A 121,896-nucleotide genomic window follows, 5' to 3' on the forward strand; every position below is an offset into this window, starting at 1 on the left:
CTCTCAGCATCACTGCTCTCTCCACTAAATGCTCCTGAGTTTGGTGCTTCCTCTCAGTTCTTTCTGCTCTTAGCAGGTCCTTATGGTAAATTAAGAGAAATTTTCCTTCTTTCCCTGGAATCGCCAGGGCAAGGAGGAGAGGGTGGGCAGCCCACGACAGCAGGGATCTCCCTGTGCTGAACTGAGCACGCCACACTTTCTGCTGGTGGGGTGATGCCAGCTCATTTGTAACATCTGCTGACTGGGGGATTCTGCATGTATATATATACACATATATGCATATATATATATAGATACAGATATAGCTTTTGGCTTCTGGGGTGTTTTTCCCAAATAGCTGAACAGACAGAAAAACTCTAACTACAAAAGGGTATTTACACATTCAGATGGGTCCAGCGATGCTTTCCTAATCATTAGCCCAGCACTCTGCACATTCGTGTGATATTTCTGGATGGGAATCTGCTACACTGTGGGAAAAGGGAGTACCAGAGCAGGAAAAAAAATGAGAGGGGGGAACATGACAGAGGGGAAAAAATAGACGGAAATGCAAACTGCATTTCCACAGTAACTGACAGCTTTATCACACTTGCTGCTAAATGTTTAGAAAGGAGAGGAGCCCAGATGCCAGGGAGACCCAATCCCCCAGTTTGTCTTGGAGGGGGCTGGGATAAGGAACTGGAAATAGCAATAGGTTTTGTCCCAGACATCTGTCTTGTCCTCACGGCCTGTGTCGGGCCATGCCACGTCACCCAGAACAGCAACATGTCCCTGCCACATCCTTCCTCCCTGGCCACCCATCCTAGACTGCCATTTACACTACCTTCTGCAACAGGCAGGTGATACTTGGGCTCCTCAGCCCACAGGAATTCCTTTCATCCCAGCTTAGGAAAAGCAGTATGCATGGCAAAGTGAAGAGATATTGTACTTAAATGACACTGGTGCATTTGAAAAGAAAATTCAGAATTCCAGTCTCATTCCTCCTGTCCACGTGTTATCTACATCCTGCATGATTCATAAACAGCACAAAAGGGCCCCTGTCTCTTTTTCCTTGGCTCTGTCATAATAGAAGGTTAATGAAAACCTTCGTGAAAACCAGTGAAAGCTGAAAATCCTGCTAGCTAATGTCATCTAAGCATTTAGCACAGAAAAAAAACAGCAATGCAACTTCCCAGGCAAATGCAAAAAAGCTTGATTAAAACCTCCTGCAGAAGGCTGGCATATTTGTCCAGGCCCATGATATTCAAAATATCACCATAATACCTGCCTTATAAAAATGCATGTATTTCTTCAGCTGTGTGTATTTAGACCTTTTAGCAGTTCTAATGAGCTTTCAGAATGAAGCTACTACAGCAATCAGCTTCTGTGTAACAAGCAACATTTAAATATTAAAAACGTAAATTAGCTAAGCTGGTTAATTACAATTTTCCAAATATTGCAAAAGTGCGAGTAAGGCTATTAACTGCTTTGAAATTCAGATATCAGTTCCTCCCACTCAGGGAACATCCAGTTCAGTAGAGAAGATGAAGTTACAGAACAGTCTCCTGAGCTAGCCAAAACAATATCTGCTTACCAGAGCTAAAAGCCCTACATTTCAGCTGCCACTCAGAGATGTTAAAACGACACAGAAGCCTGAAATCGGAATTTACCAGTTTGTGGAAGTACAAATGTCTTCCAGAAAAAAGTTTGTTGCTGGCTCTCTGAGCCCTTTCCTAAGGATGCTGTGACTTCGGGTGCTGGGCAGACTGCATCCCATATCTGCAGCCCCCTGTGCTCATGAGGACCTTTCTCTCCCTGAGGAACATTTATGTTGGTTTAATGTGCTAGAAATGTGCAGCAGGCAGCATTTGAACTGCTCTTGCTTCTGCCCCAGATTCTTGGTAGAAATGACCCTGGCAGCAAACATAACATCAGGAAAATATCTGCAAAAGTCAACTGAAGAGGACAGTCTCTTCATTTTCTCTTAGTGAGGATGATCCTAGGTACACAGGCCCGTGGTGTGACCCTAGTTCTTTGAGCAGCATAAATTCCTCTTAAAGTCACCCACTGGGAATGCCCCAAGGTTTCAGCCTGGCTGCCAGGCCCCTCTGCTTTTCCTACACAGAGAGCTACTGCACACACCTCTGTTGAAACGGGTGCAGGCGTGGAGTAAATGGCCTATCAGGAAGATGATGAATGGATCCAAAATTATAAACGTGAGCCTCTTTGGGTATGTCATCTGCCTGTACTGCTTTGTGCTGCAGAACAAAAGAAGGAACAGAGAAAATTCTTCCCTTGGATCTTTACTGGAGGTGTTCAAAACCGTACAGGACCAGTCTCTGCTAAAAGAGCTCTGGATGGCTTTTAGTTCCAATATTGCTAAAAATTGCATATTATTTCCTTCTTGTTGTTGTGGTGGTGGTGGTGATTTTTTTTTTCTTTTTTTTTTGCTTTCTACATGGCTGTAATTCAAAAGCTTATAAGAGAGAATATCTTACAAAAGAAAAGTGAGGAAAATATCTGTTTGATTACACTTCTTCACAAGCATAAAAGCTTTCTTTGTTGTAGCTCAAGGAAACAGCTTTTCAGAGCCAGTTCTGCAGCAGCTACATAACCATTTGTATTTCTAAGGCATCTCAAGATTTTGCATGTTGCCTTTGTTTACTTTTAAGTAATCTCCAATTTTCCATCTGTCTGTTTGACCTACCCTGGTTAAAATCCCCAGTAGCCCCTTCAACTCTACCTTAGGTGGAAATGAAGCTGAAAGCTCTTTCTGGAAGACATTCTGTGTTAGAAGCTATCAACACTTGGTGGTATCTTTTCTCTTGGAAATCCCATGTGGGCCTAATTTAGAGTTCACTCCAGGCAAACTTCTTTCAAAAAGTAAGTGAGAGAATGAAAAGGTTTGCTCAGTTGACTTTGGTTGACTGGTAAGAATTGAAGTAAATAATGTTTTTTGCAATCAAACGCACTGCAGACCACAACAATTTTTATTGATAACATCAAAAAAAAAAAAAAAAAAAAAAGCACCGAACATCTAACAGAATAGCTGCCTTTAGTAGCCTGAGTAATCTTTCAAATGAATTAATAGAAAGTTAGTCATTGCAATGATAAACTCTTATTTATAGTAGCTCAGTGTCTGTGGGTTCCCAGTCTTGGAAGACCCCTGGTCCTTGGCATTGCACATAGTGTCAGGGACTGTTCTCCCAGTACAGGTTATAAACTGGGACTGGGATGAGTCAAGGAGATAGTATTGTCTCCTTTTCACAGTTGAGAAAATGAATCATTTTAAACAGAAAGCCCGGGCCTGACCTGGAGCCCAAGCAGTCCTCCTGAATCTTGCTGTCCATCCATCATTTCTATGGGCCTGCTAGACATTATGTTGGGAATACATGGAAATGAACAGGTAACTCTATAAAATTTTGCTTTGCCTTAACAGTGATTTGCCCTGATATATTTGTAGCTATTGTTGTTTTTGGGTGCCTGAGAAGGGAATATGTGGGTTGTAAAATACCTCTGTTGAGGCAGTGGAGCAGCTTCAATTTCCCATCACGTAGGGTGAGGCTGTTGTGGCCAGGAGCAGGGGATGCAGTGTCTCCCAGCTGCAGAGGAGTGATTTTGAAGATTATCTTTGTGGTCACTTGAAACTGTGAGGCAAGAAGGGCTGTAACTGAAGTGAATTTAGTTCAGATGGACTAGGGTCTAAAGGGAAATAATTGGGCTGTATGAAAGCAAGAGCTGCAGCAATGTTGTTGATTTATCTGCAGAACAGATTTTATCAAGTCTTTGCAGTCAGTTCTCTTTAAAAGGATAACTTTGAAAATGCTCTTGATGGTGGCAGTGTTTCTGTGCCAAGCTGCAGCAGCAAGGAGATATCAGCATGATCTCCTGTCTGTGCAGGAGTGGTATTTGTACGAAGCATCCCCGCTTCATCTCTAATGGAAGTCCTTATTAACAAAAATACCTTATTTGATCATGCTGCTCAAATGTTAGCATCCCAGTGACGTTCTTTGTGCCTTACATCCTGGTAACAGGCATGAAAGTTAAAAACCTTAAATAAGCCCATCAGTAGGAGGGAGAAATGCAGTGACAGACCCTTGGTGTCTCTTTGAAGCCATCCACAAGGAAACTAACCTGCCAACCTGAGCAAATTAGATTTTTTGATGTTCTCCTTCCTTTCTCTCCCCCAGTTCCTTTTACTGACTTGACTTTTATCTGTTCTTAAATGTTGTTAAATTTATTTTTCCAGGACAAACAACTGAGTGGATCCACAGCTACTTGCAATAAAATTCATCTTTGTCTTTCCTGGCCATGACCAAAATTGTGGATTCATCCAAAATACCCCTGTGTTTCTTTACAGCCTTATTAGGTCAGATCCTTACTGGATTATCTTCTACTTTCTGTTGCTGTCTGAAAATTATAAATCAATACAAAGTTCTTTGGGACAATTCCTGCATGGTTTTGAGCAGTAAGCAATTTAAGTTCTTTTCTTTGGAGAGGTTGGAGGCAGAGAAGGTGGAGAGGATTACTGCTGGTCCAAAGGCAAGACACTTGCTGTCGTTGCATGTCTGCAGCAAAAGTGCATGTCCTCTGCCCAGCGCATGTATCTGCCTGGGGAAGCTCCCTTCCAAGCACATCCCCATGGTATTTTACTGCTTCATCAGAGCAACCACTTTTGAAGGATTTTATCCTTTTGGAGAGGTGACTGTATGTAGTCAGATTTGTTACCAGTTTTGCTTCCAGTAGCAGTTCCAAGTCTGTAACCTGCAAGGAGTGCCCTTTATTCTCCTGAGCCTGGTCCATCTTCCTGCTCCTCCCTGACTTTGGTGATCACAGATGTCCAGGTGCTGCTCAGAGGCTGGATTTTGGGATGGAAAAGAGAGGAGAGGGAAGAAATAATGCTACTATTGTTTTGTTGTTGCTGCTGTTTCTTTAGGACCCAACAGAACAGTGGAGATTTGCAGTAGCAAATGGATCACCAAGGAAATAAATAAGATGCTGTGGAAATATATGGTGAGTATAGAGAAAAAGGGAATTGGTCTTGCACATTGTAGATAAACTTGAATAATGGGGTCACATACTGCAAGCTTTGTAGTCCAATTTCATTTCCTTCACACATCATTCAGTTGTATAAAAGCAATTCATCCAGTTATCACCTCCTAAATCTCCTTCTACATTGTTGTAGGCATTGATGGCTCTTATCTCATTACCATATGCTGCTGCTGGTCAGGAGCTATTCTTTGTGAGCAGTATTACCCTGGTAACAAAATAAAAACAAATGAAAAAAAGAAAAAGATGCATAATTTAATGTGGCTGTTTCAAAGATAATTCTTGATTACTATTTTTTTTAGATCAATTTTCAGACTGCAGTAAGGAATGAGAAGGTACCTTGCAGTGAGACTTGTTACGTCATGTGATTTCCAAACAAATATTCACAGAAAATGGTATTTTTTAAAGTAAGCACTGGAAACAAAAGCTTGACATTCCTGTTGATTTTTCCTTTCTCCCCATGCATCTTCATATCAAAGGAATAAAAAGAAATGAGATTCCAACACCAATTCCTGTCACTACATAAAACAGCAATTTAATGCCACAGTCTTTTTTTTTTTTTTTTTTCACTGCAGAAGACCTGGCTTTATTATGTCATAGTGTGAGGAATATTTTTATTAGTAGCAGTTCTTTGCTGAGGGAAAAATATTAGTTCAGTTATAGCCCAGGTAGTAAGTGAAGTTGGAATCTGGCCTATGCTTGGCTAAAAATCAAGTATCTTCCAATATAAAATAAAATATCTTCCATTTTTAAGGTAGCGAGCTTTTAAAATACAAATTAAGGTGGTGTCCTGGTGATGTCCTTTTAAACAACCTTCAGAATGGAGCGTGCTGATTCTGAAAGTGCATTTAAATTCCTGGGAGCATCTCAGCAGCTGGGGGAGAGCAGGCAGAGGGACAGATAACAGCAATCAATACCGGCTTTAATAAAGGACAGTGGCAAAGGAGAAGAAATGAAAAGGAAAAAAAAAAAAAAAAAAAAAAAGTGAATTGCTGTAGGTCTAGAGGATTTCAGGTCACTTCTTTTGGCTTGACCTGCTGCTTTCTCCCATAATTGAGCCAGGGAGTTAAACCTCTCTCCAGGCAAGGAGAGGAACTGGACATAGGGGGAGTGAGAGGATGGCAGAAAGCAGCCTGCTTTCTTGTGGGAAGGGTTGGATTTTTTGTTTTGTTTTGTTTATTTGCTTTAAGATGAGAATAAATTTATTAAAACACTCCATAGCATTTTCAAGCCTTGAATGGAGGTTTATCAGGGGGAACTATGGCTCTCTAGCATGTGCAGACCAGCAGTTAAAACAGTATCACAGAGAATCACAACAATATCACAATAATAAGAATAAATCTGCATTATATTCACTGCTACTTAAGAGTAGGGGTCACTTTTAAATATTGGAACTGGAACTACATGTGCATTAAGCAGGGTTGGCAAAAAGAAGGGGAAAGCACATGTATTATTAGCCCAACCCTGCAGGGAACATGAAGTGTAAGAGGCTGTGCTTTAAGGTTAGAGATGGGCTCAGTGTGTGCACTTGTCTCCTCCACCCTCAGCTAGGGCTGCTTCCTACAGCACGTTCTCCAGCATTTTGCTCAGCCCAGTTTTATGTCAGGGACTTCAGGCCTGCTGCACCCTGCTGAATTCATCCTTTCCTTTCCTTTCCCTTTTTTTTTTTTTTTTAATTTTTATTTTCTTGTGTGATCTGAGATGTACAGCTGTGAATCCTGGTTGAAATGCTGCTGTTGTGGTGTGTCGCTGAAGGTTGGACTGGAGCAGGCAAGCCCAGAAACATAAGAAAGGTGCAGAAGTCCTGGCCTCTGGAGCTGAGCCCTGGTGCTCTTGGGTGCTGTGGCTGTGGGCTGCTGAAGCCCAGCCAAGCTCTGCTTGGCTTCAGACATCCACAGAGAAGGCCATACATTGCATTTATGCCACTCCAGCCTCCTCCTCAACTTGAGATCTGCTAGAGATGGCCTTTATCTGGCTGCTCCAGTAAAACAGACCTTTGGCCACAGTGTGCCATGCAGAGCAGCCAGTGCTGGCCGTGCACCTCATCCCTCTGCACTAGGGTGGGACGAGACCAAGCTTTCCACTAAAGCTTGAGACCAGATGTGTTTTTTCCCTAAGACTGGTAGTTTAAAATACAGAGCAAAATGATGGGGAGGTGGGGCAGGAAGGGTGGTCTGCAGGGACATGGATGTTGTCTGCCTGCATGAAGAAGAAAAGCCTTTTACTCCATTAGTCATCCCCTCATGAAACGCCTGGCCTCCAGAGGCCTCTGGGATGTTGTGATCTCATCCAGGCTGCAAGGTGGGTTTCTGAAAAGACAGCTAAAGGGATCGGCTAAAGCTTTTACAGCAGCACCAGCTGGAGAAACCTCGCCCTGGAGCAGCCTGCCCAGCAATGCGGGGTGCTGAGCACATTGCAGCCCTGTGGCAGGGAGGGGAGAGCCGAGGCACGGCGGTGGCTCACCAGGGTGTGGTGCACCACTGCTGCCTAAATATGTGAAGGCACTGCCCCAACACCAAGCAGCCCTTCTGTTCGCTGTCAGTAAGCTAAATGAGAAAGCAACACGTGAATGTCGGCGCAGTTGCTTGGTGCTGCCCTTCGCCCTGCTTGCGGCATGGCCACATGGAGTCAGCCTCCCTGTGACCCAGTTTGCATCCCAGTTGTGCATCCCAGTTTGGGGGAACCCAGTATGGGGCTCCGGGGACTGCTGGCATGCAGTGGCATGGCACAGGGTGACATCAGGCTGACTGGGGCATCCCTCGTGGGATTCAGCAGGTTCCTGTAGCTTGGTGTCAGCACGGAGATGCTGTGCAGGTCTGCAGTGAACTGGATGCACTCAGGCATGAACAGGCACAATTACAGCATCCAGAAGCAAATTATAAGTTTAAAACTGCTCTTTGCAGTTTGGAAAGCCCAAATTATAGGGCCCACAGAAGAGTGCCAGAAGGATAAGAAGTAACTAGAAGAAAGTAATTATTAATGAGCTTAAACATTCTCATTTGCTGCATTCACATTGTAACAGCGCTTTCCTGTGAAACACAAATAAGTGGTCAACATCCCTAGGGGGAAAAGCAATGCAGTGGTTTTACGCCTTAACCTCCCGGCCAGTGATTGCTAGACACTTCTTGGTGATTAAGCATTAAGTAACTGGAATCAACCCTTTGCAGAACTAAACCTAATTTGGACATAGCCCAGTGTGATTGCTTGATAGGATATAGCTTAATGGCAATGTGCTTGCAGTTAAGCAGAAGAGAAAGTAAGAGGTAAAAGATCCTTGAACAAAGAGCCTGTGCTTGTGCTTGTGACAGAAAGATGATCCTTTGCTTCAGCACAAGAGGTCTTAAAGCCTTGTCATCCTCCTGAAGGTTGACAGTGATGTACAGACAGGAGAAAGCAGTGCAGTGGCACGCAGCAGCCTGCATCACTGCTGCTCTGGTTGCTGTTGAACAAGGACTTGCTGCAGCCAAGCTCAAACCCAGACATCTGAGGAGATGGGGCTCAGAGCGTCCTTCTGGGGGAAGGGCAGCCCTTCCTCCCAGGAAGCTGCAGCAGACTGGAAAAGAGGTGGAGGCCACGCTGAATATGAGCTGCTAGCCCAGCCCTTCTTCCGAGTGATTAAAGACAGGGGAATATTGTGTGGGAGTGAGCAGGATACATTACCTCCACCTCTGGCAGCAGCATGCTGGCCAAGTGAGTCCTCTTCTGGTGCCAGTGATTTAAAAAGGTCATTGAGGAGCTGGAGGGTGCTCAAGGAAGAACGATTAGGATGAGAAAAAATGGAAAACATGAGGAAGAACAAAAAGAGGAATCTGTTTATCTTATTGAAAACAGGATAATGCAGCCTGCGGCTTCCTACAGAGGAAGCATAAGTTTATTAGCAGATAATTCTTCAGCTAACAGATAAATACATAGCATCATCCATCAGGAAGAGCAGAAGACAATAGCACCTTAGAATAAAAATAAGGTGCAAGTGTCTAACAGTAACATTAATTGACGATTAACCTCATTAGTGGCTATGGGAGATTACATTTTTTTTTTCCTGATGAAAGAGGTGCTCTGGCTCTGTCAGGGGTTAACATGGAAGTTTGAGCTCTGTGCTCTGCAAAATGTCAAATCAAATGATCTCAGTGATCTCTTCTAGCTCTGTTTTTGAATCTTGTAACATATTTCATTCCTAATTCAATATGGGAAAGAGGTTTCATTTCAGTATCTTTAATTTCTACCAAATGCATTTTGCATTCATCTTGCAGTGGTTTTGATTTCCTGTAATGAAATTCTGGCTGGTCTCTAGCTCCGTGTGCATAAACATTGCTAGCACAGCAGATAATATATAAGATGTCTCACAACCAGCCTGCAATATGCAAAGCTTCATAGGAGCACTCCATAACATCGCAGGCAATTATGGCAATAAATGATTAGATTATGAATCTGATTCTGCGTCCAGGGGGAATTTCAGGTGAAATCCCACCCTTTTCTAAAAAGAATGGCCAGGCCTTATATGAAGGGCTTGCAAAGTGCACCCATAACCATGTTTTATTGTAGTTGTACATTGCAGATGTGCATGCAGGTGTACCTAATTAAAAAAATAAAAATAAACTTTAAAAAATCTTTCATTGATAGTTTGTGTGAGATTTTAATTTTTCAAAGCTTTCAACTCCTTTTCTTCCAGTAGCTACTTTGTTACAACACTGGAAGTTCAAGGCAGCTTTCAGAAGCTGCAGGATCCAAACCTGTGGAGGGATTTCTGGGTTAGACCATTCACTACTTCTAGTATATCATTGCCACTGTTTCATTACAATGACATTTTAATAAATATTATTGTTGATATTACCCCAAAAGTTTACAGTGCCATGGTACATCGACACATAACAAATAGCATTTATATCACTATTAATTTATAAATTGACCATATGCACATGCTGCAGGAATAATAAAAAAGCAGCTGTCTGAGTATGTTTGAGGACATAATGTTGGCAAACGCTGCATGGAAAATTTCAGGAAAGAACATTTTTATTAGGGTTAGTTCAAGATGCTCAGTTGGTTTAAGATGTCTGTCTGGATGCCTGGTACAACTCACTTTTCAACTCCTGACATGGAGCAGACACAAGTTCTCCTACTTTCTGTTTTTAAATAGCCTACTTTGTGCAACACTCACGGGTATCCCATGTGAGGCTGATGAATTCAGTCACTAAATGAACGCATTTTTACTCCATGAAATTGGTCTGCATGGGCATGCTTGTTTGGCCAGCTAACTTTGTAATTTTTTTCAGACAAATTAAAGGAAACAGAGGGAAAAATCCAATACACACACCATGGATTGTGTCCTGGACTTTGAAGGCACCCACAAAAGGATTTGATATTCTCAGGGTTTTATACACAGTGTTTCAGTTCTATCAACTCAATTATTAATGTCTAACTTTGTTGGTTTTCTTTTTTTGGATTTACAATGTGCAAACATGTAGTTAACAGAAGCCCTCTGGGTTTAAATAACAATAATTTTAGGCACCAGTAAGCAACAGACAAATTCTATTGAAAAAACTTTAGACACTTCTTTCCATGCTTGCTTTAGAAATTACCTAAAAGCCCTGGCTCTGACTTACATTTCTGTTCCTCTGAGGAGTCCAGAGCCTCCAGTGGCCAAAACACATACTCTTCAAAATCAAAATGCAAGGAAAATTATTTCTCCTTGATATAAAGACACTTGGGGGCTGAGACTGAGCCTTCTGCCAGAAAAAAAAAAAAAAAAGACAAATCAAATTGTTTTTTCACATCAACAAGTCTGTGTTTCTCTGTCCTGTCATATGCAGGCATATGACATTTTGTTATTACTTTCATTTTCTTATTTTCCTTTTTTTTTTTTTTTTTTTTTTTTTTAAATTTGTATTCCCTTTTTCTAAAAGTTGTTACTGTCTTGTGAGGAAGACAGACAGCAATGTGGAGATTTAACTAAATGCCTCTTTCAGATGACTGACCTGCCATGAACTTCAGATACAATGACTAAAACAAACAATTTTTTTCCCTTACAACTTCATGAGCAAGCCATCTTACTATAAAACTTCTTCTAGATCTAATTACTTAAACTTTTGGGGTTTTTAAGATTAAATTAAGGCTAGGCTTTGGATGAGCCAGGGTACATCTCAGAATTAACTTTTCTCTTATCTAACTTCGTCTTGGAGGCATTACCATTTATCATGAAAATATCTGGGGCAGGTAAGTATTTCAGCTGCTTTTACTCACCCATTGCTTCCTAAGACTTGTTAATATTTCATTGGGAGCCTGATGCACGTGATAAAAGTAGGACTATTTCATCAGAAGGACTCCCACACACAAAAGCTCCCTCTACACACTGTGGAAAGGGCATTTCATTCCCCTTGGAGCTCCAGGAATACAAGAACCAAAGTACAGACCTGGTTGAGCATCTGTGCCTGCAAAGCCATGGCTAAGCTGTCACTAAGAGTGTTATGTCTGTTAAGTAGGGACAGAGTTTGGAAGCATGGCTTTGCTCTGTTTTAGCGCTCATGTTGAAGGAGGCTGAGGTCATTCACAAGGAGGCTTTATTTTTTCAGTAATGACTCAAGACAAAAAAGGATCTTTTAATTACACCCCAGTGACAGCAAAGCATGAAAGCACGATTCATGATACACTGGAGACTGCATGATATCTTGGTGGCAGTTGTTTTGTCCAAAAAAAAATTATGTAAATAAAACTATTTACATTTTTTTTTCTACGTATGTTCCTCTGAGGATTAATATTTACAGAGGATTTTGGAAAAATTCATTTCATACCCATGCAGATATGTAACCAAGAAACTGGACATTACAGTAAGGGATACAAGATCCAGAAAACAAACATAAGATGAGCATCCCTGTTTCCTAGGACAAACAGATGCAGGTGCTGTGACTCAGCCCCCAGACCTGATTCCTGGGGACAGAGTTTTGACCAGTCCTGGCCCCGCTGAGGATGCAGGTGTGGCAAAGGAGCCTGGCAGACCAGGGACATGGCTGCCTTCATTGAGAGGGGATGATACTGTTTATTTATTTATTTATTTATTGTTTATTTTTGTTTATTTTTCAGTTGTGAATAGGGTGGAGCTGCCCCAGTCCTTTATCTGACAGAAATGAAGGCACTGTGAGTGCTCATACTTGGGATGCTGGTGTTCAGGATTACTGCCCCACTGGCAGGGGGCATCAGCAGCCCACAAGGATGGGCATTCACTTTGTCAAGGCAGTTTTGGTCCAATGCAAGGCAGGTTTTTGTACAAAAGAAGGAGAGTGGGCAAATGTTAGGTGTCCTCTGTTCTTGTCCCCATTTGTCTTGCGTCTACCCCCTGGGGTCCTGTGCCTTCTTCAGGGGGAACTGGAACTGGCCCCTGCTGCAGGCACAGTGCTGAACTGCAGGGAATCAGGGGCTGAGCTATTTTGGGCATCTCTCACACTCCAAACTGATAGCTTTGTGATGGGATTTTTGTTCTAAAGCCGGGGGAAGAGGGAGAGAAACAACCACAGCCTTTCAAGGGAGGAAGTCCAGAGGGAATTTCTGGTGCGTTCCCAAGTCATTCATTAATATCAGCTGATGAGTCAGAAAAATGTGGCTGTCTGCTGACTTGCAACGCGTCTCAGGAACAAACAGGTTCCTGTAGCAGCAGTTCACCGTTACTAATGCAGAGCCAAGCCCTTTGTCAGCTTTGGATGATTCCCACATCCAAATCAAGGGCTGCATTTTGCTTCCTGTCTGCTTGTCCGATCTCTTGGTCCCCCTGCTGACATCTGCATGCAGGCTTACAGAAATAACGTGTCTACAAAGCTCTGCAGTGTGCTGTGTGTAAATATACATATATTCCAATCAAATCAATAAGAATAGTAGATCATGTCATATTCAAGTATATTTAGGACAGTGTTTTCCATTTTTAATACCTTTTGCCTCTCAGTGTTGAAGTTTCAGGTCACACAGAGTCCTCGAGGCACGTGCTGAGGGTGATCCTGACCCCTCGAGCAATGTGCTCACCTCAGCGTGGCAGCAGTGCTCATGGCCTGGGGTTAGGCCGCTGCAAGACCTGCTGCCTCTGCTGTGAGACAATCTGCTCCTCGGGGTTAGCTGCGAGTGAGCAGATGGCAAACGGGCTGATCCTGCTCTCAGCAGGGGGCTGGGCAGCCGCGAGGACCTGCTGAAGTCCCTTCCTACCTGAATTACCTAAAAACCTCCAATCCCAGCCAGCACCAATCAGGATCACAGGTCACCTCACCCGTTTGCCCGAGTCAAGCATTTGGCTCTCTGGCCCACTTCCAACCTTGGCTTTCGGCCACACCTTTGCATCTATATCAGCACCTTGTGACAAAACTGCCCCTCTCCCATCCCTCTTCTGGTTGTGCACACAAAGACAGAGCTTTTTAGGTCAGGAGAATTAACCTCACTTCAGATACAACCCAAAACCATCACAGGTGTTATGGCCAGTAGTCTATAACACCTATATTTCACACTGGGGTTTTGAACTGCCGTGTTCCCAGGCTGTCATGAGCACTGTAAGCCTGTTCCCTCTTTTACATAGGGTGATGATTGTTCATGAGGTACTAGAATTAGTAAATAGCTCTGATCAAACATATTTATCTGCTGGTGTAGCAAAAAATTGCTGGACCACGACATTGTATGACTAATCACTTACAGTAGCTACATAGGCTACAGGTACCTGATAACAGTTTTTCAAGACCTAATTATCTAAAAGGTTGTTTGTGGGTCTGTTTTTTAGGACCTAAATGCCTTTTTTTCTTATCCAGTGAAAACTCAAATGCGTCTCAGTTTAACCACAATCATTGAATCTGCTTTTCAGGAAGAAGGCTGCTCTGAATACATACTATCGTGGTGCATGCACTGTTTTCCATAAATATAAGGCAAACCCAGGGAGAGGGTAGGAGGGGCACAAATGTTTTGACACAAATAGGCAGAAAAAAAAAAAAAAAAAAAAAAGCATTTTTCTAGTAGTTAATTTTCAAAACAGAAATCCTATGGGATTTCAAAATAGAAATCACTTCTACATAATTAAATCTTTTGAGAGGTTCATCTGCATGCTTGTCCCTGCTTTGGGGATGGAGTTTCACCACCCGTAATTGCGCACAGTTGGCCACCCCTGACGCCCCACAGAAGGATGGCGGCACGGTCAGAAGTTCCCAGCGATTCGTGGGGGATTTGGCTGCAGCTTGAAGCAGTGACGTGCTGGGGAGGGGAAGGGCATTCAGGAGGAAGAGCTAGAATAATGAGAGAAATTATCACATCCCCCGGGGGATGGGATTTCAGAGATAAGCCCCATTTCTAACCGTGTTTCATGTTGTCTGCTGAGTCCTTCAACCTGAAAATGCATTACCTGAATGTAAAGAATATGGAAATGGTGAGCGATTAAGGAGATTTATCCCATCCCCTGCATTGACTCAGGGTGGAAAAAAAAATGCCTGCAAACATGAGCAGTACTACACCCTAATAATAACAGGGTAGTTTCTGAGTTGACTGCTTTCGTACATGGGTGTCTGCTCTTCGTTTCTGTTTCTGTCATTAAGACGCTGGGTTTCTCAGCATCACAGAGAACAACAGCCGTTTATCTTCCAGGGTTCCTGCACGTTTAGGAGCCCAGCTGCAGGTATCTTGGCTATACATTTTCCCCAGTGCACCACACCCATGCCTGCAGAAGCTATCAAGCTGTGGACCCTACAAAATAAAGTGAGGGCAATCAGGCAGCAGGGGTTGAGGTGGGAAACTGCTGGATGCCCTCCATCATAGGGATGCCCCCAAGCACCCAAGGCTCTCCCAGCCCCACTAGCAGCACCCATCGAGGCAGGAGCTGCTCAAACACCTCACACCGGGGCATGGCTGCTGTCCCCACTGCCTGCCATGATCTGGGAGCCTCGGAGTGACAGATGGCAGCATTTACGGCATTGCTGTGGGGTCCTCTGCCAGCCCTGCACTGATCCCAGGCTGGCAGCGCCAGACAATCCCCCTCATTCATAAAACCCTGAGGTTTCATTGTTACCTTTGCCGCCCCTGAGACTCTTGGGTTTCGAATGGTACTGATTTATGTTCACAAATGTCCTAGAGATTTTGTGAAAAATAACAGGTGGCATGGGGTCAGGGGCAGGGAGGCAAAAGCGTTTTTCTTTTTGCTCCAGTTCCTTCCTAAGCTGTGCATGAGCTGTGTTTTTCAGTTAATGATGAAGTGCTAAGACTGCCGGGACACTCTGCTTATCCAAGGAAAGGAACAAAGCACATCTTTTAGCAAAAAAAGCAATATTTTTTGTATCTGAAAGACCGATGGTGCCCACAAAGCACTGAGGCTTTGAGGCTGGTGCTCAGGGGAAGGTTAAGTGTGAGCAGCAATAAAGCTCACTGACAGCTTTACAAGTAGGGACACCAAGAAACCTTCTCAAATGGAATCACGACGTATGTAAAGTGTCCTGCACAGGGCTTTCATCTCTGCAGGCACTGTTTGACAGAGCGACTCTGCCACTGAGGTTTGTGTCATCGTGAAATATGATTTTACCTTTGCATTTGGATGTGAAGCTTAGAAGCAGGAAAATGACTTCTTAAGCAGAAATTGCTTTTTAAGCAGAAATTAAAGATTATATTAACCACGTGTACAAAGCGTGGTGGCCCATTTCAAGCATTTTCTCAGAAACTGCTTGAAAGAAGGACATCTACAATGCATTCATCTAAGCCTTGCTTCCAGCCGGGGAAGTGGTTACAGCAGAGAGTAAATGACTGTCAGAACAAAATGTTGTTATGGCACAGCGATTACACGACCCCGTATGCAGCTACAGCACAGTTGTAACCTAACGTCCGTGTGAAAAGAGGCTGTAAATGTCAAGACCAAAAGGGGCTATTCAGAGAACATAATACGATTTCTCAGCACTAAAGCTGCAAATCCTCCCCGGATTTCTTAAACATATGAATTGCTATTGTCTGGCAGGGTAATTCAGAAAAATCCTGGGCCATCAGGCTTCTCGGCGGGTAGCCGTAGCCTTGGATGCACCTCGTAGAGAGTGAGTGGCCTGCTGCCCGGTGGTGGAGGCAGGAGCACGTCTCTGCTCCTTATGATGTACCCAGCTCCAGATGTGGGACAGCTGGGGAGGCTGCTGCCCGCCCCAGGGGGATAAACACCCGCATCGTACCCATTCAGCATTCTGCACATGGGCCCTGCCATCTCACTTTTTTCTTAAAATAACTAATAATTGAAAGTTAGTTCAAAATCATGATGGCCTATTTTCAGGTTACCATGGAACTAAGAAGTATGAATTGAATAAACACTGACAGATAATGTTCAAACAATAGCTGCTTGCCTTTAAAGTCTGAGGAGATGCACCAGCTTTTGGCTAAAGCCCCCCGTTCTCCAGTACAGAAGGAAAATCTGCTTTGTTTTGCTTTAGTTGGCTTCAGCACGATAATAGGCTCGATTGCATTTGGGGAACTGAATCAGGTTTTTACACGTATGCAGAAAAGCCATGTTTTTTCTTTTCTGGTTTAGGTATAAAAACAATACATAAGAGAAGAGGCTTTTAAATTTATCAGGCAAGCAAAAAGAGTTTAAAATCTTTGACTATGGATAAGGCTAAAAGCCATTGTTTCTGGTGCAAAATGGAATTTCAAGAGTATATTATACACATGAAAAAAAATTAGTAGTTTTACAATTTCTGCACTTTTATTAAATCCTGCTTTCATCCAGAAACAGGAGGGTGAAAAACAAGGTTTTTTGTTTGTTTGTTTTGTTTTTGTTTGTTTGCTTGTTTTTTAGATTTCATTTGCTGTTCTTTATCAGACAAAACGAAGAACCTAAGCAGGGTATGTTAAGTTGTACAGTGGCTTAAATATATTAATTGTGTGTCCTCCTGGTTAGCAGAAACAAATGCCAAATTCTTTGCAAAGACCATATACAACTTCATACCAACCCACCTTCACAGCTAGCAGTCAAGGATGTCTAACTTTGTCTTGTGAAAGAATCAAAGAGAGGAAATCCAGAACAAAATTCAAATCAATTATTCAAATGAAGGTGTCCTGCTGCTAAATTTTATTACTATTAAAGCCACTGATTGTAACTACTTTGCCAAAATGAATCTATTCATATGCCCTGCCCCCTGGGGACACCTCTCACTGTCTCCGGCAGCTGGTAGCCACAGATCTGGGTGGGAAGAAACTTCAAGGAAAAAGCGATTGCCCTTGAGTGCTGTGCTGAAAATGGAATAAATCTGTGGGACAAACCTGAAGCATAAGCTGCTGGCTAGGCAGGGAGGCAAAACTGGGCTTCATGAGAGGAAATGTTCTTGCTGTAGGAGTGGGTGGCCATGGTCATGCTCTCTTTTCCTAGCTTATGAGCCTGGTATATAGGTTCCTGTGTCAAAATATTGTTCAGCTGCATTGTAGGCCCTGACTTTGCTTCTCCAAGGCAGATAAGAGCTGTGGTCCCCCCGGAAGGGGAGGTTGAAGGGTTATGTGAAATGTCCTTGCTGCTCTTTCCTGTGTGCCACAGGAATTAATCACGAGGCAGTATCTGCTCTAAGGTTCCTCATTCCCATCAGGGAGGTCACAGCCTGTTTGATACAAAACACAGACTCATAAATTACAATGGGAGTAGTTTCCTCCTGGATGAAAAGGAAAAAGTGACACACTGTGGCACTCAGAACATTGTAGGAGTCTTTCTAACACATCCGTGTAGAGCTGTGTTGAATGGGCAGATGTTACCTCACTGAGATTTCATAAAATCCCTTCAGCAACTTGGGATCCCCTCTCTGGCTCATGTACTGCACACAGAAACCTGCCTTATCCTGCTTCTTTCTTCACCAAAAGACCAAGAGATGCCAAAGTATTCTGGATCTTTTCTGTTTTTTTTTTTTTTTTTTTTTTTTCATAATATTTTTTTCAAACATAATTTTCCCTTTAAAAAATGATGAGCTGAAATGGTCATCAATTACAGTTCCTGCAGAACAGTTCCTTTGGATATTGAGGAAGCAGCAATGGAGAAAGTGTTGCGTCCTGTGACCTAGTGGGAAGTGCATCTTGTTTTCTAACAATGAATGAGATTCTTAAGATAATGGCAGAGCATTAACCCTAAATCAATACTGTACACAATCACAGAATAGCTTGGATGGGAAGGGACCTTAAAGACCACCCAGTTCCAACCCCCTGCCAAGGGCAGGGACACCTCCCACTAGACCAGGTTGCCCAAAGCCCCATCCAGCCTGGCCTTGTGCACCTCTAGGGATGGAGAATCCACAGCTTTTTAAAAGTGAGTTACGTTTCCCCTCTTCCAGACAGTGGGAACTTCAACAGACTGCCATGACTTCTCACATATGATGGACAGTGCCTTAGCAATTACATTTGCCTGTTCCCTCAGGACCCGTGGATTCATCTCATCATTTTTGTACCTTCCCCAAAACTACAATTATTTTTGCCCAGGCTTCATGCTGTTCTAAGTATTTTCTGATCCAAATAAATGCTTCAAACACTTTCACAACTTTATCCCATTTCCCATTTGCTCTTTGGTATAAAATATTTTACACATTTTAAGTATTTTTATCTGTGATGTAGAAGAGTTACTACTTAGCCATTCAGCTCCAATTATCATTTAACCATCACCCAATTATAGTCTTATTATTAGATGCCTGCAGGGCAGATTTTGCTAAATGTTTGACTCTTCTCATTTGAAAAAACAATCCTCTTTGCAATATTATCTTTCTCTCTCTCTCTTTTTTTTTTTTTTTTTTTTTTAATGAAGAAGCCAGTGGTATCAATACAAATTCTGTGACATTTACAGCAGTTCAGCTGGGAACACGCTGCCTGTTCCTTTTATACCTAATTTGCTGATGATTTCCAACTGTGTAGAGCACTATCAAGCTCTCTGATAGCAGCGTGTGCTGGTGCCCTTGTCTTTTTTTTTTTTTTTAACCCTTATCTAATTTTGGCAGGACCACAGTTCCTGCTCTTAAATGTGATAAAAGGATCAGCACACAGCCCAAACCTACAGCCAAAAGCTTTGAGACCAAGCAGGCAGGATGTGTCAGCCTAGCACATACTGGAGTGGGGTTGTGTGACCTGTGTCAGGGCAGTGCTCTTGCCAGTGAGCTTGCTGGGTGCCTACAGATCTAATACTATTGATATAGGCATTTCTTGTCTTTCTGCTAATTCTCTTTATTTCCTCTATCCTCATTTAGAGATAGCCTCAAACCCTAAATAAGAAGTGCTGCTTAACCACAGAGATTTATGTGGATATTTTCTAGCCTACTTGTGGTTTCCACGGTGCAAGCCTTAATACGCGGAGCAATGTGGGGAGAGAACTGGGAGGGTCACAGATCTCAGGGCAGGAAAGTACCATGAGATGTAGCACAGATGCCTGCTGTGAACAGAGAGTTACATTTAGTTTGAGTGTCCACATATTGAATTAAAGAACTTGTGTTAAACTAAAACCCTTCATCTAGTAAGGCATAAAATCTTCCACTGAAGCCTTCGAGAAGTGGAAAAAACATTTCTATCAGAAGCATTTGATAATCATCCTTTCTTTTTTCTTTCTGAAAAACGCTTTCACATAAAAATTGCTTTTCCTATTATTGCTACATAAAATTGATACTTATTTATCCATTGATAATTTGAATATTATCACTGACTCCTCTATCTGAATTAATGCTTTCTTAATACTAGGTATTTTGAGACCTTATAGAGACATTCTCTACAGATTTTGACAAGCAAATGACATTTTCTCCTGTAGCTTTTGGCAATTTTGCTGTCTTCTAATTATATGGAACATTAAGTTTAATTCTGTAAGAAATGTAGTTGTTAACTAGATACAGTTTTGCAGGATCACCTCCCCAGTGCTTCATATAAATATTTGTGTCACAGTGATGTTATTTTCTTGTCCATATATCCATATATATATCTGTGTGTGTGGAGATTTCTGCTGTCACAGCATTGTTCTGGTCACTTCAGCAGTATTGCTTGTGCTCTTTTAATTCCCAAGTGCTACACACAACCACTTCTTTCCAAGATTTCTTTGCCCACTGTGTGGGTCCAGCCAGCACTCCTTCTCAGGTCCGTGTTTTTCCTTTGTCTCGTGTTCAGATACTTCTTGTTTGGATGACTCTGACTCGAGCTGACTGAGTGCCCCAGCTCACTCTGCGTGACTGTCATATCATAGCCTCCTTCTCTGTCACAACTTCTTCGTTTTCCACTCATTGACTTTGCATTGTTTTTGTAATTGCTTTCAGGTGCTCAACAAAGAAACCCTGCCTTGGTCCTACACAGAGTGAATCACAAATCTGGCAGTTCATTTCAGGGCTGCTCTCATTGTTAATCAGGTAGGTCTTAATCCACTGGCTGTGTGAGGGTTTTGTTTGCTTGATGTTGGTGAGGCTTTCTGAGATAACACCCAGATACTGTTATAATCTGTATAGGTAAGAGCGTCCACAGCTGCCTTTCGTCAGCCAACCTTGTAAACTGGGAAAGTGAGACATGTTAAATAATGCAGGTTTGTTCTTATAAGGCACTCATGTCAGAAATTAAATGTACACCACTCACATCTAGCTTACCCGTAGTTTCACCTAGGATGGAAATCAACCAGCCAGTCCATAGATGTCAACCAGTGACATCTTACCTGTCCTCTTCAATCAGCACATCACCATCTTGCTTTAAAATTTCTGTAGTTCTCCTAGTCTTTAAGAAGCTACTGAAAAATCATTCCCTTCTCAGCCAGTTCTTTTCAGACACTTGGGATGCACCAGATGCACTTGGTACCTGCAACAGGAGGCAGTACCATTTTCCAAAAGCAGAGAAAAAACATTTTACTGAATGTTTCTGCCCTTTATATATATATCATCTTAAACACTCTTCCATCTCCAGTTATTGAAGGTCCTCTTTTAGCTTTTATTTTTAATGAATTTACATTATATTCAAAACACATTTACAATACATTCGAAAACAATGTAATAATTGTCCTTGAACATATGGTGGTAGACTCATGGCTAGAAAATACATCTTTCCTGCACTGACCGTGAGCTGTAGTAGAGTTACCAGGCCCTGCTGGCCTTCCCAGAGTATCTGGAAAGTCCCAGCACGTCACACACGCCACTGGGAGGTGGTGGGACTACGGTGGCCTTGTTTTGGGGTGGCTGGGTGCGATGCTGTGCATGGGGAGCCGCAGGGCTGTGTAAGCTCCCCGCCTTATAACCCAGTAATGTGCTGAGGGAAGGCCGGGGCTCAGCACCCTCCGCCTGCCTGCTGGGTCTGCTTCTCGCTTTTGTTTGGAGGCTCAACAGCAACTTTGTGCTGTAAAAGCTTGAGTCCATTTGAGAGGTTTCCAAAGCGCTCGGCAGCTTTTCCAACCTGCTCAGACTCGGCGTCTCCTTGTATGACAGCCTTTTGAAATGCCCACAAATATGTTTTCTCACCCCCTATTCATGTATTAAAAGCTCATCTCAGCGATGAAACGCTTGCTCGGGTCTCGCTTAATGAACAACTGTCAGATGTTTAGCACCAGCAGATTTCGCTCAAAGATTTGTGAGGTTTCCCCTCAGACATTTCCAGCTCAGTCTGACTGGGAGTACCGGGCAGGGGAAGGAAGAGACTGTTCCTGTCAATGGGATTCCAGCTGGTTTGGATAGAAAATCTTTCCAGGAGACCCGAAATGCCTTATTCACCAGTCAGACATCACATGCTGAATAAAACCAGCTCGCTGGTTGACACGGGCAGCCCCGCTGAGGTACGTGATAATGGTGCCCCTTGTCTGCTCCCCTCACCAAGAGCCAAGCGGCCCTGCCAGGCTCTGTGGTGGAAGCACGGCGCTAGGCCCAATGCCGTGGCTGGGAGAGCACCCTGGCATCACATCCTGGCAAGGACCATCTTTTTTACGTCGCTTTTGGGTAAACTTCAATGACTCATCTCGTATTCTAGCTCATCTACGGTCGGCATTTTTTTTTTCTTTCTTCTAATGTGCTGATCTGCCAAGCTGTGAGTGGTTTGCTGAACAATGTGCAGTGCTTGGGGAACAGATGGGCGCTTTTCTTCCTCCCGGTGGCGTGCAAAAGTGAAATTTTATCATTCAAACTTCAGTCTGCAAAATTTCATCTGAAATGGTTGTTTTAACAGCTACTCTGCAACCCGACAGCTCCATTGCATTTCCTTCTGCATCGGATGTGACTTTACGACAAACCTGGTGTCCAGCAGCTAGCAGTCTGCGTTAGAGCTGTACCTTGAACAAGGTAATCTCAAATTGCCCTCCTGTACAAACACGTGCTTAAAAAAGCTCCTGCCTTTGGATCTTTACGTCTTCAGCAAGGAAAGGGGGCTGCCAAGCTTATCAACAGAGCAGGTGATGGGTTCCCAGGTCCTTCGCTCACTGTGGAGTTCAGTGCAGCCTAGGAACTGCACTTAAACCCAGACAAAACCTCTGGGGGAAAGAAGGGGTTGCTTTTCCATGTGTTATTTAATGAAAGGCTGACCAGGGGATGAGCAGCAGGAGGAGGAAGGTTTCTCAGATGTTTTTCCACTTGCTAAGAGACTGCCTGAGGGTTGCTTGTTAGAATTTCTTTCACTGAAGCTTTGTTTGCTACCATGAGGAAACAAACAGCACAGCACCCAAGTGCACACTGCTCACCTACACAAAACACTGAGGGTAACAGCTAAAATAAGAGGTACACTAGGACATCACGACTGCTCAGAGAGTCAGATCTTGGGCTACTGCAGTGATTTTGTTTCACACACTCAGCCCAAGGTGCTCTGAAAGCCCTTACTGCCACTTCAGAAAGAAGAAGGGTCTTGCTCCTCGGTTGCCTGAAGGACTTGCTACCCTGTAGGTAAAAAAAAAAAATGGACTTAACACCTTGGGTGTTCCTACATGGAGCTGGTGCAGGTCAGATCCTCAAAGCTGTTGGCGACTGGCTCAAGGCTTGCCCAGAGCGAGACCAGGTCATGGATGTGCTAGGGCTTTCACAAGCTTCAAAGGTGTGTTTGCTTTAGCAAACTACCCCCAAGGGCTAATTAAGCGACAGCAGCTGCTCTTCTCAGCTCTGTTTGCAGGCTGTACAGGGGGAAGGTCCTTGGGAGGGGCTCTGAGGAGCTCCCAAAGCCCTTGCCTCCAAGATGCTGCCCTGTGGTTGCACCTCTCCCCTATTTCACACCTCATGCCCCCAGCCCTGTCCCCTGGGCTCCACGGTTGTCACTGGGGATCTGGCCAGGGGAAATTGCTGTGAAATCAGTTGTGGGTGGAAGGATATGTGTGTCGTAAATGACTTCATGGATTCATGGGGGGGTTGATCTTTCCAATTATGAAATAAAGCTTGCTAAATTCTGGGGTTTGAAACAGCCTGTTAATATTCTAAACTCAAAAAACAATAACCATACGGGATTGAGTGAGTCACGAGGCAGGTTATGATAAGTAGCTTTGTTTGTCAGGTCCCAGCTGCTACGTTGATAAATCACAGGGGAATTTCTCACTGGCTGTCCCAGGGGTGAATGCAGCAAACACAAAGTTTTGTATCAGACTTTACAGACTGGATCCTTCAGCACGCTGAGTTCCCTCAGACTCATGTGAACATGAACCAAGGACAAACTGAGCCACTGAATCACAGATTTTATGGGGAGAGGGCTCCTCAGGGACACCAGGCTGGTGGGGCCACCACCCCAGCTGGGGATTTCAGACGCGCAGCCCTTGGCACAGAGGGACAGGAGGGATGGAGGTGTGTGGGAACAGGGCTCCCCTGGGTCTGGTCCTCTGCCTGCTTTTGGCTGCTCCTGCGGCGTATATCTGCATACAAGCACACTCAGGGATACGTCCATTTAACCAGGGCAAGAATTGAGGTCTTACCTGCTTTCTGGCACAGAAAATATGAGTGTTTCGGGGTGAGACCACTCTGAAACACATCGCAGGGGCAGCCGTGCATTCGGCTACTTGAAGCTCTGTATAGAAATTAATTCACCCGTGCTTCTGCTGACACCTTCTGATTATGCTGCTATCCCAGTGAAATAAAGGGTGTGCTGCAATCAATTTCCCGCCCCCTACTCCACTGCAGATAGAAGACAAAAGATATATTGCTAATTAAAATGTTCTTATCTGCTGGAAAGCAGTTTGTAGGATTTATTTGAATAAAACTGATGATGCAGCCCACTCAGATCACTGGGAAATGACCTCCTTATTATGAAGTCCCAGAATAACTTAGCAAAGCAATCTTGATTTCCTGAAATCTGTCAAAGGAAGAACTTTGCAGTTAGTTACAGCATATAATATGGACACTCCTGAAATGTCCTCCGCTTAATGAACAGCTGATATTGGCTAACCTCGTAGAAATAAGAGAGAATTAGTACCAGCTGCAAAATGCATTCACTGGGTAGTGAAACTGGCAGTTGGTATTATGCCTGCTATAAATATTTTTAATTAAAAATTGTTTTCTGTCTCTTCAATTGGTATAATAGCGATGATGCTTACTGAGAGTTACTGAAGATGTAATAGGATTCCCCTTCGTGTATAGCAGAGCTATTTATTCTGCTGTAATTTTGCTATAGTGGAAATTTGCATAATAATGCCTGGATTCTAGTACAAGAGAAAAATAGACCGAGGGAGCATTTTATCTGTGCTTTGCAGAATAAAACACACCGGCACTGGTGTGAATTCCTAAAAAACCTCAGCGCTCCAAGCCTGGCTGCTCAGGTACGAGGTTAAAATAATTTCAAAAACCTTTCGGGGGGAAATTCAGGGAGGATGGGGACTGAGGGTGCTTCTGCTGCCCTGACCTGGGCAGCAGCAGCCCCAGCCCTGTGCCCTCAGTGCTGTGTCCCCTGCACCACTCTCCCACGGGCTGGCCACAGTGACAGGGACACCCTGGGGAGCCTGGAGCCCTTAGACCAGCTCTGGCATGATGTTAGGTGTGACCTGAATGGGGTAGATGGTGAGACACAGGGGAAACCTCTGTTAACAGCCCCTGCTGCGCCTTTGGGGATGCGTTAATGCTCCCTGCACTACGTGGGAGACCTAAAGCAGACAAGTGATCATTTTCCAATCCCCACTTGACTCTCTTCCCCTCTGAGGCTTTCGACGAGTACTCTGATTTAGGCATTCCCTTCCACCTCCTTCCTCACCCCTGCCTTCCCCCTGCCTGCCTCCTGACACATCCATCCCGACCACGCTCAGCTGCACACTCAGGCCCTGGCACAGTTTCTGTGGCGTGTTGTTTGCTTTCTGACAACACCCAGGGGCTAAAGTCAAGACAAAAGCCCCATCCTGTCCATCATTGTGTGATGCATGATCAGACATGTCCCCTGAGCCAGAGACCTTTTGATCTAAACCTGCTGCTTTGATTTCATAATGACACTGAATTCCTTCCCCATTTGGCTCTTATCCCTTTCTTGGTGACAGCAATTTTATTGCAGCAAGGTTTTCCACAGACAAATCTGTCGACTTTATTTTTTATCTGCCGTTTCTTCCTTCTTGTCCTGGGTTCTTCCTTCTGCACCAAATTGTCTTTGCTGTGGTTTTCCAGCTAACCCTTTCAGATGCTCTTATGGTGTGCAGTCCTCTCATCTTCTCCCTCCTTGTTCCTCTTCAGGGTTCAGCATGTGTTCTATTTCTGCTCTCTCTCTTTTAAAGGGAAGCCCCTGCTCTTGTAAACTCAGCTAGCTCTTAGCTGAGCTGAATTTATGATGACCACCGTCCCCTTTCCCTTATCTCTTCATGCCTAACTTTGCAAGTGCTAGCTACATCTGAACGCTCTGTTACTGAGTCAGTGATATTCCTCTCCATTTCTTGCAAAATCTTCCTCTTGTCTTCCCAGCCTCAAAATATGAATAGATATCTGACTGTGTGAGTGCTTGCTTTTTTCTCGGCTTCAACCCCACCAGCAGTGAAGGTGAGCTGTTATTTGTTCACCATGTCCTTATGCCAAGGTGCGGATTGGTGAAAAGATAGCTCAGAAGAATGGGAATTAGCATATGATCCCGAGATGATACACTAAGTCTCCTTCTCTCTTCTGAAAGTCATGTTTTCCTCTCCCACTTACAGCCTGCCAGCTGTGATGACCTCTACCTCCCCAGGCATTTCCCCAGCTCTCCACAGAGCTGGCAGCAGCACGGTGGCAGCGTGGTTTGCAGTGGGCACTGTCACTTTTATCTGTCAGCACCTCTGCAGATCACTGCATTCAGCAGCAAAGACGAGAATTAAACAAAACCAGAGAAGTGACTTACACCCCAGTGAGAGAAAGCGAGGAGAGGAAAGAGAACCAAGGAGCACAGCCACGCCAGTCCGAGGGTGCAGAGGTCATGGCAGCAGGATAAGGAGTGAATCCAAGGGACTTTTCTAGAGATGGCTGGGCAGGGAGGTTTCTGTTTGACTATTTTTGTTCTGCCAGTCTACCTCTGAGCATTGGGTCACTTGGAGTCATAATTTTATTCAAATAATGAAAGACCTCGATACTAACGCAAAAAGGACAACAAATTTGAGACCTTTTTTTCAGCATCTAGTCCAGTTAATATGTTTTGGTAGTTGGTTTGAACAATGTTTTGATCAGTTGGGATGTTTTGTATGGAAAAGCTGATGATTTAAGACCCGGTCACACCCAGAGTAGCTCTCATTTACCCATGTGGCTGTTTCCTGCCCTGCTGTGAACTAAAAGAATTAAGAACACCCTTAGCCAAGATAAATTTGAAATACAATTCTCCAGTTATTTGAATCAAAAGGCAGTATTGATTATTTAATTACGCAGAAACGATCCAGATGCTGAGCATTTACTACAGATTAATGACCATCCCAGAGCAGTTAATGGCCCTTCTCGCTGCCATCAACACAAGCTGCTTATTAATCCCTGGAAAATGGCTTGCATAACAATCATAACCTGCTGTTAAAAGTTTATAAATAGATAAAAGTGTCACATGGATTTACGAGTACTGAGGCTGAATGGGATCTGTGTGGCGTTTCTAGTGAATGAATGCCATGTGCATGAGCTCATCTGATTGCTTGAATTATCACAAAATCCCAAGTTGCTCTTTTGGATTTGAAAATGGCATGTAAGAAAGTGCCAAGTGGCTGGAGTCCTATCTACTGACAGGGAAATAATTACTTTGCTGCATAATAAAGAGGCACCTTCAGCCTAACGGCAGCGCTCTGCCCTTTTTATCATACAGCCTGAAGTGCATTTAAGGGAGGCTGTGCGGCTGTGCTGTTTCATTCGTTTGCTTTGCTTTTATCAGGGAAACAATGTGTGCACATACACATATATATACATGTACAGAGCTGGCCCGGGTGCCCCCAAAGCCCAGCAACCATTCAGCAGGCGTAGGGGTCTTGCTTGACTGAGACCTCTGAACTCAAAAGAGCCTTTCAGAGCTTTTTGCACCCAGGTCTCTGCTTCACACATGGGGAACGTGGTACAAGCTCCATGCTGCCAGTGAAAGCTACTCTCAGGAAACGTGTTGTCCCACCGCAGCACAGCCGGAGCTCCCTGCAGCAGCCCCGGTCCCCAGGCAGCTGTCCCCACCTCCTCACCCCGCCAGACACGCTGTGGCTGGTTATTGCATCTGAGCAGTGACTAATAAAAATGCTATAAATATGTTGTCATCTGGAGCCCAAGCAGGCAGCCTGGAGCAGCAGAGGGGTCTGCGGGAGCATCCCATCTGTGTCAGGAATTAGGGAAGTGGCTTCCCCATATCCGACCAGACTACAGACCCCGAGGTACGAGGCAGGCTGAGAAATTACTGTCTCCTTCAAAGAATCAGACAGGAGGGGACCTGAGGGACCTTCCTGAGTCACAGCTTCCAAGTCTGTTAGCGCAACTGCCTGCGATTCCTATTATTTTTAGCAGACCTGTCTCAACTGGGCAAAGCCACACTTCAGTGCAGTGCTGCACCACGTCTGCCCTTTGTGTGGGAGAAGCTGGGTCCCACCAGGCACCGGTCCCTTGTCCCCTTCCATGGCAGAGCCAAGGGAAAGTTTCCTCTCACAGTGGGCAAGCCCTCAAAAGGCTGGGTTTTCTTCCCCGTACTGTGACATCCTTTCATCCTCCCATTGAGCCTGGGCTGAGCAAGCAGTATTATTGTTTTATATTTCAAGCCGGCGAGCAACAGGGATGCTCTGTTCCCATTTCCTTGGAGACAGACGTACCCGCAGCGGGCATGCTGCCCAAGAGGCCTGTGAATTGGGGGAAAATAAGGTGTATTTCACCAGAGAGCCTCAAAATTGCACTCATTCCTGTTCGTAGCCAGTCAGAGCAACGTGGCAGAGATCCCACAGCCTTGGTGGTGCTGCCTCCTCCCCACACCTCAACGTTGGGCTCCCCATTGCCTCAATTTGCCTTTGTGTTCCCCCTGCCCACGGCTCGCCACCTTCCTGCCCTTCTGTGGTCTTCCCAGTTCAAGAAGCCGATGCCCACGGCCAGCACAGCCCTTGCACAACCCACACCTGCCATTTTTTGGGGTGGGCTGCACTTTGGGGTGGGTGATCCTGGGGGTAGGGGGCGGTGGGACGGGGTGAACTGGGAGGTCTCTTCCACCCTCGTGGTGCTGTGACATTGGGACATGAGAGAACCGATTCGCCTCCTCCGCTCCTCCACCACACCGCATGGGGCTTTGTGCAGCGCCCCAGTGCCACCTAGCGGGGACATTAAAAAAAAAAAAAAAAAAGGATTTAGAGGCGGGCAGGGGACTACAGCTCCCGGCACACAGTGCGGCCGCGGTTCCGTCGCAGAGCGGAAGGTGGCGGCGGGCAGCCCGGCATGGCGGCTCCCGAGGCGGCCGGGACGAGGCCGCGGCGCCCCGGCAAGAAGAAGGCGGCCGAAGGTGGGCGAGGAGCGGGGGGCGAAGGTGGAGGCGGCACGGGCGGCTGCTGCTGTAGTGTCCCCTCTGCCGGGCCTGGCTCGCCTGGGGAACTTTTTGTATTTATTTTGCCTAAGCGGGTTAATCCGGTAACTCCGGTGAGGCCAGGAGCGGTGCGCAGCACGGTGCTGAGCAGCAGCCGCGTCCCTGCGCTCGGTTATTTGTGTAGTTAAACGCGGAGGGGGTGTAATAAGCATTGGTGAAAGAGGAGAAACAAAAACATCTTTTTTTTTTTTTTTTTTTTTTCTTTCATTAATCTATAGCAGTTGATGAATCTGAGCTCCTCACCGTGCCAGATGGGTGGAAGGAGCCGGCTTTTACAAGGGAAGACAACCCCAGAGGGCTGCTGGAGGAGAGCAGTTTTGCAACGTTGTTCCCCAAGTACAGAGAGGCTTACCTGAAGGAGTGCTGGCCGCTGGTGCAGAAAGCTTTGAGTGAGCATGTATGAATGCTTTTGTAATAACATTTTGTTATTTAGGATATGTAGGTGTTATGTTGATCAAAATAGCCCACCTTGCTTTTCTGATGTTGCGTGTGTATGCTTCTATACACTTGCACTTAGGACTTATGGTGTCGTTTTTGCATTGGAATTAAAATTATACAGAGGTCCCTGTAGCCAGATATATAATTCTTTATAGACGTCAGTAAAGCCTATTGCAGCAGCAAGTGTCATCACCATCCATAAGCTGACAACTTTGTTGCACCTGGGTGGAACAAGATGAGAGAGGTGGTGTTTCAAACCTTGTGCTCCACATCATCTATCAGTCTATTTCTCTTTCCCTTTCCTTTCCGAATTTTCTTAAGCTGAGAGTCAGTCTAAGAGTTTTGAAGAAGTGTCTAGTGTTATGTTTCTTAACTTCATACTATTATGAGATTCTTATTTAGAGATCAATTTACTGTTTGTTTTTTTTTGTTTTGTTTTGTTTTTTTCCTCCCAAATGTTGCAGTATGTGAATGCAACACTGGATCTAATTGAAGGAAGCATGACTGTCACTACTACTAAGAAGACTTTTGATCCGTATGCAATCATCAGGGCTCGAGATTTAATAAAACTTCTAGCCAGAAGTGTTCCGTTTGAACAGGTATGTATTAAATCCAGGAAGATCGTATCAGGTCACATAGTAATACTTATAAAATAGTACATTTTCAGAATGTGGAATTTTCAAGTGGCATCAAGGAATTTGAAATGTATTTTAAAAGTAAATATATCTGCCAGTGAAGACAGGAAAAATAAACAACAGTATTCTCTTGATTCCCATGAATAATACCTTCGTATTCAGATGTTACTACCTTCTGCTTGTATCTTCAGGCAGTTCGCATCCTTCAGGATGATGTTGCGTGTGACATCATTAAAATAGGATCTCTGGTGAGAAAAAGAGAAAGTTTTATAAAAAGAAGAGGACGACTTCTTGGGCCAAAAGGATCTACTCTGAAGGTATTTCTGATAGGCATAGTAACCGTAAAAATCTTAGACCCAAATTTGTGTCAGATCTTCATCTTACACTGACTCCATTCTATCTGTTGTTGTAGGCCCTGGAGCTGTTAACCAACTGTTATATTATGGTCCAAGGCAACACTGTCTCAGCACTTGGACCTTTTAGTGGGCTGAAAGAGGTAAGGAGAGGCCAAAGTGCAGTTTGTGTAGCACACTTCTGTGCCCAGCTCTGGGGTGGACTACAGGCAGAATTTGGCAACCTCAAGAGTTAGCCCCCTGACTTGTCAGCTATGCGTTAGTAAGGTACATTTACATGAGTGCTCATAGTCTCAGCTCATGAATTTTGTTGCTGTGTGGGACCTTTCTGTCTTGGAAATAAGGAAGTACTTATAAAATATTTTTTGTTGTTGTTTTAAAGCAAGGTTTAGCAAAGGTATGGAAGGGATGACTTTGCATATGAGTAACACATGTCTACTTCTGTGTGTTTGGCTTTTGCTCCCATTGCCTACAATACAGAATTTTCATAGTTAAGAGGTGTAAGTGAAAATACTGCACTGTTAATGATACATAACTTGGAGGAACATCTAATATATTTTTAGTAATTATGTAGGGAAGGAATGCTTGTTAAAAGCAAAGAACACCCTAACATCCATGGTAGCAAGAAAGTAGTGCTTGGAGGTCATACTGAAGTGTCCTGGAAACCTGACAGTATAGCTGATGATACTTGTGACGTGCTGTGCCTTCCAGTTGTTAGCTTTTTCAGTCTATCTGCTTTTGTTTTGTTTTGTTTGGGGAGTGAGGGAGAGGATTTTCTGTGATTCATTTTGAAGAAACTTAGTGTACCGTGTATTCTAATTGATCAGACTACGAAACATATGCTGAGTCTTCTGTTTGTTTTCTTTTCTATTAAATACAGGTTAGAAAAGTTGTTCTGGATACGATGAAAAACATACATCCAATCTATAACATTAAGGTTAGTATGCTCCAATGTGCACCTTTGTTTACAAAGAAGTACTATGTCTTTCTCATAGAGCTGTATGCGAGTAATTACGTGTCTTCCCTTTGATTGTTTGCTTGATATCTGCTCCCTTAAACTCTCCCCATCTTGAGACATATTTATCTCTCCATTTTCTCTGGTCATAATTAAATCTCTCAACTCTCAATGCAGGGAGAAATTGAACGTTGAGGTGTAGGGTATTCAATGTAAGAAAGTTTGGTAAAGCCTGTAGTTTGAAGCTCTTGGGTGCTACTGTGATTCTATTGTTTTAATAACTTCTTTGTGATATTCTAAATCTACCAAAGACTTTGATGATCAAACGGGAATTATCAAAAGATCCTGAACTGAGGTCACAAAATTGGGAAAGATTTTTGCCGAAGTTCAAGCGGAAGAACTTGAAGAAACGCAAGGAGCCAAAGAAGAAAAATATTAAGAAGGAGTACACACCATTCCCACCTCCACAGCCAGAAAGCAAGGTCAGCTGAAACTTTATTTGATTATGTAGGAGTAAAGCATGATTTGAAATCCTGTTCTTGATAAGAAGTTGGCAGGCCGTTTCTGTCAAGTTCTGATTATCTGGTAGTATATATCTAGCTTATAATACATAATTTTCTAACGCTTGTCAGTACTTTTCTTGTGCAGATTGATAAGGAATTGGCAAGTGGCGAATACTTCTTGAAAGAAAGCCAGAAGAAACGAAAGCGAGTGGAAGAGATAAAGGTAAAGTTGTTACAACCCACTATTAAGTTAAAGCCAGAAATCAGTCACTTTCTGCTTTCTGTCCCTTTTGCCCTGCTCTGCACTGACACCTGACTTTTTTTTTCGTTAACTTTAGGCAAAGCAAGCAGAAGCAGTCAAGAAAAGACAAGAAGAAAGAAATAAAGCTTTTATCCCACCAAAGGAAAAGCCAGTTGTGAAAGCAAAGAAAGGTAACCTGTTTTTTTTTTTCTTTTTTTTTTTTTCCGTATTCTAAAACCTGTTACTGTTCATTCCTAGCCTAAGTAATTATGTGGAGTTACAGCCATAGGAAATGAGAAAGGTCGTGCTGGAAAAAAAATAATTCTAGCAGCTAAATCCATGGGTAGAGTTGCTAGAGACAGTACAAAGATTATTCAGCCTGTAACTCTGTATCTGTTAAAAGACAGTTCTCTCTAGAGCATTTTCCAGGTGAAAATACTGGGGTAGCTGTCTCAATTGATTCTTTCAACTGTATCAATCTTTCAGACTTGTAGTGAAGCTGCCGTAACTTTTGCAGTTGAATGCTAGCTATTTTTTAAGAAAAAGAAACCCATAAGCAATATGTATCTTAAAACCTATGCCACGAGTAAGTATTGGTATAAGATAGGACAAATAGTATTATCAAAAATTAAAACTGTAACATAGGCAGAGTGAGAACTTGTCTGAGATTGTTTTTTACACAGTAGAGAAAAAAGTCTTTAGTTTCCTGGATTCATTGCTTGTAGCATATATTTATTCACTGTATTAGATGCACTATGTACATACAACACTTTTTTGTGATGGCAGTAAATTTTCAGTAATCTTGTGACTGACTGCACTGTATCTCACATACTGTGCTCTTTCAGCTGATGTGTGTTTTGAACTGAAATCCTTCAGTCTTCCAAGGATAAACGACAGCAGTAGTTTGTACACAGAGAAAAACTGAGATTCAAAAAGGACACCTGATAATCACAGCTGGATGTAGGAATTAACTATGTGAGACAGGATAGTTAGACCCAAACTCATGACTGCTGCCCAAAAGAGAAAATGCGGTGACCTAGATGAACGGAGACTAGTTTATTCGTGTTGCTCACTATTAAGATTCTTAAGTACTCTGACACTGTCTGTAGAAGTGTCTTAGGAAGGTTTTCATGAGGGGGTCAGATCAAAAGGCTTTGTCATATCCCCACCAACCAGCACTTCCACATCCTGTTTCCAACAGTGGTCGTTAATGGATGACCGGGGGAGGAGTATGAGGATGGTACAGTTACATGCAGAAAGATAAAATGCCATGAATAATTATGCAGCCAAGAACTGAATAATCAAAAACTTCTTTTTATGCGAGACTAACTAGGCCATAGACATATGTCCAAGAGAGCATGTCCATTTTAATTTTGGTGGAGTACAGTTGTGGTCTGATGAGTGAGCGATGATAATTTGTATGTATGCAGTGTATGGTATCTGTGTTCAAATGCAGATGTGTAGGATTTTTTATATGACTGTTTTCCTTTGAATTCCACTGAAAGAGGTTTATGTATAATGCTAATTTCAACAAAAATTACAATAGTTTATAGTCATTAGTGAGTATAAAATGAGTCCTAACCAATGCCACGTGATGCAGTTTACCGTGGATACGTATAAAGTCATCTCATAGACTGTTAAAAGTTAGAAAAGTAAAATTCACATCTGTTATCCTTGTGTTTTTTACCGTGTAGCTTCCACTGAGAAAAAAATTGATATTGAAGCCATCAAGGAAAAAGTAAAGAATGCAAAGAAGAAGAAATTAGGAGCACTTCCTATGGAAGAAGTCAAATTAAAAATGGCAGCAGATGAAAAGAAAAAAAAGAAAAAGAAGTAATTCACCACTTGAGATGCTCACTTTTCTCCTACATTAATGAACGTTTTCACACTTGGAAGACCCGAGACTTGGAGTAAACCATTTCTCGCCATTTCTTGCATGGACAAGAAAATACAAGATAAAAAGATCATTCTCTTTTCATAAGCACATTTTAACTAATGGACCTAATGCGACTGTGCAAAATTGTCAGGGTTGGTGTAGAAAATTTTCTCTGCTGTATTGTTTGAGGAAGTAAGACAGTGTTTGGGTAATATCCATCTGCCGAAAGAGAATGTTTCATAATAGAAACATTTAGGAGTATGATGCAGAATGTTAAACATTGAGAGAACTCAGTAGGAGTTTAAGGTAATACTTCTGTGAAAGACTACCAGATAAGATTAGGAAAATGACAGAATTTATTACAATATTATGCTTTTGTTTCTGTAAAAGCTATTTTTTTTATGTCTTGTCTTGGTGGTAATAAACTTGTTCTTAAATCCTTTTGTTCTTAAATCATTTAGTTGTTCATCTATGGCAAAGTCTAGGTCTTGTTTTCCAGGAAGCAAGCTCACAGCTTCATATGAAGATTAGACAATCCTAAATATAGTTGAATGCCATTAATAAATTGCGACTTATTAGCATTATCCTGAAGAGTGTTTTAGACAGACTGTGATACAAAGCAAGTGACTTTCCACATAAAATATGCTGCAGAGAAAGCATAGAGTGTTGTTACCTTTCTTTAAATATATTATTTATTTCTTACAAGAAAGTGAGAAATTTAGTTCCTTTTTTTTTTTTTTTTTTTTTTTTTTTTTTAGCTCCTTCCCTTTTTTGAAGGAAGTGTAGAGGTTTTTTGTTACCTAGAAATGCAAAGTGTGATGAAACAAAGTTCACCAGAAGAGCAGATGTTCCTTAGTTGATACATCTGAGATTAAAGAAGCAAATGTAGCAGTCAGTGGTAGTGCTAGACCACTTTCATGCCTGTGAAATCGGTCAGTATGTTTGGTAGAGATGGTTATGCTAGAACATTGCAACTCACTGCCTTTAGGTTAGTGACCTTTTATTTGAAATTAGGAAGTGAGAGCATAGGGATTTCCTTTGCTGCATGAATAAATAAGAATTTAGAATACATGCTAAAAAGTCAGTATGCATGTGCACTGAGAAAGATCTAGCATGATCTCTTTAAGGTAGTGGACATTAGCCTTACTGAATGGCACCTCAACTGCTCTCCCATTCCCCTTCCTCAATGGGAAACAGGGAGAAAATGCAACAGAAAAGACTCAGAGACTGAGATAAGGACAGCGACATCACTCAACAATTATTGTCATGGGCAAAACAGACTCAGTGTTGGGAAACTAATAACTTTTATTTATCAGTAGCAGTAAGAAACTAAAAACAAAACAAAAAACACCTTCCCTACCCATCCACCATCTGCTACCTCCTCCCCACAAGCAGAACAAGGGAATGGAGGCTGTGGTCAGTCCCTAACACTGTCTCCGCTGCTTCTTGATGGTCACTTTCTGCCCCTGCTCCACATGGGGTCCCTCCCATGGGATGCCGTCCTTCCCAAACTGATCCCACATGGGCTGCCTACAGGCAGCAGCTCTCCAAGAACTGCTCCCACATGGCTCCATACCATGGGGTCCATTCCCCAAGAGCAAACTGTTCCAGCATGGGTCCCCCATGGGTGGGCGGCAGCTCCTCCCAGACCCCCTGCTCCTGTGTGGGCTCCTCTCCACGGGCTGCAGTGTGGAGATCTGCTCCATGTGGGACCCATGGACTGCAGGGGGGACAGCCTGCTCCACCAGGGGCCTCTCCCTGCACAGGCTGCAGGGGAACTGCTGCTGCGTGCCTGGAGCCCCTCCTGCTGCACTCACCTGGGGGACTGCAGGGTTGATTTTCACTCCTGATGCACAGGGTTTTTTCCATTTCTTAACTCTGCTCTCCCAGAGGCACAACCAGCGTTGCTCACTGACTCAGCTCTGGCCAGCAGTGGGTCCCTTTTGGAGCTGTCTGGAGCTGTCTCTGATCTGACATGGGGCAGCTGCTGGGCTCTGCTCACAGAGGCCATCCTGCAGCCCCATGCTACCACACCCTTACCCCTTACCACATAAGCCCAATACAGCCTTTCAGTTGTGTGATCACTTCTTGAAACTTATTTCTTGGGGAAGACTCTCAGTCTTTTAAGGTAACCCATCATTCACAAATGGCAGTTTAATTGCTTAGAAAATCAGTCAGGAAAATACTAGTTCAGCAGATGCTTCAGTGAGAAAATGGTAATTCAATCACATACACCTATCTCAGAAATTATAGGAAGCTAATATGTTTAGTCATACCAGCAGTACGAAAAGCTTTTAGGAAAGCTAATGGGTGTGTAGCAGTTAACTGTGTAAAGGGGAGACCTGAGTTCAGTCTCAGTCAGGTAGTTCAGACCTCTCATGCAGCAAAAGGACCAACTTCAGCAAGGCATGGGCTACCCCAGGAGACATTGCAATGCTTCAGTTTAAATGGCTGTTCTCACACTGTGATCCCACAAATAAGTGCTTCAAGAGATCAATCTTCAGAGACAGAAGCCTGTAAGGAAGAGTTGGGTGATAGCCAGGGAAGAAGCCTGAACGTACTAGGGGAGGGAGAGTCCTCAGTTACAAGCTGGACTGAATGAGGCCCCTTTTCACTGCAGACAGCCTATGCAGATAGCAGCTCCCTGTTTGCTGTTTAAAAGGTTAAAATTAGCAACTTTAGGGCTGATTCCATGATACTAATGGCTGTCTGGCCTTGCAGGTTGGCATTTCATTTCAGAAACCTGAAATAACCTTTTTAGGACCTGAGGGAATGACTTGAAGCTGTGACAGGCCTGGTTCAGGCTGGGTGTTAGGAAAAGGATCTGCACCTGGAGGATGGTTGGGCACTGGGGCAGGTTCCTCAGGGTGGTGGTCATGGCACCGAGTCTGCCAGAATTCAAGAAGCATTTGGACAACTTTCTCAGACACATGGTCTGATTTTATTTGTTTATTTTTTTGGTGTGGTCCTTCGGGGACCCAGGAGTTGGACTCAGTGATCCTTGTGGGTCCCTTCTAACTCAGATACTCCATTCTTCTATGATTATATGAACCTGATTTGGCTTAAAATACCTGACAAGAAGAGTGTTTTCCAACTGAGTCAGCTAACTGCATGGCTACCTGAATAGCAGTGCAGGAAAAAGTATTACAGCTTGGTGGCAGCCTGACCTTAAAATACGTATGTGTACTTCCATGAAAGTGTGCTTCTTGAATCTTGGACCCACAGCTCAGGCATCTATGTGGATTTTGCATCGTCTCAGTAAAACTACAGTAAAACTTAACAGATTTCTGTGAGTCTTGCCTTACTGTTGTCACGGGATGAAAGTGTTGCACATTGTGTTTAATCTTGTTATGGTTGACAGGATCCAAGGATTGTTGGTTAGACGTTTATTTACTTAACCTGCAAAATCAAGAAAGAGCCTTCATTCTTGTAGGCAAATTAAACTAAAGGATTTATCTACATTTTAATTGTAACTGCCTGCATGGGCTTACTGTTAGTGTGTTTCACACCTGTTTTCAGAGAGAATATGGCTGTAGAGTTCTAACAATTTTATAAAAAATAAATAATAGAAAATAAAATGGGTTTGGAAGGTTGAAGTGGTTTTAGTATTTTCAGAAACAGCTTGAATTTTGCAAATTATCACCTTAAACTGATTTTAGAGCTTACAGAGTAACAAAAACCTTCTTGATGGATGAATGTACATCGGTATTTTGCATTTATCTTATGGAAGCCATGGGTATATACCATAAGAAAAGCATGAATGACTCTAAGGGGTTAGATTATCAGGAGTTAAAACACCTGCATTTTTGTATGCCATTAAAAATGAGATGCAATACTTGCTTAGCTTTGGGTTCTTGAATTTAAAGTTTTTTGTTTGTTTGTTTTTTTTAAGTTACCACTTTTGTTTGTTTGTTTGTTTTCCTGAGACCTGGTGATTTACAGGTTTTGTTCTGTTTTGTTTTGTTTTTTAATGAAGACTTTTCTATGGAATTCCTTTAGAGCTGCTAAGGTATGTAGTTCAGTGACAGCGCTGTGAATATTTTGATCTTTAAGGTCTCTGTGTTCATTCTGTTTACTCTCCTGGAGACCAAACATAGATTAAACTTAGCAGGGGAGAATTCCTGCTGAGCTCATTTTGCTCCCTGGACACAGCAGTGTGTGTTCTTTCTTCTCCTGCATTTCTCTTTGCAGTAGTAAGATCTCACTGCATGTGGCTTCAGTGGGGCAGACCTTGTGGTGTGGGAGCCCTTCTGTGCAAGAGGGCATGCGTGGGGTATGTCCTGCTGCCAATATGCCTGTTGTTGTCCTTGATTTTTTATTTTATTTTTTTTCAGATGGGACTTTGGAGTACATGAAACTTGAAGTTTGGGTATTGCTCAAAAGAAAGTGGCAAAAAGATAAGTGTGAAGGAAAGTACCTGCCCTTTTTAACAGGTACACCCACAGCCTTGATTTTGCAGTTTTTGTTGTTGTTTTATTTTATTTATTTATTCTGAACACCCTGATCTGCCTAGATTGGAAATCAGAGTTGCTTGGCTCCCTCACAGGTAGGCCAGCAGGAGTACTGGGTCACTGGTCACTGGCTGTGGAGAAGAAACTGTTCCCTGCCTGTCTGTGACGGTGACATCTCAGCTGCAGATGCTCTGACGCAAACTAAATGTGAAGACAAATCAAGGGCAAGGAAGAGAATTAGGAATTCTGTTCCCAGCCATATTTGCATTTTGAAAAATGATTTATTCAGGAAATGCTCTGATGCTGAGATGATTCAAGTGCTAACTACTAACTGCCTGCAAGAATAACGAGAGAAACTTTGGGTCCCTGTCGCAGTACTTCCAGCAGTGGCACTGGGAGCAGGTGTGCAGCCACATTGACAGAAACTGCAAGGGCAGGACCACAGAAAGGAAACAGCAAGTGGGGGCTTCCTGGAAACGTGTGCCCGTGCCCTGCAGAGTGGCATGATACACAAGTGTCTAAACCTGCCTCAGAAGAGATACAGATCACTAAGGCTCGGGTCTGTGCTCCTGCGGCTCTGCTCTGCTGCAACCTCAGCTGAAACCTCAACTTCAGTGGTTGGCAGCAGTGGTGCCCGGCTGAACGCTGCTTTCGGCCTGCTCCAGAGGCACAGCTTCCAGGAGACTCTTCCCTTGGCAGACACTATGGGCATGGCATGATTTTATCTGGAGCTTTGTGCTGTCTTTCCCAGCATTATGTTTCTCAGCACTGTGCGGGCTGGAGCTGAGTGTGTTTTGTTTTGTGCAGAATTAAGCTTTAGATCATGTTGCAGATACATGATTGCCATGCATGGGGAGCAGGAAATAATGGTTTATTGATTGAAGCAGCAGTCAAAAACCCCATACTTAGGGAAAAAAATAAAAATTAAAAAAAATAATTAAAAAAGATTGAGGTGGTACATTGTCACATTTACACACACGTGAAGCTCTGTGTCCTGGCACAGGGTCCTAAGCAAAGAGAAATACCAGCAGCCCCAGAGCACTGTGAGATGGGGCAACACACTGCCTGCCACTGGATGAAGTGAGCATGGTAGGTCCAAAAATTATTAGAGAAAAAGGTTTAAATGGAAAAAAAAATCTCTCCAGGCTACTCAACACCATGCTGCTGCATCTTGCTGGAGGAGGGTTCATGAAGTGTGATAGGCATGAGAGATGTTTGCTCTGCCCCCTCCTTGGCCACCCTGCAGCCCTCCCTGGGGAGGTGGCGTGGGCAGCTGCTCCATGCCCCCCATCCCTCCCACACTGCTCTGCTTTGTAAAAATAAGTGGGTAGTTAAAAACCCACTTTATTGCTTCTGAACGATGTGAAGGCTCCTTGTCAGCTCTCCTGGCTCCTCCATGAATTGAAGACAGTATTTCTGTATTTCTAAATCAGCCGTGGATGCAAAAAATATTTCTACCCATATTTTATTCTATATATATATATATATTTTTTTTTTTTATTTGTGTGTGTGCTTCAAGTAGTTTACAAACAGGAAAGGAAAAAATCAACCCAAATGCTCTCGCAGTCTCCTGTGCGTTACTCGCTGGCAGGTGCTATAGACCAGTACTTGGGCAGGATCCAGGCGGCTGGGATTGTCAGAATAAAGAAGAGCAGCCTCAAAACAACCACAGAAATGCAGTACTCATCACAGGCAGGTCTGTCCCAGGCTGGATACCACTTGGAATCACCTGGAAAGAAAACAGATCACCGGGTTTTAGGTGTAACTGCGCTGAGGGCAACAAATTGAAGCAGAAACATCTGTGGTACTTACTAATGACTTTGTCACGCTCTGGGTTTCCTGGAGAGAGAAAAGAAGTGAATGTAAGCAGGCTTAGACATTGTGAATAATTTGATCTAAACAAAAGAGAATTAACTATGAGCCTGAAAATGGGCAGAGAAGAAATACAGCAATGGGAGCTGCATTTCTTACCAGAAACATGAACCTGTTGACTTCAGGAGAGCCCTGCAGCGGCTCTTGGGAATTTGCTGCAGAGAGCTTGGTCACATCTTACTGACTGTCCCCTGATAGTGGCTGGCATAGAGAGGACTCACCTCTCAGGCACAATTATATCACAAGAGGGCATGTGTGGTGTACGTCCTGCTGCCAATATGCCTGTTGTTGTCCTTACTGTTTATTTTATTATTTTATTTTATTTTATTTTATTTTATTTTATTTTATTTTATTTTATTTTATTTTATTTTATTTTATTTTATTTTATTTCATTTCATTTCATTTCATTTCATTTCATTTCATTTCATTTCATTTTTTCCCCAGTACTTATATTTAAGAACCGCAGTCTGTAGCTGATGTCAAACTATCCCATCCATCAGGAATCGCCTCTCCTTCTTGCAATGCTGGTGTTTTAACACTTTTAACATCCCTAAGCATCACTGCTATGGTGGCTTCTGATTGCACTTTTTTTTTTTTCATACTGTGTTTGGGACAACAGTATGCCTTCTGCCAGAGTCTTGTGTGTGCTCTTTCTGCGTGTGCCTGTGGAGGAGGGTGGGTTTTCTACTTACGACACAGGTTGTTGGCACACTGATCGCCCTTGCATTTGCTGCATGCTGCTCCCGTCTTGTAGGGGTGCCAGCCATAATTCCCTCTGTGAAGGAAAGTAACACTGCTCTGAACCTGCCATTAGCAGGATGCCAATTCCTCCTGCTCATTTGCTTTTGAGCTTGGGTTTTGCTTCACCTGCGTTGATGGGGAACAGTTTTTTGGGCTGCCCTCCCTGACCACCCCACTCCCCCCCACCCCTAGATGTACCCAAATTCCCTGCAGATGTGGCCAGGCTGCCAGCACCCATGGCAGGGCCTTCGTGCTCTGGCAGTGACCTTCATGCTCTGACCCAGTAGGGCTGGGCAGCTCAGGACCTAGGCAGGATCCTGTCTTCACATGCTGGGAGCTGAGGCTTGGCAGGCATTTTCAGAGCCTCCATGTCCCTGTGTGCCCAGGGCAGGATATGCAGGATGCAGGCAGTGCTGGATGTGAAACGGCCCCATTTCTTAGCAGGCCTTAGCAGGCCCATTTCTTAGCCTGTTTGCAGTGTGCTCACCCAGCTCCAAAGCCATCTCTAGTGGAAATTAGATGCTGGCATTGATTAGCTGGGAAAAGGTAGAAAGCTTCGTTCCCGTTTGTAGCCAATACGCATATGAAGGACCTCTGGATAAACTTTTGCCTTGAGCAGCCCCAGCTTTGTGAATCCAAGTCTGATAAAGCTCAGGCTGCAGCTGCAAGCACTGTACACTTTTACCCAAACCATTGACCTGAAAGTTTAATTCTGCAGGCAAATGTGTAAATATTTTTAGACTCTGGGTCTGTACCTTGGCAACTGTCTGCGGCCACGTTGGCACTGAGGAGCAAGGGAATAGTTTTCAAATGATCGCTTAAGTAGGCTCATTTCAGTATCTTACATTTTACCCTTTCTATCAGTGCCACTGCTTTTTGGCTACAACACATAGCCCCTGTTTAGTGAAAAAAGGCTGCTTGGATAGAGGTGTGGATCTTTCTCTGTTTCGGGGACCCATAAACACGCGAAAAACGGGCTGATCTGATCAAGCTGCACATTGTGGGAAGGAAGAAGGGGCAGGACCCAATCCCTGTGAAATATTTGTCATGGAAAAGCTTACGCCGGCCCGTAGTTGCAGATGAAGTGTGCTATATTGGTTCCCGAGAAGTACTGCACCGTGGGACAGAAGTGGACAGCACAGCCAACCTTGTAGCTTCGAGCCCAAACGATCTGAAAAGACAATCATGAACGCCAGTGAATGAATATCTGCTTTAACACCTGAAGCATGAGGGAAAAGCCCTGCTCTCCTCTGTGTCACACAGCAAGTGGGCTGAGGAGTGCTCCTTGGGCAAACTTTGCAGAGGAGAGCAGTAGTTTATCTCCCTGGAAAGTATTGAGCAGCCTCAGATCAAAATCCAACCCCTAGAGGCCCGTTTGTGAGCAGCCCTGCTGTCTGATAACCAAGGTTAACAATTGCAGGGTTGCGTGGCAGTGGCCGTCCCGTTCCTCTCTTTGTCCTTTCTCCTTGGGAATACTGGTTAGGAAAAAAAAGGTTAGGAAAAGTGATGCTTGCAGGAGCTGCAGCCATCTCCGTACGTGTTGGCAGCACTCAGCTGTAGCAGAAGTGCCCCATGTGTCCCAGCCTGATGTGGGGGCATTTCATCAGCCTTTGGCACAGCTCATAGTGCCACACAGAGGCTGTCTGACAGAGGGGGGACCTCATCCCACCACACACTGCAGCCCACAGCCACTGCCGCTTCCTGAGTTTAGGCTACTGCTTGGCTAAACCCGGTCATTTGATGGCTGTCCAGTTTTCTTCCTGGAAACAACACACAACTGAGGGATGTAAAAAAAAAAGGACTCTTTTCCTTTATAAAGTGGGGATGTAAGAACATCTCATGCATACAGGCACAAAAAATCACTACCGCACTTGGTTTGTTGAATCTTGGACAGAAATCTAGAATTCCTGTGTCCCAGTGGCAAGGCTGGTTCTTGGTTCAGGTGGAGAAGTTCCATGCCTACCTGTGTGTAATGGCCGCACACTCTTCTACAACTATTGGCAGTATAACTGTAGTGTTTGACCTCATTGTACCAGGAGGTGATGGCTCCTTTCACAGAAAATATCGAGACCGAGCCAGTCCAGATGTTTTCTCCAACAGAGGTAAACCTGGGGTGAGTCTGCCCTAGCTCTCTGAGGTACGTGTTATGTTTAAACTGGCATCTCTTCGCCCAAGCTTTCGCAGTCTTTGCCAAATCTGGATCCCAAGTCTGCAAGATAAAGACAAGAGAAAATGGCTTGGGTACTTAAGCAATGCGGTAATGCGGAGCAGCTTCTGAAGCAGCTGGGACTCAGAAGTGTATATGCCCTGGGCTAGTCTGGTTTTTGCTTCTGCTGAGACAATTCTGCATGATAAATTTGCTTGTAGGTTTGTGTCTACTGGGAATTTTGTCACTTGTTAAATGTAGGGAAGATTTTGGGGTGGTGGGCAATCATAGTTGATGCTTCAAATGTTAGCGCTGAATTTGTATTTGTGGAGTCACTCATGCGCTTGCTATTCAATCCTACAGAGAGCTGTTATTTAAACCATTGGATTATATAAATATCTTTTGTTTGCATCGGAGGTGTACCCAGATTCCTCTGGGTTTTCTTGTGCACTCAACCTGATTAAGCAAACACAGTGCTGTGCCTGCTAGAAACGCAGTGCCACCTCTGTGTGCCTGTAGCTCTTTTTTTTTTTTTTGTACTGAAAATTCCTTATTTGTCCTTCTATGTATGGATTAAAATCTCTCAGTTACTTCTGCAAATTACAGAACCACTAGAGAAGCTGTTTTGAATGTATCATTAATGGTGATAGAGGAAAAGGACTTGGAGGTTCTTAGATTTTTTGTCTGTTTTACATAATATAGCTTTTTGGTACTGATGATATATATGTACTGAAATAATATGTGTAAAGTTTATGCTCTTAGTAAGTAATAAAAATTTGTAAGATCACATGAAAACAGATCTGCAGAGATTTGCAACTATTTTCTAACCCATGTGTTCCAATTCTCCCTGTGGCAAACATTTGGGGTGGGAGTTTTCCTACAAAACTAACACACAAGTAATTTGCCTAGAAACACAGGATATGGAATATGAAAGGTAAGGTTGTGGACAGACCCCGGCCAGCTGCCTGGTTCATGAGGAGACTGGTTTGTGAGACTTACAGAAAGATTTTATGCTGCTGGATAACTAGGCAATAAAATAGCAGGTCAAATTCAGTATACAAAACTACAAGTAAAGGCACATGAGGAGGAAAAATAGTTTTGACTTAGTATTCATGACAGATTTGGAGCTGACTCTTACTGCTTGTAAATCTATGCTTAGCAGTAGTATAAAAGGCAAATAAAGTATTAGAAATTCCTCAAGAGGGACTGGAGAATGAACCCAAATATGTAAGTTCACCACTGAAGAAGTCCTGTTAAATACTGTGTGCAGTGCCTCGTCTTAAAAAGGGACACTAGAACTGGCAAGGGCACAGAGAATATGGGGGATTGTCAAATACTAAGGATGCTCTGTAGCTTTCTGCGGAGACAGCTGAATGTCTTGTGAAGTATGCAAGTAAGCAATGATTACTTGCTCTTTCCAGTACAAGGATCAGAGACTATCAAAGGAAGCTAGCAATTAGCAAGACCAAATCAAATGCAAGGAGATTTTTACATATCATGTAGTTAAGACTGCAATTTTGCTTCGAGATATTAAGGGTGATAGAAGCTTGCATAGGCTGAAAAAAAGTCATGCAAGAAAAACCCATCACAAGCCTTTAAAGAAAATGTAGCACCTCTCATTCAAGAGTTTCTGTATACTTTTCCTTCCAGGACTGCACGATCTTTGGTCTGAGCAGCTAAATTTACTCCTGTTTTCTAGCATTCTAATGCAAACATTTTATTTTATTTTTTTTTAACAAAATGCCAATAAATTAACATTTTGAGTAGTCTGACTTTTACATCGTTATCTGAACTTCCTTTCACAGAACTTATATCAGGCTGCAGTTGTGCATTTAGCTTCCTTTTCAGCTAAGCGGCACTGCTGGAGGGTTCAAAGTAATGACGTAAAGTGACTGGGTTTGCCTCCCCCAGCTATCTCTCTACCTATTCCTTACGTACTCCATTGAGCAAGCTGAGACCTATCCATGGCCTGCTCTGATATCCATTATGTTTATGGGAAGATCTGTTTTCCAGCCCAGCTACTGGTATCCCTACTCTCCAAACAGCACAGCAAAGGAAGATGAGGTGTCTATACGGGTGTCTAAAGGGGCAACCCCCTTTCTTCAATACAGATTCTAGATTGGAAGACACAAGGTGAGGTGCTAGATTTTCAATAAGCCATGTTGCCTTTCAGGAGCTTTCTAATGCCAAGCAGCTTCCCTGTATGAAAGCTGGACTAACATAAGGAAGATTACTGTCCCTCTTTGAAAAGGATAAATGAAACGCTGAGAACTGAACATTATGCATATTTTTTTGTAACGCAGTCCTTAGCTATTGGCTGAAGTTTAGAGCTGCAACCTGTCCCCAGACAAATAATCCTCTTCCAATTAATAAGACAGAACAGTACCGTGAAAATTAATTGCTTTTTTATTTCCTACAAAGAACTATCAGATATACATGGTCTGTTCTGAAAGTAGTCGGACTCTTTTTTTAAAAAAAAAAATATTCATGAGAATAGAACAAACAATTAGAGTTTTTCAAGGTAGCACCCTTCCACATCTACACACTGCTGCCAACGAGTTTTCCAGTTTTCGTACACCTCCAGGAACGCCTGGACCGGAATGCTGTTTAGCTCCCTCTTCACAGCCTCTTGAAGTGCTTCTACCGATGCGTGATGCTTCCCCTTGAGTGACGATTTTATTCTCGGGAAGAGGAAAAAGTCTGGTGGGGCCAAGTTGGGTCTGTAGGGGGGCTGAGGCAGCGTTGCCACCTTGTGCTGGGCAAGATACTCCACTACGCGGAACGCTGTGTGGCTCGGCGCGTTGTCATGGTGCAGCTGCCAATTGTTGACGATGGCTGGGTGGACACGAGCAATGCGTTTTCGCAGTCTTCTGAGGACTTCCACGTAAATTTTTCACTCGCGACACATTTTCGTTGGTCTTGCTGGTCGAAGGGCGTCCGGAGCGGTCGTCGTCTTCCACTCTTTCCCTACCTTCTCAGAACAGCTTGTGCCACTCAAAAACACACAATCTACCCATGGCAGCATCACCGTAGGCCTCCTTAATCATGTTGTGAGTCTCTTTGCCCTTTTTACCAAGTTTTACACAAAATTTGATCACGTATCACTGCTCCAGTAAACGCTCCATGATTCTCCATGATGAGGCGTTTCGACAGCTGTTCACAGTACAAGTGACCTGCTCTCTTCAACGGCCGACAGCTGACTGCCGATTTTTCCCAGCGTTCCCAATATCCCCCTCCACCAATCCAGCGCGGGCAGACCGCCTCTCGTCCGCCCGTTCGCCCAGGAAAAAGCCAGTCCTACTACTATCAGAACAGACCATATTCCAAAATGTACCAAAATCATTGACAGAAACAGAAAGGAAAGCACAGAGCAACTGGAGAGTAAGGTGGGCTAACTCAGCAGCACCATCTATGTTAATTTTCAAAGCAATCACAAACACCTCCTTACCATGCGAAACATATTGCTGGCTGGTGGATTCGTTTTGGATCGAAAGTTGTTGTGAGCACTCACGCAGTCTTCAATGAACTTTGGATCTTTAATGTCAGGCAAGGGATATTGTGCATATGCACGACAGCAGGCAAAGAGATCCAGTAAGAGCACCGCAGAAAAAAAAGATGTGATTTTCATAATTCTTCAATGCTCTCGGTATTTTTTCTTAAGTTTTTAAAAGAAATATCCCTTAGGTGGAGATAATGCTGCTAAGCAGTTTCTCTGTAGTCCTCTGGGATGTGGAAGCTCTTCAAAGTGTCAGAGCAACAGGAAGTGGAATTGCTTCACAAGGTACAGAACCATCTGACATCACCGCTGGCTGTCTGAGGGTAAGCTGTGGAACAAGCATCTGCCACGCATATTGCCAAGGGGTACTGCCACACTTAAATGTCTGCCTTTTCTTTGAATGCCTTCCATCCTGGTTGAATGCCAAGCCATTCTGTGGCCGCAGGTCTTATCTGAAGAGGTGCTGCGCAGCAACTTTGCTACAACCTCCGTCAATCATAAAAACTGTAGCTGTGACACAATACAGATCTGCTGTTCAGGTGCTTTTCCTACTGTGCAGCTTAGTTGTGCCAAGTGCAATTATTTTGTAGAATCTTTCTTCCATTTCAGAGTTACTCTAGGAATAAATGGAATTAGCAAAACTGCATATATTAAATTTTGTGTCCCCGCCAGGACAAAAACAAACAAACAAACAATAAAAATTGTTCCTAAGCAGCAGCTTGCTGTGGAACCCTCTAAGCTTCTAATTTGGTGTTTAGCAAAAGTATGACATTGAAATCCCAAGCATAAATGAGGGTGTTGATTCTCACCTTCACTAGCCACCTGTTTATCTAATAGGCTGAAGTTCTTGGAAGAGCTTTCTGTGCTCATGTGAGGAGAGAAGCTGTAGGATACCTTACTCCTGAGGTAAAATTCCAAGCCTGATCCCTTCCTGGGGCAGTAGGATGGGCAGTGCTGGGATTTGTATTCTCACCAGCTGTTCTACAAGCTGGTTGGAGCTGAATGTGTTTTGTTTTGTGCAGAAAGAGTTAAGCTTTAGATCATGTTGCAGATACATGATTGCCATGCATGGGGAGCAGGAAATAATGGTTTATTGATTGAAGCAGCAGTCAAAAACCCCATACTTAGGGAAAAAAAAAAAAAAAGATTGAGGTGGTACATAGTCACATTTACACACACGTGAAGCTCTGTGTCCTGGCACAGGGTCCTAAGCAAAGAGAAATACCAGCGGCCCCAGAGCACTGTGAGATGGGGCAACACACTGCCTGCCACTGGATGAAGTGAGCATGGTAGGTCCAAAAATTATTAGAGAAAAAGGTTTAAATGGAAAAAGAAATCTCTCCAGGCTACTCAACACCATGCTGCTGCATCTTGCTGGAGGAGGGTTCACGGAGTGTGATAGGCATGAGAGATGTTTGCTCTGCCCCCTCCTTGGCCACCCTGCAGCCCTCTTTGGGGAGGTGGCGTGGGCAGCTGCTCCATGCCCCCCATCCCTCCCACACTGCTCTGCTTTGTAAAAATAAGTGCGTAGTTTAAAACCCACTTTTTTGTTTCTGAACGATGTGAAGGCTCCTTGTCAGCTCTCCTGGCTCCTCCATGAATTGAAGACAGTATTTCTGTATTTCTAAATCAGCCATGGATGCAAACAATGTCTCCACCCATTTTTCTTTAATTTTATTTGTGTGTGTGTGTGTGTTCTTCAAGTAGTTTACAAACAGGAAAGGAAAAAATCAAGCCAAATGTTCTCACAGTCTCCTGTGCGTTACTCGCTGGCAGGTGCTATAGACCAGTACTTGGGCAGGATCCAGGCGGCTGGGATTGTCAGAATAAAGAAGAGCAGCCTCAAAACAACCACAGAAATGCAGTACTCATCACAGGCAGGTCTGTCCCAGGCTGGATACCACTTGGAATCACCTGGAAAGAAAACAGATCACCGGGTTTTAGGTGTAACTGCGCTGAGGGCAACAAATTGAAGCAGAAACATCTGTGGTACTTACTAATGACTTTGTCACGCTCTGGGTTTCCTGGAGAGAGAAAAGAAGTGAATGTAAGCAGGCTTAGACATTGTGAATAATTTGATCTAAACAAAAGAGAATTAACTATGAGCCTGACAATGGGCAGAGAAGAAATACAGCAATGGGAGCTGCATTTCTTACCAGAAACATGAACCTGTTGACTTCAGGAGAGCCCTGCAGCTGCTCTTGGGAATTTGCTGCAGAGAGCTTGGTCACATCTTACTGACTGTCCCCTGATAGTGGCTGGCATAGAGAGGACTCACCTCTCAGGTACAATTATATCACATGTGTGGGGTACGTCCTGCTGCCAATATGCCTGTTGTTGTCCTTACTGTTTATTATATTTATTTATTTATTTATTTATTTATTTATTTATTTATTTATTTATTTATTTTTCCCCAGTACTTATATTTAAGAACCGCAGTCTGTAGCTGATGTCAAACTATCCCATCCATCAGGAATCCCCTCTCCTTCTTGCGATGCTGGTGTTTTAACACCTTTAATATCCCTAAGCATCACTGCTATGGTGGCTTCTGATTGCACTTTTTTTTTTTCATACTGTGTTTGGGACAACAGTATGCCTTCTGCCAGAGTCTTGTGTGTGCTGTTTCTACGTGTGCCTGTGGAGGAGGGTGGGTTTTCTACTTACGACACAGGTTGTTGGCACACTGATCGCCCTTGCATTTGCTGCATGCTGCTCCCGTCTCGTAGGGGTGCCAGCCATAATTCCCTCTGTGAAGGAAAGTAACACTGCTCTGAACCTGCCATTAGCAGGATGCCAATTCCTCCTGCTCATTTGCTTTTGAGCTTGGGTTTTGCTTCACCTGCGTTGATGGGGAACAGTTTTTTGGGCTGCCCTCCCTGACCACCCCACTCCCCCCTAGCCCTAGATGTCCCCAAATTCCCTGCAGATGTGGCCAGGCTGCCAGCACCCATGGCAGGGCCTTCGTGCTCTGGCAGTGACCTTCATGCTCTGACCCAGTAGGGCTGGGCAGCTCAGAACCTAGGCAGGATCCTGTCTTCACATGCTGGGAGCTGAGGCTCGGCAGGCATTTTCAGAGCCTCCATGTCCCTGTGTGCCCAGGGCAGGATGTGCAGGATGCAGGCAGTGCTGGATGTGACACGGCCCCATTTCTTAGCAGGCCTTAGCAGGCCCATTTCTTAGCCTGTTTGCAGTGTGCTCACCCAGCTCCAAAGCCATCTCTAGTGGAAATTAGATGCTGGCATTGATTAGCTGGAAAAAGGTAGAAAGCATCCATCCCGGTTGTAGCCAATATGCATATGAAGGACCTCTGGATAAACTTTTGCCTTGAGCAGCCCCAGCTTTGTGAATCCAAGTCTGATAAAGCTCAGGCTGCAGCTGCAAGCACTGTACACTTTTACCCAAACCATTGACCTGAAAGTTTAATTCTGCAGGCAAATGTGTAAATATTTTTAGACTCTGGGTCTGTACCTTGGCAACTGTCTGCGGCCACGTTGGCACTGAGGAGCAAGGGAATAGTTTTCAAATGATCGCTTAAGTATGCTCATTTCAGTATCTTACATTTTACCCTTTCTATCAGTGCCACTGCTTTTTGGCTACAACACATAGCCCCTGTTTAGTGAAAAAAGGCTGCTTGGATAGAGGTGTGGATCTTTCTCTGTTTCGGGGACCCATAAACGCGTGAAAAACGGGCTGATCTGATCAAGCTGCACATTGTGGGAAGGAAGAAGGGGCAGGACCCAACCCCTGTGAAATATTTGTCATGGAAAAGCTTACGCTGGCCCGTAGTTGCAGATGAAGTGTGCTGCATTGGTTCCCGAGAAGTACTGCACCGTGGGACAGAAGTGGACAGCACAGCCAACCTTGTAGCTTCGAGCCCAAACGATCTGAAAAGACAAACATGAACGCCAGTGAATGAATATCTGCTTTAACACCTGAAGCATGAGGGAAAAGCCCTGCTCTCCTCTGTGTCACACAGCAAGTGGGCTGAGGAGTGCTCCTTGGGCAAACTTTGCAGAGGAGAGCAGTAGTTTATCTCCCTGGAAAGTATTGAGCAGCCTCAGATCAAAATCCAACCCCTAGAGGCCCGTTTGTGAGCAGCCCTGCTGTCTGATAACCAAGGTTAACAATTGCAGTGTTGCGTGGCAGTGGCCGTCCCGTTCCTCTCTTTGTCCTTTCTCCTTGGGAATACTGGTTAGGAAAAAAAAGGTTAGGAAAAGTGATGCTTGCAGGAGCTGCAGCCATCTCCGTGCGTGTTGGCAGCACTCAGCTGTAGCAGAAGTGCCCCATGTGTCCCAGCCTGATGTGGGGGCATTTCATCAGCCTTTGGCACAGCTCATAGTGCCACACAGAGGCTGTCTGACAGAGGGGGGACCTCATCCCACCACACACTGCAGCCCACAGCCACTGCCGCTTCCTGAGTTTAGGCTACTGCTTGGCTAAACCCGGTCATTTGATGGCTGTCCAGTTTTCTTCCTGGAAACAACACACAACTGAGGGATGTAAAAAAAAAGGACTCTTTTCCTTTATAAAGTGGGGATGTAAGAACATCTCATGCATACAGGCACAAAAAATCACTACCGCACTTGGTTTGTTGAATCTTGGACAGAAATCTAGAATTCCTGTGTCCCAGTGGCAAGGCTGGTTCTTGGTTCAGGTGGAGAAGTTCCATGCCTACCTGTGTGTAATGGCCGCACACTCTTTTACAACTATTGGCGGTATAACTGTAGTGTTTGACCTCATTGTACCAGGAGGTGATGGCTCCTTTCACAGAAAATATCGAGACCGAGCCAGTCCAGATGTTTTCTCCAACAGAGGTAAACCTGGGGTGAGTCTGCCCTGGCTCTCTGAGGTACGTGTTATGTTTAAACTGGCATCTCTTCGCCCAAGCTTTCGCAGTCTTTGCCAAATCTGGATCCCAAGTCTGCAAGATAAAGACAAGAGAAAATGGCTTGGGTACTTAAGCAATGCGGTAATGCGGAGCAGCTTCTGGAGCAGCTGGGACTCAGAAGTGTATATGCCATGGGCTAGTCTGGTTTTTGCTTCTGCTGACCCAATTCTGCATGGTAAATTTGCTTGTAGGTTTGTGTCTACTGGGAATTTTGTCACTTGTTAAATGTAGGGAAGATTTTGGGGTGGTGGGCAATCATAGTTGATGCTTCAAATGTTAGCGCTGAATTTGTATTTGTGGAGTCACTCATGCGCTTGCTATTCAATCCTACAGAGAGCTGTTATTTAAACCATTGGATTATATAAATATCTTTTGTTTGCATCGGAGGTGTACCCAGATTCCTCTGGGTTTTCTTGTGCACTCAACCTGATTAAGCAAACACAGTGCTGTGCCTGCTAGAAACGCAGTGCCACCTCTGTGTGCCTGTAGCTTTTTTTTTTTTTTTTGTACTGAAAATTCCTTATTTGTCCTTCTATGTATGGATTAAAATCTCTCAGTTACTTCTGCAAATTACGGAACCACTAGAGAAGCTGTTTTGAATGTATCATTAATGGTGATAGAGGAAAAGGACTTGGAGGTTCTTAGATTTTTTGTCTCTTTTACATAATATAGCTTTTTGGTACTGATGACATATATGTACTGAAATAATATGTGTAAAGTTTATGCTCTTAGTAAGTAATAAAAATTTGTAAGATCACATGAAAACAGATCTGCAGAGATTTGCAATTATTTTCTAACCCATGTCTTCCAATTCTCCCTGTGGCAAACATTTGGGGTGTGAGTTTTCCTACAAAACTAACACACAAGTAATTTGCCTAGAAACACAGGATATGGAATATGAAAGGTAAGGCTGGGGGCAGAGGGTCTTAATTGAAGTGAATAGCTGATAATTCCTTAGATGATAGCTTTTAAATAGGATGAACAAAATCTGGTGTTTTTCACAAGTTGTCTTCCACTCCTAGCATTTCTGCAAGTCAAGACAGAGGCTGCAGTTTACATTCTGGCAATGCTGTGAGCTCACAAGAAGAAGACCACAATGAAAGCTGTGTGACAGTGATTGGTGGATCTTAGTGCTCTGCAGTCTTGTTTTTCAGATTCTGCTTAAGAGTCTGCACCCTTATTTTCTCCTTCATCCTGTAGCAGTGTTAATAATAACAGCTCAGTGTAAAGGTACTTTTCCTTTTTTGTACAAATGCTTCATCTGGCTGAAAAAGCAATGGGCAGAGATTTATAATCTGGAATGGTCTTTAGTTTAAGTGTAGTTTTATTCATAGTTTGCTTACAAAACCATATTTACCCAAAAAGATTGCAATCAAGTGCATGAGTAAAAAAGCACAGGAAAGGGAGGTTTGCCTATAAATATCTGTGCTGTTTGGGAAAATAGTAATTGGAGGTGGGTGGTTTTTCAGGAACCATTTTTCAGTTTTAGTTTTGTAACTCAGACGAGTTTTTCATTGATTTAGGGAAGGAAAACTAATTGTATGACTGGTGAAAAGTGATTCAGGAGCAGTCACTGCTGTGAAAGCCTTGATAAAAGCAGTGAGGATCTTTCTGCTGGTTTGGAACAGACCTAGACAGTACTTTGGGGGACTGTGAAGGGCGAATGGGAAGAAGGGTTCACATTTGTCTGGTTGAAAAAAAAAAAAAAAAGTAGATCATTATTTTTAACAGCTGTGTTACTACTGTAGCTGTTGGGGCTTTGTCACTTGTACTTAAAGGAGTTTCTGTCTAGTATTTTCTTTTTAAAAAATATTTTTTCTAAAAGGTGGAAATGCCTTGAGTTCATATTCTTCACTTTTACGTATCTAGGTGAAGAGTTATCTACAGGAAACAAAAGTTTCTTTTTTCTCCTTATCTTGAAAACAAGTCATCTTCTTTTCCTCTTTTTTGAAGTGCTTTAGTTGGTTAAAAATTAATATACATGTGGTTTTCAATACTTTTAATTTCATAAAAGATTTGATCATACATTTTACTGCTTTCTCCACGTAAAATTATTCCTGTGAGAGGTCATACTCAAGACTGTTTTTGTTGGTGGTGGTGTTTTGGATTTTTTTTTCAGTGCTTTAAATGAAAGCTACCATGATTTTACTTCTTCTTTTATTTGTAATGACTCTTATTTGTTTATTCGCTCTTTTTTTCCACAAATTTCAGATCTACTTTTCAAAAAGATAAAGCAATGTTCACTGGAAATCTGGGGCCAACACTGGAGAGGTTTCCTAATGCCCCACTAAAGAAATCTGAAATAAAAAACACAGCAGAAGAGAAACTAAATTGTTTCCTGTCAGCAGCTTGCTAGCTGCTTGCCTACACCCCCCTAACAGGCACTTCTTTTCTGGTGTTTGAGAGCTAGAAATGTAAATGGAGCTGGTTTTGAACTTTGTTTTAGGTGTTGCTAACTGTGAATGGGGTTATGTCCTCTTCTGGTGGTGGCCATGTGGGATGATGAGAGGGAAGCAAGAGGAAAGGCCAGCATTAGGGCAATCATTATGGTCCAGGTGAAAGACCTCTGCACGTTATCCCAAGAAGAAACCTTTAGCATTAAAGGTTTCAAGCATTACCCAACCAAAGCACAAAAGGAGGTGGCTGTTACAAGAGGCAGCTCCCAAGCTTCTGGAATTGAACAATGCCTCCCAGATCAGGCAGAGATGAACTTCACAACCCATAAGCCAACCTTGTGCATGCATTTACAGCTTCCCAAGTGCCACAGACCATCTTAAACATGAGGTGGCTACTTGCAGAGGCTGGGCTATGTTTTGAATCATGACAGATTATCTTTTGCATTGATGACTGCAGAGACAGGCACTGTGGTGCAGGACCTGATGCCTTCAGCCCCCAGTGTTGCCGCACTTGTTGCATTTGTTTTGTCTTCCTCTACAGCCCGGTGCCTAGGAACCACTGCTAATAGCTCTCTGCTGGCTCAGGCCGTGAGAGATTTGCAGAGAAAGCTAAATCAGAGCTCTTCAAAGCCTTTTGGCAATGTTCTCCGCCCTCGCCAACTCTAGTATGAAAGGTTGTGCTGAGGTCTGCACATAAATCACACCCCGGGCTGCGATGCCTTGGAATGAGGAGGCTTTTCACAGCACCAGCTACAGCACCAGGTTGGGGGTTGAAATCTCGAGTTTCAGATAAAGAAACTGAGCCAGGCAAAACTATACACGTACCCAACCGTATAAAGCCATCTGATAATCAGAGCCTTATCTGCTGTAAAAAGGAATTGCTGCTATGACTCCAGGAGACAGTTTCTTTTTTTTTTTTTTTTTTTTTTTTTAACATTTGATTACAGAAATCATCTTTAAGAACTGCAAAAACCACAATGATCAGTGCTGCCCGCTTGCACGTAAGCAGTGAAGATCCCCTTACCATGTAGAGCATGTCGCTGGCTGGTGGGCTCACTTCAGACCGGAATTTGTTATGCTCTGTCACACATTTCTCAATAAACTCAGCATCTCCAATATCAGGCAATGTCTGTGGTGTATAGGAGCCAGCAGAAAGGCAGAAACGCAGTAAAGCCAGCACGCAAGTGAAAAATCTGCTCATCATGATTCTCAGCCTCTGTTCTTCCAGCTTTAAGAGCAGAATAGTTCAGCTGAATAAAGTGGGTTTGGCTCCACTGGCAGCGTTTTGCTTCGAAGGCTTGTGGGCTGGACTTATCTTAGCCATGGTAATTGAATATGGCATTTGTCACAGGAAATGAGTCATATTACAGAGCGTTGCTAAGAGAATAAGGAAATTAAGCTGCAAGTTCGCATCAGAGCTGTAGAGGCTTTGTCTCTCTCTCTCTTTTTCCTTTTCAATTTCTTTTTCTTTAATTGTGTTGAGCAAGCTTCTTCTCTCCTAACTTTTGGTTTTTCATTGTTTGGGGTTTTGGCCCTTTCCTCCCACCCACAGCAATCAAAACATGTTGCAGTAAAGTTTTGGATAATTTTTCTGTTTTTCATTAAAACAGCACTGCTGTTAAGGCTGCTCCTCTGAGCCAAAATGCAATGAAAAATAATTGATGTGAACTGTGAGTTTTACTCTAGCGTGAGCAATCATTGTGGTTGTACATTGATTTGTTGGAGGGGTAAGTTTGGTTGAGAACAACAACCTAAACATGCTGCACTTGCTGATGGGATTCTCCTGTGACCACACATTCGTGGTACATGTTGCTACCCATTTTTCTTTCCAGGCATTAGTAATTCTTTAATCACTCCCCGTGACCTGAGCACCAGGCAGAGTTGGGTGCCATGAAGCTTGATGCTGCCTCGTGCCTGGTGCCCAGCACCCACACCAGGCTTCACAGTCAGGAGGAAGGAGTTGAAGTCCCAGGCACATCTGCCCAACACTCCCTGCCCAGACTCACCACCCTTTCCTCACGCTGCCTTTAACTATTGCCTCTCCATCAAGTTCAGGCTTTCTCCTGTGGTCCCAAGGCTGCTTACAGGCAAAAAGGCCTCCTGAGGGAATCATGTGAATGAAACATGGTGCTCAGAGCTCCCCTGCAGACCACGTCTGACAGCAGAAGGTGGGTTGAGGTGAGAGGTGGGTTGACCCCGGCCAGCAGCCAAGCACCCAGGTAGCCACTTGCTCACTCCCTGTCCCCAGCAGGACAGGAGGAGAAAGCAGGAAGAACAAAAGTGAAAAAACTCATGGGTCAGGATAAAGACAGCTCAGCAGGTGTGGAAGGAAGGGGGAAAAGCAATGGCCACTTTGGAAGCCACTTCTGCCCCCTTCTTCCTCTACTGCTTTTATTGCTGAGCATGTTGTTATGTGATGTCCAATATCCCTTCTGACAGTTCAGGTCCTGTCTGTTAAAGGCAAACACAATAATTGTGTTGTTGCTGATGTTTGTTGCTGCTGTTGTTTTTTGAGGTCTTGATGCATAATTTTGAGAACACTATTTTGTTAATCAAACTATTTATTCCTTAGTAACTAGATGTATATATGTTTATTCTCCAGATCTTTATTTAAAGCCATTAATTTAAAACATTACTTATCTCTTAGTATAACAGATGGCGGCAGACAAGAACTGACAGTGGTGAAATTAAATATGAGTTTTCTTGCATTGTGAAATTTTGCTGTGTATCATAGAATCACAGAGATCATCTAGTCTGCCCTCCCCCCAAACAGGATCACCTAGAGCACATTGTGCAGGAAATATGACAAGAAATATGACAAGCACTTGGATAGTACAGAATAGTACAACCACCAATAGCACAGCTTTAATGGAGAGTAACACACACAGGCTAAGTGTAATAAAGGACGAGCTTTATTCTTCCTGCTCTTAAAAAGGAATGCATACAGTTAAGTCTCCACTATCTACGACAAATTATGGTTGGGATAATTCAAAGTTAATGGAAATGAGTTATTGCTTCTTTTGGATCCAGAGTGCCCCTTCAGACAAGTCTTTGTGATGCTCCAGGTTTCCAGAAGGCTTGTTGGTATATACAACAGTGTGTTGTATATGCTGGAGGCAGCATGGTGCCTCCAGCAATCTATACCTGAGCCACAGTTAAGAAGCTCTTACAGAAATAGAAGCCATGATAATAAATTACAATAACTCTATGCGCTGCCACTTAATTCTTTCCCTGAATGCAGAGGAAGATCTTTCCATGGTGGGTAAACATCAGAAATATAATGGAGAAATAATGGAGTGTTTTTTTTTTTTTTTTAAATGTGTGTAATTCTCTGACAAAGATATAGTGGTGTGATCACTATCAGTATCTTAAATGATCATTACTCATATATAAATGTGTGTGGAAACCTCTGCTGTATTAAAAGAGTACCTGCAGCGCTCAGTACCAAAAACAGCAGCCTTAAAATCAAGACACTAAGACAGTAGCTGTCGCAAGAGGAACGTGGCTGCCCAGCTGGGGGGGTGTGGGGTGGAGGCCCGGGGGGACGGGGTCGCGGTGGTGGCCGGGGCTGCGTGTCCCAGTCTGGATACCAGTTGTCATAACCTTAAAAACAGCAAAGAAAGAGGTGTTAGAACCTGTCCAGCTTAGCCACACTCATAGGAAAGCAACGAAGAGAATTGGATACGTACTTATCAGCTTCTCACGTTCTGCATTTACTGTGGAGAGATGAGAAAAAGGACATAAATGTGACTGTCACTCAGTAATGTTTCTTAGCATAAAAAGGCATGCCAGTGCTGCTGCCTGGCTGATGGCAGCAGTGCTGTCGGTGTTGCAAGCGTCTGGCAGGGGGCAACTCAGTCAGCAAGGGGGCTCCCCACTGAGGTGGGGTTAGTGCTTTTTGTTGAGCAGGAGGAGAAGCAGAAGAGAAGCAGCTGCAATGGGAAGTATTGGTGGCACGGGGAGGAGGGAAGTAAATAAAAATGAGACTTGAAATTTATTTTAAATTGATACACAAATCAAATTTAAATAGTTAGATACAGACAAATCTAACTACAGAATTTGTCAGAAAAAAGACAGATCTTTACTAAGAGCTTTGATGCATTTGCAGGATTGCACATGTGCCCCTACTGACATTGTGATTTGTCCTATAGGAGAATATGGTAAAACTGGTTCTAGGATCTAGCTCTTAAAAAGCTCTCTTCCTCCTCTCCCTCCCCCTAGTCATTGTGATGCTTCTAGTTTTTCTGTGGTTCATCAACTTGTGACTTCGAGATGAGTCAGCCAGGATGTCACAGAAGGAAATAAGAATACCAAATGCTCAATTATTTCTACAGCTGGAGCTATCTAGTGCCTGGCTGGTAGAGAACATCTCTATTAAACCTCTGTACAAAAGTCATATTTAAGACATCGTTGCATGCTTTTTACTCTCTGATTATTTAAAACGCTGTTTCTGACAAATCTGGAACTAGGTGTAAGAACAAAAGTCCACAGGTGCAAACGTGGAAAAACAAGCTTTCACTGTGGTATTTCAGAAAACTGTAGAAGTAAGTGTGTTTTTCAATACAGCCTGATTGGTTCCAAACTATATATTTTTTTGCAAAATGTGATATAAAATATTAAACAAGCAGGAAAGCAGAAGTTAAACACACTATTTCTTGTAGAAAAACAAAACAAAACAAAACAAAAACAGATGGGAATATTTGTGAGGGATATTTTAGATTTGATTTCTTGGTCAGTTAAAAGACAAAAAATAGTCTGATATTTCTCTTCTTTGGAAACTCTGTTTTCTATCTCTGGGAGCTTTAAATAACAAAATATCCCAATCAATTCCTTCTTATACTATTTTAACCAGGGCTTAGTCCCGTTGGTCTGTGGTGGGCTACAGACTCACTATGCATTTAGCACATTTCTCCTCTGCTGTATTTCCACTGATAATTGTGATGCTTTTAGCTCCTCAGCAGATCACTTCAGTCTTACCACAGAGCTTGTCCACACACTTGTCATTACTGCATCTACTGCATGGTGGTCCCTCTTCATAAGGTTTTGTTGGGTAATTCCCCCTGCAGAGCAGAAGAGCAATACTTTGTTAGCTCTGTCTTTGGAAAATAATTTAAATACATGGTTTCATCATATTGCTAGAATAATTTGCCATTGTAACCTATTATCAGGGAAAAATAATTTTATGCAAAAAAGTGATCATTATCATTATTTGAAATTCCTCTTGGATCAGACTAAATCTTTCACTGACATGGGGAGGCTTCTTGGGTAATACTGTACTATTCAGACTAACTATACAGGAATCTGCCTCTAGTTCCTCTTTACCCACACATACTTTAAATTAATCTGTAAAATGTATGTCCAGAAATCACAGGGCATGCAATAAACTAGAGGATTGTCTTCTTTTTTTCATAGTATCACTTAGGTTGGAAGAGTCCCTTAAACCCATCTACTCCAACCATCAACCTAACACTACCAAGTCCACTACTAAATCTTGTGCTTTAGTGCCACCACATCCACATTTCTCTTAAACACCTCCATGGACAGGGATTCCACCACTTCCCTGGGGAGCGTGTTTCAGTACCTAGCCATCCTTTCCATGAAGAAAGTATTCCTGGTCCTTAGTCTAAACCTCCCCATGGTGCAACTTAAGATCATTTCCTCACATCCTGTCACTTGTCACCTGAGAAATGAGACTGACGCTCCTTGCTGCAGCCTCCTTCCAGGTAGTTGTAGGGAGAGATGAGGTCTCCCCTCAGCCTCCTCTTCTCCAAACTAAAAATGCCAGCTCCCTCAGCTGCTCCTCATGAGTCTTGTTCTCCAGTCCCTTCACCAGCTCTTCCCCGAACACATTCCAGAAACTCAGTATCTTACTTGTAGTGAAGGGCCAAAACTGAACACAGTACTTGACGTGCAATTACTTCTGAAATTAATTCAATTGCACCGTTCCTACTATTCCTGCAGAGACTGAACTCAAAACAGATTTTATCTGGCAATGCTTGCTGATGGTGAGTGCCCTCAGCCTGAGCCTGCTCACCTGCTTTTTTAGAAAGGGATTTTCTGCAGCCCAGACTCTGCCCAGCACCTTATGCTCTAAACAGACAGGGGAACCCCTAACATGTGGACATAGCTTCTTCAGAAATTTGTTACAACTGCTCCTGCCATTAGTAACATCTGATACCAGGTCAGTTATAGGTTAGTTAAAAAGCAGAAAAATGAAAGCCCAAATGCCATAATTGACTTACGCTGGCCCATAGTTACAAACAAAATGTGCTGCATGATAGAGTCCTTGAAAATTTTCTACTGTATCGCAGAAGTGAACTGCACAGCCAACTTTGTAACTTGTTGCCCAAACAACCTGAAAGGCAAAGTGAAATATGTGATGCACCTGAAGGACTCAAAAAACAACCAGAATTCACGGTATTGAATCAGAAGGAACTAGTGGCTGAACTGAAGGATCTTGTGGCAGCTTAAAACAGACAATACAGGAGCAACATCAACTGCTCAAAGTACAGCAGAGACCTGACTTGAGCAGAGTCTGACTTGAGACCATTAGGCGGTTTTGCACTTATTACCTGGTTCCCTTGGAAACATGACATTGTTAGGGGGATGATCCTTTTCAACCATTAGTGAACAGAGGGCCCAGACACCCCTGCAGTTCAGAATATAGTTCCAATCTCATCCAGCAGTAAACTGCAGGGCAAAACCACTGCCATAATTCTTGTTCCAAAGCAGTCTGGTCTAAGCCTGCATTTTTCCTCTGAAACCATTACACTCATAAACCACTAGACAGAGAAAAAACTCACCTGTGTATAGTGACCACATATTCTAGTGCATCTACGGGTGTTGAAATCGTAGCTTTTGAATTCATTAAACCAGTCATTCAGAGCTGCATGCACAGAAAAGATGGAGGCTGTGCCAGTCCAGATGTTTTCTCCTACAAAAGTAAAGGTGGGGTGCATCTGCTGTGGTATTTTAAGGTAGCTGTTGTGCCGAAACTTGCACTTCTTTGCCCATGCTTTGGCAGACTTAGCTAAAGCAGGGTCCCAGGACTGTACAAAGGAAAGAAAACATACTAGGCATAATAATGCTGAAAACAAACACACAAAAAAACATAATAACAATGCATTGCAGTGACTTAGTTGGATTCAAACAGTTTTAAACAGAAGATTGCAAAGATTTCTTTTCCCCTGACTCCCACTGAACTGCATTCAGTTTCTTTCCCTGTCTTTTCAACTCCCACAACAAATTTTTTCTTCTTCTTTCTCCCTCAGATATTGCTAGACCTGTAGTATCTATCCCTGTCCTGTGGTATCTGACTTGTTACAATACTTAGAGCTGGACAGCAGTGTTTAAGCTGCCTGGTCCATGAGGAGACTGGTTTGTGAGACTTACAGAAAGATTTTATGCTGCTGGATAACTAGGCAATAAAATAGCAGGTCAAATTCAGTATACAAAACTACAAGTAAAGGCACATGAGGAGGAAAAATAGTTTTGACTTAGTATTCATGACAGATTTGGAGCTGACTCTTACTGTTTGTAAGTAGTATAAAAGGCAAATAAAGTATTAGAAATTCCTCAAGAGGGACTGGAGAATGAACCCAAATATATAAGTTCACCACTGAAGAAGTCCTGTTAAATACTGTGTGCAGTGCCTCGTCTTAAAAAGGGACACTAGAACTGGCAAGGGCACAGAGAATATGGGGGATTGTCAAATACTAAGGATGCTCTGTAGCTTTCTGTGGAGACAGCTGAATGTCTTGTGAAGTGTGCAAATAAGCAATGATTACTTGCTCTTTCCAGTACAAGGATCAGAGACTATCAAAGGAAGCTAGCAATTAGCAAGACCAAATCAAATGCAAGGAGATTTTTACATATCATGTAGTTAAGACTGCAATTTTGCTTCGAGATATTAAGGGTGATAGAAGCGTGCATAGGCTGAAAAAAAGTCATGCAAGAAAAACACATCACAAGCCTTTAAAGAAAATGTAGCACCTCTCATTCAAGAGTTTCTGTATATTTGTCCTTCCAGGACTGCACGATCTTTGGTCTGAGCAGCTAAATTTACTCCTGTTTTCTAGCATTCTAACGCAAACATTTTATTTTATTTTTTTTTAACAAAATGCCAATAAATTAACATTTTGAGTAGTCTGACTTTTACATCGTTATCTGAACTTCCTTTCACAGAACTTATATCAGGCTGCAGTTGTGCATTTAGCTTCCTTTTCAGCTAAGCGGCACTGCTGGAGGGTTCAAAGTAATGACGTAAAGTGACTGGGTTTGCCTCCCCCAGCTATCTCTCTACCTATTCCTTACGTACTCCATTGAGCAAGCTGAGACCTATCCATGGCCTGCTCTGGTATCCATTATGTTTATGGGAAGATCTGTTTTCCAGCCCAGCTACTGGTATCCCTACTCTCCAAACAGCACAGCAAAGGAAGATGAGGTGTCTATACGGGTGTCTAAAGGGGCAACCCCCTTTCTTCAATACGGATTCTAGATTGGAAGACACAAGGTGAGGTGCTAGATTTTCAATAAGCCATGTTGCCTTTCAGGAGCTTTCTAATGCCAAGCAGCTTCCTTGTATGAAAGCTGGACTAACATAAGGAAGATTATTGTCCCTCTTTGAAAAAGATAAATGAAATGCTGAGAACTGAACATTACATATATTTTTTTTGTAACACAGTCCTTTGCTATGGGTGACGTTTAGAATTGCAACCTGTCCCCAGACAATGAATCCTCTTCCAATTAATAAGACAGAACAGTACCGTGAAAATTAATTGCTTTTTTATTTCCTACAAAGAACTATCAGATATAGTACCAAAATCATTGACAGAAACAAAGGAAAACACAGAGCAACTGGAGAGTAAGGTGGGCTAACTCAGCAGCACCATCTATGTTAATTTTCAAAGCAATCACAAACGCCTCCTTACCATGCGAAGCATATTGCTGGCTGGTGGATTTGTTTTGGATCGAAAGTTGTTGTGAGCACTCACACAGTCTTCAATGAACTTTGCATCTTCAATGTCAAGCAAGGGATATTGTGCATACACACGACAGCAGGCAAAGAGATCCAGTAAGAGCACCGCAGAAAAAAAAGATGTGATTTTCATAATTCTTCAATGCTCTCGGTATTTTTTCTTAAGTTTTTAAAAGAAATATCCCTTAGGTGGAGATAATGCTGCTAAGCAGTTTCTCTGTAGTCCTCTGTGTGTGGAAGCTCTTCAAAGTGTCAGAGCAACAGGAAGTGAATTGCTTCACAAGGTACAGAACCATCTGACATCACCGCTGGCTGTCTGAGGGTAAGCTGAGGAACACGCATCTGCCACGCATATTGCCAAGGGGTACTGCCACACTTAAATGTCTGCCTTTTCTTTGAATGCCTTCCATCCTGGTTGAATGCCAAGCCATTCTGTGGCTGCAGGTCTTATCTGAAGAGGTGCTGCGCAGCAACTTTGCTACAACCTCTGTCAACCATAAAAATTGTAGCTATGACACAATACAGATCTGCTGTTCAGGTGCTTTTCTTACTGTGCAGCTTAGTTGTGCCAAGTCAACTGCAATTATTTTGTAGAATCTTTCTTCCATTTCAGAGTTACTCTAGGAATAAATGGAATTAGCAAAACTGCATATATTAAATTTTGTGTCCCCACCAGGACAAAAACAAACAAACAATCAATCAATAAAAATTGTTCCTAAGCAGCAGCTTGCTGTGGAACCTTCTAAGCTTCTGATTTGGTGTTTAGCAAAAGTATGACATTGAAATCCCAAGCATAAATGAGGGTGTTGATTCTCACCTTCACTAGCCACCTGTTTATCTAATAGGCTGAAGTTCTTGGAAGAGCTTTCTGTGCTCATGTGAGGAGAGAAGCTGTAGGATTACCACTCCTGAGGTAAAGTTCCAAGCCTGATCCCTTTCTGGGGCAGTAGGATGGGCAGTGCTGGGATTTGTATTCTCGCCAGCTGTTCTACAAGCTGGTTAATTTAATTTAATTTTTTTTTCAAACCTGTAGCCCCCCAACATTTATATCTATCTATCCCCTTAATGGGAGTCATGCAATTAAATATTTATCTCTGTGAATGCGTATGGATGTTAATGCATTACTAATTCTCTGCAGCCTCCTCCCCTTATGCCTGCCATGATTTGTCCGATTTCATGAAGGTAGGACCAGCTGCAAGAGGCAACAGTGTGGGCACCTTCTGAGGTTTTGGATCTTTTGGGAGAGAAACAAAAAGGGGACCTACAATTATTTTTGTTTGACAGGCTTACCACAGCCCTTACAGAGGGGCCCTCACAGCAGAGACCAATGGGATGAGGTTCAGCACCACTAAGTGCTGGGTCCTGCACTTTGGTCACAACAACCACATGCAGCACTACAGGCTTGGGGCAGAGTTGCTTGAAAGCTGTGCATAGGAAAAGAATCTGGGGTGTTGGTCGATACTTACCTGAACCGGAGCGAGCAGTGTGCCCAGGTAGCCAAGAAGGCCAATGGCATCTTGGCTTGTATCAGCAATAGTGTAGCCTGCATCAGGATCAGGGAAGTGATCATCCCCATGTACATGTACTCAGCTCTGATGAGGCCACACCTCGAGTACTGTGCTCAGTTTTGGACCCCTCAATACAAGAAGGATGTCGAGGCCCTGGAGCATGTCCAGAGAAGGGCTATGAAGCTGGTGAACACAAGTCCTGTGAGGAGCGGCTGAGGGAACTGGGGTTGTTTTGTCTGGAAAAGAGGATGCTCAGGGGAGGCCTTATTGCTCTCTACATCTACCTGAGAAGAAGGTGTGGGGAGCTGGGGGTCGTCGTCTTCTCACAGATAACTAGTGATAGGACTAGAGGGAATGGCCTCAAGGTGCACCAGGGGAGGTTCAGGTTGGAAATGAGGAGACATTTCTGCTCAGAAAGAGCAGTCAGGCATTAGGACAGGTTGCCCAGGGAGGTGGTGGAGTCACCGTCCCTGGGGGTGTTCAAGGAAAGGTTGGATGTGGTGCTTAGGGACATGGTTTAGTGGGTGACATTGGTGGTAGGGGATGGTTGCAGCCCTCAGAGGCACAATAGACTTGGACAGAGCGGGATCAGGACAAGATTTGTCCTTGCTTCCCATTTTGTTTTACAATAGTTTCCAGTGCTTTGAAACTCTCCCAGAAAGATCACAGTGTAGTGGGTTTATGTGGCAAGGTTTTGGTAGCAAGGGTCCGTAGGGGTGGCTTCTGTGAGAAGAATCCAGAAGCTGCCCCATACTAGATAAGGGGCCCGATGCTGGCCAGAGACGAGCCAATACGTGATGTTGTTTGTGCCTCTGTGAGGGCAGATTGAAGAAAGGAAAAAACAACAAAAACAAAAACAACAACAACAAAGCTGGGAGAGAGGTGTGAAAAGCAGCCCTGCAGCCCCCAGGGTCAGTGCAGCAGGAGGGCAGGAGGTGCTCCAGGCAGGCAGCAGCAGTTCCCCTGCAGCCTGTTGCAATTGGCACCTGGTGTACCGCTACCAGTGCCAAGGTCACTTATCTAGCAGAGTTTCTATTCTCATCTGCTGTCTTGCTCTGTCCCAGAAATGGGGTGTAGGCATTGGCAAGAGTGATGGGGCCCTCACCATTATGGTCAGTGCTCCCCTCCCCTCCTTCTAAACTGAACATCGATGAAGGCTCATCACCTACTTGTCCCTTAGAAGTTATTTTGCCTCTTTGCTAAGCCAGGCCCAACTGACTTCAGTTTACTGACAGTTATTATCTGAAAAGGCACAGGAAATCTGTAAGAATCTGAAGCTTTTGCTCAGATGGACTTTATGTAAAAACATGACTATATTACATTGACAAGCAATTCATACAAAAATTATTAGCAATGTAGTAAAACTGCGCCATTAATTTAGCAATCCAGTGATCTAGCAGTTTTATATTTGTGCAGCAGAAATGTTCTGCTTGGAGACTGAAAACTGAGACCTTTTTGAAGCAGAAAAATTTGATATATGCAGGATAGTCCGGGTTGTAAGATCACAGAATCATAAAATATCCTGAGTTGGAAGGATCATCGAGTATAAACTCCTGGAAGATGCTTTCTTGGAGAAGATGACTCTGGCTCCATCTAGTGATTACATCTAATTAAAGTAGAAGTGCTGTCTGCCCATAAGCATCTAGAAGTGATGTTTTCATAAAAAGAATTATAATCTTTCACCAGCATTAATCAGCCTTTCTCATAAACCAGATGAAAATGAAGCCTTGTGATTTGGATATCCACACAGTATTTGTCTGGACAATACAAACATTGCCTGTCCCTGCATAAATCTCAAGTGAGATTTAGCACAATGAGTGTGGCATGGGCAGGAAGCTGTACAGCCCAATTATTTGAAAAAAAAGATCCCATGGTTAGGTTCCCCTTTCTCACTTTGCACCTTTCATTTTAAAATGGCTAGAAACATAAGAATAGAAACAAAAATAGAAGAATAGAAACATAGTAAGAAGTAGAAACATAATGGATATAAACATTATTTATAAACATTATTTATTTATGTATTTATGCAATTATTTTGGTAGTAATGAGGGTATAAACAATCTTAGAATTAACAAGGGAGGCCATGAGTGTGGTTGGACTGCAGGCTGTTTTACTGTTGTTTTGGTTAGGCCACTTTGTACAGTGCTGCTTACTGCAACTACGCCCCATAGCCTAACTGAGCAGAACTGTAATGTGCAGCTTGCTGACCTCTCTGAACAGTCTACGGGGATGCCATATGGACCAAAGTACAAGAGGTTGCTAGTTGTTCTTAACCTTGTGGTGCCTACCTCCTGCCAGTAAAGATGGCCCTTTATCACATCTTCTTTGGTCTTCAAGCCCAGCCTGTTTCACACCCTCCTTCCAACCAAAGAATAAGGGATGTGTGATACATCCGCCAAAGGCTGTCTCCTCCCTTTGGTGATAGGCCTGCTGAAAACCAAAGTCACGACAAATAGGCAGTGATAATGCTGAGGAAGACAGTGGTCTCCTGAGTGACAAGTACTGAGTGACAAGTGGTGCCCAGTGACAGGACAAGGGGCAATGGACAGAAATTGAAACACTGGAGACTACACCTAAACATCAGGACGGACTTTTGTCTTGTGAGGTTGCCTGAGCATTGTCACAGGCTGCTGAAAGCAGTTGTGAAGTCTTCCTCCTTGGAGATATCAAAAGTCATCTGGGCATGGTTCTGGGCAACCTAGGTATCCCTGCTTGAGCAAGGGCATGGACAAGGTGGCCTCCAGAGGTGCCTTCTAACCTCAACCTCCCTGTGCTCCTGTCATTCCTTCATGGAGCTGAAGCTCCACTGGGTTGTGCACAATGAGGGATTTTGAATGATCTCAACAACATAGATACAGGAAGCTTGTTGCAGAGTACATGTGTATGCCTAGCTGTGCTGCATCTCTGGTTATCTCTTTATTTTTAATTTCAAGGTGCTAAATGAGAAGATTCAAAAAAATAAGGCTTTTCCGCTGTCCATTGTACATCCATTTTCTTAGGATAACACCTGAAATAGTTGGTGCATGGCAGTAGCATGAAAATGTGTATATTCAAGAACCACTATAATACTATTGGAATATTACTGAAAAATACTCAGGAATCTCCTGACAGAGGATACAGAAAGCCATTACAGTCCACCTCCATGCTGTTTTTAGAAAAATGTTATTTGGAATGAACTACCTTCTCAGCCACACCTAGACTTCCTCCCAAAGACATTAGGGTATTAGGCAAATTAGGGAATGGAGCAAAGTATTTTTTGTGTGGACTCAAGTACCATCACTGAGGATAGTAACAGCCTGTCAGTGTGTAGATATATCATTCCAGTGCCTCACAATACTGAGACTATAGTTATTCTAACTCTTCTCGGTAGCAAAGTATAATAGAAAATTAGGTCATCCATGCACAAAATTTTATATTGCAGGTACTAAGCAATCTTTTTCCTTACAACGTTCGAAATTAAGCTTTACAACCATAAGAAGCCATCTAAATGAAGATTTTATCTTCAGAGACCTAACTTTCAGCTAAAGCACTGGGAAGAGCTGCTGCTCAGGAACTTTCATACTGTGCAATTTTGTATGAAGGAGTTGCCTATTTATGGTCTTAGGTATTAGACTCCTAGATTTGAGAATGTAATCCAAATTTTAAATAAAAGGCTAATATATTTAAAGTCTGTTCTGTGTTTGAGTAATTTTTGAATAGAAAACTAACTGAAGAAAAAGCTATCATGTCTGATTAAATTAATCTACAACAGAAGTCTAGCATATTTTCTTTGAGACTCTTTTATAATATTTTATTTTTTTATGCAATCAGTGGAAAATACCAGTACAGATTTAAATCATCAACTGCAATGTTTTAGATCTGAGTTGTCTGTCATAGACACAAAGAAAGGAAATATAAAACAAATTTGTTCCAAAAGACAAACTCATGGAAGATTCCTTTAAGTTCAGATTGAGTTCCGAACAGTAAGAAAATAGCAGAATTTGACTTTTTTTTTTTTGTTGTTTTATAATAACGGTGAAACATTACCCAATAATAATGTATTTTAACAGTTATTTTAGCATTTATTAGATAAAACTGATACAATTAAGAAAATCTACTTTATTAAACTGGTAACAAAACCAGCTTTGGATCCTTGTGTAAGTATAATTTGTTTTCAAGAGAAAGTGAAATTAAAGCATATGAATTAAAGACTTGCTCTCTTAGATATAGAAGAATAAAATCTGTGTTGAATAAAAGGACTTAAGCAGGTTTCCAGAAAAAAATAACAGAAAATTTATTATTAAAATTTTAGAACACTTACAGAACAGGAAATACTTTATGCATAAATAACAGTACAGGTTAAAACAAAGAAAATAAAAAGTTTACAAATGAAACACAAGGTTTGGCATTTTATTTTGAAGGAGGAACAATAAATACATTACTGAATAAAAACCAAATTGTACTAACTTGTTAAACATCAAGATTTCTAAAGAACTGTTTCTACAGAACCTTTTTACTTTATATATTTTAGTTGGAACATTCTGTCACTCTAGTAAATAGGACTGAGTACATAATATGATGTACTTCCTCTCAGCATCCAAATTCAGCAATTGTCACTTCAAATATTGGCTTAGGATGAATCCTAACAGTTATTTAACTGATAAGTAATTTTCTCCTTGAATTCCAGAAATATACTATGCAAATGTGGTAATTAAATTCAGTTGAATATGTAAATTTGGTAATTAAAAACAATACTTCAGATCTTATCAGACGCCATCTTTAGCTTAATGTTTTCCCAGCATGGGTCTTACCTACAAGTATGTTCAGTTTTATAGCATGTTATCTTTTTATAAACAGCATAAAGTAGTAACAAAATTACTTGAAAAGAAAGTTGTCTTTAAAGTTATGGCAAAAAGGTTTTTGCTTAATTCATTAGAGATTATCTTCAGAACATAGTATGTATTTCAAATACAGTTATATGGACATATCCATGTCTGGAAAATGCTTTTTGATTAAAAAAGCAATTAATAAACCAAGAAACACCAACAATGCTCTTGAAACTATAAGCGTGATACAAGCCTCATCACATACAATTCTGAACTCCCAAGGCGGATGCCATCTTGAGTAATCTATAAATAAACATATAAATGTAAGTTTTGTTGGGAATACATACATTTATAGCAAATAAGGAATATATACAGTGGTGTGAAATTGTAATACGTACAGATAATTTTATCACGTTCTGCATTTTCTGGGAAAAGGAGAAAAAAAAAAAAGAAACAGTTGTACCAGACAGCCAGTATTTCTCTCCTTAAATTTTTACTAGTTAGTTAAAACTAACCAATCAGATTTACAATAAAGAGAATTTGACAAACCTGAGAATTTGCACCAATAAACCTTAAAAATAAAAAAGCCAAAATGTTTTGATAAAACCTAAACAGCAATACTTTGAAATACTTCATAAAGATATTATTGCTTGTAATAATAACATTGATAGGTAAAAGCCCCATATAAAAATGAAAATAAAGCCCCATACAGTCCTTTTAACTGCAATCTCCATATTTTAGTTTTAATACAACTGATTAGTAGCTTTGCAGTCTCTGAAACCCATTACTGTTCAAGACTATCTGCTACTGTTCAAGAGTATCTGCTAAATACTACTTGAAAAAGTATGTAGATGCTGATTTCTTTGGTATGGCTAATGAAGTCAGCAAAGTATCAGAGTGCAAAGTAATACACTTAACTGCAATCATGAGTTATGCCTGTCTATAATCAAATGGACACTTGATAATTATCACTGAGATCCAAATTCAGTATCATGAACAACGTATTTGTTCCCTGAATATAAATGGCCTTAGGAGTTGTTTACAATTACCTGCAAATTGGACCTGCCAGAGCACCAGCAAGGAGCAAACCACAGTTTGCAAGTCTTTATTAAGTAGGTGGTTCTATTTTTTCCTTTACATATTATATTTTGCATTTGCTTTTACTTACTACACAATTTATATCTACAGATGTCCCCTTTTGAACATCGACTACATGGTACTCCTTCTTTATATGGTCTTCTTAGAAAATTACCACTACAAAAGAAAAATATAAGTTTCTATGAGACGGGTTGCCTCATATATTTTTAAGTAAATCATGTGTTGAAGTAAATACACTGAAAACACAATATGCTGCTCACGATTCATTAAAAACCTTGGAATAATTTTGAAATCTTTCTTTTCATTGTCATTGTTCTGTCCATGTAGAAGAAGAGAGTCTTAAAAAGATACTATTTTTCTTTCAGACTTTTTACTGAAATTTATTGAAATACTGAAATCTGTGTTTTCAAGCTCCAACTGCTTTAGGAACAGTACTGGCTGGATTTTTTCTATTTTTTATTTTCCCTCAGAGTATTGATTTAACTGTAAAATGAGTTAGTGTTTCAGTTTCAGTCAGCAATTTCTTTCATTGATCTTTTAGTGTTTTCTAATGCCTAAACAATACTTGGTACAATTACAGCTATTAAATTGGAAAGAAATGGTAGTATAATTTTATTTTTCTCATTTACACAGAAAGAAAAAGCAACAGATCTAACAACTGGGCTGTTATCAACTCATTTCTGAAGATACAGAAAAAAAAAAAAGCTGAAACAGCATAAAAAGACAACTGCATAAAAAGAGTACAGAACTGCAAGAGGTAATTCCAGCTCCAATTCCAGTTGCTTGCAGCAACTTTCTCATTTCTTCTGGTTCGTAGTAAAAAAAAAATAAAAAAAAAATCAATGAAGTGGAGCACAAGACAGTGTTTGGGATTTGCTTAAGATCAGCACAGAATGACTTTATCAGTAAAGTTAACAGACTAAAAAAACAAGTAAATACATGTTCTAGCAGTCATGGCTCTCTTCATAACTAAATCAGACAACCATCACTCTCTCTGATGGTATTTACGAGGGTAACAATAAATGAAAACCCCATTTTACTTTCAGTGAACTTTTTTACAATTACTTTCATTTTCTCAATATTTAAAACAGAGACTCACGCTGGTCCATAGTTGCAAATAAAATTTGCTGCATTTCTTATTCCTCCAACTTCCTCACAAAAAACAACAGCACAGCCTAGTTTGTATGACTTGTCCCAAACAACCTAAAAAAAAGTTTAAAAATAAATTAAAAACTACACTCGATAGCAACCTAGTTGAATATCTAGGAAATACCAAGTTGTTTTAAGAGACCATACATATTACCCTCATTTTGCAACATCTGCTTTCTCATAAAAAAAAAATGCTGGTAGGAAAGCATCTTAAGATGAACTTTAAAATTTTCACACCTCAAGATTATGTGATCTATGCTGCAAGTTTCCAGAATCTTCTATAGAATGATCTCAGTAAGCATCACTGACTTCACGGTCCCTGTGTTCCAAAGAAATTAGGGGGCAACTTCCTGATAGCTCCTTTACATAGGAGCTTTAAGCACTCATAACTTGGGACTGCAAGAAGGGCTTCTCATGTGTGCTGGAAATGGTCTACAAGTAAATGGTAACTACAAGTCTGAAAGCTTTAGCACTGCACAATTCAGACTAAACAGCGTTATCTGCCCTACTGAAGTGAAGATGGTTTACTGTCACTTCCAATTTGAGCATCCTCTGCCTTTTCTTGGGAGATTCTTCCTGCATATGACTAACCAAACTGCACTGAATTCAGTGAAGAACTTTTAACTATATACCTAGAACATCTGGATGATCTTTGTTTTTACTTCTGGAAAGCAAAGACAGAGTGGTTTACTATCACTTTCTGATAGTGCAGGCCTCAGACTGACAAAATGAACATCCCCCAAAATGAATGTCCCCTGAAGTTCCATCTTGTCAGTGTTAACGGCTAAAAGTGGTTATGTTAAGACCTACTCTTTCTCAGAAAAGGACTTAAGTGTTTAATGTGAAACTACCTGAGTCCAAGATTACGGACAGCGTTTCAGGGCCCTTGGTGTAACAGTCTGCATTTTGCACATTTCTGCTGCTTTGAGATTTCTGGATCATGGTTCTCTCAGCACGTCTACAAAGCCTATCTGTTTATGATTTGTAAATTGTATCCATTTTCAATTCTTTGTCCAAGCCTTCCAAGACCATGGTGGCCCCTGGATCATGCAGGGTCTTTGCTCATTGACTTTTAAGAAATGTGTACTTTTACACATTCACTGGTGTTTTACCCATGTAATTTGCTTTTTTTTTTTTTTCCCCAGTGATTAGTTTCCTTCATATTCCTGCCTGAAAGGCATGACTATTTTGTTTGGACTTAACCATGTAGAACAAGCAAGAAGCAAACAACCTGAATTGGGGGAAAGAAAGCTTAGAGTCCAGTATCACTCCAAGAAAAATGTGCAAAAGCCTCCAAAATTCTCTGTAGGAAAAGATCAAACAACAGATTTTCAAATGGTAGTTGTAATCTTCTAGAGATTTACTGCTCAACAGAAAGCAAAATGCAAGTTCTCCAGCCTCGCTTTTGAATACGTAGAAGAATGTAGAAGGCAGAACAAAACATCTAAACTCTCACATTACAACTCCCTACAACTTCTTAATGAGGGAGGGAACTGCCAGTCTATTCTCCCTTGTAACATGATGGCAGAGCATGTTGGAACGGCACGAAGCTGCAGGAGGGGAGGTTCAGATTGGACAAGGAAAAACTTCTTTACTGTGAGGGTGATCCAACACTGGAACAGGCTTCCTAGTGCGATGGTTGATGCCCCATGCCTGTTGGTGTTCCAGAGGCATTTGGATAATGTTTTCAGTAACTTTTTCACTTTTTCACAGCCCTGAAGAGGTTATGCAATTGTACTAAATGATCTTTGAAGGGATCTTCTAACTGAACTATTTTATTCTATGTTTGGTCATAACTTATACTAGTTTGTTTTCAAATGCTTGTTTTTTAAAATACAGCAATAAATAAATCCATTTAAAATATTAAGTGTTCAAAGAAAAGCACTATTTTCTTAACAGAATTAAGTTTGTTGGAATTACCACTGACAGAAATGTATTGCAAATTGCCTCTTTTGTTGCGGATGCTCTGTTTTTTGGTCTTCCTTTCTTACTAGATGTGTAGAGGATACAATTTTCTCATGCTAACTTTTCTGTTAGAGAATTCTCAAAAGCATTCTGCAATTACTGTATTTACTTCTAACAGCAACTCCAAATGTACAGAATTAAGAAGCGTGCGGGTATGCAGTTGGAGAACTTGGAGCAATTATTTTATAGAGTTCACATAGTACTGATACAATTAAATGAGTAGTGAGGCTTTCAGTGACAACAATCCTACAGGAAAGAATTATAGATTATTATTACAGGATTTTATATAAAAGAGAGTAGACCAGTGTAGGGGTAGCTTGCACTATTGCCACTCCTTGAGATTGGCAAAGAAGACAGTAAGCTGCCAGTCACTATAAACCCCATACACAATTCTGTATTAGTTACAGTCTCTGATTTATCCGGTAGGTACTATACAAGAACTGCTCATAGCATTTTACTGAAAATGATTCTTACCTGAATGTAATGATTGCAATTCTTAATACATGTGTGCAGTGAGAAATTGTAGAATATGTTATACTTATACCATGCACTAACGGCAGTCTGAACATCAAATATTTGATAACTTCCAATCCAAATATTCTCTCCAACAGATTCAAAAGTAGGATGACACTGATATCTCTTACTTAAATACGTGTTACTTTTAAAAACGCATTTATTTGCCCATGCCCTGGCCGTCCTTGCCAAAGCTGCATCCCAGCTCTGCAAAACATTAAAGTAGAAATAGTTGTGCAATGTCAAGTTACAGGAGAATCTCAAACAGTCAGATAAAACCAGTCAGGTGATAAAGTAGGCACATACAGATCATGATATACCAATGACAGACATTTTATATTGGAGTTACATCAACAACGCTTTTGCTTGTTTAAGGCATATACCCATGTCTTATTTTGATGTTTCCTATGGCAGCAGAGAAATAGGAATGTATTACATTAGGATTTTTTTCCCTTCACTGTTGAAAATTAACTTTGTACATGCACTTGCTAGCACCAAAAAAGATGTTTGGAATGCACTTTTATTTTCAGGTAAGAAATTAGTCAGTAAGCATGAAACTTTTGGGATATTTTTTCCTATTGAACAGGTCATTCAGGATTTCCATTATTTACATAAAAGTCAAAGTAAAAAATGGACACCTCCTCTAGATTCAGATGGAAAAAATATTAGATGTATTTTTAAGAGATTCTTCAGCAACAAATACTTACCTATCCTACAGTAATGTTTTAAATACACATAAGAGCACTTTACAAAGTTAGTGTCATAAAATAAATGCTTGTTTGGCCAATAATTCTTTCTGCTAGTTATTATTTCTTTGCAGTCTATCACCAGTCTATAACATAACTTCTGATTATTTAACAAACACCCTTTTTATTTGTGCTCCACTCATGACCGTTTTTCAGCAGGTTTCCTCTATCCTTAAAGTACATAGTTTTATGTCTTATATAAAAGATCTTGGGTTTCAATGCCTAGGCTGGGCTTTATACATACGTTTTGGTTCACTCTTCATCTCCATGTGGTTGCCAATATGGTTTTCTTCCTAAGGTCTGTTGCTTTTTCTAACAATGTTTCCAAATCCTTATTTATTTATTTTTTCATCATTTTTTTCTGGTTTTCCTATTCCTGAACACTAAGCACAGTGTCTTTAACCAGCCTCTTGACCTCCAGGGTTATATCCTCCCTAGCTGCCATTCTGGCTTCACACCCATGCCTGCAAAGATATTATCTGCCACCAGCACCTCTTCCCAAGCCTTCCTCGAACAGTACCCCTCGAGCTGTCACACAGTTTACCACATTTACCTCTTCTTGCTGCACAGAACTGCCCTAACCACCAAACCCTCCCACTTCCAGCACCTTCGGTTCCGTTTCGCCCTGCCCCAGCGCAACGCGGTCCAGTAGGAGAGGCAGAGGCTCTCCCTCGCCGCCAGGCACTGCCCATGCAGCCCCCACCCTACTCCAGCCTCCTCCAAACCCTTCTCCCCGACGATGCGAGGCGGCGGCTGAACGCCAGCCCCGCCTGCCCGGGGCCCTTCCCTACCATTTGCCGCATGTTGCTGGCGGCGGGCACGACCTGGCGGCGGAACGCGTTGTGGACCCTCACGCACTCCCTGATGAAAGCCCTGTTGCTGATGCTGGGGAAGATGGGCTGAGCCCACGCCGCCTCCAGCACCAGCCCCAGGGCCAGCACCGCCGCCCACAGCCCCGGCCCCATGGCTCCGCAGCCGCCCCAACGCTCCGCGCCCCGAGCCCTTTCCAGAACCTTCACGACCTCACCCGCCCAATCCCTCCGGAGCCTCGCCGAGCCCCGCAGCAGCCCCCGCTCCCTCGGGGCAGTGCGGGGAGCCGGCAGCCGCTCCGAGCCCGCCGGGGGGCGGTGTGGGGCCGGCCGGCGGCTCGCAGCTCCTCCGGCGCCAGGGAGGCGGCGCGGCCGCGGCCATGGCGCTGTCGGTGCTGCAGCAGGCGGTGGTGTCGGCGGTGCTGGTGCTCTGCGCGCTCCTCGCCGCGCCCAGGATGCTCGGGGGAGGCGGCGGCAGGGCCGGCAGGGCTCCGCGGGGCCCCAGGGCCGGCCCCGGCCCTCACGATCCCCGGGCGCAGCACGGAGGTACCGCGGGCAGCCGCCGGGCCGGCTCTGCCCGGGGAAGCCCGGAGGGAGCCGCCGCGAAATGGCGGGCGGAGGGTGGGGGGGGGTGGTCGTGAGGCGGCTCTTGGGTCTTAGAGCATCGATTTATTGATGTTGCTCAGTCACTGGAATACATATATATATTGGATATATATATACGGCAGCTGCAGTGAGTGGGTAGGTGGCGTGGTGTTGCCGGTGGCTGCGGCGCTGACAGGTTAGGGACTGGGTTGGAACTTCAGCCAGGACAGCAGGTGGGACGCGTCGGCACCGGCTCTTACCAAATCTGTCAAGTAAGGTATTGAGAGGAGCCCAGGATCCTTTCTTTAGGAAAGGTTTCACTGAATGGGCCGGGTTGCTGTTTGCTGTTGCATAATTATCTGGCTGAATGTTTGATTTGCAGAAGTACAGCCTGTGGGGGTAGGTGCATAACACTGAACTTATTGCTCAAACAACCAAAGCAACAACACAGCATGTGTATTTCAACTGTTTACTTATTTACTTGTTGAAAACTTGTATGGTAAAGGAAGATAGAAACTTAATTTGAGAGTCTTTTCTACCTAGACTTAACTTTACATTCTGTATACAGAAGAGTACTGTAGGTAACTTTATTTTGATGTAGGGCTGACCACACCATTTAGAGGAGCGAAGAACAAAGTGGGAGGGGAAATTCCAGTTGTGAAACTAATTACACCTTCGATTTCACTTTTTTATTTTGTCTTCTTTCTCTCATTTCAATTTTTAAGGTAGCCCTCAGGCAGTTCATCAAGTTCACCTGAATCCAGGAAATTCCGAGGGTCATAACTACCAGAGTATTCAGCAGATGAGAAATGCAATGGAAAAACAGATAAAGAGTGAGAGGACAAGAGGAAATGGTAGAGACTTAGCGTTCACCCTTATGCCTTTGTATGCTCTTGGAGTGGGAGTGTTTGCAGCATACAAATTCCTAAAGGTAAGCCTTAAAGCATTCAGTTATTGAAATTAGAAGGAAATGTAATACTTGCTCCCCGCCAAGCATGGCTGTCTGAATGACGTTTTGTGCTCGGTTTGAATTTGAATGTAAACCACAGTTAAAATTGTAGCATATATGATTCTTCCTGCTGAAGAAGGCTTCTGACTTACATATTTTCAGACACTTAATGAGAATCTTATGCTTCTCCCCCAGTCTCAAATAAGAATCTGAGAATGCAAACAGTGCTGTTACCCGAGGCTGTAACTGAAGTCTCATTAGTGTTTCACTTCTTTTTCGTATTTGAGAATGAGCTCAAATATGGGAAGGAGGTGATTCCTGTAGAATAATAGCCTTAGGGTAGCAATTGGATAGAATAATGAGCAGCCTAGGCGCACGCGCGCGCGCGCGCACACACACACACACACACACACACACACACACACGAGTCAGCCCCTCTTTTAAGGGAGGAAAGAGGGGAATAAATAAAAGTCAAGGTTAACCATGAGAAGTAGGAGAGACAGTATCTTCATGTCCATAGTCAGTTTTATATCATCTCCTGTGCAAGAGGAATACAGCTGCTTAGCAAGATGAAGATAAAGGTCGAATAGTTTGGTTCTAATAATCATTGTAATTAGGTTGTATATAAAATTTAACATCATTAAAAACTGTATTTTGTATATCAAAACTCTGTACACTTATGCTTGTGGAACAGAAAAATAAGCATTTTTATAATAACGGCTTTATTAGTTTAAGAAAAGGAGTTTTACCTCCTAATTGATGGTAGGAGATTAGATCCAATAACGTAGAAGGTTCCTTCAGTTCATTTTTGAAAACTGGAGATGAAGAAGCAACTGCTTCCTTTATAACTTTTCTCTGTTATGTTGTCGTTTGAAATCAGAAGTGTTACTTTAATATTGCAAGAAGGCATAGCAGAAATAGTTTCATTAATTGAGTGCAAATGTTTATGGTTGCTATTTGCTATCACTGAATTTGTAAATGTATTTTTATTTTTAATATCAGAATAGTTAATGCAGGCTTTAACACAATTTTATTTATTGAAGATGAAGGCACATGAAGAAAATCTCGCTAAGAGGGAAAAAAGTACAGAAGACAAAGCAAAGGAAACCGGTAAGATACCATTTAGTATGGAAACATTCACCAGATGTGTATATCCTACTGAAACAAAGCTATGTATTTGAATTAATGCAGTCTATCTGAACAGGAACAGTCTTTACAGTTACTTAAGTACTATTAGGAACCTAAAAAATCCACTTTATTCTATATATTTCAAACGCTCATTAGGTTTGTTTGCAAACTCCGGATGGTAGTATTCTTTAGAAGAGATACAGTAATACCTTGTAACCTTGTAAAGGTTCTCTACCTTGTAATGTGTGGCGTTTTTGTCACTTGAGACCTGATTGAATTTTTCTTCAATAGAATAGGTTGTTTAAATAGGATATAATATTCTTTAAAATTAATAGGATATTGACCTAGAATACATTAAGTAGCTTTAGAATTGAACTGTATTGATAACAGAACAGTATAGACAATTTGATACAGACTGTTGTATTTCTGGGCCAAATTAGAGACTTGTCAAAACCATGAGAGGTTTATAGAGGTGTCAAAGTAAGAAAATAAATAAATGATGGTATCTTTTTCTTCATGATACAGAGTACTCTTGGCTGTCAGATTTAGACTATTTTGGACGTGCCAAGAAGTGGGCTTTCCTTTGGAGAAAAAGTTAGGGCACACAGAAGTTCTGTTATTCTCATACTTCTTTTTGGCCCTCTTATAGACAGTTAATTAAACAATTTATCAGCCTCTTTTGGTGTCCCTGTACATCAGATCTGTAATTGGTTTCAGCAGTGGTCTGTTACACTGCTTACTTACCACTCTTATGTATTGCATTTTTGTTTCTTCCCAAGTTTAATAGTATTTTAGAAAGAGTTACTCCTCTCAACTGTAGTGCCTGAAGCATTGAATGTAGTTGCAAGGTGTGAGTAAGCAAATTAATGACAGTGTATGAAGGCACTACTGTTGGCTCAGGAAGTCTTGGAGCTGCACAGTTTCAGAGGCTGGGAAGGTGACAGTCACAGTCTCAGTGTCTACCAGCATATACTGTTAGACACTACTAGAGGCATTACCAGATGAGAAGTATTTCAGTTATACATTGTAAAGCTTCTGTTTTTAAAGCTACAACCTCCTTTCCACATTCTAGACTTCTATAGAGGAAAAAAAAAATCCTGTATTTTGAATCTGTCCAACCATTGTTATAAAGTAATATCCTTTCAGTATTGTAAATAAATTTCATAACACAGAGCATTCGCCTTGCCCCTCCCTCCCTCCTTTTTTTTTTTTCTTTTGCTAGAACATCAGCTTTTAGAACTGGAGCAGCACCTAGCACAGACAGAGAAAATGTTAAATTCTTTATTGACTCAGTTGGATCCACTGTCAAACTGGTGAGTGATTTGAAAACATTTTAGTTAGTATTGTTGTCTGTAAATTGAAATTTTCCAAAATGTTAACAAAAAGTTCAAAAAAAGTTTCTTATAGATAGAGAACATTGTTTAGCAACCATCTTTAATTGCTTACTATTTCTGTAGCCTTTTACAGGTAGTACCTCGTCTGCCATTTAGGGTGTTTTCTAGAGACATCTCCTCTCTTGTTTACCAACATAAATGCAAAAGCTCAGACTTACGATCAAGTTACTGTGGCTTAACAAGTTAAACTTTAATGTGGACTGAGGAGAATAATACTGGAAAAATAAGCTCAGCATCATTTGAAAAGCCTTGTGAGGATTAGATTTCTGGTAGCAAAATGAATGTCTTCAATATCATTAGAAGGTGAAACTGGTTATCAGTGTATAGCTGTTTATTTCTGTGTTTTGAAAGGAACCTGATAAATGAATGTGTGTGCTTTAGGGAACTATCACTAGTCTGTAGTAGTATAAAAACAAGGGAATAAGTAATATTACCTCCTTGTAGTTTTAAAGATGTTCTTTGCTTAAGAAGGTAGGGCCTTACACATGTACCACAAATAAAAATATCTATGCTGTATATTCGGTGTAGACTGACAGCTTTCATGAAGCCTAGTTTAAAACATGCAGAATTTCATGATTGTTCCTTAAGTGTACTTCTGAACTCACTATGTGCTGCGACTATTAAACAGTAAACTCACTGGCCAATTTGCTTAAGAAATTTCTAGCAGTGATGGGGAGGAGAGGAGAGAGAGTAAACAGAGTGAGAAAAGCCTCTGAACTCAATAGCTCTATATTAGGCATTGTCATCCTAAAAATAGAATCACTTGGGTGGTTGTTGCTTTCTGTAGTCACTGCTACACCTTAGTAGCCATTGGAGCTCCAGCATTTGAATTCAGCAACTACATTACTCAGTAGGTGTGTGTGATCATAGAATCACAGAATATCCTGAGTTGGCAGGGACGCACAAGGGTCTTTGAGCCCAACTCCTTGTTCTACACAGGACTACCTATAAATCAATACCATGTGTCTGAGAGCGTTGTCCGAATGCTGCTTGGACTCTGGCAGGCCCAGTGCCATGACCACTTCCCTGGGGAACCTGTCCCAGTGCCTGACAACCCTCTCAGTAAAAAACCTTTTCCTGACATCTAAACTGAACCTCTCCTGATGCAGATTCATGCCGTTCCTTAGGACCCTATCACTGGCCACCAGATCACTTCCATGAGGCTGCTTTTCAGCCTCTCATCCCCCAGACTGTACATACATGTATATACAGAATTGCCCTGTCCCAGGGCAGATTCTGGCACATTCTCCTGTTAAACTTCACACGGTTGGTGATTGCCCTGCCCTCTAATATGTCAAGATCTCTCAACTTCATGGGAGACATTCTCGTTGACCTAAAAGTGTTTGCTAAGTATGGCATTTATCTACTAAAAGAAATACTGCAATCCTACGTATTGTTATCAAACACTCACTTCTAAGGTAATCTTTCAGCTGGTGACATCTCTCTTTTCCAGTGTCAATGCTTTAGCTTGTGAGCAGAAAGATGAAATAATGACACAGATCCAATCAATTAGACGACTGATGAAAGAAAGTGGATTGGATAAATCAGAAAACAAGATGACAGGTACTTGAATTTTCAGTAGTATAGGTACCCAAATAGTTTATATTTTAAAAGAATAAACAGATCTTTCTGTAATAATGTTCAGCTCCTGTATCTTTGGTTAAGTGTGCATGGAATTAATTTATTCCTGAGGTATATCTTTCTTCCTGATTGAAGTATATCTGATACCACGTCTTGATGTATTGTTTTTGTTTATTTGTTTTGTAAGAATAAGCGCTAAAGTACATTGAACTAGGTCAAATAGCAGTCACATTTTGTTAAAACATGTTTCTTGAATGTGACTTCCTGAGCAGTCTGTTAGTACTGGTCTAACTTCAGTCTGAGGATTCCCAAATAGGGACCTGTGGGGCTGTGGGTAATACTTGTATGATTGCGTTGAACAGTAAATTGTCTATTTATTTCCTCTGGAGGTTTCCAAAAGGCGAACAGAGTCCAAGAGAAATATGTTAAGAATGGCTCGTTAGAAATTTGGGGAATTTCTGCATTAGTTGAGTTATTGAAAAAGAGAGAAAAACAGAAAACGAGGCTGCTTCTAAGCTGCCTCTGAAACTTGGAACCTGTCCAGTAATTGAAACCTTTTTTTGTGCATTTTAAGATGTCAACCACATTTGTAATGAGAAACTTGAAGATCTCATTCAGTCATTTGCAGAACACCCTCAAGAGAAAGAACTAGATGACAGAGAAGATGATGGTAATGAAGATTTTCAGGAGGATGTTGATGATGATTACAAAATAGAAGAGCATGAATTATATGATGAGTGTGAAGTACACCGGTTTGAGCCAGATGTGGTAGAAGACCAAGAAATGATAAACAAAAACGTCATAGAATCAGAGATGGGATTGAGGAGACGTAATAGATATGAATGAAATCTGCATGTATAAAATTTACAAAAGCTAATGATTTTGTTTTTCCACAATGTTGTATGCACTTTAAACTGTTTCCAATGAAGCTCCATGCACTGCTATATGCTTTAAAAAGAGGGGTGAAAGCTGCCTGTATTCTTGTCTGTGATGGTTCTCTAAGTGTCATCAATGGCAGCAAAGTTTCACTGAGGATGTTTACGTATTTTTTCTATTTATTTTTTCCTATGAAAATATTTCTGTACTCTGTATATAATGCACTGTAATTATATCTGATGCTTCACTAAAATGTTGGAATATCTTGTAATTTAGACGAAAGAATAGGTGCTTCGTAAATGTTTTATAACTAGTGAGTTTAGTACCACTTGAACTGTGACTTGAGTTTATTAAAGAGCATGCACTGTTGAATTCAGCTCTTTTTGGAAAACTTCTGGGGGCGGGGAGGAATGAAAACCAGTACACATTAAGACTTAATGTGTTCATAGACAAGTTTCTTTCTTCGGAGAGAAATTCAGCCACAAATACTGTTAAAATAATTCTCATTTGTCTGTCTCCTCAGGAATGATGTATAGTTTTGTACGTCAATTGAAACCTTACATTACAGCATTACACTGGATAATTTTCTTTATTCCCCAGCCATCGGTGGTTAAACTTGGCAGCTGCCTAGTAATTGCCGATACCCATTAGCACTAGTGTCCCTGATTCATATTTGTTTTAAAACTGTAGAATCTGGCCTTCTGCTTGATTGTAATACACTTTTCTTACGACAGTACCAATAGATGTATTACTACATATCATTCAAGAACTGTAGGGCTTGGGTGTTTTTTTTTTTTTTTTTGGGGGGGGGGGGGAGGTTTATGTTAGCTTGATGGTGGCATTTTTAGGTCAGTGTTTAGAAAAGCATTTTTTTTTCCTTTGCAACAGTCAGTTCTGTCCAGACCTTAGTTATTTTCTATTATTTTTGTGTTCACTTAGCCCATGTGCCCATGAAACTGCCACCCTTCAATGCCAGGAATTACTTAAGAGGTAGGTTTGACTGTGGAATGCTGTTTTGTTGTTGTTTGTTTGTTTTTAAATGCACAGCTTTTAAGTACTACGGTATAATTCCTTAACTTTTTCCACTTTTTTTTTAAAGGAAAATAAAGTGGATTTGTTTCTGTGGAGGAAGCCCGCTTTAGTGAAAGGGACCAACACTTTTGGTGTTCCACTCACTGAAACTGACCAAATTGTTCATTTCTGCGTAGAAACAGAGTATCTTTGCTTCTGAAAACAAACCAGGGGTTTGAAATTAATAGCCTCCAGCCATACATCTCCACCACATTCACTAGCTTTGCAATAAACGACAGCTTTTGCCTCAGTTTGGCAGCACCCCTGGCAAACAGCCCTCCGGGCCGGGCGGCCGGCACCGAGCTCCGCCGCCAGCCGGGGCCGGGGTCGGGGCGCAGGCGCGGGGCCGCCCTCCGCCCGCAGGGGAACGGCCGGGAGCGGGGCCGCCCTCAGCCCGGGGGGTGCGGGAGGAGAGGGGCCGTGCGCCCGGCCGGGCTGCCCTCCCCTCCCCTCGGCTCGGCTGCCTGCCTGCCTGGTAACGGGTGCTGGGGAGTTGAGTGCCCCGCAGTGGGTAGCAACGGGGCCAGCCTTTGTTAATGGCGATTGGAAAACGACGGGCTTTGGGTGCCTCAGCCGGCGGGGTGGAGGGAAACGCAGCCCTGCTGGGGAGAGCACCGGGGAAAAATGTCGGTGTGGGGTGGCTGGGTGCCAGCGGGGCCTGCCCGCAGCACCTGGGGCAGGGCGGTAACACGGCTTCGCCTTCCCGAGGGGTAACAAACCCTAACGCTGCAACGGGAGGTGCCCAAAGAAGCACATGGGAAAGGGGGTAGGACTTGAGACAAAGAGGTAAATTGGACGAGGAATCTGGTAAAGCGTTTGCAAGGAAAAACTGAACTTAAGGAGTGGTGAAAAAGGGAACCTAGCAACGTTTGGGAGCTTGCTGATGAAAATACCCAAATTATCAACGATGGAAACGTTCTTTCTAAAACAATTTTTTATTTACAGAAGTACTCCCATTGAAAGCATGCAAATTTCTAATACTCTTTTCTGTTTTCTAGTTTATTCTGAAGGCTGCTATTCAGTTTGAATGGAGTTGAAAGTTGAAGGAGTTGCTGCATCCCCTCGACGGCAGGCTCAGCTGTCATCGAGGGGAAAAAAACGTAGTCAAGTATGTTAATGGAAGGCTTGCGGTTGTTCTCCATCCCTACTTTGAATCTTTTACAAAACTTTAATCGTGGTTACAGTCATGTGTTTCTAGTTCAAGGCTTTTTAAGAAATTCTGTAAAGAAGGAAACTTTTAGAGAAATTACTTTTGTCAGAAGGTGATAGTTTAGTATGACAAATCAGTATGACAGTTTCTCAAATAAAGGAAAGGATTGCAAAAAGAAACACACGTCCTAAAATAACCAATCTTCTGCATACATAGGTAGGATGCAGGTAACTCAAGAACAAACTAGGGTTTTCAATAGAGACTTTTTGTGCTGAAACTAGCAATAGGTGTGATTGCTTTTTTGGAAAACAAAAACGTAATAAAGTAAAGCAACCCCCAAAACATAATTTCAGAAGGCATCATTTCAAACTGTCACGGTGTGAAATAAATTGTGCTCATCACTCATTACGAAAGGGATTTTTTTTTCAGGTAACAGCCAACATTTTGAGATAAGATAGGCAGACAACACCCACAAGATTACCGTAGCAAAAACTCAGACTACCTTTTGAAAGCCTGGTTAGTGCAAATATGACCTTGGATTATGAGAGCCATTGGTTTTATTATAGCTAAGGTAAATATTAATATTTTTATAACAATTGTTTTTTCCCACAGACACTGAATTGTTTATGCCCATGAAATAAACTTCTGTAATATTCCCTCAGCCTGCAAGCACTATGTCCTTCACCTAGTAAATATGGACAGTCTTCAGGATGATTTTGTTTGCTTTCTTCCTGATTTGATGACTTCCAGGAGAGGAATTTACAAAGACTAAAATATTAACATTAAAATCGAGAATATAGTGTGTTCTTTTCCTTAAGGCAGTTGAAAAAAAATTAAGAAAAATGTGTACTTGTGATTTAATGCATTGAAAAAATACATGTGACTTGGTGCGCTGTGTATGCATAGAAAGCAAGACTTTGGTTAGTTTAGTCTAAGGAATAAGAGTAAATTGCACTTATCTCTTAAAAGCTTTTCACATATTCGACCACATGGTGGTGCTGCTTATTATTTGCAACCTGCCTGAAGAGATGCTTCTTCTGAATACCCTTTTCTGAAGGCACAAGGGGGTGGTGTTGCTCAGCTCTGAACCTGTTTCTTTTCAGGAATATGCTACAAGGATTTGTGGGGAAGAAAGCAGTTAGAGTACTCTGGCAGCTCTCAAATCATGAAAGGTATTAGGCCGCAGCTGGAAACAGGATATCTGCGCAGTTCAGACTGTCATCTTGAGATCTCTGTGCTGTTAAAAAAAAAAAAAAAGTTAAAAACCAAGATGCTAGCAGGACATGCACAAAGCACAGTTTCTTTCCTGACTGGAAAGCTTGTTGGGGGAATGGTTATAATATGCTAACTCCGGTCATAGGTCATACAGTCATCTCTAGGGATTTGCTGTTGACTGTTTTCAGAAATGCAATAGTGAGGGAGATGAAGCTTTGACTCGAGTCTTCCTCTCCCCATGTTCTTGCCTAGTTGAGTTTGAAGATCCATGTCAGTCGTGCAAAATTAGCAGTGTGAGTACAGAAGCTGCCTAGGCACCATCATGTGCTGTTGCACTAAAGCTGAGAAGATAGAGCTATACCAAATACCTGTGCAGTTTTGGGGTCTGCGCTACCACCGTGTGAGCCAGCTGATCGTCTGTATTGTGGTTTTGGTTGGGACATTTCTTAAACAACCCCTCAGCCAGCCCATAAACCAATTAGGACCACATGACCTGGTGAAAAGTGATTATACAATCAAAATCCCAAGAACACGAATTATTTTTAATGTATTGTTGATAGCTGGCACAGACAGTATCTGGATTCTTAATGACTAGAAATTTTTGTCTTGATGAATATTGAGTCTTCTTGTCTCATGGTCTGTAACAATCAACTTTCATTGTAAATTTTTTGTTTTGCACTTTCCTTAGTGGCATCTCAGTGGCATCAAGGATAGATATTTTGAGGCAATGTTTCTGAATATTCCAAGGGAAGCTGAAAGGGAGAGCTATGTATTTTAATCCTGATCCTTGTCAGCATGTAATAATATTGTGTCCTTTTAGGGGTGGAGACCAGATACACGGGCTTCTCGTGGTCCTCGCCCACCAGAGTAAGTCTGCTTCTAGTTTAAGTCCGCCTCTAGTTTTCATCTGACTTTTTTAATTGCATTATTAGCATCCTGCATATGCATGTATTGGTGTGTAAATTACTGTTGCATGAAATTTATCATCTTATGTTTGTTCTCTATTAATTATTATTTAAAGTTCTTGATTATGCATTTATGTTAGTGAAGTGCCTTAAAGCCAGTATATCTTTCTACATTATTTTGCAAGTATGTGTCACCGTGACCTTGGATTGTTCATATCTTCCTCAAAGAAGTTCAATATCTACACATTGTCAGTCATTCTGTAATAAAAAAATGACTGGGAATTAAAGAGCTCTTTTATTTGAAGAAGCAATCTTGTTATAAAAGGTTTGTTTGGAAATACTGGTAGTAAAATGCAAAAATAAATGCAGTTGTGGTGCTCCAGAGTATAGCTAAAGTGAAGACATAAGGCTCAGAGATGCATTAATAATTTGGAGATGTTTTCATTTCTTTAAGCAAAATGAAATACTGAAGTATAGTTTACTTCACTGCATAGTTGGCTTCCACTGTATTAATCTTGTCCAAATAATTTGAAAGGTTTGCATCCCAAGGAGCTATTTCTTTGCTGTTGGCTCTCTGGTGACTAATTATAGAGGGATGTTGCCACAGACCTGCCGTGGAAGACAGGGATAAGGATTTCTTGATTTATGATTTTGTTGCAGCAGCTCCTGGTGGGGAGTGAAGAGGAGCCAGGAGGGCTTTGCGGGACTGTCTGAGGCTGGGAGTGAAGAAGGGTCATGCTGCTGGTGTACTCAGCAGCTGGGAAAAAGGAAAAGCTCAGTGTCCAGTTCCTGAGGTGTTGTAAGAGGGACTAATAGGCATTTCCAAAGTAGGCTGTTTCCAGTTGTAATGAAACCCTGTTCAGAGTAGGGAAACTTTTGTGAAGGAGCTAATACATATATATAATATAACAACTATAATAATGTACATGATATAATAACTAGTAGGCAGCTTCTCTTATTTTTCAATTACAGTAAAAGCAAGTAAAAGCTTGCTTTTACTGTAATTGAAAAATAAGAGAACATACAGCTCTTAAAATGATTTTAACTTCCTGCAGGGTGCCATGCCTAGATCTAAGGAGGCTGGGAGATTCTGATGAAGAGGTAATTATAAATCAGTTTTGTCTTGAATAGTTTTCAGAGTTCATGTGTTGCAGGAGTTTATAAAAATATGACACTGAATATAAAACAATTATGATTACTATCATTTTTAATTTTAGGATGGGAACTCTTACATACCGTACAGTAGGGATTATCCTCATACTTGCCCTCTAGATTCATCTCTAGATTGGAGAACATCATTACAAATGCCACCTGCGCAGCATCTCCCATCTCAACAGGTAGGTCTGTCACTACAAATCTTTTCAAAATTTGCCCCTTTAGTAGTAATTTAGAAAAGTATCCTTAGCGTTATCATAAAAGTTCCTCTTTTATTTATTTATTTATTTATCTATTTATTTGTTTTAGATTAAATTCTCATCTAATGCTATTGGTTCAAAATATTTTTGGCAAAATACTTTTTACTGAGAAGCCTCTAGAATATTTAAAAAGTCCAGTTTCTTTACTCTTCTTCATTGGTAGATGCATTCATTCTTTGCATTGTACTCAATTTTAAGGAATATTTTAATAACTAACTTTATTTACTATTTGTCAAAGCAACTGAAAAACTTAATACTTTTAAGATAGGTAAACAAAAGTTCCCCACTTTCTAAACAAAGTGTAACTTACAAAAATAATAAAGATCAATTGTGGTCATTAAACATACAATTGAAGAAAATAAAACTAAGTTTGCTAAGATACTAAGTGAGTATCAATTTTGTAGAAGAATAGTTACTTTTGATGAAAAGGAAACTCTAAGAATGGTTGCATTTAACTTCAGAGTTTTGTTTAGTCTCTTGTCCTTAAAACACAACTGTGATTTTGACTTCGGAATTATGTTTGGAATTATGTTTAACATATTTATGTTAATACAACATATTAACAGTTTTATTGTTAAAATTTCTTGAACGCATACCAACATTTTTTTTCCTGGATGACTAAGAAACTTAATTGCCACCAGGCTTAGATACTTTGTAAGGGAAATCAGTAGTCCAGATATTAATATTCTGATTTATAGATTTATAGCACTGTTCAGGATTCAGTATCCAGTATAATAAATTTAAGAATAAATTTAATTACTTGGTTATTACAATTGTTCCCTGAATGTAAGAAGAGTTTTCCTTTGAACTTTTATATCTGAATTAAGTTTGGAAAAAAGGAATTTGACAATTTTTTATTTGTCTATTCACACAGAGGAGATTTTGCTAATTACTATTTAATTGCTCTTTTAAACAGATTTCTAGAAGGCCTTGTCAGAAGAAAACAGAGGTAAAGTAGCTGAAAAAATATACACTGACAAAATTAGCAACTGAATAGCAGAGTACGGTGGTATATGGTCTCAAAGTGAAATATGTTTTAACTTCTTTTGTGTAAGAGGAACTAGTTCATTTAAGAGACTTTTTAATCTGTCTGTTTTAATCTGACTTTTTAATTTGAGAGATCAGATATTCCTGAATTAGTTTAAAAATTTTAGATAGTACTGCCAACATAATTTTCTGTCATAGTCATAATATTTTTAACATGTTACCATACATTTTTATTTGGTTAGGATGCAGGAAATATCCTAATTTGTCAATGTTTCTAATTGATGGAAGAATTGGAAAATACAATGCTTAGGATTATATTATTTCAAAAAAAAAATAATTAAGTAAACCTAAGAAATACTGAATGAGTTTGTCTAGAACAGTAGTGTTGCCAGAGGGAAAACAATTATAAATACAATTACATATCATCTGTACCCCTTGAAGCAAATAATATATTGACCTTTATGGCAGGACTATGAACCAGCTAGAGCTATTAAGGTGAACGTGACAGGATCAAACTTTTATATGTTTCCCTATAAGCCCAAATGTTTTCTCAGCTTGAAACAGAATGAAATGTATTTAAATAAAAACTGAGGTATTTATTTATTTTTTTTTTAAATAGAGAAAATGTAGAGCAATGAGGTAGAATAGCGAAGAATTAAGTTTTTGTGCTTAATGTGCTTAATCCCTGCACATTGTGTCTTGCATCTACACATGGATGCTGTAAAGTCAAAGACTTTCTGAGTTGCTGCATACTCAGAGGTGGGGGGAAAGAGGTTTCCTTACCCCTGCTGAATGCAAACGACCTGATCCTTGCAGTTTCTCAGTATGAGCTATAGCCTCTGATCTGAATGTGTGCTGCCATGCATCCCTGTCCTCCACACCTTGTACTCTGTAGAAGTGTCTCCTAAGAGTCTCCTTCCCGATCAGTCTTGGTATCTCCTCCAGGGAAGGCATGGTGTCCTCTTTTTTTTTTTTTTTCTTTCCCTCCTTCAGGTTGCTTCACTTATTCCAGTGTTACAAAAGGTAATTAGTAAAATTGTGAATAAAAACAGAAAAGTACAAAACATCCATCACAAGGACAAATAGAAGTAGTTTTCTGAAAAGGTGATTTGAACATAAATAATCACTTTGCTGCAGCTTCTCACCTGTTCATTTGTATTGTTTAAACTTCTCCATACTACCAGAAGCATAACAGTTTTATTGTTTCTTAGAGTTCCAACATAATGAGAACATACCAACTCACGTTCATTAATTTAGGCAGTCTGTATGGATTGTACAACCTGAGAGTACTGGACTAGTAGTGCAGTAGTTCTCAGAATATCTACATACCCAATGTAGGTATTTATACACATCTTAAGATGCAACTGTAGATGTTTAACCGCAGATGGCTAATTTTCCTCTGCATGGCATTATAAGTGCAGTGTGTATGTATTTGAGTAGGTATACTCTTCTCAGCTCTGGATGCCTATAATTTCACATCTTGTTATACCTTTTTTTTTTTTTTTTTAAATATTAAGTTCATACATATAAATCTGTCTAGATGCAGGAGTGTTAACAAAAGGTTGTTAAGGCTTTGACTGTTTCAAGGTCTTCTGTTCTCTGCTTTCCTTTAACTCGTCTACTTCCTTCCTGCCTTCATTATGTTTTAAATACTTTAGTGCTAAATTTGCAGTAATGCATCTTCTGTTCATTTACCCTCTTTTTGCCATCTCTCTTGTCTCTCTTTTTTTTTTTTTTTGACTTGACTTGACTTTTACTTTTGGGGAGAAGATTTTCTGAAATGTTTTAATATATTCCTCTGAGTGGTCTTTATTTCTGCGTTGCTTGCTTCTGGGCCCTGACTGAGTTTTCTTTAGCAAGATATATTCCGACTTCCTTGATAACAGACTACGTAAGTAAATCTTCCCAAAATAGGTCACTTTTGGAGGAATAATTTGAATATTGTCTTATCATTCAGGAATTAACCAGTGAAGGGATGTAGATCCTCTTTTGAAAGAGAAGGCTGCCCTTTCAAGAACATAAATCTTCTGTTTTTTTTTTTTTGAAAAATGATTTTCTAGTACAGGACTGTTCACTGCTGCTTCAAGATGAGATGTGCCAAGCAGAGATGCTAGATAAGGCCATCTTATTTTTGTTAGCATTGAAGGGATGTCACGTAAACATTGAAAGTGTTATCTGGGGAGAGAAAGAAGAATGGAGTTCTGGGCTTCTCACATTGCTGTTGTTCCTACTGATCAGCCTCCACTGCATAGAGCACTGGAAGGAACATAAAGTTAGGAAGGTACTTAGTTGGCTTCACCGCCTTTCAGACTGGTGTTGTAGGGAAGGTAATGTAGGGACTAATGCTCATCTGCCATCCAAACTTATTAGAAACTGTGACTGGAAAAAAACCTCATCAGCCCATTTTCAGCCATCCAAAATCAAATGTCAGAATTCCTGTTTTAGTCATCTGTAACATTGTCTGGTAGGACAGCACCACAGGGTCTTGACTTTGTGTAAAGTTATTTGGCTGTGTACTACTTAGATTACCCCCCCCAAAAAAACAAAAAAAAAAACAGAATGTGAAGAACTCCATGAAAATGAAGCCTGAATGTGCCGTCATATTTGCATTTTTTCCTTAATATGAAGCATAGTTGTCAAGTAGTTTCGTAAGTTTTAGTGTATATGAATTATAAAAATGGTGTTCTCCTTCAATATATCAACCAGAGGCATTTATATCGATTGTTCTTTGCTCTAGCATTCTGTTTTAGAGCAGAAGATAATACCGGAAGATCTGCCATCCCCAACAGACAAATATAAATTGAAGTATCGTCAGTATGAAGCAGATGTGAAGGAAGAATATAAGCAGTATTCTGAGAGAATTGCAGAAAAGAAAAAAGGCCCCCAACAGTGTCCAGAAACTTCAATAAAGGTAGCTGGCAAAGTAAAAATTGCATTTTTAAGTAGTAAATTTGAGTGGGTATTTCATTACAGTGTGTAGAGTGACTTGCATGTTGCGTGTAAATAACTCCTTTCATGTATTTATTGTAAAGACATTTCCCTGTATGGTTTCAACATTTAATGTTGAGTAGGATATAAAATAAGAAAGTTTGCTTCAGTTCCTCTAGAACAAGAAACTGGTGCTCTGAGAAACTAAAGTGTGCTTTTGTTTTCTGGTAAGAGATGTAACATTTGCCCTTATAGTGTACATCTATCCTCAGTGTCAATATTAGCGTAATTAATAGGAGTAAGTTTTCTGCTGAAGACGATGAGAGTAAAAAGAACTTGATAAAATGTTATTTCCAAATACAGAGATGCGTTCCATCTTATTTATTTTTTAATATTATGTTAAATTATGATTGTACCTAAGATTTAGAAAAGAAGGGGTGAAATATGTGGTCTGTACCTTTGAAAGCTACTAGCACTGAAAATGGAAAGAATTTTTAAAATAATGGAAGATAATATCTGTACTTTTTGCTTTGGCCTTTCTTAAGATCCAGTACAGCTAGTCTGCAAAGTTGGACTGCAAGCTGTATTGATTCTTCCATTTTTTTTTTTGTTTATTTTTAAATTAAGACTAAGGTGCAAACAAGGGAATATCAGTGGAGGAAAAATGTGAAAACAAAGATGGGAAAAACTGACCTGTTCTGGAAGAGAGAGTAGAGAAAATTGTCTGCACGGAGCAAAATGTCATTTCAGGTATAAAGAGGTCAAAGAGAAAAGGTTTCTAACAAGGAACAGGAAACAAAAGTGAGCAACATCTGTGAGGACTGGTCAAATGCTAGACTGTGCTGAGGGTGGATGACCACTTAGGGATCTTAATGAAAGGCAAAATATGCAGATGTTGAGCTTCCTTAAGCACATACTGTATATATTGCTTTTCAGATAAAAGGTTTGTGATAAATGGCAACAAGATTACTTATTTACTTGCTTAATGCTCAGTGTAATAAAGAGGGACACTTTTACAGAAGACAAAGATTTATGTCTGTGTGGGCTGAGGTCTCTTTTGCACATATTATTTGTACTTCTAAAGGGATGTTGTCCCATTAGAGCCACTCTTCTAAAACTTGGATAAAATTTGGAGAATGTAGAAGTATAAGATTCTACAGGTAAAAGAACTGAGTGAAGGAAACAATTCTGTTGTCTTCTTAAGTTTATGTTTGTTTCATGGCAGTGAAGAATGCCATTTTTGGTGTTTTGTTGTAGTTTTACTTTTGCTTTTAATGTTTTCACTCTTATGCACTGATCTGACACAATCATGCCATGTTTTCCAAGATGTGAATCCTTTATGTGTTGTACTGCAAGCCCATCAGAAGGGTATTTACAGGAGTAGTCAAGTTAGTCTGAAACTGAATAAATAGGTAGCAAACTTTATTGGATTTACATAGTAGGGGGCTGCAGGAGTGGCCTCTGTGAGCACATCCCAGGAGCTGCCCTATGTCAGATCAGAGCCAGCTCCAAAAGGGTCCCACCACTGGCCAGAGCCAAGCCATGGAGTGATGCTGGTTGGGCCTCTGGGAGACGACAGTTAAGAAAGGGGTAAAAAAAAAAAAAACAAACAACTGCACAACAGCCTTGGGGAGAGAGGAGTGAGAAGCAGCCCTGCAGCCTCCACGGTCAGTGCAGCAGGAGGGCAGGAGGTGCTCCAAGCACGCAGCAGCATTTCCCCTGCAGCCTGTGCAGGGAGAGGCCCCTGGTGGAGCATGCTGTCCCCCCTGCAGCCCATGGGTCCCACAGGGAGCAGATCTCCACACTGCAGCCCCCCCATGGGTGGAGGAGCCCCTGGTGGAGCAGGTGGATGTGGCCTGGAGGAGGCTGCGGCCCATGGAGAGCCCCCACAGGAGCAGGCCCCGGGCCGGAGCTGCAGCCCGTGGAGAGGAGCCCACGCAGGAGCAGGGGGTCTAGGGGGAGCTGCCACCCGTGGGGGACCTGTGCTGGAACAGTTTGCTCCTGGGGGATGGACCCCGTGGGATGGAGTTGTGTGGAAACAGTGCTTGAAGAGCGACCATGAAGAAGCAGCGGAGACAGTGTTAGGGACTGACCACAGCCCCTAGTCCCTGTTCCCCTGCACTGTTCAGGGGGAGGGGTTAGAAGAGGGTGAATGGCAGGAAGGGATTTTTAGTTTGCTTTTAGTTTCTCACTGTGCTAGCCTGCTAGTGGTGAACAATAAATTATGTTTGTCTCCCTGTGCCGAGTCTTGTTTTGCTCATGATGATAATTGTTGAGTAATATTCTGACCTCTTCTCAACCCTTCAGCCTAATTTATCAGCCTAATTTATCAGCCCTAACATCTCATCCCCATCCATCATATTTTCTCTCCCTTTTCCTTTGGGGAGGGTGAGTTAGAAAATGGTTGTGGTAGAGTTCAGCTGCCCAGCAGGGTAAAACCACAACACAAGCATAAACTGCGAGAGAAAAGGCAGAATTGGTGCATTCCTAGTGCTTTTGGTTTCCAGAAAGATGCATGCTAAGTGCTAGAAGCTGTGTATGTCAGTTTTTGTGACAGATTTTAATATATCTAACAAAGACTATTCTGCTTGACATTATCACTATCTGATTAAATAATAAATTTCGATAGATTTCAAGATATTTATCATCTGATTTGTGGGACTTACAATAACTTCTCTGAAAAGAAGCTGCTCCTAGAGCAGAATAGGTAATGAAACCTACATTACTGATTTGTGTCCCATGTTTCCTCCTTCCCAGCTTCTGTAAATGCAGTTTCCTTTGTTCATACAGTCTCCTTGCTTCATATCCCCCATGTGGGAAATACTTCTGTAATATATTCAGACTGATTTACAAGTCTCTTAGACCCAGTTCAGCAATATACTTCAGCTGTTCCTTATCCAGCCTTTATTTAACTTCTTTGCTGGTCAAGAAATGGCACTTTTGTGATGGTGAACTTTGCATGTGATGGCAAATCTGCTGCTTTCTCTTGGCTGTTCTTGAATGCAACAGAGAAAGAATGAGCTCTTTTCTTGAGTGAGGGACTAACAGTCTACCATCTATGACTTGCTAATGGTTTTTCACAAAGCATTGGTACTTTGGACCAAGGTACTTCTGATTATTTATTTATTTATTTTTTAATATGGTTGATAGTTGTTGTTAAGGGCTCAAAAGCTTTAAGGGAAGACTTGAGAGCAAGATTTATAAGTTCAATTTTCATAGAAATCTTGGCTTAAAATGTCTTTACTTTTTCTAATTAGCATGAAGAAGGAGAAAGACTTTTTCAAATAAACAACCCTTTTTAATAAATCGTTGAGGAAAATTGTTTTTAATAATTAAACTTGATTTCTGAAAATGATGTGTTTTTGTATAGGGTACACAGCTCAAAGTTGGGCACAAGGACGATCTTACAGCTCTTGATGAGAAAGCTCTTCTGCAACAATGCTACACAAGCAAGCCCTACAATATGCAGCATGGTGTGAGAAAATCAGAAGCTGTAAGTGTTTTAGCTGGTATTAGGCTGTTAACTGTCTAGACATGCAGAATGACTTCCCAGATGTTCAATGGAAGTTAGACTTTTGATGATTTGGTCCTAGTCTGTAATTGCAACCGTGGGGGTTTGAACATCTATTTTAGTGGGAGTTGAACTGAGCAATCCAGTGAGCAATTTTTTAATCTTATTTGCAATGCTTGTATTTTATGCAGTAATATGTATAAATAAGAATGCAAATTAAATATAAATAAATACAGTTAAGCAGATCAACTGAGTGACTCATGTGAACCTGACCATACTGTTCTGTTTCTTCTTGTCTGTAGCTTGTACCTGAGCCTGCATTCCACAATTCATGGATTTCATGATTGCATCAGCTTTTACTCTGACTAGTTTCTAGCGTAAATAAGCTGTTTTCCGTCATTATCTCTTGAAATGGAGTATGTGATGAGACCCTGCTTCATAAGCAATATGGGCTCTGCTGCTAGTATTAGATCAGGTCAGCTATGGATTTGGCTGAATCTTCAAGATCCAAGGATGGAGTTCTACAGCTTTTCTAAGCAACATATTCCTTTGCTGTGTTACTCTCCTTGTGAAGATGTTCTTCCTATTACCCTTACCAAGCCTCCCATGGCTCCATTTGTGACATTGACCTCCTTTTATAATGTTGGCCACTGTTGCAAAAGTAAAAAATAAACAACAACAACAAAAAACCCTTTGTAACTGTCTTTTGGTTTTAGGAAGCTTTTAGAACACTTTATAGCTGCTTCCTCTGCAAAGTAAACAAAGCCAAACTCCTTTAGCCTCTCCTTTCAATTGCTTCATCTCCAATGCTCTGTTAGTTCCCCTCCGTTAGTTCCCCTCCAGTTTCCTGTTATCCTATTGATTCTGGGGGAGAGAGAGGTCCCCAGAGTGGAAACAGGCATGGCTTCACTATAATAAATTTACTTATACCCAGTAAGTTTCTTTAATTTCTTACATACAGAGAGATTTTTACTCTCTTTAGGACTGTGCAAAAGGAGTATTGTACATTTAAGGCTAAATCTTGATTTTGGGATTATTTACAGTGATGAAGAACCTTGAGACTAGGTACTCTGTGCTTCACTATTTGCATATGCAGAGTGATGTCTTTCATAAGTGAATTTTATACGTATTGCTGAGCAGAGTTAGCATTCTAACATTCTGATGGAATACTAAGCCATAACAAATTTTATGAGACTATAAAAGTAAATAATTTTTCATTTATTTTGTTTGCTCATCATTATGCACTGAAGTTCACCTTGCAAACATCTATTTGATTTCTAATCTCGTTAGAGTGGGACTTGTCTCATATAAAATCTAATTATTTGCTTAATAAGTGAATGTTGCACTATTGAGGCTACTGATCGTTTTCACGATCAGAAAATCTTTTTTGGAAAGTAGTCTTATGAAGAACTTCCTGTTCATTATTTTTAGAATTATTTTAAAGATCTGTATTGTTGGGTGAGGCTAGTGGGGCAAACTGTTTTGAAGTATCATTACAGTAACTACTTAATGCTAAATCAAATACCGTGAAAAGACTGAGAAAAGGAGCAGTGCCCAACCACAAATGACAGGTACACTGCAGCTGGCATGTTTTAAAAGGAAGCCAGCAGGTGTCTCAGCAACATGTCACAGGGACCTTTAGAAATCCTTCTGTTACTGATGAGCACTCATAGTTGCACAGGCTGTCTCTCTCTTTCTAGGAGCCTCTCTAGGGTTCTCTCAGGTTCAAGATTCTGACAAAAGTAAGAATAATGGAAAAATCAGAAGTAACTACTCCTTATTATAATAATGCAAATGGATATATGTTGTCCCAATTATGTGCATTTGATTTTAAAGTGCTTTAAAATTTTGCTTAAGATGACAATATTTTTAACATTTCCTTTTACCATAATCATTGCTAAAACCTCTAACATTAAAACAGATTTTCTTTTAAATTTTCTTTAGCTTGGGTTGAGAATTGTCTTATCCAAGATGGATTGCAGTAAATGTATGATAGCTAAAGAACACTATATATGATAAAAATATTTTTTGGAAGGTTTGTTTTCTATAAATAATTCTTTTGTGGACAAAAGAGTTGCATCTTATTAACCATCGAGAGTTGCTGTAAGCTCAATGTCTACCTCAGCAGTTATATAAATTCATAGTAGAGATTTTGTCCAAGAGGTGAATGGAAGATTTTCTTCTGAGAGTACATTTAGTGACCTTCTAGTATTCAACTGAAATACAAAGTATAAAGTTGAATTTCCAAAATCAGTTTTTTATCATGCTAGCTGTTTTAGATCTATAAGACCAATCCTTGGAATACGCTGAGTTTTAAGAAACACTGCTGTGCGTTATCAGTGTGTCTTCCTTTACATAATGCTTCTTAATGTCAGAGACTCAGTAATTTGGAATACCAGTAGATCTGTTAGTTAGATGCAAAAATGAAATATGAAAGCAAAATAAAAAGTCCCCAATCTGCTACAATTTAGAATTCTTTTAAGGCTTAAAATCAGTGTAAACACCATTTGGTCTGATGTTAAATTTTTCATTGTTTTGGGCTAATGCTAATCAGTATTTACCTGAAGATTTGTGAACAATACCCATAGCATCTCTGGGGATTTATGGATTATCCATTAGTTACCTTCTGTTTCGGAACCAACTTTTAATTCTTCTTCAGCCATGGGAAGACTTGGTGTGTGTAGAATTTGGTTGGTGTGTGATAATCTATGTGGGGGAAAAAAATAACCATAAAAATATCTTAATTCTTCAGATTCAGAATAGCTAACAAGTCATCAAAGAGGTTGTCTAAAGCCCTCGGAAACAATCTCTATTTTCTCAAAAATAAAGTTGGGGGAAGAAAAAGGAAATGTAAGTGTGGTGAAAAAGTTTGGAGATTTGGAAGATGAAGTGAGATGGTGGGGCATAATGGTTGCCAGTGGCCTCTGTTCTGACCTTCGGCATCCTCTTGTGCCTTGGGTTTTCTGTCTATGAAACCAATGATGATCCCAATGATACCAAGCATTTTACAGTGAACGGCACAAAGTTATGCTTGGCTGTTATTCTAAAGTAAAAATGGCAGTAAGATCCTGTTAAATCTCCTGCCCCCTTAGGATGATCTCTCTTTTATAAGGAAAGGGTTTTCCGGTTGGTCTGTTTCAGTAGAACATTATTCTGGCATGCAGCAAATAGAAACTGAGAGCTGAGACTAAGCTTTTAACATTAATAAACTTTTCCTTTTATTTTTTTTTTTTATTTTTATTTATTTATTTATTTATTTTTTTACCAACTATTGCTGTAGTCTCATTCTTTCAATGGGAATCTGTGTCAACCATGGTACTTGGAATAGTGTGAAATTCCTCAGGCTCTAACGTACTTAGAAAATTTATTGGAAATAAAAGATAAGGAAATCTGTCTGTCAGCAGAAATATTAGAAATCTCATATTTATTGACATCTAATATGCATAGACAAGTTAAGTGTGTAGCAGAGAATATTATTTGTCATGCAAATAGGACTCTAATTGAAAAGATGAAGAAAACCCTTGAAAATTCCAAATTAATTGTGACATTTGTAAGATTGTGATCTCTGTACACTGTCCTAAGAGCTCTTTTAGTATTTGATGTGCTTGTTAAATTTCATTTTCTCTCAGTCAGTTTTTCTTTACAGGAGGATGTTGCTGCAGAGCGGAGAAAACAGGCTGTGGTAGAACAAGTGATGGTGGATCAGTTATCCAGGTAAGTGAATTTACAACGTTAAACTACAGTGTTCCCTACAGAAGAATTTAGGTCAGAGAGTGTTTGACTTCTCTTGCTTGGAAGATGTTTTGATGACCTCATTGTAACTCTTATGTAGTCTTACATAGTGCTATTTCTAAAATCCCTTTAAGTGAAAAACCTTTTTAATCTAAAATCACTTTCAAGTGCTATGTTTAAGTTCATTTTTCATCTGAGAAGAAGTGTTGATTTTACATCTGAATCTAATTTGTGGGTTTTACAGTAACAGTACTTTTCAGAAATAACCTTCTTTTACATCTGCAATATATATGGATACCTGTTGTTACAAATTACATATCTTTAGTATTTATTTCCTGTTATAAGGCTGTCACCTTTACTAAAATTCCTTTATTAATATTGACACAACATCTCTCTGAAGTAAAGGAGTTATTATATGAGTGTTAATCAGGAAGGAAAAAAAAAGGAGCAGATTAATCAAGTTGATCTAGGTTGTACAGGAAAGCTCTCCTAACTTCATTGCTATGCCTTTACCTCCAAGATAGCATTGTTTCTATGTACAAAGATCCCATCATAGGTTAAGGAGGAGAAAAAAAAAGTAATAGGTAAAGATGAGTATATTAAAATTATTTTTCTTATTATTGTTCCCATAAACTTGTTCTGAACAAAGCCAAGTGCAAGGTCCTGCATCTGGGTCAGGGCAATCCCAAGCATAAATGTAGGCTGGGCAGAGAATGAATTGAGAGCAGCCCTGAGGAGAAGGACCTGGGGGTGTCGGTTGATGAGAAGCTCGACATGAGCCAGCGATGTGTGATTGCAGCCCAGAAAGCCAAATGTATCTTTAAGTACAGAAATCACCGATTAAAACAAAGCAAACAACAACTAAGAAATGCTTGTCCCGTATCATATCTTTACAATGATGTAGTTAGAGCTGATTATTACAGAGATTGTGTTAAAATGATGCTAGTTGTGTTGAAGTGTTTCAGTGCTGCTGGTGTTGGATTGGTTTTATGCATCTTGGATCATAGATGGTCATTCCATTCTTAACCTTCTTCAGCTGCTTCTCCTTATTTTTGCATGTATCCGTGCATCTCCTGCTCTGTTGACAAAGTCAAAACAATATCCAGTAGTGCTGCAGCTTCATCAAGATGAACTTTTACTTGCAAAAATCTCTGTTTATTTTCCAAATATAACTGTGCCAGTACTGCCAAACAAATTGGTATCAGATAGCAGGTTGTTAATCAGGAAAGATTAGTTCAAAACTGTCACATGGAAAATCTATTAAAGGAAACACAAAAGGTTTTTTGATTGTTTTAATAGAACCAATCTTGCAGTTAAATTATTATAACTGATGTGTGCAAAGTTGGATCTGCACAGATCGGAGAGAAAGTTTATAAATTTACATTAGCTATGCAAAATTGTTTTTTCCTTCTGATTATTAATATTATTAATAATTGTTGTAAAATAATTGTAAAAATTAATAATTAATAATTATTAATTATTGATTTCAATAGCATGTATTTTAAGGGGTCTTCTCTTTTGTTTATTTGTTAAACTGATACTAAGATACTAAGATTAAACTGATACTGTTAGTCAGCTGATTATCTTAATAATCAGTTTAATATCTTGATATTTTAATATCACTTCCAAAACTCTAAGAAAATAATTTGCCTATCTGCAAAGTTATTACATAGTAGTGCACTACCAGACTGTTCTTTCATGTATTTGATTTAGAGTAATGGATTTCAGAACTTGTAAAAACAAAAAAAAACAAAAAACAAACAAAACCTAAAAGAACAACCAACCAAATAAACAAGAAACCCTCCCTCAAATTTATGCAGGTGTAATGGCTAACTTCAACGTGTTATTATTGCATTATTCACATGGCATTTTTATTTATTTATTTTGTTTGTTTTTCTTCCTTGAGTAAGAATATGTTAGAACTGAAATTTAAACTTATTGTTAGTCAGGGAGCTTCTCCCTGTTCTTTTTGGTCAGAGCTGTTATAAGTGACCCAGAACAATCCACACGTGCTGATGTTTCCAAGGAAGCTCATGGACTTCTGGGACTTGGGAACACACCCATGCGTTTTAGAAAAAGAACACTGCATGAAACAAAGTAAGTTTTCTCTAGTGGTCATTCTTTAGAAATATTTTTTTTTGTTGTTGTTATTTTGGGCTCTGCAGTCTCTCTTTGCCTTTCCAGGTGTTTTATTCCTCACTTGGAACAAACAACTTCATCTGGGGTCTTATTGTTTGCCTCCCCTGTTTCTATAATTGCCTAGTGGGACCTATTTGTGGATTCTCTATGTATAATGATTCATAGTATTTATAAAACATGGAAGAACCATCTTAAGCTCATACTGATACTGTTTATCACAGGGTTTTCTCAGTCTGAGTTGGTTGAATCCTTGCAATGCTGATGTATGCTTTTAGAGATTCTCATCCTGAGGTGCTTAAAATTACATAAATATACATCTATAAATGCTTATGTAGATCTTAACAATATAATCATACTTTTCCTTCATGTTTTGATTTCTGCTGAAAAATTGGCATTTAAATGTAATTTCTGAACTGTGAGCATTAAAACAGTAACTCCAACAGCTTAAGAAAAAATGAGAAAATATTTTGATTTTCAGCAATGCATGCTGAAAGCAACATGATTCTGCAGTTCCTGTTTTTATTATGTTAATCTTTCTCAACATGCAGGCAAATATCCCTGCTTTGTATGTTTTAACATGATCTTCTGAAGTCTTTTTCAACAAACATCATCATTTTATTTAAAAGAAAAAAATGGCAAAAAAAAAAAAAACTGTTTCAAGAACAATCTCTCAGTCTCAATCTGCTATACTCATCACATGAACAAATCTCTGTTTTGGGAACTGGTTATAATCAATATAAAGTATCTAAGTGAGGAAAGAAGCCCCCACATGGGTATTTTGCAAGAAAATTGATTGAGTGGTGTAAGCATGATGGTTGGTAGAGGTTTAATTCTTGACATAAGTGCATATAAACAAAATATCCCATTCATGTCTATGCTTTCTGTAGATGTAATCTCATATGATGTAATTACAGTGTGCTTTCCACATTGCAACTCAGAGTTGCTTTCTAATTCAACTACAAGAACCATATCCTCAGCCAGTTGCCAAGGATACCGTATTTTACATTTTTTTTCTGTTTTGAAATGGTTATTTTCATATGCACCATTGCTTTGTGAGCATATAGATATCATTAATATGCTGCATTATTTTCACAGAATAAGGACCAAATCAGGATTGACTGAAAGCGTTCTCTCTAACAAGCTACGCTTTGATAGTAGGATTATATCAAGGTAATCACACATTCTGTAAAGCCTTTTAATTCTATGAATTTATGAATGATAGTTGTTACCTCGTTGAAATATTTAATTGCACTGAATTTTTCCTTCTCTGTTACATGTGTAGAAAAAAAGTATATGCTATGCAGGTAGAGAGCATATAATACACCTGACATGGCTGATACAGTGGGTTTACTGTCCCGTTATACAGCATTAAGATACATAAGTAATGTTACCATCATGTCAGTCATAGCTCTGTGCAGGACAATTGGCACAGGGATGTAAAAGAGTGCTCTTCACCATTACGTGTCACTTAGTTGTAAATTCTTTTAGCCTTTTCTTAGTGTGTGGCAACCATTGTGGATTGAAAGGATGGCTTTGTCTTTTTTGTAGCTCCTTACATACTAAGCTTACAAGCTGAGGGCATCTTTGTTCTGAATTGAGTAGTGGTGACATAAACATATTCTTCAGCTCTGGAGCAGCGGGCTGTATAGACATAGTCAAGGATTCAGCCCCATAGCTTCATCTACCATAAAGAATGCAGTAGTCCAGATTTACATCATCCTTTAGCGAATGAAAATTATATTGGCATACTAAAACATGAAGCTTTGAAAGACGTTCTTAATGTTATGGAACAGAATATTGCATTAAGATGTGTTCCCAAATCCAGAAGATGGATTCCAGAATGGTTTAGTGAAAATAGATGGCTCTTTCAAAGATAAAGATTGTACAATACGCAAGATTGGATATAAAATGCATATTTCAAAATAGAAGTGTTATTTGTGTTTAGGTTGAATAAGGTTTGTGTAGATGCAAAAACATAAAGGTGCTTTTCAATTTTCCTTTTAGAAATGGTCGTGATGCCTGTAGAGAGTTGATTGGATTCTTTTTTGCATATGACCAATCCCTTACTGTGTATGAATTCCGGCAGTTTGGAAAAAACAGGTAGGTTAAGTTACTTTAAAAAAAAATAAATTATAAAACATCTTTCACTGTACTTATCAAACATAAATAAGTGTAATTGTTTTAAGATTAGTTTTGAATTATTTCACAGAACAAATGCCTTGCCTTTCATTCAGAAGGGAATTTATCATCATCAGCGAGGACAAAAGAAGGGAAAAGCTTATGATCTTAGTGACTTCTATATTGTAAGTATTCTACTGAATGCAAGGCAGTTTTATTGGTGATTTGAAAATAATATTTAGATATAATATTTAGATATTCAAACTGAAAATTGTTATCTAGCATTTAGGGGAAGACTTCTGGTCTTCCCTTCAGTAATGTTGTTAAACTAAGTTTTTCAGGAGTCTGGACTATTTTGCTGTCCCATGATTTAGGGATTCCACTTTTGGCTTCAGTTTGTAGATTTTCCACTAGAGGGCACAAGACTGCAGACAATGTAGACCTTTTTGTAGCTAAAATGAACTATTTGGGAAGGAGAGCTCTGAAGTAGAAGACCTCAGTACTTCTTAAAAAAGTAATGATCTTTGTGAGGTTTGCTGATGTTTTTGATGAAGGCATTGACTGAATATTTTTTTAAGCATGAGGGAATTGGTTTTAACTTAAAAGTTTGAAAATATTTACCACCAGCTTTATAGAGAGAGCTTTTGTTACAATTTTTTGTTTTGTTTTGTTTCTTTTCTTTAAAAAGGTGATTGTTTGAAACATCATTTGAATAAGTAGCATGTATAGTCAAGTTTCTACTTAACCGAACATTTAAAATTATGGTAGACTTGATACACCAGATAACCTGATTGTTGACTATGGATCATATTGTGTCTTCTGTGCTGCTGTACATCTGTACTTGGTGAAGTGTTCATTGTTTTTAAATATAGGCATTTTCATAAATATTCATAAATTTTGAAATACAGGATGTTTTTGCTGCATACTCCTGTAAATCTTAAGTTTAGAGCAACCAATGCATTTGAATGAAGGCAACATGCATTTGAATGAAGGTAAATAAAGGCAACATCAGCTTTTAGCATTTTGTAACCCTTATGTAAGCACTTGATTAACCCTAGCAGTTTACATGTAGCTGCCATATAGGAGTTTCCAAAATGAAATAGATGACTTTGTTTATGGTATGGAGATTGAAGCTTTTTTTTTTTTTTTTTTTTTTAGAAATTTTTTTTTTGGTTGTCATTTGTATCTTTGCAACCTGCAAATGGAATTATGGGAATGTGTATTAAATAAAGGTGTGTCTTAAAGACATCCACAAAATATACTGTCCCGGAGTCCATTATCTCTTTGGAATGATGTCGTATTTGTGAATATCCATATCTTCAAGCTCAGTTTCCCGGATGACATTAAGATACACAAATCTTTCACAAAGTCCAAGTGATTGACACACTTGCACAGCAGCAATATCTTCCTACTTTGGGTGTTGGAATCTTTAGAATCCAAGCCTGCATGGATATTATAGTTAGAGCTACTGCTTTTTTGATTCTTCACAATGTTCTTTTTTTTTTTTTTTCTTCTTTTTTTTTTTCCCTTCCTCTCTGTCTCACAAACCAGTTACCTCACATATTTTCCAAAGTTAAAGAAGCTATGTCCCCTGTCCCCAGCTTGGAGGGAAGAGGAGTTTTAATACTCAGAAGGGACAGTACTGAATAGAACTTTTTACTACTATTAGTGTGTTTTTATTCAATATTTATTACTGAAATACAGTAATTTTAAAGAATAACTACATATTTAAGCACTGCAAGGATGTCTACCTTTTGGTTGTTTGTTTATATTAAATATGATTGTAGGTTATTGAGTGTAACTGTAGAGGGTTTCTTATAGTCTGAAAACTTGGCTCTCAGAGAATCATTGTGGCACCTTCTGTGATCCTCTGTTCTGTGGTCCAGTGAGTTTTGGATTCCATAAGAATGGAATATAAGGGATAAGAAAAATACAAAAGTAGAGCCTGGCTGATGGAACAACAACCTATAGTATCACATTACTCAATTGTGAATTAGGGTAGAGTAGATGCTCTTACTAGACAAACCTCCACGTAGAAGATAAAGTTTTATTTTGAAGTCTGTTTGTTTTTATTTAGTATTAGGAAAGCTCTGTTAATAAGGTTAACTGACCTTAGTTACACTTTTTCCATTGTTTCATAGCAAGACTTTAATGATCATACTTCTGAAAGTCTTGCAGAACATATTCTACAAACTATGTGACCTGTTTGTAAACCATTCTATGTTTTGCCAACAGGGAGCTAACCTAACTTTCCGAAGTGTTGATCATAATCTTCCAGAAAGTGTTAAGCAGAACCCAGTCCTCACCCTTCGTGTGATAAATATTGATGAAACAGCTATGGATTTTCTCAAGTAAGTGCAGCTAACTTTTTCAGATTAGTCTTCCTTAAGCAAAAAATACTTTTTTTATAAGAGCTTCTAACATGTTATTTATACTGTTAAAAAATCTGTATTTAGGCTGTTGTTAGGAGAAATTAGTAATAGATTTGAGTGGATGTTCTATAATTCAATAACTTCCTAGAATGATAAGGAGTAACTTGAAAAAAAGAATTAATTAAATATGAAGCTATCTTACTTGCTTTGTTTGAAGTCTTTTTAACACAAACCATATTCTGAAACTTTTCTGATGCGATGAACTAATGTACTATGTTCAGGGGAAAAATCATTTTTTTGTGATCAACATTATTATTGAATCTTTTGTGAAGCTTATATTAACTGCTTATATCAGTTATGCCAATACAAGTGTTTGAACACAGGCAGGAGAGGGATTGATGGTTTCTTTTTTTTTTTTTTTTTTCCCCATCTTCCTTACTTCCTTTTTGTATGCGCTCTTTCTTCAGTCTTTGAGATACTGCTACACATTGTAGACTGCAGGCATTTGGGCATCTTATTTCTCAACACGTTTATTTTCTCATCCACTTGCTGTATTCCCTCCAGTCAGGTATTGATACATATCAGTAAGATCACCCTGAGCATTCTCCAGGCTAAATATTCTCAGTTCTCACAGCCTCTCCTTGTAAATCTACAATCTATAAAAGATTGGTACTACAATCTCTTCTTGACTACGACCAACAGTAACAGCCTCAAATATATTTAGTATCTAAAAACTACTTTCATCAGAACATCTTAACTAACCATTATTTTTCTTTTTGCAAGTGTTGAGATATATGAAGCTTGTTCTCAGTTACGGTAATATTCACTTTAAGGTCCCTTTACACTGAAAGCTCTGCAAAGAGGCCCTAGTGAGCTAACAGTCCATAAAACTGTAAATTCAAATTTAATTGGTTGTAGAAACATATAGCTGTATGATGCTAACTGTTCCCTCTGCAGGGTCTTCATGAAATAAAATAGTTTAATATTGGTTGGCTTATGTAGGATATTTTACATCTTAGAAGCATATCATTTTGGTAATTTTTTTTTTTTTTCATTTGTTGATAATTTTCTACCTATGGAATTTGGAGGCGATCCAGTGTTATTTCTGAAAGGCTGAGAATGAAGACCTGTTCATTGGGTTTTAAATTCATATTTTCTGCTACTTTTTTTCTGGTACTTCTTTTTTGCTACTTCTTTTTTATACACTCTTAACCTGAGGTGTGCCTTTTTTTTCAGGTAGTAAATTGAAGTCTGTCTAATTCTTCTGAACGCTGTGTCTGGGTGGGGGTGTTATTGAACTGTAACTCGGTCTTCTCTGGTGGAAAACTCATGATCTGAGTCCTTTTATCCAGATTAATGTACCCACTCAGGTGGGTAGAGTCAAAAAGGTCTGTTGCAGATTTTCAGGAGCAGCTACGCCCTTCTGCCACAAGCTATGAATCTTTTGTGTTTTATGTTTGTTTCAGTGAGAGTACATGTATGTTGTCTTCTGTAGATGGTTGCCTTTACAGTTTAGGTAGTTTGATATGGACAAGTTCATACGGACTTCATAATGGGAGGTAACCAAACTGGAGTGAAAATTCTTAATAGCAGAGAGGTAAGTCTTCGGCCTCCAAAATAAGGAGTAGTCCTTCATGGCAAGGCACTGGTGAACAAGTAGTTTGAAGCTGGCAGTAGTTTTTACATCTGTTTTCCTACTGTAATTAAAAGATAACTACAGCACTTTTTTTTTTTTTTTTAAATCTTCCAGTAGGTTCTTCCACAGTATTTTTTCTATCAAGCTTCATACTTACTTCTGATTGGGATTACTGGGAAGCCCTTCTGAGAACACACAATACAGAATTTCACCATAAGTTTTAGTGAAGGAACCTGAGATGCACTGATCCAGCTTTTGGGCTAAACCCTTGCCATAGTTTGTTCTCTTAGTAGTTAACTTCTTTAACTACTGTGAGTTTACATTGTTTTCATTTGGCAGACATATAGTTAGCATGTAGGAATGAGAATAGAAACAAATGACCTCAGAAACTCAGTATTTATTAAGTCAGATTCCATGTCAAATACCTGTAGCTAATCATGTTTTCTTCAGAAGAGGATGCAAAACAGCACATTGTTGAAAGATAAGGTGCTTTCAATAAGGTGTTTATTAATGGTTAGCTTGTATTTGAAATGAGAAGGCTTATGCATTTGCCAACAGAAAACTTACGTGCTTTACCTTGCTTTATGTGCTTTAACCTTGGTAGTTAAGACTCCTATTTGGTCCCAGTACAAGGTGGCTCCTCCCTTCATAATTTATCACTCATATCTGAACTAGAAGCATTTCTTTCTTCTGGATGTGTATAACCTACAGTTAGCAGTGTAAGCACAGAAAAAAAAATATAAAAGTAATTCGGAATGGTGTTAACATTTCTGTCATTAATATCTGTCATTACAGATTTTTAATTATCTGGACATATTACAAGAAATTGATTCCTTGATTTGAGGGAGATTTTATTTTCCCTGAGGGTATATGTTTATCTATTCAACATTCAAATAAAAATGCATCAATATCCATAAACATGTTTTCCTGGAGATTTGAACTTTGCTGGTGTTCTTTTAAGAAGGCTGATCAGAATACTGGGACAAATTCTCTTTTTGTGTGATTCCCATTTATTGTGTCCTGTTCATTTGCTTTTTTTTTTTTTTTTTTTTTTTTTCCCCAAGCATTTTTGTGGAGCATTTTTAGAAATCCATGACTTATTTATTAGAGCCCTCTTAAATGGATTACATTATGTAGTGCTGCAAGAACTAAGCAAAGAAAGCAGGTTTTTAAACAATAATTAGCATACATGCATATTTGTCTTCCTTAAAATCTTTGGTGGAAAACTTTTCAGGTTCTTCAAAGTTTCTATCAATACTATGTCCATTCCTTCTATGAAAAATGTCCATCCATTAGCTTGCAAATTTCTCATTATCTCCTTGTTTAGTAAATTATGGCCATTGCTCTTTGGAGCTGCTTGTAGGTTGCATGGAGAATGCACGGTCACTGCAGTTACAAGATCTGGAATTCTCTCTTACTGCTCTCAGGTGCCCTTGATGGACCATGTCCATGGCAATTCTTCCTCGGTTCAGGACATACACTGTCGTATACTGTTGGTTGAAAGAATATGGAACCTGTTCTTACTGTAAGGAACTCATAGTGTGTGAAATACGTGAATACTGTCAGATGGAAATCTTTCAAATAATTCCATTTCTCTGCAGAAGTATTCCTTTGTTGCTGTGTTGGTCCCCAGTGCCTCCCTAAGTGATACTGTTCTTGATCTGCATCGTGGAAGATAATCTCTTCTGCCCTTAATAACAACGTTAGTCTTTTTGCCCATGTGTTCCATTAATCATAAATGAGGCAAGACATAAAACAGGTGGAAATTTGCTGACTATTTTTCTTTAATCATTTAGTTGTTGGTCTTACAATTTAGACATTTTGCTAGGAAAATAAAGATTCAAGACATTACTTGTATAGTCTTTTTTCTTTTCTTTTCTTTTTTTTTTTTTTTTTCTCTTAAAGAGAGATTTATAGCTACTTCATGTTATTTTCCTGGTAACTAAGTGTTGCTGCTTTAACAAACTTTTCCACTGGTCTGAGCTGAAGATTAGGACTGTCCAGATATGCTTCTGGAGACTGTACAAACAGGAGGAATTATGCATGAGTTATAAATTGGTAGAGGAGCTGCGAATGGAATAGTGTCAGACAAGAGTTTCTCTATATCTGCAACTATTCAACAAGGAATTTTTTGTATGCCACGTCAAACTCAAGAACTTGGATGCAATGCTTATCAGAGTAGTATAAGAATTAAATACAAAGTTCAAATTTATTTATTTTTTACTACAACTATTTTGAATTCAGTAATATTACATTTTCACTAATAATAATTTTCACTAATCAACTTTAAATTGTTGCTATTTTAGAGCTCCCTCTGAGGAATTCAAGCAAGAATGTTCTGAGCAAGATAACAGCAGAGTTTTCAAAAAGATTCAAGGTTTGTGTCTACCAGAACACACTTATTTTTAATTTCTGTATCTGACTTTATAGCTCAGCACAAAGAAGAGTGGTGGCATTTCAAAGATTTTATTTGAATAAATGAAGCTAACCAAGAGTTAGATATTTATCAGAATATTACTAAAATCTGATACTGGGATAAACTGTTCATAAGAATACTTTCTACTCTTAACTTTGCTTCTTTAAATAAACAGTCTGGCTAAAGATCATGGAAACAGTACGCAATAATTGTGAATGTAACAGATAAAATATCACTGTGATGACAAAATCTTAAAAAAGAATGCTAAATCATAACACTGATCCTATGTTAAATTAGCATCAAATTAAAAAAAAAATACTGGTGAAATATTCAAACAATCTTATTTATTCAGTTAATTCTGCTTTAGATAGTTCTTTGGCCATTATTTCTACCCATTAAAAAGTAGTTTTTTCATATTCTTCAATGTTATCTGTACTAAATATGTGAGTACGATTTAATAGTATATTCTAGAATATGTAATTGTATTTTGCCAATTTCCTACCTGTAGTCTTTTGGACAAGAGCATAGCTTTGTGTTTAAAACTGTAGAAGGATGTTTATGTACTTGCTGTGTAACTTGTAGACCACAAAAACTGTTGAAGTGAACAGTTTTTAGTTTGTAGAATCTCCAGCATAACTTTTAATAGCTGAACCCACTTCCAGTAGGCACTTTCTGATCACTATAATGTAGTTGAGCACTTACTTTTAGAAAGATTGTTGGAATAACACATTAGGGATATATTTTTTTATATTCTAGTTCTCCACCTCTTTTTTTTTTTTTTTTTTTTTTTTTGGTCCTGCTGTAATGCACACAAGCTGATTTCTCAATTATCTGACCATATCTAAGACTTGCTGGTGTGCCCTGGAAGAATGCGTAGTGTATATACTTCAAGATGTATTTCAATGTACTTCTGAGTTTGATCTTTACTGGAAAAAAATCATCCCTCATCCTCCTCTCCCAGCCCTAAAGAGAAACTGCTGCACAGAGATTTTGGTAAAGCCATCATTTTTACCATAGAAACAGTTCTTTGCCTAACATTTTGGAATGATTTTACAGAATTACTGATATTTGTTCTTGTTTCCACGTGTATTTAACATGTTTGTACTGAAGAAAAGTAACTGTGTGTCCCATAATGGGATGTTTATATTACCAAAGTAGTGTTGCTGAATTGCTTTGGGCATTGAATAATAGTGTGTATGTATTTGATTCCAGTGGAAGTTAGCAGTTTCATAATCTGAACACAACAGACATTCTTTCCTTCTGTGATCTTTTTAATGTTTTATTAAATGTTGCTGCTGCTTTATGTGATTTCTATTCACATGTTAAGTAAACGATAATTTTCTTTTGAACTCTCATCAGGTCATCAAAGGTATGAGAGTCTGGATGTGATGATGTGTCTTTTAACCAGCAGTGTTAAAAACAGTTGTGGTCTTGTTTACTTTTGTAACAGCCCTATAGCATACGGTTAACTTCAGTTAATCGTTATGCCCTTTCCTTCTGTAAATCCTCAGGTATGCTCAGAGAAACACTAAGTAAAAGAGGAGTTCGTGTTGTAACAGGCCTAGGAAAATATTTCCGACGTATAGACAAGAACAGAAATGGTTTTCTCTCTCAGGCAGACTTTAAAGAAGCTCTGAAAGTATTCCATCTGGAAGTGCCTGAAGGGGTAAGTTGAAATTATAAGGCTGAAATTATAAGGTTATACTCATATACTAATACTTAGGTAAGTGAATACTTATCTCACTTTAATTTATGGTATCACCCCTTTGCTTAAAGCTACATCTTAATACCTATTTTTGCATTTTTTTTCCTTGTGTTGTTATATTGGCATTTCTGCATTCAGGCCTATTTAAATTCTTGAATGAAGAAACAAATAAGAGTGCAATCTTCTTGTCTTATGAAGAGGGGCAAGTGGAATTGCAATCCAGTTTTCTTTTTCAGCCTTTTGAAGATATTCTATAGGATACTATTTACTAATTGCTCTTCTTTTTAAATATTATGTTACAAGGAAAGCACACAGTTATCAAAATGGTTAATAATGTGAATTATGGTCATCAGTGACCAATGATGACTTAGGTTATTTTGAGAAGTGTTTGAGTCAGCTTGGATGGGGACATTGTTCTTTGTGACAGTATTGTAATTTCCTGTTGTAGCAATTGTTTTTTATTTCTATGACATAGTGAAAAACTTTGGCAAAATATTTTAAAATTACAGGACTTTGAATCCTTGTGGCTTATTCTTGATGACAGCAAGAGTGATAAAGTTGATTATGGAGAATTTGTTCGTGCCATAATTGGAGAAATGAATGAATATCGGAAAGCATTTGTAAGAAAAGTAAGTTTCACTGCAGATAGTGTAGATATTTTGCAGTCTAACTTCTGTTGGTTGGAGTTGGTTATTTATTACATTTTGAATTTTTTTTTTCTTAAATTTTGTATCTGGTAATTGACTTTTTAACCTGTCAGATTAGTGTGTTAAAATAAATGTAAATTAGAAGACAGCATGCTGTTCCATTGTTGAGTTAGTTAATTTTGAACAGCAACCTAGAAACAAGTCCTTTATTATTTTAGGTTTGAGTATGCATGCTATTCTTACAGCTTACTCCAGTGTGTAAGGCATCTGGCACTGCAAAGCTCTGTCTTCCAGAAATCTCTTCCTGTATTTTGGCAGATGACTATATTTGTTATCCATATGCACTGTGTGCGTTTTTTTTTTTTTTTCTCAATGTCTAAAATAGAGGCAATAATACTTCTCTTCTTTGAGACATACAATTAGAGGCATTACATTTGCAAGAGTTTTTTACATTTGAAATGTCACTTTGTTATTTGTCTATATAGAAACTGGAAAGACAAAGGGATTGGCAATGTATTGTGACTGTAACCAGTATTTCATGCTGGAAACAAACCAGCCAGTATCATAGTGATGGGATATCATAAAGATCAAGAAATGGGACATGCTTTTGTTCTCTTAATCATGGATGACCTGACTGTCCCAGCCTTATGTAGTGGTATGTGTATTAGAGTAAGCTGTTGAAATTAAAGTGAAGCTGCTCTTAGTAGTGCTGTAGAGGCACATTGGAATGATGCCGGAATCTTAGTAATTGGAGGAGACAGAAAGGAAGCAGCTTAACTGCTGATTCTAAGGATGAGCTAGAAATTTTGGAGAGAAGACAATTTTTTATTTTTACTTTTTCTGAGTTTGTGAGTGGACCACATTTGAAGTAAAAGTTGTCAAGATAAAACAATTGTGAAATTCCATAATGTTGAATCCTTTACTAGTATCTGGCGACTATGATAGTAGATTCAAAATACTTAAATAAAATAGGTAAATGAGAATAATCCATCGAACGAGATCTGAAAATATGTGTTAGGTAGCTAAGTGTGTTTGGACTTTATTTTTTTCTGCCTTTTTTTCCTCTTTGTTTAGGCTTACATGAAACTAGACTTCAACAAAACTGGAAGTGTTCCTATGGTAGACATCAGAAAATGTTACTGTGCAAAGAAACATCCACTAGTATTGGCAGGTAATTACCATTAACAGCAACAACAACCAAAAATAAAAATCCACAATTAAAGCAATGAACTTGTTAGTAGAGATATGAGATCCAGAAACTGAAACTAATATAAACTGTTTTCATTTCAGCTGTTAACATGAACTTTTTTCCCTCTGATTACCTATGATGTACCTTATCTGGAACTTGGCTATAAATAGTAATGGAATTCATTACTATTCACAATATTACAGAATCACAGAATTTCTAGGTTGGAAGAGACCTCAAGATCATCGAGTCCAACCTCTGACCTAACACTAACACTCCCCACTAAACCATATCCCTAAGCTCTACATCTAAACGTCTTCTAAAGACCTCCAGGGATGGTGACTCCACCACTTCCCTGGGCAGCCTGTTCCAATGTCTAACAACCCTTTCAGTAAAGAAGTTCTTCCTAAGATCCAACCTAAAACTCCACTGGTGCAACTTTAGCCCATTCCCCCTCGTCCTGTCACCAGGCACGTGGGAGAACAGACCAACCCCCACCTCGCTACAGCCTCCTTTAAGGTACCTGTAGAGAGTGATAAGGTTGCCCCTGAGCCTCCTTTTCTCCAGGCTGAAAATTAATGCTTGCTTTCTATCATGCTGCAAATGCTTCATATATATAGGTTAGATTCCTTTCCTTACCTGTGTAGGACTACATTTAAGTAGTTATATATCGGCTCTTATGTGCAAGAAATCACTAACCCCTATGATATCAGTAATTTTAAATTAAGAGAATACTCTCCTTTTCATATTACTGGTTTTCCTCAACTTCTATAAGGCTTCCAAGTGACACTAGATGTACTCATCACTTGGGGATCCTTCTGAATAAATTATTAATTTATTTCTGGGACATGGATTGTCATTCTTTACAGAGAAAATGTTGGTATCTTTGTTATTTTTCAGGCTTCACAGAAATGTTTGAATACCACCATTGGAAAGATAAGAGTTTAAATCTTTGTTTCTAAAATAATATCTCCAGATACCAAACTAGTTAATGTGAGTCTCCTTAGTGTCCCGAACCTTTCTATTTTACCAGTTGAAGAAAAGATGTTTTCTGTTTTGCCAGTGACCTTAATAGTAATATATGTGAGGATATTTTGTGGATTAAGGATGTTGGACATTCCATTTTTTTTTCCATTGCTGTAATGCTATATTTTCTCCATTTTTTTCCTCAATGCAATAAAAGTAAACTAAAGTATAATCTTTATTAAGTTGCTAGAACACACGTGTCAATTCCAGAACATTTTTGAATGTAAACTTGCATCTTAAATTGTTCCTAGAGCTTTGAACTCATATTACATTAAACACATGATTTATCACAAGTTTACTTCTGATTTACCAGAATTTTAATTAAGGAATGTGCCATTCAGTTTTAGCAGTCATTTGAAGAAAAATCTTCCTGATCTTATAATCTATTGAAATTGACTTTGGCCTCATGTTTCCAATGATATTTAATGCTATAGTTTGCTATTAAAGGAAGGTAATTTCTGCAGCTGATGTTAAGTGAACAAATGACTTCATTGCCGCCTGTGAAATATTGAATTTGTTCAAGAAAAATATTTGCAAGCCAAAATCTTAGATTTTCTTTCCTAAAATATATTAACTGTCATATATTCACTGGTCTTGAAAATGTAATTAATGGAAAAAAAATGCACTCACAGGCAAAGCTACAGAAGAAGAAATTACAGCATCATTTCTAGAAACATTAGGAGAGTCCTGCAGCAATCCCAATGAAGTGTCCTATTCTGAGTTCGAAGACTACTATGAAGGATTAAGTATTGGAATCATGGATGATGATGATTTTGTTAACATCTTAAGGAACCCTTGGGGAATTTAGAGTGGAAGAAGACAAATGAAAAAGAAAGACCTTCTGAACAAGAAGTGAACTAAACAAGGAAGAGTTTAGTTGTGACATGCATTACTTCACGATTAGTGTCTTAAATCAATTTAAAGGACTGAAAATTGTAGATGCTTTCAGAATAATAAAAGTTAAGTTTCTTACAGTCTGTTGAGCAGTACTAAGCACTTTTTCCATATAAATGGTGTCCATGCATTTTCATTGGCTGTTCACCATACCAGAAGGCAGCATTAACTTGATACTAGAATGAAGTGTCTTTTTCGAATTCCCTCTTATTTTAAAATACTAAAATGTGTGAGATTATGTGCAAGATAAATTTTAGTTTTATGATTTTGTAAAGCTTTAGATATGATGTAAATGGTGTAAATATCTGTGGTAGCTTTTCTTCATTTTTCTTTTTATAAAAATGCCATACTTTTTCTTATAACGTTCTTTGCTTTGTTTCTTATGTTTTATGCTGGTGGTCAGCCTGAGAGAGAGCAGGCCATCCTCATCAAATTTGGAGGAAGACCGCAGTACTGAAAATGCAGAGAAAGTCACACCAATTAACCTTTAAACTAGTGTCCAGACCATCTCTGCTGACTTTTTTTTTTTTTTTTTTTTTTTTTTATTCAGGGATTTTCAGATGAGCATTGAATCCCAACAGCTTTAACAAGCACAAATATATTTTTCAGTGTCCTTCTTTTTCTCTATTTTGCTAAATTGTTTTCAAAACAAATTTATATTTAAATATCTGGCTTCTCTACTTTCTATTGCTGTGATTTTTTTTTTAAACTAATCAATTATATTGTCTGTCACATTGATATACATAATTTTATGTCTTTTCTGAAAGTAGGAAACAGAAAAGTATATATTACAAAAACACATTTTTCAACAAAAATTAAACTTCAAATTAAAATATGCCTTGCTACTTCAAATATTCAGCCAGGTATGCTTTTCAATGTAATACATCCTGTTAATTCTATAAGGTTAATTGTGTTAAGAAATAAAAAATCTATTATTAATTAGTTTTATATATACATATATATGTAGATAGCCTTTGGTTTCAATATACCTTTCAAAATTAACTGTATGTTGAACAGGATTTTTTTAAGCCTATGCAATTAAAGTATATTAGTTTTTTCCATGCATGTCTGACTAGTTTTGAATTTAGTCCATGATTGTTAAAACCTTCCTCTGGGACAGAATTTGCGCTTCATAGGAATTTAAGTGCAGTGCTGAAAATGAATGCTAAAATGAGGGCCTTTTGGTCCCTCTGTGGCTGACTGGTTTATTCTAGATATAGCACTTTCTTGTTCTAATTGCTTTGTTATCTTTTGTTTGTACCATGTCTGCATGTGTATCTAGAATTGCAATTTCTCCTCTAAACCCTCAAATGAGGATTTTTTTTTTTTCAGTTCAGTTTGGGGCTGCAGAAGTCTGTCTGTGTTGGTTTACAGGGAAAGACAGATTCTGTCAATGCTTATTCTAAAGCAAGAATTCTGATGTGGCACATAAAATTTTATTATTTTTTATTTTTTAATTCCCAGTTGCTACTGGAATGTCTCTTTCTGGTAAGACTTTGTCGATTAGTGTTTGTGGAATTGGTGATTCTGAGAAAGGTGTCCTCAGATTTTACAATGGTCTCTTTGTTAATGTGTCTGTTCAAATAACTGAAAAATATCAAGTGGCATTTTTGACAGTCTTTTAAAGAATCACCTACTCTGTTATTAGACTTGTTCACTTATCAATGTACCAAATTGAGTTACGACTTCATAAGTGTGACAGTGATTGGGAAATGACGTATTAATGTAATTTTTTTTTTTGCGAGAAAACCTCCCTGGTGATGCTTTTAGGAAGGTTATTCCACATTATCCTATGGAGCAGAAAAACTGATCACAACTGGATGCTTCCTTAGTAAGTCTTCTTATCAGCACAAGCTGCAAAGGTCATACCTGCTGCAAATTAAGTGGTTATTATTGTTCTTATCACTAAGGTTAGGTGAAGGATAGACATGAAAGATATTTCCATAACTTTGGTAATAATGCAGTTTTTTCTTCATCTGAAGATAGATCCTTAATAGGGTAATCTACAATAAATTCTAAAGGTCAGAAATTACCTAAAAAATACAAGCCCATACTTTGGTAATTCTCTAAAACCTGGTAGGTATTAAATTTCTATTAAATACAAGGTCAGTTATACATCAGTGGCTGCCTCAAAACATCAGCTATGATGTCTCTGGTGAATTTATAATGGAGTTCATGAAAGTTCCTTTAAAAAAGTCACTTTCTATCTGCCTGCTGGTATTTGTTCTCTAAACTTAAAATGGTGACAAAGAACAGACAGAAACTTCCACCAAGGCTGGCACGCCATGCTTGCAGTTAGCAGAAAAAACTAGGAGAACAGAAACTGTATTCAGACCAGGGTCTGTGGTGTGGGATTCTTTTTATTATCAGTAGTGAAAACCAGCATCTGACAATGCTGGAGATCATAGCCTGGACAGTTCCTCTTTGGAAATCAAACACCATAGCAGACAATCCTGGTAAGGAAGTAATCAATGCAAGTCTCTAAACCCCAATGGGTTGTTTCTCTGAGTACCTAGTACATGTAAAATTTTTTGTTTGAATATACTGGAAATCTGCTTGTACGGTTGTACTCTGAGATGACCATAACCAACTGTTGTGATCTATATTTCTGTGTTCCTGTATTCAGAAAAGCTGTCAAAAGACTCTTTTTCAGTAACAGTGGTCTCAATGCTCAGTTTGCATTCTGATTTGCTTATATTTACTTGTAAATCATTTGATGAACCCCAAAGCCTTTTCTTTGATCAACATTTTGTAGCTTTAAAACTTGCTGGAGGTATCTGCTGGGGCTTGCTGCCTTTAAATGTGTTCAAACAAAACGTTTTCTGTATTTAGTACCTTTCTCATAATTGCTTATGTTTTCTGAATTAGAGGGTGGGTGTTCTTAGATGGGGTTTTCTCAGTCACAGAAGCTGTCTGCCTTCTTTCCTGAAAGTTAGTGCTTAATATAACTAGTGGTCTTCATGACAGCCCTAATTTAAACTTATGCTAAAAAGTCTGAGCAATCAGCTGTAATTGAGGACTGCAGAAGTGCATTACACTGCCAATATTTTGCCCTGATAAATGTATGTACTCCCAGAAGACAAGTGGAAATGAATGAAGTGGTGCAACTCCTCATTTTTGAGGGCTATGGCCACTTCATCAAATGAATGTGCACTGGCAATGCTAGCTGGAATGTTTAAGAACATTTTTAAGAAGCAAAACACAAGTACGGGTACAAATATTCAGAAGCTGCACTTTGTCACTTAATGGAAATATGGTATGTGACATCCTCACCTGGGATGGTCTTGGTGGTATTGCTACTGATTCAGATGCACAAATTCATTTTTCTTCCATAAAAGCCACTGCCACCTGCTCAAATTTTATGGGTCTTAGGAGACAGGAAAAAATAAATACTAAAATGTGTGTGTAGAGAGGTGCTGCTTAGTTTTTGTTTTTAAGCATGCTGCATCTAGTGTAAAAGAGAGAGCCCAGAGCTGATTTCTTGTGGGTTGGTCTAGTTAAGTCCATAGAAAAACAAGCCAAGCATCCTTCTGTGGCAGAAAAAAAGATAGTAGAAAATACTTTTTTTCTACATATTACTCTAGCACCTGATAATCTATCCTTCCTCTCCTTTATAGTAATGAATTCAGAGACTGAGACAGTTCTGTGCTGGCTTCTCATGTTGTTAATGTTCTCGTCTTTGAGAAGCTGAGTCAGGTTTGATTTCTTTCTACAGACACCTTTTCAAAATATTACCTGGACTGGAAGGAAATGTGGCAAGAAGGTGCCAGTTGTTGACCCCAGGAGTTGTTTTGTTGTGTGACTCTCACACTTCTCTTACATACCTTTATGACTCTGGAGAAGTAGAGGCTTAAAGATGGATATTAGAGGAAAAATACCCTTCAAGAAAAAAAAAAAAAAAAAAAAGCCATCTTTTTATTACAGATTCCTTATTGACATGTTATCTGTTGCATTTACTCAGAATTTACAGTATCCAGTACATATTTTGTGGCCTTATTTCTCCTCATTCATGTTATCGTTGCATGGGGTTAGTTGGATTCACGTGAAAGAGGTTTAGTATTTTTGGATCTTTTGCTGGCTGTGTCTCTTGACCTCTTTCTGTCATTCCTCTCCACCCCTGGTTCTGGAAGAAGAAGGGAATCTGAGAGACTTCGGAAAAGAGTTAGGCAAAAGACCATAAAATGTTAGCACTTTTAGGGGCAACGGAGTAGGAGTAACAACAGGGAATAGCAAAGAGCTCCTTGCAGGAAGGAAGCAGGGATGTGTTACGGCTTCTTCCCTTCAGTTGTAAGATGGGAGTGAAGCTCAGCAGGAACGGATTAATTTAGGTTCCAAATGTCTCTGTTCCAAGGGTACCTTTTGCTGTTCTGGTGTCCTTTTTTTTTTTTTTTTTTTTAATCATTCCAATTTTGATAATTCTGTTTATGCTGTTATTATGAGGTTTGACTCAGGCCCTCACAGGATTTTATTTGGAATCAGAATGCTGTGGGTGATACCCACTTTACCCTGAGTTACACTTCATGTGGGGAAATCCCAGGCCATTATCGGAATGTGCAAGTTAAAATCAGGGGAAGCTAAAATAGCAGGTTTGGTGATCTATCTTAAGCAATACTCCCTTTTCTTACAACCTGTGTTAAGTGAGTGAACGTTTAATGACTCCTATGACTAATTCTGAGATCCTATGATTTGTCTTGGCATGAATTAGATCCTGTACTCACGCTGGTAAAATTACTCCCCCGAAGTCATTTCCTTTGACAATAGTATTTGCTTTGCAGATGTTAGTGATTAACCGCGCGTTTCATTTGTGAGTATTGCCATTGTTTTCATGCAATAGATGTTCTTGAATTCTTCTCCTTTTTCAGTATTTCAAGACCAAAGGGAACAGTAGCAGAGGTCAAACCAATGCTACAATTTCACTTAATTATTTATTTTTAAATCAGCATTTTGGAAGTGTCTGATACAACAGCACAGTTCAAACCAAGTTATAATATTCTGCTTTTGTGGGTGTAATGTACTTTTGAGAAATAAGCTTCTAGATATTACTGTTGTTTTAAGTAACCATAGGGAAATAGACCATTTTAATTGCTAATTCCTAATATCCTGATACAAAATGTTGAGAAGCATCAGAAAAAAATCAGCATGGTACGTGTCAATTCGGTAACCTAAATTAACAAAAATGTAAAGGGAGGCTGGTGACATGCCTCTGCACTCCTGGAAGTGTGCTCTGTCAGTTCTGCACTGTGAAGCTGGATGTGCTTTTGATGAATCAGGGCACAATGATGCTCTTCCTTTAAGAAAGCCTATGCCTGTAGACCTTTTCATGCATCTGAGTTCTTGAACACATTTTGCATAAAGAAGGGGCTGGATGGCTGTAGGATGGGAGATGACACAGGAAACATCCTAAGCAATTCTCAAAATTAACATTAATTAACGTTAAAAGTCAAAGTCAAAGAGTTATTAAAAAATGTAAATGAGCCTGATAACTGGTGGCATTTTTTTTCTCCAGATGAGCATAATATTCACTTTTTCTGATTCTCCTAGCTTTTAAACCAGAGCTGCCCTTTCCGGAGCAGGGTAGCAATCTTTCAATCACAGCATTGGAGGAGCTTAAAAGTACGCTCAGGATGGCAGCTCTGCTTTTAGAGCATCTCTCTGTGTTTGGGCTTCCACCATACTTCTCCTTTTGATGAGGAAGCTTGTTGAGGTGCGTCATGTGTCAGTTACTATTTCATTAATACATTTTCTAGCTTTGAAGCCCCTAAAAACAAACTGAGCCACAAGCTGAGCTGGGCACTGTGCAAACAATTACTTCAGGATACAATCCTTGCCTCAGAAAGTGTAACATTTGTATTGGAAAAGGGGAGAAGGGAAAGGAGAGGAAAAAAGATTGGAGACAGGGAATATTAAGTTAATGATTGAAGCAGCTGAAGTGTAATGTAAGCACAAACATCTTATCTTGCCTCTTGCTTAACAAATATCAATGATACTTTGTAGAATGAAAAGAATTTTAAAGTCAGAGCAAATCTTCTCTGCATAGGTTAGCCAGAACACTAAACTAAATCTCTAGACAGCTAGGGTTTAAAATACAATGTTGATGATGATTTTCTTTGTTTAGGCAACTCCCAAAGAGATGATCTTTAGAATTTATTAATTTATTTATTTTGGTAGGATACTTTTAATCTTCTTCCATGTGACATTTCTGACTTTTTAAAGGGGAATTATTACATGATACGGGAGCACTTCTTCCATTTTTGATAGTAAACATTTACTAATAAATATAGTAGGGAAGATGTTGATTGTGTGTGTGTTTGTTTTTGTCAGCCTCCATCTTGAGGGAAAAAGGAGCAGACGAGAACATGAGCGGAACAAAGTGGCAGTAAGGGACTTCCTCATGCATGCCTTGCCATTAGCTGCCTTGCATACCTAAACGGCTTTGCTCAGTACAGCAATGGCAAGCTGACTTCTGTCTCTTTGCCAGTGTTGCTGGCTGTCAAACTGCAAGCTAAGTAGAATGGTGCAGGTTGTAAACCTGACACCTTAGGTCTTGCACGGAGACTGCCAGGGAGCCGATGCTGCTGCAGGCCTTGTGTCCTTGAGGGGAAATTAAGAGGGGTATAACACTCAGCTCAGTTTTGCTTGCATGTGTTAAAGGTTGGGGGCAGGGAGGGGGGGGGGTTAAGGCACTGCAGCAAAGGTATTCCTACCTTTGAAGGTGCTGCTACCTGTAGTTTGCGGGTCACATCAGTCCAGGGCCCAGCAACTGTCTCTGTTCTTGGTTTCTACTGCAAGAGGTACTCAGGGCCTCGGACAAGAACGCTGATGCCCCTGCTGCTCCCTTTCCTCTGGTTTGGAGATGTCTCATCAGTGCTCCACTCACCCCATGTG

The 121,896-nt window shown here is 40.3% G+C and overlaps 7 protein-coding genes across 8 annotated transcripts; 3 read left to right on the forward strand and 4 right to left on the reverse strand.

The window, feature by feature from the left end:
- The first annotated feature begins 28,712 nt into the window (after positions 1-28,712).
- On the forward strand, positions 28,713-34,324 carry KRR1 (KRR1 small subunit processome component homolog). 2 transcript variants are annotated; one of them, XM_084293088.1, is made up of 10 exons: positions 28,713-28,803; positions 29,106-29,281; positions 29,787-29,921; positions 30,149-30,274; positions 30,370-30,453; positions 31,191-31,247; positions 31,577-31,747; positions 31,914-31,991; positions 32,107-32,200; positions 33,704-34,324. In XM_084293088.1, the coding sequence occupies exons 1-10, from the start codon at positions 28,740-28,742 to the stop codon at positions 33,844-33,846; spliced, it is 1,128 nt and encodes a 375-aa protein (XP_084149214.1). In that variant the 5' UTR covers positions 28,713-28,739; the 3' UTR covers positions 33,847-34,324. The 2 variants fall into 2 exon arrangements, with proteins under 2 accessions (XP_084149214.1, XP_084149213.1); XM_084293087.1 differs by having other exon boundaries at positions 28,715-28,803; positions 29,103-29,281.
- Positions 34,325-39,913: 5,589 nt separating this feature from the next.
- Positions 39,914-46,723, reverse strand: LOC311221977 (glioma pathogenesis-related protein 1-like; the record flags this gene model as incomplete). Its single annotated transcript, XM_084306022.1, has 6 exons — positions 39,914-40,065; positions 40,149-40,175; positions 40,901-40,983; positions 42,011-42,120; positions 42,913-43,158; positions 46,544-46,723. The coding sequence occupies 6 exons, from the start codon at positions 46,721-46,723 to the stop codon at positions 39,914-39,916; spliced, it is 798 nt and encodes a 265-aa protein (XP_084162148.1).
- Positions 46,724-48,331: 1,608 nt separating this feature from the next.
- On the reverse strand, positions 48,332-55,079 carry LOC311222515 (glioma pathogenesis-related protein 1-like; the record flags this gene model as incomplete). The annotated part of the gene is made up of 6 exons (XM_084306851.1): positions 48,332-48,505; positions 48,589-48,615; positions 49,256-49,338; positions 50,366-50,475; positions 51,267-51,512; positions 54,900-55,079. The coding sequence occupies 6 exons, from the start codon at positions 55,077-55,079 to the stop codon at positions 48,354-48,356; spliced, it is 798 nt and encodes a 265-aa protein (XP_084162977.1). The 3' UTR covers positions 48,332-48,353.
- Positions 55,080-56,787: 1,708 nt separating this feature from the next.
- LOC311221986 (glioma pathogenesis-related protein 1-like) lies at positions 56,788-63,048 on the reverse strand (the record flags this gene model as incomplete). Its single annotated transcript, XM_084306037.1, has 7 exons — positions 62,806-63,048; positions 60,679-60,924; positions 60,118-60,230; positions 58,853-58,935; positions 57,565-57,591; positions 57,305-57,478; positions 56,788-56,801 (listed from the first exon to the last, which is right to left on the reverse strand). The coding sequence occupies exons 1-7, from the start codon at positions 62,983-62,985 to the stop codon at positions 56,788-56,790; spliced, it is 837 nt and encodes a 278-aa protein (XP_084162163.1). The 5' UTR covers positions 62,986-63,048.
- Positions 63,049-71,358: 8,310 nt separating this feature from the next.
- LOC311221993 (glioma pathogenesis-related protein 1-like) lies at positions 71,359-75,601 on the reverse strand (the record flags this gene model as incomplete). Its single annotated transcript, XM_084306047.1, has 3 exons — positions 71,359-71,466; positions 73,852-74,097; positions 75,428-75,601. 3 exons carry the CDS (start codon positions 75,599-75,601, stop codon positions 71,359-71,361), a joined length of 528 nt encoding a protein of 175 aa, XP_084162173.1.
- Positions 75,602-75,809: 208 nt separating this feature from the next.
- CCDC107 (coiled-coil domain containing 107) lies at positions 75,810-82,324 on the forward strand. Its single transcript, XM_084286432.1, has 6 exons — positions 75,810-75,991; positions 76,756-76,961; positions 78,023-78,089; positions 79,330-79,420; positions 80,955-81,064; positions 81,657-82,324. The coding sequence occupies exons 1-6, from the start codon at positions 75,826-75,828 to the stop codon at positions 81,926-81,928; spliced, it is 912 nt and encodes a 303-aa protein (XP_084142558.1). The 5' UTR covers positions 75,810-75,825; the 3' UTR covers positions 81,929-82,324.
- A 1,732-nt stretch (positions 82,325-84,056) lies between these two features.
- CAPS2 (calcyphosine 2) lies at positions 84,057-114,925 on the forward strand (the record flags this gene model as incomplete). Its single annotated transcript, XM_084285796.1, has 18 exons — positions 84,057-84,137; positions 86,215-86,261; positions 87,355-87,400; positions 87,517-87,636; positions 88,622-88,663; positions 91,439-91,612; positions 95,000-95,122; positions 98,787-98,854; positions 100,850-100,969; positions 102,107-102,181; positions 103,016-103,111; positions 103,221-103,314; positions 105,365-105,480; positions 109,444-109,514; positions 111,065-111,219; positions 111,768-111,887; positions 112,980-113,076; positions 114,750-114,925. The coding sequence occupies 18 exons, from the start codon at positions 84,057-84,059 to the stop codon at positions 114,923-114,925; spliced, it is 1,821 nt and encodes a 606-aa protein (XP_084141922.1).
- Between the last annotated feature and the right edge of the window lie 6,971 nt (positions 114,926-121,896).

This window comes from Netta rufina (assembly GCF_964035555.1).
Source record: "Netta rufina genome assembly, chromosome: 1".
Classification (NCBI taxonomy): domain Eukaryota; kingdom Metazoa; phylum Chordata; class Aves; order Anseriformes; family Anatidae; genus Netta; species Netta rufina.

Excerpts from the sequence above, each read along its gene's own strand:
- KRR1 (XM_084293087.1), top strand. The coding sequence starts at position 28,740 with ATGGCGGCTCCCGAGGCGGCCGGGACGAGGCCGCGGCGCCCCGGCAAG. Across the intron at positions 29,282-29,786 it reads AGAAAGCTTTGAGTGAGCAT|TATGTGAATGCAACACTGGA; the intron begins GTATGAATGCTT and ends CAAATGTTGCAG. Across the intron at positions 32,201-33,703 it reads AGTTGTGAAAGCAAAGAAAG|CTTCCACTGAGAAAAAAATT; the intron begins GTAACCTGTTTT and ends TTTACCGTGTAG.
- CCDC107 (XM_084286432.1), top strand. The coding sequence starts at position 75,826 with ATGGCGCTGTCGGTGCTGCAGCAGGCGGTGGTGTCGGCGGTGCTGGTG. Across the intron at positions 78,090-79,329 it reads AGACAAAGCAAAGGAAACCG|AACATCAGCTTTTAGAACTG; the intron begins GTAAGATACCAT and ends TTCTTTTGCTAG. Across the intron at positions 79,421-80,954 it reads TTGGATCCACTGTCAAACTG|TGTCAATGCTTTAGCTTGTG; the intron begins GTGAGTGATTTG and ends TCTCTTTTCCAG.